At 35.4% G+C, this 139,159-nt stretch overlaps 20 protein-coding genes, 1 long non-coding RNA gene and 1 other non-coding gene across 41 annotated transcripts in view; 11 read left to right on the plus strand and 11 right to left on the minus strand.

Moving 5' to 3' along the window:
* Nucleotides 1-2,087: 2,087 nt before the first annotated feature.
* Nucleotides 2,088-2,847, minus strand: LOC130730380 (uncharacterized). The gene is made up of 2 exons (XM_057582377.1): nt 2,526-2,847; nt 2,088-2,352 (listed from the first exon to the last, which is right to left on the minus strand). Exons 1-2 carry the CDS (start codon nt 2,845-2,847, stop codon nt 2,186-2,188), a joined length of 489 nt encoding a protein of 162 aa, XP_057438360.1. The 3' UTR covers nt 2,088-2,185.
* A 3,524-nt stretch (nt 2,848-6,371) lies between these two features.
* On the minus strand, nt 6,372-6,946 carry LOC130724375 (protein LIM3-like). Its single transcript, XM_057575587.1, has 2 exons — nt 6,652-6,946; nt 6,372-6,460 (listed from the first exon to the last, which is right to left on the minus strand). The coding sequence occupies exons 1-2, from the start codon at nt 6,944-6,946 to the stop codon at nt 6,372-6,374; spliced, it is 384 nt and encodes a 127-aa protein (XP_057431570.1).
* An 8,098-nt stretch (nt 6,947-15,044) lies between these two features.
* On the minus strand, nt 15,045-21,784 carry LOC130730376 (uncharacterized). Of its 19 annotated transcripts, XM_057582370.1 has the most exons (5): nt 18,113-21,761; nt 17,228-17,866; nt 15,980-16,394; nt 15,781-15,881; nt 15,045-15,542 (listed from the first exon to the last, which is right to left on the minus strand). In XM_057582370.1, the coding sequence occupies exons 2-5, from the start codon at nt 17,419-17,421 to the stop codon at nt 15,539-15,541; spliced, it is 714 nt and encodes a 237-aa protein (XP_057438353.1). In that variant the 5' UTR covers nt 17,422-17,866; nt 18,113-21,761; the 3' UTR covers nt 15,045-15,538. The 19 variants fall into 19 exon arrangements, 4 of the variants coding, with proteins under 4 accessions (XP_057438353.1, XP_057438357.1, XP_057438356.1 ...); XR_009016323.1 differs by having other exon boundaries at nt 15,045-17,866; nt 18,113-18,220; nt 18,811-18,872; nt 19,195-21,784; XR_009016334.1 differs by having other exon boundaries at nt 15,045-16,394; nt 17,190-17,261; nt 17,716-17,866; nt 18,113-21,783.
* Nucleotides 21,785-23,279: 1,495 nt separating this feature from the next.
* Nucleotides 23,280-25,340, minus strand: LOC130730374 (uncharacterized). The gene has a single exon (XM_057582368.1). The coding sequence runs from the start codon at nt 24,560-24,562 to the stop codon at nt 23,624-23,626; it is 939 nt and encodes a 312-aa protein (XP_057438351.1). The 5' UTR covers nt 24,563-25,340; the 3' UTR covers nt 23,280-23,623.
* A 1,416-nt stretch (nt 25,341-26,756) lies between these two features.
* LOC130730371 (uncharacterized) lies at nt 26,757-29,846 on the minus strand. Its single transcript, XM_057582366.1, has 4 exons — nt 29,263-29,846; nt 28,012-28,460; nt 27,409-27,664; nt 26,757-27,079 (listed from the first exon to the last, which is right to left on the minus strand). Exons 1-4 carry the CDS (start codon nt 29,627-29,629, stop codon nt 26,952-26,954), a joined length of 1,200 nt encoding a protein of 399 aa, XP_057438349.1. The 5' UTR covers nt 29,630-29,846; the 3' UTR covers nt 26,757-26,951.
* Nucleotides 29,847-32,890: 3,044 nt separating this feature from the next.
* On the plus strand, nt 32,891-37,721 carry LOC130730370 (DEAD-box ATP-dependent RNA helicase 57). Its single transcript, XM_057582365.1, has 13 exons — nt 32,891-33,060; nt 33,237-33,463; nt 33,554-33,683; nt 33,776-33,906; nt 34,011-34,102; nt 34,218-34,314; nt 34,465-34,545; nt 34,628-34,860; nt 35,512-35,706; nt 35,817-35,907; nt 36,364-36,486; nt 36,854-37,004; nt 37,158-37,721. The coding sequence occupies exons 2-13, from the start codon at nt 33,389-33,391 to the stop codon at nt 37,343-37,345; spliced, it is 1,587 nt and encodes a 528-aa protein (XP_057438348.1). The 5' UTR covers nt 32,891-33,060; nt 33,237-33,388; the 3' UTR covers nt 37,346-37,721.
* Nucleotides 37,722-38,511: 790 nt separating this feature from the next.
* Nucleotides 38,512-42,639, minus strand: LOC130730368 (pentatricopeptide repeat-containing protein At3g53360, mitochondrial). The gene is made up of 3 exons (XM_057582357.1): nt 42,407-42,639; nt 41,803-41,899; nt 38,512-41,648 (listed from the first exon to the last, which is right to left on the minus strand). The coding sequence occupies exon 3, from the start codon at nt 41,449-41,451 to the stop codon at nt 39,403-39,405; it is 2,049 nt and encodes a 682-aa protein (XP_057438340.1). The 5' UTR covers nt 41,452-41,648; nt 41,803-41,899; nt 42,407-42,639; the 3' UTR covers nt 38,512-39,402.
* A 752-nt stretch (nt 42,640-43,391) lies between these two features.
* On the plus strand, nt 43,392-46,365 carry LOC130730372 (beta-1,4-xylosyltransferase IRX9). The gene is made up of 3 exons (XM_057582367.1): nt 43,392-44,194; nt 44,669-44,900; nt 45,972-46,365. The coding sequence occupies exons 1-3, from the start codon at nt 43,548-43,550 to the stop codon at nt 46,101-46,103; spliced, it is 1,011 nt and encodes a 336-aa protein (XP_057438350.1). The 5' UTR covers nt 43,392-43,547; the 3' UTR covers nt 46,104-46,365.
* Nucleotides 46,366-48,614: 2,249 nt separating this feature from the next.
* Nucleotides 48,615-52,288, plus strand: LOC130730381 (protein IQ-DOMAIN 2). The gene is made up of 6 exons (XM_057582379.1): nt 48,615-48,773; nt 49,331-49,430; nt 49,496-49,801; nt 50,071-50,292; nt 50,383-50,502; nt 51,264-52,288. Exons 2-6 carry the CDS (start codon nt 49,356-49,358, stop codon nt 51,945-51,947), a joined length of 1,407 nt encoding a protein of 468 aa, XP_057438362.1. The 5' UTR covers nt 48,615-48,773; nt 49,331-49,355; the 3' UTR covers nt 51,948-52,288.
* A 1,121-nt stretch (nt 52,289-53,409) lies between these two features.
* Nucleotides 53,410-57,850, minus strand: LOC130730382 (uncharacterized). The gene is made up of 6 exons (XM_057582380.1): nt 57,362-57,850; nt 56,306-56,494; nt 55,945-56,184; nt 55,386-55,603; nt 54,495-54,749; nt 53,410-53,829 (listed from the first exon to the last, which is right to left on the minus strand). Exons 1-6 carry the CDS (start codon nt 57,753-57,755, stop codon nt 53,581-53,583), a joined length of 1,545 nt encoding a protein of 514 aa, XP_057438363.1. The 5' UTR covers nt 57,756-57,850; the 3' UTR covers nt 53,410-53,580.
* A 1,371-nt stretch (nt 57,851-59,221) lies between these two features.
* Nucleotides 59,222-60,965, plus strand: LOC130730383 (40S ribosomal protein S23-like). The gene is made up of 4 exons (XM_057582381.1): nt 59,222-59,378; nt 60,136-60,291; nt 60,390-60,516; nt 60,652-60,965. Exons 1-4 carry the CDS (start codon nt 59,374-59,376, stop codon nt 60,790-60,792), a joined length of 429 nt encoding a protein of 142 aa, XP_057438364.1. The 5' UTR covers nt 59,222-59,373; the 3' UTR covers nt 60,793-60,965.
* A 3,551-nt stretch (nt 60,966-64,516) lies between these two features.
* On the minus strand, nt 64,517-68,256 carry LOC130730384 (flocculation protein FLO11-like). 2 transcript variants are annotated; one of them, XM_057582384.1, is made up of 8 exons: nt 68,016-68,256; nt 67,755-67,937; nt 67,390-67,659; nt 67,251-67,285; nt 66,598-66,696; nt 66,339-66,477; nt 65,634-66,253; nt 64,517-65,399 (listed from the first exon to the last, which is right to left on the minus strand). In XM_057582384.1, the coding sequence occupies exons 1-8, from the start codon at nt 68,143-68,145 to the stop codon at nt 64,680-64,682; spliced, it is 2,196 nt and encodes a 731-aa protein (XP_057438367.1). In that variant the 5' UTR covers nt 68,146-68,256; the 3' UTR covers nt 64,517-64,679. The 2 variants fall into 2 exon arrangements, with proteins under 2 accessions (XP_057438367.1, XP_057438365.1); XM_057582382.1 differs by having other exon boundaries at nt 66,339-66,480; nt 68,016-68,255.
* A 2,641-nt stretch (nt 68,257-70,897) lies between these two features.
* On the plus strand, nt 70,898-80,918 carry LOC130730385 (probable DNA helicase MCM8). Its single transcript, XM_057582385.1, has 17 exons — nt 70,898-71,129; nt 71,480-71,620; nt 71,713-71,830; nt 71,957-72,179; nt 72,282-72,445; nt 73,308-73,571; nt 74,048-74,143; nt 76,640-76,792; nt 77,351-77,421; nt 77,511-77,629; nt 78,110-78,239; nt 78,906-78,957; nt 79,047-79,230; nt 79,339-79,513; nt 79,916-80,086; nt 80,166-80,279; nt 80,428-80,918. Exons 1-17 carry the CDS (start codon nt 70,926-70,928, stop codon nt 80,476-80,478), a joined length of 2,430 nt encoding a protein of 809 aa, XP_057438368.1. The 5' UTR covers nt 70,898-70,925; the 3' UTR covers nt 80,479-80,918.
* Nucleotides 80,919-89,546: 8,628 nt separating this feature from the next.
* LOC130730394 (nuclear transcription factor Y subunit B-10-like) lies at nt 89,547-92,886 on the minus strand. The gene is made up of 7 exons (XM_057582396.1): nt 92,698-92,886; nt 92,359-92,600; nt 92,151-92,280; nt 91,934-91,939; nt 91,700-91,777; nt 91,356-91,406; nt 89,547-89,920 (listed from the first exon to the last, which is right to left on the minus strand). Exons 1-7 carry the CDS (start codon nt 92,863-92,865, stop codon nt 89,882-89,884), a joined length of 714 nt encoding a protein of 237 aa, XP_057438379.1. The 5' UTR covers nt 92,866-92,886; the 3' UTR covers nt 89,547-89,881.
* Nucleotides 92,887-97,284: 4,398 nt separating this feature from the next.
* On the plus strand, nt 97,285-98,506 carry LOC130724390 (protein RKD4-like). The gene is made up of 3 exons (XM_057575608.1): nt 97,285-97,355; nt 97,516-97,894; nt 98,342-98,506. The coding sequence occupies exons 1-3, from the start codon at nt 97,285-97,287 to the stop codon at nt 98,504-98,506; spliced, it is 615 nt and encodes a 204-aa protein (XP_057431591.1).
* A 3,756-nt stretch (nt 98,507-102,262) lies between these two features.
* LOC130730393 (uncharacterized) lies at nt 102,263-102,852 on the plus strand. The gene is made up of 2 exons (XM_057582395.1): nt 102,263-102,296; nt 102,389-102,852. The coding sequence occupies exons 1-2, from the start codon at nt 102,263-102,265 to the stop codon at nt 102,721-102,723; spliced, it is 369 nt and encodes a 122-aa protein (XP_057438378.1). The 3' UTR covers nt 102,724-102,852.
* A 2,080-nt stretch (nt 102,853-104,932) lies between these two features.
* Nucleotides 104,933-105,787, minus strand: LOC130724400 (serine/threonine-protein phosphatase 7 long form homolog). The gene has a single exon (XM_057575617.1). It carries the CDS (start codon nt 105,785-105,787, stop codon nt 104,933-104,935), a length of 855 nt encoding a protein of 284 aa, XP_057431600.1.
* Nucleotides 105,788-106,367: 580 nt separating this feature from the next.
* Nucleotides 106,368-109,944, plus strand: LOC130730395 (uncharacterized). Its single transcript, XR_009016335.1, has 6 exons — nt 106,368-106,571; nt 106,813-107,007; nt 107,125-107,184; nt 107,270-107,455; nt 108,215-108,332; nt 109,520-109,944. It is a non-coding gene; the product is annotated as an uncharacterized LOC130730395 (long non-coding RNA).
* Nucleotides 109,945-119,131: 9,187 nt separating this feature from the next.
* Nucleotides 119,132-120,286, plus strand: LOC130724409 (protein RKD4-like). Its single transcript, XM_057575630.1, has 2 exons — nt 119,132-119,575; nt 120,104-120,286. Exons 1-2 carry the CDS (start codon nt 119,132-119,134, stop codon nt 120,284-120,286), a joined length of 627 nt encoding a protein of 208 aa, XP_057431613.1.
* A 4,364-nt stretch (nt 120,287-124,650) lies between these two features.
* On the plus strand, nt 124,651-125,970 carry LOC130724414 (protein RKD4-like). Its single transcript, XM_057575642.1, has 3 exons — nt 124,651-124,676; nt 124,896-125,337; nt 125,812-125,970. Exons 1-3 carry the CDS (start codon nt 124,651-124,653, stop codon nt 125,968-125,970), a joined length of 627 nt encoding a protein of 208 aa, XP_057431625.1.
* A 2,872-nt stretch (nt 125,971-128,842) lies between these two features.
* On the plus strand, nt 128,843-128,923 carry TRNAL-AAG (transfer RNA leucine (anticodon AAG)). The gene has a single exon. It is a non-coding gene; the product is annotated as a tRNA-Leu (tRNA).
* An 8,012-nt stretch (nt 128,924-136,935) lies between these two features.
* The window catches only part of LOC130730388 (AP2-like ethylene-responsive transcription factor TOE3), a 3,187-nt gene continuing 963 nt past the window's right edge, over nt 136,936-139,159 (minus strand). The window contains exons 3-10 of the mRNA XM_057582389.1: nt 139,071-139,101; nt 138,899-138,986; nt 138,659-138,804; nt 138,387-138,431; nt 138,181-138,284; nt 137,982-138,067; nt 137,661-137,774; nt 136,936-137,572 (exon numbers count right to left, since the gene is read on the minus strand). Coding sequence (XP_057438372.1) covers nt 137,315-137,572; nt 137,661-137,774; nt 137,982-138,067; nt 138,181-138,284; nt 138,387-138,431; nt 138,659-138,804; nt 138,899-138,986; nt 139,071-139,101 — 872 coding nt within the window. The 3' untranslated portion in view covers nt 136,936-137,314. The remainder of the gene's footprint in view (nt 137,573-137,660; nt 137,775-137,981; nt 138,068-138,180; nt 138,285-138,386; nt 138,432-138,658; nt 138,805-138,898; nt 138,987-139,070; nt 139,102-139,159) is intronic.

The raw sequence follows: 139,159 nt of genomic DNA on the forward strand, positions 1-139,159 counted from the left end.
GATCACGGTGGATTCCGACTCTGACTCCGACACCGACGTGGACAGCTACTCGCCGAGCGACGAGGGAGAGGAGGAGGAGCTATGAGCGGTACTGGGAGGGTAGGTTTAGGCAGGCGTCATATTTTTTGTGGAGCTCTGATTCGTCTTACTTTTGGGACAGGGTAGGTTCCCGATGCATGGCTTTTTGTGTGGTTCTCTTGCTGAGGATCACAGAGAGTCTGTCAGACTATAGGGGTCTTTTGTTTAGGCCATTTTGGGGCCGACTTTCTCTTGGAGGATTGTATTTATGACTTTTTACTCACACTTCTGGTTCTGTACATATTTTCCTACGGGCACACTACTTTGGGGTCGCTGTGAGTGCGCGTGACGTTAACGTACAGTTGAGGTTGTACCTGTATATATGTTTGTACATCGGTTAGTTTAGTTGCTGGGTTATGTCTTTATTTTCTATCGCTTTAATTTAAAGGAATCAAACAAAAAAAAAATATACCTGTTTTTCCGCGTAATGTTTATTTTGAGTTACTTAAGTGACACCCGGAAATCGGGGTGTTACACCTGTCACTCAACAGCCTCACCGGAGCTCCGCCCTCCGACGATGACTAAAATCAAAACTTCCACAATTGTGAGGATGGAAACCAAATTATATTTCGGCGAGAGACTAAACTTGAATCAGCTTACAAACACAAAGACTAATTTGATGATTAACCCAATAAATTATAAATATACCAAAAACTTATATATTTGTGCAATTAAAAATTGTACAAAATTGCATAAATATAATATTACACAAATGTGTAAATATTATATAGTAAAAGTAACACGTGCATTGCATGGGTGATTCCGCTAGTAACATATACCGATTGAATGCCAGTGTAATGTTATTTTACAAAGACCATGAATATCCATTAAACTCTTATTCTTATCAAAAACTCATTAATCAAAATATAAAATTTCAACCAAAAAAAATCTCAATTTCCACTCTCTTTAAATTACAATCTCATATTATTCAAAATTTCACTAATTTTTTTCAATTTTTTTAACTTTTAAAAATTGTATCTTGTGAAATTCATCATAAAATCTAAAATATTTTTTTAAAAAATCACCATTATGCATATGATTGATAATTGAGAAATGGACCAAATTAATTTTATTTTTAAAGTAAAAGTAATTGATTAGCGAAAAAAATCCAGGAAGACCAAAATCACACTTATATAGTCAAAAGCAGAGAGATAAAAAAAAATACAATTAACTAAGCCAAAATTAAATTTACTTTTATAAAATTAAACATGAATTAAAAGTAAATTTTGTGTTTTAGATGTATTTATGAGAGAGAAACTTTTTGTAGGTTAATATTATTTAAATTGTTTTGGTAAAACTGTTTTAAGGGTAAAAAGAGATACGAATCAATTTTACATAAACTCAAAAAATCACAACAGTATTGTATGAATGGAAATTATTGGTCTCTAGAGGATAGCTTAAGTGGTAAGAGTTCAATGACATATGGGTTGGGGAGGGGAAAGCTCAGAGATCAATAGTGGATTGGATGCGGGAGGTTCAGGAATCAATCCATGTAGAGTGCAGTTTATCTTTTTGATGTACTAAAAAATACATTATGACAATTAGAGGAACTAAATCCACCTATTTTGAAATTGTGATTCAATTTAAATATGATATTTCACTAAAACACAAAATTATTTATGCATTTTTTAAAATAAATGTATATAATAAACAAAGGCTATTATTTATAATACAATATTTATTCCAATTTCCTTTAATTTTATTTTAATAACTAAAACTTATTCTTAAATATATAAATAATAATAATAATTTTTAAGTAATTTATTTAAAATATCGTAAATCAACTCGTAGACGCACAAGCATTATGTTTAGTTTGGTTATATAGGTATGTGACGATTTCATTTGTAACGTTAAGATGAAGAATCATATTAAAATATGAAAAAATATAAAGTAAATAAAATGAATGGCTAATATCCACAAAAGGAGACACATAAAGAGCATCAGTCTTTAATATTTCTTATTGACTTTGCTTAAGTCAAACCATGTCATTATAAACCAAAGGAGGAAAATCAAATGAGTAAATATACATGCCATGTATAGGTGGCTTAATTATTAAGATATAGGTGGATGCTGAGGTAATAAAAACTCATGCCTCTTGAATTGCAGTTCATGTTGTTGGAGAAGGAGCAGGAGCAGGAGAATGAGGATGAAGATGATGATGATGATGATGGTGGTGGTGGTGGTGATGAGGGTGAGAAGGTGTAGGGGAAGGTGCAGGAGAAGTAGAAGGTGCAGGAGAAGGTGCCGGAGAAGAAGAAGGAGGAACAATATAACCTGAATGAACCAAGTGATTGTCAGTATTAGAGATCATAATGTTTAAATCATATATACAACAAATTAAAATAAAAATATATATAAGAAAGATCTAACACACATTTGTTATTAGAAGCACAAATAGTATATTCAGGTGCACACATAATATCAAATAAGAGGGTTTGAAAGCTTACTTCCACATTTAGTTCCAGCAGGAACTTTGGCTCCACAAGTTTTGAACACATAGATGGCTTTGTCGACACTAATTATACTCTCAATGTCCTTTGTAACATATTTGCAAAGGCACGGGATATCAGCATCGTTTATGACCTGACAACATTCATTTGATGGTGGAATTTTTGGCCCAGGAATTGAAGTGTACTCTTGACATTGAGAAGCAATGCCTCCTAAGTCGCCTTTGCATTCAAATTGCGCTGAGATACCTGTCAGGTTTCCTAAAATTAGGGTGGTTGCAGTAACCACTAACATTGCAAAGGTTAGGTGTCTAATTGTCATGATGATGATAGTATATAATTCAAAATGAATTCGAGAAGGAATTTGATGATGGATGGTTTGATAACAATGTAGAGTTCACGACGATTATATAGAAAAAATGATTGGAGGAGGAATGTATTATTTCAAAAGAAATAATTAATGATATACGTACATAAAGTTACAATAGGAATGTAGTATTTCTTAAAAGTGTATGATAAAACTTATTAAAATAATTGTCTTATTACACTTTTTATAATAACTTTACGACTGTTTCAAAAAAAAAACTTTATGAGATAATTGGTAATTTTAAAATTGAACATGATGAAAAAAGATATTCAAATTAGTATACTATGATAAAGAAATTGAACAAAATTCTTTATGTATACCTTTTAAATGTTATAAATATTATAATATTTCCTCAATTCTACATATTTGTTACCATAACCCTCTCTATCATATTTCTTATTAAATGCATTTTAGATTATATGTTGTTATCATCATGACAATTAGACACTCAATGGTGGAACAATGTCCGACTTAGAAGTAATCAAGGAGTGAATCAATTTTTAAATGGGGGATTTAATTCTATTCCTTATTTTAATGGCCATAATAATATTATGCAGTTATAGCAGTGAATCAACTCCTAAATGAGTTTTTTGTTGTTCTTCAAATCCCTGTTTTAATGGCCAAAATAATGTAGTTACCGGATTTTAGCTTTGATTAGATATAATACTCTTGTGTTGCACGAGTTTATTTTATGTTTTTGAAAACAAAACAAATCTTATTGATGAAAGATAACGAACCAAGAGCACAAACCTCTCATGGATTAGGACAATGTCACAATCAATTGAACCCCCTAGAGGACACTCAAGAGAAGCGAGCCTCGTTAAAATATTACTAGGAAAATTCAGTGGGAAAAAACCTAGCGAAAGAAATATAACACTCACACTCTAACGAACCATGCATGAGTTTATTTATAATATTTTAGAATATTGGAAAAAAAATATTGTATAAAAAATACTATAATATAATTAAATAAACATTAAAATAGTTTTTTATTATAAATATAATAAAAAATAAATATGTGAATACATCGGAATGAATAGTATTTTTTTATTAAATTGCTCATATTAGAGTTCTTTTTGTATAAATAATAAATATTACTATTAATTAATTTAAATTATTAATATTTTTACATATAAATATATTTCTTACATTTTTTAAACATTTACAACTTTTTCCTCAATTTTATATTGATAATTTATATTGTAACTATTTTTTATTAATACTTAATTAGTTATTTTTTATAAGAAACTAAATAAAGTTGATACAATAGTCAACATATTTAACAACATAATATAGTTGTCAATAAGTTTAGAGAGACAGCGTTGTCCTTTGACTTGTGGAGTGCTGAGTCTCTGCAACTGTAAAGAGAGACATCGACAGACGAGATGAAGAACGAGGGAGAGAGTTGTGAGTGCGGCGCTGCGGATTTCTCTAATACAGCGACCTTATATACGGCAACGACACGATGAAGAGTGAGACGTGGTGCGCAGTCGCCAAAGACATAGGGCTGGACTATAGAAAGGCTTGATGTATAATGTATAGAATGTATACTGCAATTTTGTTGGTTTTAACTAGTTCTTCTAGTGAGGTACCCATATTGGCTAATCCTAAATGAGTTTGCTGGAGAATGTGCAAAGGGGTGCCCTAAGGAGGTAGGACAGTCTGGTTCACATTCCTAGGGGTTGTTTCAATGTTAAATACATGATGAAATTCTTGAAGAACTACGATACTATAAAATATAACATAATATTTGAGTTATGTTTTTGCATTATTTTTTATTTGATTTTGTAAATCGAATGTTATAACTCAGTGACATGATCGTTGACCGTCAAACTGGTGATAAGTGTTAGAATATTATATAAAATCTTTCACATGACTGTTAGATAAAGACCACATCAATTATTTTATATTATATTTTAACAATGACTGTTAAACCCTTGAGAAAACTCGCGTGTAATAGACCAATCAAGAATGGTTAGGATAGTAAAAATCAAGCTGAATACAACTTGATCTAGATAAATCAAATTATAAACTTGAATGAAATATTTTTTTATAGGCAAATGTTAATTGCTAGTAATGTTAGTAAACTAGTCATACTCAGGGTTCGAATTCTGGACCTTTCACCCTTCATCTCATTCAACCCTTATGTCTCTAGCTCTTACCAATAATGAATATCCTAAGTTAGAAATATCATCATGGTTCCCGGGACAAACATCAATGTCTTTGCTCTTGCATTTTCCCAAGATATAATGATAATGATGGGGTTGAAAGATTTGTAGGGGGTGTGTACTACGGGATCGGTGCATTTGGCTGATAAATTGAAATAGGAAAAATTGTAACATAAGTGATTAGGGGATCAATGCATTTGGTTGATTCATCTCTAGTCATGGGCTGGGTTATGAGGAAGAATTATAGGCCATGTCAGTTGACGAATGAGTTTAACCTCATTGACTTTTTGATGCATGTTGTATACTGCTTAGGGGTGAGACACAGTTTGAGGGAAGGAAATGTGATGGCTAATCTTTTAGCTAAGTTGTAGTGTAGTAGGGTTGAGCCCCTTGGTGGCTTTCTGATCACGTGTAACTTGCACCTATATGAGATCGTTTCCCATAGTTTTTTTTGTTATTCAATATAGTTGCGATTTTGGAAAAATAAAAAATATTTATCAAGGACTTATATCTCAACTTAAGTATTATTCAGTATATCTTTTGCTTTAATTAAAAAATCAATAAAATTCAAAATATTACAATTAATTTGTAGTCTATAAAAAAATTAAAAAGTAAAATTATATTAAATAAAATCATCGGAAGATGTTAAAAAATTTAAAACTGATATAATGATATTAATAGGGGTAAATATGTTTTTGGTCATTGACTTATACACTCAAATATAAAATGGTCCTTGATTTTTTTTTCCTCTTTTGAAATATTTCTATCCAATTATCAGCCCACGTGGCAATCCTAGTCAATGTAATTATTTAGGTGTAATTTTCACATCAATTTTAGTCATAATTTCTCTTTTATCATTATTTGTCCTTCTCTTAAATATAATATTTAAATATATAAATACATAAACAATAAATTTTAAGTAATACATTAAAAATTATCATTTTAAAATATTGTAAGTAAACTTGTCAGCATACAAGCATTATGTTCAGTTTGGTCATATAGTATGTGGCGATTTCATTAGTTTGGTTATATAGGTAAACGACGATTTCATTTTAAGATGAAGAATCATATCTAGAGATAGAAAAATATAAAGTAATTCAAATTAATGGGTAATATCCAAGGGAAAGAAACACATAAAGAAAATCAGTCTTTAATATTTCTTATTGACTTTACTTAAGTCAAACCATGTAATTACAAACCAAAAGACGAAAAACAAATGAATAAAGATATGCCATGTATGTATATATGGCTATGATATAGGTGGATGGTGAGGTAGTAAAAGCTCCATGTGTCTTGCATGATGGAGTGAGTTCACGTCGTTGGAGAAGGGGCAGGAGCAGGAGAATGATGATGATGATGATGATGGTGATGATGAAGATGAGGAAAAGGAACAATATAACCTGAATGAGCAATGTGATTGACAATATTAGAGATCTTAATATTAAAATCATATATACAACAAATTGAAATATATATATATATATATATATATGAAAGATTTAACATGTACGTTATTACTCGATCCATTGGAAGGGCAAATAGTATATTCACATGCATACATAATATCAAACGAGAGGATTTGAAAGCTTACTTCCACATTTAGTTCCAGCAGGAACTTTGGCTCCACAAGTCTTGAACACATAGATGGCTTTGTCGACACTTATTATACTCTCAATGTCCTTTGTAACATATTTGCAAAGGCACGGGATATCAACATCGTTTATGACCTGACAACATTCATTTGATGGTGGAATTTTTGGCCCAGGAATTGAAGTGTACTCTTGACATTGAGAAGCAATGCCTCCTAAGTCGCCTTTGCATTCAAATTGCGCTGAGATGCCTGTCAGGTTTCCTAAAATTAGGGTGGTTGCAGTGACCACTAACATTGCAAAGGTTAGGTGTCTAATTGTCATGATGATAATAGTATATAATTGAAAATGAATTCGAGAAGGAATTTGATAATGGATGGTGTGATAACAATGTAGAATTCAAAACGATTATATACAAGAAATGATTGGAGATGAATTTATTATTTTAAAATAAATAAATAATGATATAAGTAAAGTTATAATAAGACCTTTTTACTCTTGAAGAGATTCGAGAAGCAGTTTGGGAGTGCGATAGCGATAAGTGCCCTGGTCCGGATGGATACAACTTCAAATTTATCAAATCCTTTTGGTATCTTGTCAAAGATGATTTTTTGAGATTGTTGGTGGAGTTCCATGGTAATGGTAAGTGGCCGAAGGGGACTAATGCTTCCTTTACCACATTAATCCCTAAGGTGGATTCACCCCAAGGGCTTCGTGACTTTAGACCCATTTCTCTAGTGGGTTGTTTGTACAAGGTGGTCTCAAAAGTTCTAGCAAAAAGGCTGAAATGTGTGCTTCCAAAGCTCATTGATGAAAGTCAATCGGCATTCCTAGGAGGAAGAAATATGCTTGATAGTGTCCTAATTGCGAATGAGGTGGTTCATGATGCAAAGAGGACACGAGAAAAAACCATTGTGTTCAAGGTTGATTATGAGAAGGCATATGACTCAGTGAAGTGGAGGTTTCTCTTCTACATGCTCAGAAGAATGAAATTCGATGAGCGGTGGATTTGTTGGATCCATGGCTGCTTGAGTTCTTCGACGATATCGGTTTTGGTCAATGGATGCCCTACGGAGGAGTTCATTATGGAGAAAGGGCTCAGGCAAGGGGACCCGATAGCCCCTTTTTTATTCCTTATTGTGGCGGAAGGTCTTAATGGGATGCTTAAGCGAGCGGTGTCTTTGGGTAAATTCTCTCCTTATAATTTCGGGTCCTTAAACCCCTTAAATATTTCCCTCTTACAATTTGCGGATGATACTTTATTTATTGGGAAGGCGTCCATCCAAAATGCGGTTACTTTGAAATGCATCCTTCGTTGCTTCGAATTGATTTCGGGTTTGAGGGTTAATTTCTCTAAGAGTAAGATTGTGGGGATTGGTTTGGAAGAGGACTTGGAGAGAAGAATGGCAGCAATCCTTCATTGTAGAACCTCAAAGCTCCCATTCTTGTACCTTGGTCTCCCTATAGGAAGCAACCCGAGAAGTCTTCGGTTTTGGGATCCGGTTATCTCAAAAATCAGAAAGTGGCTATCTAAGTGGAAGCAAAAAACTCTCTCTTTTGGGGGAAGAGTGTGCCTCATAAAAAGTGTTCTAACAGCTCTTCCACTATTCTATCTCTCCTTTTTTAAAATGTCGGTGGGGTTGGTGAACAAATGTGAACAATTGATGAGATCTTTCCTATGGGGGGAAGTGGAGGGGGGGAAGAAATTAGCTTGGGTCAAATGGAGCTCGGTTTGTAGACCCAAGGAGGAGGGGGGATTGGGGGTTAGGAATTTGAGCTTATTCAATAAGGCTCTCTTGGGAAAATGGAGGTGGAGGATGTTAAAAGAAAGGGATGGCTTATGGTATAAAGTTCTGGTGCATAAATATAACAATAAGGTTCCCCCAAGTGCGTCAAATTGGTGGAAAGACATTCATTCGATGTGCTTTGATGCTGGCGGCGAAGATTGGATGAATAGTGGACTATGTAGGAAGGTTGGTGAAGGAAATGAAGTCGATTTCTGGAACGAAAACTGGTTGGGATCAGGTGTGTTGAGGGAAAGGTTTGGGCGGCTCTTTACCCTATCAGTTCAGCAAAAGAATGTGCTTAAGGATATGGGTAGGTGGACAAATGGTTTGTGGCAGTGGGAATTCAAGTGGCGCAGACAACTTTTGGAAAGGGAATCAGCTATGGTAGCGGAACTTTCGAACCTCGTATCTACCTACCCTCTGATCGAGGGAACTCCGGATGGCTGGACTTGGAACCATGAGGAGACCGGTTCTTTCACTGTTAAGTCAGCTTATCTGAGTTTACAAGGTCAGGTCGTGGAACCTCATGACAGAGTATTTTTCAAACTCTGGTCTATTAGAGCTCCTTCGAATGCCTTGTCACTGGCGTGGAGGGTGCTTTTAAACCGGATACAATCGAAGGCAAATCTTAACCGAAGAGGGGTCTTTCTAAACTCCTCTCAAATTCTTTGCTCGCTGTGTTCACAGGGTGAGGAATCCACTTCTCATCTGTTTTTTACATGTATGCAATCCTGGAAAATCTGGTCCCAAGTGAACCGCTGGTTAGGAATCTTGACGATCATGCCAGATGAAGGTAAAACCCACTTGCTATTGTTTCTGGAAAACTATCTTGGAAGGGATAGGAGGATGGGATTGGGCTTTGTGTGGCTGGCCACGATTTGGTTCATTTGGCAAACTCGAAATAAAGTGATCTTCAATGGTGCGGATGTAGAACTGTCATTGGCTTTGGATTCAATCCAATTTCAATCCTGGATTTGGCTCAAGGGTAGGATAAAAGATTTCCGATTCACTTTGTACGAATGGTTATCTAATCCTATGGTTTGCCTTGATACTTTGTAGCTGCAATTATATACTTGCTAAGTATATTGTGATTTTCCTCTGGCAGTGGTGCGTTTTCCATCTGGTCTCCTCTGTGTTGCTGCAATATTATTTCGTCTGCATGTTGTTATTTCAGCTTCTGGTGGTTGCGTTTGGTTGTTGCCCGTGAGACTTAATTGGTATCAAGACCCTTGTCTTTTCCTAGCTGTTGGTGGGCATCTAGTAGCTTTGTTGGGGTGTGTTCTTGCGCTGACTGTGTTGGTGTAGCACCCAGATTCCTTATCAGTCTTGTTTGAAAGACTTTTTATCTTTATTGTAATCTTTTTCTGCTCTTTGCTTTGTACTAAGGGTTGGGGCACCTCTTGTGCTCCCTTAATTCAATTCTTTGCTTATCAAAAAAAATAATAAGAATGTATCTTAAAGTGTATGTTAAAATTTATTAAAATAAATAATTGTGTTGTTACACTTCTGGTAATAGCTTTACGACATAATTGGTAATTTTAAAATTGAACATGATGAAAAATATTCAAATTAATATTCTATGATAAAGAAATTGAATTAACTTATTTATGTATACCTTTTAAATTTTAAAATTTTAATATAATAATATTTCATCAATTCTACATTATTACCAGAACACTCTTCAACATATTTCTTATTAAATGCATTTTGGATTATATGTTTTCATCGTCATGACAATTAGACACTCATGATGCAATAAAATAAAACGTTTAGGAGTAATTTAGGAGAGAATCAATTTGTATATGGGGTTTTTATTGTATTCCTTATTTTAATGGCCATAACAATGCAGCTATAGGAGGGAATCAATTCTTCAATGGGTTTTTATATTCAAATCCCTATTTTAATGGCCATAATAATATAGTTACCGGATTTTAGCTTTGATTATAATAACTGCTTAGTTGGAGGTAGCCTGTTTATTCAAGTTCAACTAGTGCTTTTAACCTTGTGTTACACAGTGAAGATTGATATTGTATTTATTGTATTAGTAAACTCTTTTTTGTTACAAATAGAAAGATATCAGTCAATTAATTGATTTCTTATAAACAAATCAAAACCTATAGAAGAAATCTCAATCATAATAAGAATGATGACATTAGAAAAAACTTAGATTTACATCATTGAAGCAAATACTTGAAGTATATCACTGAGGTTGGGTTAAGAAATATGGGTCTAGAGGTGTAGCGGGTTACAAGATATCATAACAAATTTGGTGTTCTAAAGAAAATCTTGGGAGCAAGGATCGCAGGAGCCAACATCATGGTCTTTGTGACACCAGTGTAGAATTCATTATAGAGGAGGAGAATGAGTGGGTAAATGTACATAAGTAACTATGTTCAATGCTCAGGATATTGGAAGCCTTCATGAGGGGTGTATATTGTGGGGCCTTACTTCTTGTAATATTTAAGGCGATGAGTGCAAAGAAACTACTTCTAGAGTTTGAGTCGAGGCAAGAAAAGGAGTTTATTTTGACTTAGGCGATGAGCTCTTTGGAGGATACGTTTGAGAGAGTGTAGGATTGTACTATATTCACTGTTGGCGTGTCGTTTCTTGTATGGGTACGGTTGTGGAAAGTTTTGATCAAGATTTGGAATAATAGGTTTTTTGTAGCAGTAGGGAATACAATGGGGAGCTTTGTGTGCGTAGATGATGCCATAGCAAATAAGAAGCGTTTGATCCCTGCAAATATAACAAATGTTGTTTTTAGTCCCTGAAAGAATATTTCTTGGTTTTTAATCGCTAAAAGTATAACTTGTAATTAGTTTTAGTCTTCATCGATAACTTTTGCTAATATGGATACATAATGATGATTCACTCATCTTTTATGACTTTTTCAATCTTATTTGACTTTTATGTGTCATCTATATACTGTAGAAAAGAATAACATTGTGAGACCCAATTAGAACACTTCACATTTTATGACATACTCTCACCAAACCCCCCTCATTATGACAAGTGTCAACCTCTCCTTCATTCAGACCACCTTATTGAAGCTCATTTTTCTTGGACTTTTGTTTTGAGGTCCATCATTGACAACTCATTTAATGATTATTATAAATTTCATTAATAGCTGATTTGGTGCCACCAATATTAAAGAATTTATAATTATGAATCAATCAATGGAAGCAATAATTTTTTACTGTTTCATTTTATAACTGTACCAATATAGAATGTGGATTAATATCAGATCATATATGCAAAAACATTACACTCCTTTATGTATATTTCAAATTCAAATATTGATTGCATTAACCACATTGATTGTATTTAATAATTGTAGAGTTTTGTTGTAACATTATATAATGTATCTTCCATATCAATGAAAAGCACCGAAATATTCAAACTTTTTAGAACTTCTTGATCTTCATTGCAGAAATGAGCGACAGTGATAGGTATGCTTTCCTTCTCTCTTATTTTTCTCTCTATATGTGTTAAAAGCACAAATTTTGTTGTGCTTATTCAGTTTTATACAACTTCATTTCTTATTTTAATTTATAAATATTGCAATCTTTTAGTCTACAAGAACTTTGGAATCCTAAACTGCAATTTGTTCACACTTATCTAACTTTTTTATGAATTGAATTCAAGTTCAATGCACAATGATGATAGCATTGTATTGTGTTGCTTTACATTGATCTGTGACCCATGGTACTCTTATAATGAGGTTTTTACGTTTACTTTTTTTAAAAATGAATTAAAAAAAGTCATGATCTCATAGATTAAGGAGTAGATATTCAATTTTAGTTAATGTTTTCATTATTTTAAAAAATATAAAAATAATATAGAGATTTGATTTCAAAATTTAAAATTTAAATTTAGTATTAAATATTAGTAATTAATGCAAACTTTCAGTCAGAATTTAGGATGTTTTTTTGTTGAAAGAAACTTATGACGTTAAACTTATTAAATTATTGATTAAATTATGTTTTTGTATTTATTTTATATGCACTTAATTTTGGAAGTTTTTTTTTTCCTAAATCACGTTTAAATTATTTGTCATGATATTCAAATCAACTTTAAAAACACGTTTTTTTAGAAAAAAAATGAAATCAATATTCAATCTATACATAAAAAAATTAATGGGGTGACGTTTACTTTCTTAAAAAAATAAATTATAAAAAGTCATGATCTCATAAATTAATGAACAGATATTCAATTTTAGTAAATGCTTTTATTATTTTTAAAAATGTAAAAATAATATAGAGATTTGAGTTTGAAATTCAAAATTTAAATTTAGTATGAAATATTATTAATTAAAGCAAACTTTCAGGCAAAATTAAAAAAAAAATCTTAAACAACAAACAAGTGATTAAGCCCCAAGTAATTATGGACAACTGATTCTTTTTACTAAAAACTAAAATGATATTTTATCACTTATTTTAATCATATTGGCCCTTATTCTTCAGAGTAAAACAACATTTTTCTCCTTGACTGTATTAGTGACTTGAGAGTAGATACACAATGAATTCCAACATTGATGTTATCTCCAAAATCAAGGTTTCAAGAAAAGACAAGAAGGTCGTTGTTAGAGCATTAAGACTGTGGAGAGTACCGAACACATAACAACTTGACCAATCAGACTTCATAGACTTCATTAACTTTCTAAACAGTAGACTTCAAGTTTGATTTGAAGTTATTATCATTCATCATGGACTACGAGTTCTATTAAACGTTCATGTCATTGTCATTGTCATGTTTTTTTTACTGTTCAAGTGTTGACATTGGGAAGTCTATACATCCTGTTTTATTTAAATTTTTTATTGTGATATATTCATCATACATGTTTGGAACATATTCTCTGTTTTACAACTATTCTACTGGAGCATCTATACAATAAATTAAATCGCCGTGCAACGCACGGGTAAAAGAACACTAATACAATATGATTTTGAACCAATTTACACATCACACAATTTGATTTGAAGTTCAGCTGAAATTAATATGTTTCTCAAGTGTACAACCTACATGATACTGGATTGTGTTGTATTTAACATTCCAATCAAGAAACATGAATCACCATTTTGTGAGTTGTATTAGCAAAACAAGATAACACTGTACATTTTCAGTGATTAAAAATTAAGATGTATTTTATTCAAAGACTAAAACAAATATTTATTATATTTCCATGGACTAACAACATATTCAAGCCTTAATTTTATTATTTAATATAAAGATTATTTTTATTGCTTAATGTATTTTAATACACAAAGACAGGAATTAAAGTTTTTATTGGTTAATGTATTTTATGCAAGAGTTCAAGTAAATTTTACAATATTGATACGAACAACCAAATGGGCGCGTGAAATAAGTGTTTGTTGCAGTTGTAAAAATTGATTGTTTGAACTCGTAAATTGAGTGTTCAATCATTAGGAGTCACACTCTTGGGGAGACCTTCAACTTTCACCACACTCACATTAAAATTGCGTTTGTAATTTAACTAGGATGGTACCCGTGCGATGCACGGGAGGCTTTATCTGTAGTTTTTTTTGAGTTTATGTCTAACCAAAAGTTATAACAACTAATCGCGCGTATGTTTATAAATAGGGGCAACATCTTCAATTTTAGTGAACTTTATTTCGGACAACTTTCAAACACTTCGTAATTATTCTCATAGAGATTGCCCATGAAAAGTAAAAATAAGAAGGAAATCATGGAAAAGCGATAGAGGAGAACGACTGCTACATGAAATTTGTACCGTCTTTAAGCGAGAATCCATGAAAGGGGGATACAGGAAGGACGATACAACTGTGAGAATAGCATGGAATAGATGCGGGAGGACGGGTTGGGCTATGGCATTTTCGCTGTTGGGATGAGCGTTTGAGGCGATCATGACAGAAAACGGTGGGAAGGGATTCTGAAGTTCACAACTGGAAAAAAAAAGTGTCCCATGAACAGTGAAATCAAGACTTTCAATTAAGGTTAGGAGACCGAAAAAAAAAGATCACATGACTAATAAAAGGTTAATGTTTGACATGAGAGACCGAAAAAAAATATAGATCACATGGCTGATATTAAAATGAATATCTAAGTTTAAGCGGAAACCAAACTAAACTACTACCTCCGGTCCTATTTATAAGAACCAAAATATTAATTCACACGGGTTAAGAAATATAGTTAAAGTAGTTAATTGCATAACTTTTGTTCTTGGTTAATATTGAACTTTCGAAATTGTCCTTAACTCACTTTTCTTATTTTTTGTGTATTAGTAATGCTTAGGAGAGTAGAAAGAAAGAGAAAGTTCAATTAAATAATACTCTTATCCGAAAAATAATTGCTACACCACAAACTGCAAGTTGATTCTTATAAAAATGATCAAAGTAAACCTCTTATTTAATTCTTATAAATAAAACCGTACGTAGTATGTAATGAAGTTTTGATAAGAAAATGAATAGCATAATATACAACATTTAATGTAGCATTAGTCCCAAATCTCAATAATGAGCTATAGTCAATTGTTAACTATACATCACTTTTATATCTGAACACACTTTAACTCCTTAGTTTAAGAAGTTTGCGCTGGAGAATATTTCGTTGCATCAAAGTAACCAAGATTTTAATTTAAGACATTTTTCATAGCAACAACTCAAGCACCATTCCGAAGAGTAACAATCATGAGATCCCTGGAAAATGTCCAATTTAATTACTGCAATAACTTACATTTGATTAATTGATTTAACAACTACTTCTCCATTTTACAAAGTTCAGCCATAGTAACATTAGGAGCCTAATCCAAAACCCACTGTCGAGCCTCATCTCTCAAACAGGCTGGATCACTTGCCGGTCTCTAAACAAATGCAGCTCAGATTCGTGTTGCTCCCTTAATAAAGGACATTTAGTAGAAGAAGCTAAGTGAAGTCATCTTTTGTTAGTTGAATTCATAAAACATGAGAGTTAGTGATCAGTACAAGCACACAACGACCCATCAAACTCCTAAGAGTACTTATATGAAAGAAAATGCGTAGTAAGAAACTGTATGATTCTTTAAGGGGGCAATGATTCTCTAGAACTGAACCTGTTGCAAATTAACAATGGTCAATGATAGGGGCTACCTGCACAATAGAAACCATAAAAAGAAGCAAGAGTGAAACTCTGAAATCAACAATGGTAAAACAATGGTCGGTAAGCATAACACAGTGACTGGCAAAATATTAAGAGCTACGTTTCTCTCACTAAAGACTCTTCTCAACATGACATCTTACCTGAAGAATGCGGAACATAAGATCTAGAATCCTTTCACACCATTGTTTTTCATATATTTAGTGTAAAGAAGAACGATAAATAGCTTACTTAGGAAGAGTCTCATAGGAAGATAGAACATTCCAAACATCACGAACAGGAGCTTTAACCGTTATGCTTGCAACAACACAACAATGTACACCTCGATTTTCCTTCACATGAATATAACTTCATTTGTAACTTTGACAACAAATATGGCTCATTCTCAGAATTATAGCCACCTCATGAAAATTTAGTAAGGATAGGTTACCAAAAGTCCATCAAATCTGCGGAGATGAACTTCATCCACCACACAAGGCCTGTCAAGTCTACAAACTTTTCCAAATACACCCCAATTGCTGTTCACTTCACTGGAACTTGTGGGCAAGGAACCAGAAATCGGGCTCGCTAAACCTTCTTTATTCTCTCCAGGTGGCAATTTATCACTTCCACACAAAGTACCATTTATCTTTTCGACAAGTGACGTATTAGGCATAAAAGTTTTATGCAAGTTATTTTCTTGCAGGGGAAGTCTCTGATTCCCGATAATATTCCTTTCAACTCTATATGCCAAGGCCCTGAGGTTAACAGGAAGATCAGATCTGATTATCCTTTCCAAGAATATAGCTAGGAAATTGAATCTTGGTATCACATTAACTTCATAAGATAAAATTGTTGATGATGACCTGCATGAAAAAGAATTGGAAGATCCAAACAGTCCTGTGTCAATGGAAAATGAAAACAGTAAACAAAAAAGGATAGCTAAGCTTCATTGTCTTATCCGGTTCATAATGCATTAATATATAGTATGGATAACATTACTTGCTTTAAGTGTTTCTTTCATTCTCTCTCATATAATCACATTTTGGCCCATACAAAAGAAAAACACATTAAAAAATTCAAGTTCAAAACACATTGATATAGTACTATTCAACAGAGTCATATATGAACTTCCTTGAATCTAAAAGGGAGTCCCACTGGTTCTAACTTATGGTATATAACATAAAGATGTCTCAAGTAAATTAGTGTATAGAAGTAAATTTGAAATTTTTAAACCAAAATATTCTAGCATGCATTAAAACAGAAATTTGATTTTGTTAACAGCATATGCAACTAACATATAATATTCAATCAAGAGAATTGGTCCACAATGAACAATGCAATATATTGCTAGGCAGTCTTCGTAAATTAAGTGATATAGATCTCATGATGTGTAAATTCAGTACACTTTTTGAGGGTGCATCTAATATTCATGATGTTTTCATTTGGGGAGCTTATGTTTTTTTTTCTTTTAAGCCAAATAGAACTAATTCGGAGCACAATGGGTGCCCCAACCCATCACAAAGGAGGAGAAAACAATATAAAAAAGAATTATAAAATGTAGTGAAACTCTATCTAACATTGATAACTCTTGCCCAACTATTAAATGGAAAATTGCTCTAAGCCCTGCAGTAACAAAGCTGATATTAATCAAAGCCTACATGACACATAAAGATTATGCCAATTCCAGGGACCAAACCGATCTAAGTTCCAGCCACATCCAGAGAACGCTTCTTTGTTCATCCCACAGCAAGACAGATACCATTCATAGCAGTGACCAATATAGACTCCACCAATCCAACATGCCAAAAAAGACCACAAGTATTGCATTGTAATAAGTTTAGTGATCAATTTAGTAAGAAACATGAGCATTCTAGAGTCTAGAGCAAACATAAGATTTAGTTAGAACATCACTAAGTTTGACATAAAATGAAAAATGGTCAATGAAGACAACCAATAACTAAAATACAAAAGTGATGGATAAACATCTAAACATGGCTATATCTCATGCATTTCATAATAATAAATTAACTTATGCAGAAACAATAAGTCAAGATTAAAACAGAAAGATGCAGAAACTGTAAAATTGTGGTCAGGTGCACAAAATCCGGGGTGGTCATACTCTCAACTCAATCGTAGAATAGATTTTTTTTAAAATAAAAATTAAGAGCAGACGGTGAAAGTTACCTCATCAGAAAAGTGTTGCAAATGCAATCGTTGCAAGTGGCACAAATGTAGTGCGAAAATCACTTTCCTCACAGCGGCGAAGAATATGCCTCCTCCTGCCTGAAAGCCATGGCCATCACTTTCCAACTCCGAGCAAGCTCTCTTTAATAATCTGGAAAAAGAAGAAGAAAGCAGGTGGTGAGCTATTGTTTGCCTAATGCTGGCTTCAATCTTCTGGCCCAGCAAACAATAATAAACTTGGGAGTAAACAATAACTTCAAAAGTTTGCAAAAATAGGTAGTCATTCAAGTGATAAAAGATAAAAACCCCAGCGTCAATGAGAACCAGCTGAATTGCAAATGGCCTAGATGGTTCACCTACTGGACACATATGCCACATCCGAATCATACTAACTAACCTTCCATGTATCTCCCCCAGAGCACAAGCTCCTTCCCATGATTTTCTTTCTTTCATTAAGAAGAAAGAAAGAAAATCTAATCACAAGTTTGACAACATGTAACGAAGCCTACAAATTACAAAAGTAACAACTTAAAACAATATTGAATCTAATCGAAATATGCCAATGCAGGATTGAAGTTACCACAGTATCATTATCATCATAATGTGCATATAGGAAAAATTATGAAAAAAAAAAAGACAACCAGAAAAATACAATGCATGAGATGGACAGAAATGCTCAATTACAATTTAAGAAATGAATTTTCTATATGTCTAACCCAAGTCTTCACTGAAAGGAATACAAAAAGAAATGATAAAATCAACACTTGCAATTAAGCCACTTAAACTGAACTGTTTTAAAGGTAGTGGCAATTAAGCATTTGGCCTTGGGACGGGTGTGCATATGGGTTAGGATGCATGTTCAACTCCAAGCACACCCCAAACTCTTGTATCTAAAGTAACAACACAAACAATTAATGTGCTCACATGATCTTGGATAGCAGGAAAATCCATTAACTTTACTCGTGAGCCCAAAATGCTCATTGAGGCTCATTTAAAAAAATAAATCCATTAAAGACATGTATGAGCTATTGACTTTGATGATAAGTTCTATTTAAAATGACAATTCAATCCAGCACTGTTAAAAAACAAAGTTACATTTTCATGGGGTCTTTTTACTCATCTTAGCATGGGATGGAGGACTCCAAGCTGTGAGATCACTGAGATGACTCGTGAATGAGAAATAAAATTAGAATATCTAGATTTAAAGTTACATGGAATTGTAAAGAAACATGAATTGGCAAAACAGTGACTCTAATAAAAGGAAGATCAAAGTCTAATCTATGCAAACAATACAAAACAAACACAGTGCAAGTTATATGAAATTGGTAAAAGTTAAACTGAAAAGTAGCAACTCACATCCACTACTTTTTCTTATTGTATTAATTCTCTCTAACCATGACGATAAATCTAAATAGAAGAGTTTATGCAGATAGACATTAACAGTGGGGGAGGGGAAGAAAGAAAACGAAGTAAACTTACCTAAAACCTCCTGAGCATTGAGGCTTAGAGAAGGTTATGTACACAGTTGATGTCCATGCATTTATGCATCACATGTTTCCAATTAGCCATAATTGGAAACAATTGATGTCCATGCATTTATGCATCACATGAAAAAATAGGAGACAAAAAATTGAACAGAATTAGCTCTAGCTATGATTGTTAGGACTGTTCAAAGGCTCAAATTTAATAGCTTGAGTTGAGTACCTTACTTCGAACTTAAAAAGCATTGATCAATGTTAAAAACTAAAACATAAGAACTGGAATCCTACAATGCTAACATCTAGCAGTACTAAGCTTAGCTTATAAATAAGAGAAGGTGAATAATGAGACAGTCATTTTTTTCTTCCTTTAAAAATGAAGTTCATCAAGGCAAAAAGCCCGTCAAACGGTGATATAATTGATGCTATCTCAAAGGAATGATATGAACTTTGTAATTTCATAATGAAACCACAGAAGAGATTGTTAGTTAGTTCAGTGTGGTGTGCATTGTGTATGCATCGAGTGTAGCGTTTTGGAGAAACTCTTAATATAATAAGCCTTGTAAATAAATTTGAAATCTGAGTCAGGCAGAAGAAATTTGAAATTCACAACACACAACCATAAAAAAATTCGCTATTTATAAAGAACTAATCAAACTTCACAACACATAAAACCAGAAACATCACCCAACTTGACTTAGAAAGACAAGACAATGGAGAGCGAATAACAAATAAATAGGAAAACTGAATCGACTAAGAACTGGTGAGCAACAACACGACAAAAGGTGTATTTATAAGCCAATGCCTGCATCTGGCATAGATGCATAATCACCAGAGTAGAGCTGCAGAACCTGCCAAAGGCAACCGACAGCTGGAATTTGTAGGTTGGAGGTACCTAAGGAGTATGGCATAGGCAGAGAATAGGCAGATAAAGGCAGAGAAAAGGGGTGGATGATGATGCATACCACAGGAACAACGAAGAGTGCAACATAGTTTATGAGGTGGAACAGAGGTAGGTAATAGGGAAGTCCGTACTACTCGGAGGGATAAGGAATCTGCCGCGTTGGGATCGGCGGTGAGATTTGGAATGTCGCTGTTGGCGGCGCCGATGATGATTCCGATTCCGGAATTGGTGTCTTCAACCTATCTGAATCTGAATTATGCAAAAACCTAATAACCTATTCCCTACATCGTAGCACACTGATGGCGTAGGGACTTCAATCTCCGGCGAAAACCTTGTCTACGCGAGAGAGCAGATAAAGCTTGCCTACGGGAAGAGAAAGAAGAGAGGGTGCAGGATAGCATTGAAAGGGGCCACCATATAACTCAATAGGCCCAGCCCACTACTCTCCCGTAACAAAACAAAAAAGTTGGTGCATGAACAGTGATTTCAAATCCTTCAATTGTAAGGATAGAAGATATGCTAAAAATCTAAGGGAAAAAGTAAAATGAGATCAATGAACCTATAATATAGTTGTGAAGTAATGATTTAGGCTGCACCTACCTTGAGTCAGTTTGAAACTGACCCATCGTGGTGCAGTTTTACTGTACATATTGAAAGACAAAAATAACCTTTATTCTTCAATTTATTCTATGTTTATCCTTCCCTTAAATTCTTTCTTCTTCATCTGTTACCGGTTACCTGTTACCACCAACAGCACCAAGCCTCACCGCTGCAGCACCACCGTAGCCTCGCCGCTCCACCCAGTTCCTGTCCGCCTCATCTACCCCCTTTCTCTCCCATGTTCTTCATGCAACAATCAATCTCCAACAACCATGTTGCTCCTCCCATGCAATTCTATTTGATTGATTATTACCGGTACAAATTTATTCGAATCATTTGCCCCCAAAATGGTTAAATTCAATCATTTTCTCCAAGAATCACAAAACCATGAAACGAAACATAGTGTGAGTGATCATAACAGAACAGAGTGTGATCAAAGATCAACCATGAATTCTTCAACTCCACAAATCCATCACCAAAACCCACCTTTACTTCCTCACCGCCCTCCTCTACACCGCTCAGACCAGCGTGCCCGACCCGTTTCCTGCAAGCGAACCAGATCTGGTTGTGTTGAGTGGTGGTGGCGGCGCTGCGGTACGCAAAGGAAGTGGTGGCGGCGCTGGCATGGGAGGGAGAGGGAGGTGGTGGCGGCGCTGCCATGGGAATGAGAGGGGTGGTGGCGGCTATGGGTTCTCAGAGGTAGGAGAGAAAGCTTCTAGGGGGCTTTGGGTGGAGATGATGGGTTTGCATGTTGCTTCAACTTCGGATCTGGGATTTTGGTGGATCCATGGTGGCGGTGCTGGTAGCTGAGGGAGATTAGCGGTGGCGGTGCTGATAGGCTGAGGGAGATTGGCGGTGGCAACATAGTGGTTCAAGGATGGTAGTAGGGTTGAAGAAGCATTGGAAGAGACAAGGGTATTTTAGTAAAGTTATATATATATATATTTAATTAATTAATTATTATTATTATCAGCTGATATGAACCGTTCAAATAAAAAACATTAAATCTAATGGTGGAGAGTTTAACTGATCCACGGTGGGTCAGTTTGAAACTGACCACGCTAGGCAAAACCAATCATAATGATTTATACACTTCTTATTTTCTCTTTCATTTCATTCTTATAATTTTTTTTCTTATCTTTTTACATTTATCGTTACATTACTTATCATATGTGATTTCTTTTCTTACTCATGTAAGGTTCTTATAATCTTATTCATGGGAGAGATGTGGAAATTATTTGTGAACAAAACATATTGCATAACTGTGTTCAAATATTCCGTTCAGCTAGCGGTCCATCATAATAGAAATGAACGAGATTGAATGCAGCAGCAGCAGCAAGTAACTACCAAATCAAGGACAGAAATGGACCACATGCTGCCAACAACAAGTAATTTTCAACTCCGCTGTCACCTCATCCTATTATAAATGCTCTTCTTCTTCTTCTTCTTCTTTCACAGTGTCACATGCCATTAACTTTCTCAAACATTCAATAATCCAATAGCTTACTCACATGCATCATTTTACTCCTCTGGACCATGGAATATGTACAGCTTCAGGAGAAAGCTACAAATGCTGCATTTAAGTTTGTAACAAAATGTGCACATCAATCAATCCTCGGTTCATAATCCCATTGCACTTTATTTTCATTTTCTCTCTATCCCTTTTTTTCTGATTACATCACATTATATACTATATTTATCACTTATCATTCCTCTCTTTCTATCTCTCTCAAGTCTCTAGTTACACCCAAAGGATGTTCACCAACAAAAATGAGGTGGAAATAAAATGTGTTATAGAAAAGTAAGAGTAAGATAGGAAGAGGAAGAAGATGGAAATAAGATGGAAGAGAAAGAGAGGTGCGAATGTACGCATCATAACTCGTTCACCAATCTTTATTCATGATATTGTTCACTTGTGTACGTCGGAGAAAATTGTATGTCATTTCACAAGTATATAGCGGAAATTTAGTTTGTATTTCTGTTAGCGCATCTTACTATACAAAACAAAACACAGTTAATTGTGTTGGTTAATGTGTTTTTAGCCAAAACACATTTCTTTGTCTTTGTGACATTAGACTAAATGTGTTTTTAGCCACAACTTGAATGTTAACAAAAGCACGTGGCTTATTTGAGTTTTGATTCCCAAAATATGTGTTCCTCCGGCCTAAACTTTTACTAAGAATTAAAAAAACTTAATCCATTTGTCAAAGTTGTTGGTAACTAGTTCATGCTCCATACCTATGTGTAAATTAGGTCAAACAGTATTTAGTATTTTGATTTTGAGCAAATAACTCATTCACATTTCACTTTCTTTCTTATCTAATTACTACCCTTTTCTTTTCAATATCTCTGAGCGTTTTCTAGCACTCACATATTATGGTAGAATATAATAGAATATTATGTTACAATATTATATTCTAACCTATGATATCACACATTTCTCACAATTTTCTGCATATTTAAATTAAGGCGGAGGTAGAAATATATTGTGAACACAGCATTATTCTTCAGATAACACCGCGAAGTTGAATAACTGAAACAAACAAAAACCACCTCATGAAAGTGAAATGCCGCAGAAATGAAGTCTACATTTCAGGTTCTTAAGATTTCTTAGCAAGGACAAAGAAACTCCTCCTATAAAGACAAGAAGACATTAACTACAGTTACCCATTTCCATGGACTCTTATCTCACTTCTCAAAGCAATTTTTGTGTTCATAATAAAAACAAACAATTGAAAATTCAAACAATGTACAGCTGTGAATACCTCTGGCTTTTCTTCTTTCAATGCACAACACTATACACAGATACCTTTTTTATTCATAGAACTATATTCTACTCAGTAACCGTTGACACTTCACTTCAAAGAAACAGAAAAATGGAAAAGAATTAATCAGATTAAGCAATGAAGATTAAGAACTAATTAACCTAATCAGAAACCATGTGATGATGAAGAACAGAGCATGTCTCAGTAGCAAAACCCAACCTTCTCTTTTTCCACAAATTGTTCACCTCAGGATCAATCCTAAGCCCTCTGTTAGCCGGTTCCGATTTGCACCTTGTAAGCACTACAGGAGAACGTGATGCAGAGTTTCCCTCTGAGTTGTTGGTGATTGAAGCTGTGATTCCCTGTCTCAGAAGCGAATCCTCAAGCTCTTTGAAAAACTCCATTTTTGTTTCAGATTCTGATACCCTTTTGGCTTCTGATTCCGAAACTGAATGCCTCACTGAAACCGGTTTGTTATCGTTGTCACCGGAAGTGTCGCCGGAGGTGGACTCTGTTTCTTCAGAACCCCAGAACTTGCTCGCCAAAGAGGAAGATCTAAACGGCGCGGATCTGCATCTTGTTAACAGCAAAGCGTTTCTCGGTGGGGTGGAAGAGATGGAAGCAAAAGGAACATTATCGCAAGTGCTCATTCTTGATTCTTCTTCGAAGGACCTCCCCTGAAAATTTGACTCTGATTTCGCAGAGTTTTCTTCTTTGAGCTTGGTTGATTTTCGCCGGAAGAAGGCCCATTTAGGCCAAACGGGGCGGCAGCGGCAGGGGTTGTTGGGCTTCCGGATCCACCAGCAGCGACACGGCGTGGCGGAGGAAGCTCTGGTTTCTCTTTTGGGTGGTGTGGATTTGGAGGAGCGTTTTGCTCGAACTTGTCCCATGCATGTGACTTTAGGGGAAGAAGGTTCTTGGGTTTCAACGGTGGTGGTGGTGTTTTTCTTCCGAAGGAACATGGGGCTGGAGCGTGATGATGTTCTCCTGGTGCTTCTGCTACCAGCATTGGTTCTGAGGAACCTCATCATCAATGGAGGTGGGAACTTGTCTGTTCGAGCTGGACTACTGGAAATGGCTCTCGCAGAGAGCTTCTTCATGGTGGTGGTGTTGTTGTTTGTGGCGGTGTGTTGTTTCACACAAAGTTCAGCAGAAGAGAAAAGAAGCGTGTTTGAGGGTGTGAGTTTCGAGGGAGTGTTTGGTGTGCTATTGACGTTTTGTGATGTGAGAATTGAGATATGGTGTGTGTCTGCCTCTATCTTGGGGAGCTTGCTTTTTCTTCTGCAAAACGCTTTTCCTATATTTTTTGTTTGTTTTCTTCTGTCAAGTTTTATCTCATCTTTGCACGGATGGAAAGGTAAAATCCTTTTCAGATTTTTAATAGATATGAGATTAATTATCTTGTGAATATAGATTGCATTAAGTGGCTAGACGGTGACCCTTCTTAACAAATCATTCTTCATGTGCACGGTACAAAAATTAAATCCTGAACCCAATGCTGAATGAGGCTAGTGATTTGAGCTGTGAAGCACGGGTACGACATTTCTGCCCCCGCACCCGTACCGGGTGCGGGTACGCCGTGGGTACGCTCCGGTGCGCTTCGATGCGCACCAAAAAACGCCGGGTACGTCGTGGGTCATTGGGTACGTCGGCGGTGCGGCACAGGTACGTAATTGGGTACTCTGATGTAAAAATTGGCACTGGTCTCTGTTATCGTGTGTCTTTGCTGTAGTAGGATGACTGAGATGGGATCAATAGAGTGGCGGGATTGGAGGGCTTGCAGTTCTTTTGTGCTGGATTCAGAGGTTAAGGAGTCGGGCAGGGAAGGGAAAGCCATTCATCTGTGTGATGCTTTCTCTCACTGCGTCTTTTGTTCTTTTGAGTTATTCCCCTCTGTTTCCCTGTTTTTTCCTCTGGTTTGGTTACAACTTTGCTGTTTACTTTTGCATTTTCCTCCCCTCTTCTTCTTTGTCTTGAACTTTTTTATTTTTAGCACTTTTTGTGCACCTTAATACAATTTGGCTTACCTAAAAAACTTTTTTACTAATTTAATAATTAAACAATTAAAAAAAATTCCCAGCAAGTAAATAATACCTAATTTACTTCTCTCACATTCTCAGTTCTCACCTTCATTGCTTCATGCCGTTTTTTCTCCTCAAAATTGTGCTATTGTCTATGTTAGAGGTTTGATTATAGCCTATATTTTCTATTTTTACTTCACTATATACATAAATGTACATATATCTATATTAACGTACCCGGCCGTACCCACACCTAGGATTTTTTTAAAATGTCGTACCCCGTATCCGGTACCGTACCCGTACCCGGTATCGTACCAGTACCCGTGCATCCTAGGATCTGAGTATGTTTTTTGAGATAAACGAGTTCATTCATTAAGCAATACATAATTCTTGAAAAGAATAGGAAGAGCTATCATGAGCATATTTTTGGTTAAAAGTGAATTTAATGTCATGTGAATTATGTTTGAATTGTTTTTATTCTAAAATACAGTAACAAAATAAATGTTGTTTGGAAGCACTTTACTATTCCTATGTTATGAAAAACTGCCGTCCTTGGGATAACGAATAGCCATATGCAGCATCTTCTAAACAAGGTAATGAATGGTTTACATAAATTTGAGCAAACAGTGGTTATTGATTTTGGGCTGCCATGAATCGTTTTTCATGCATATGAGAAAAAACATGTATCTGAAGTTTAAACGCAAAGCCCCCACCACCATGCCCTCACGCCTTTCCGTACTGTCCCACCACACAGTGAGTCCACCAACACCAGTTCAATACAGTAATTGCATCAAATAGGTGGAGTCAGGTTGCAAGAAAACACATTCATGTGCTAGTTTGATTCATGAGATTAAAGGTTCGTATAATACACCGTATCAGACCTAATGGTATAAGCTTATGAAACAGTGAAATACATAATAAGTTGATTCATTGTTTGATAGACTTGTCCACCATACATCATATTTATTGTTTACCCATCATTTTCCCTAATACTTAGCTCAAAGAAACTAACAAAATCTCAATGCAATTTTTTTGGGCGGAGTAATCTCTCACACTCTCCTCCTCCCTATACACTCGTGATATTACCCAAATCAGACAGGAATAACCTTAGAGCCTCATGAGACAATTGCTGAATAAAATCCGCAAAGATCTTTTACGGCAATTCAGGCCCATATTTCAAGTACAGCACTAGAGGGGTTGCAAGATACGTGTACTAAAAACATGCACCTGGATCAACTTGAGATCTGCAGGTACTTGTAGGACTATAAAATCATCATCCAAGTACTTTAGGTGCTGAATTTTCTTATTGCATATCCACCAAAAGAATATATACATATACCATCACCACATAAACCCAATAATTTAAATACAATATGATGGGATCTAGATAATTGAACAAAGTTACCGTTTTAGAATATCATGTGAAGACTGAAGTTTATATTTTGTATGCCCACATGTATCAGTCACTTCATGGGTAGTATACACATGATTCAGAATCTAGAGGTCTTTTCACACCAACAATTGATTGATTTATCCCCGAGTGCGTTGCATTAGAGTTCCAGTCGATGGTTCCCTTGACTGCATCAGTTTCATCATCTGAGAAACAATGGTATAAGAGTTAGAGATACAGCTTCAGCTAATAAAGCCTACTAAGTACTAGTGGAAAGTATATATAAACAAAATTGCAGCTTGAGGGAAAACTAATTGCACATTTGTATCATCTTCTCTTTCCTCAAAATAAATTCGGAAACTCAGAAGCTACTTTTTTTTGGTACATCGGAAATAAAACTCAGAAGCTACTAGCTACTAAGAGAAACTTCTCCTCATAATTGATTATATGATTTTAAAGTTAATTGTGAATTTTCAAACATGCATTTCGTGGCATTGGTTTTGAAGAGAAGGGATTAAAGAGAGGCACTCATTGCCTGAAACTGTGGATAGAGGGAGTTTGGTAAGGTGTCTGACACAGTCCTTTAGTGCCTGGAGTTCAGCTTCCTTCTCCTGGAGTTTACATTGAGCCAGGTTTAGTTCAGATTCCAGATCCCCAATCTGATTTTCCTGTTGTTGTATGAGCAACTGACTAAGTTTCTGATTGAGTTCAGATGCCAATATTCCTTGGTATTGATAAGAGTTCAAATTCTTGTCATTTGCTCCATGACAACCTTCATTTGGAACTTCAACCTGCAAAGGAGAAATAAGGGGAAGGGTTATACTATTTTACAGATAAAAAACAGATTACTCAAAAAGGAAAAGGAAAGGCAAAGAATTGTGTATTGACAAAGCAAACAATCATCTAAAAGCGGAGGCAAATGAAGACTAGAAGGGCAGTATGTTTGAATCAGTTTCACTTTTCATAATAATCAATTCGAAAACTCATAAGCGACTCAATTACTCATAGAAGCTTTTCACTACTATCGATTTTGGCTTCAAAACCAATTGTAGAAGAGAGTTTCTAAGCATGCATGAACTTAATAAATAGTGTTAACGAGTGAGAGAGAAACAAGAGAGTAGATACCCAAGAAGTTCACCTCATCTAATTTTGGCCTTATCTCTTCATCGTGATTAGTGTCAATAGTACACCCAGGGAGCTTTTGGATTTCAAACTCAAGTTCTGCTTCCAGTTGATCCATTTCCAGAACCAGGGGACCTGATTCTTCTGTAAGAGCACTACTTCCACATTCACCTTCATCATTTACAGGGAGACTCCAAATTTTGACATCAGTCTCTCTGAGTTCACTATTTGTCTCCTTGAGCATTATTTCCTCATTCCTGTCACTCATTCTTCTAGATTCCATACCAGCATTGCCTACAGAATCTTGATGAGAACGCGGTGATTTTCTTCTTTTGAGCTCAGATTTCAGTTCCTCAACAACTTTTGTTGTTTCAGTTATGGTCTTGTTCAGTTCACTGATCTCTGATTTTCCAGCCATCATACACATCATCCCAAAGCTAACACCCCAACTAAATAAAGAGCCATCTGAAAAATACAACATGACGTTAAACTTTTTTTTTTATGAAGAATAAGGTTAATTCAATTGTAGATTATACATGAAACAGGTTACTAATTTAGCTATGCAAATGGTACATTAGCAAATGGTGCTCAGATTGAAGACTCTACATTTTAAGCTCTAACTTGTCTATCTACCAGATATCCTTAAAAATGAAGATCATAATGTAAGTATGTGAAATTTGTATACCATGATAACAACATGTGACTGTGAGGTATAGTTTCTTAAACATTTTCTAAGTTATATTAGTGAATGGTGCTCAGATTGCAGAGTCTACAGTTTAAGGTGAAAATTTGGCAGTGTTAGATTTCTGACTTCTCACCAGGTATCTTTAAAAAGCAGCAGCTATAATAAGATCAAAAAAATTAAACCATGATAGCAGCATGTGACTATGTGAGGTATAGTTTCTTAAACATTCTGCAATGTACCTTTCAGAAGATTACAACTAACAACAATTACATGAGCCAAAACAATTTCTAGCACAAAGACAAGTGCCTGTTTGGATTTGTATTGGGACAATGTGAAAGCACATTCGCCCAATCCAACAAAATGTATTCCGTTGGGTGAATGTGCATTTGAATTGACAATGATGATATGGAACAATATTCCAGCAACTTCATTATTTTCATCATTTATCTTGTACCATTAATTGCGACATATATCTATAGCACATTTGTTACCAAGCTTAACCATCATTCAAATTTGAAGTTCAAAGAGAGGGAAAATAAAAAGCATTTCTATATATAAAAACAGAACAGAATTAAAATTAACCTTTGGAAGAACAAAATGCAGGTTTTCCAGCTATGTTGTTACTGTTGATGGTTTTCCTTCTTCTCTTCCCACGCTTCCTATGCTCCGCAGATCTGAGCTCAACCTTTGCAACTCTGATTCCAGACTTAGACCGTCGGCGATTCTTGGTGGAATTCTTAGGGTTAGAGGAGGATCCATCTTGTGTCAGAGATCGGGAACTAGAAAATGTGAAGATCCCGTTCTCTGTTTCTGGTTGGCATTCGATCAAAGGTTGGTGGCAATTGCTAGTGTTATCGGGGACAGGTTGGGTGTTGGTGGGCTTGAGGAAGTGCTTTGCGGCGAAACTGGTGGATCCTGCTACGGCGGCGGCTAAGAGAAACTGCCACATTGTGGTGGAGAGAGAAAGTGTGAAATAGAAGTGAGATTTCTGTGTTTTTCAAACAGGGGTTGGTTGGTTGGTTTGGTTGAAGTTGAAACATGGAAGTGGTAGCTCCGTAGCTGTAATGAACTTCGATGGTTTTGAATGTTTGGTCTTTTCCATAACGTGCTTTCCCGCTTCTCTCCGTTTTGACTATGGAAATTAAATGTCATTTTTTTTTTCTTAGCATTGTTTGTTTGGTTAGAGATAAAGGGATTTGGATCCTCTCCATCCAACTTCTCTCCATCTCATCTCCATCCAAAATCTGAGCCATCGATTTTAAATTTTAAACGTGAGGATTAATTCATGTTTTCTCTCTCTTCTTAAATTGATCCAAGCCTTTAAATACAATTCATTTTTTCTCTCTCTTCTTAAATTGATCCAAGCCTTTAAATTTCAAAATCAATGGCTCAGATTTGGATGGAGAGAGGATGGAGGGAACATGGATGGAGAGGATCCAAACCCGAGATAAAGTAAGGAGAGGTAAAATGAGAAGAGATAGTGGATTTTAGGGTTAAAAACTATAACCGTCCCTGAACTTTGAGCGAGATTTGAAAACCGTCCATCGCCGGAAAATTATCTGAAAACCAGCTCAGACTTTCAAAAACAAATTGGACCCGTCCCTCCGACCACCATAGCCTCGGCAAGCCGCTTATGTGGCATTCCACGTCAATGAATGAGATGATGTGTATTTTTTTTAATTTCAAATTAGATTTTTAATGATTAAAAAACAAAAATATTAATAAAAACAAAATCTCCTTAATCCCTAACCTAAATCCCCAAATACCATCTGCTTCTCATGTGCGTGTTTCTTATCATCTTCTCCTATTAGTGTTTCTCATCTTGTTCTTCTGTTCTTATTCCTTCTTCTCCTTCCTCTACTGTAATTGCTCAAATCCTTCCCCTTTTTCTCGCGTTTTGTTCTTCTCCTTCCTCTTCGCGTTTATCTTTTCTTCTTCTTCTTCTTTCCTTCTCCCTTTTTTTTCCTGTGTTCTGGTCCTGTTCGTGTTCCTATCTTCTTCTTCTTCTTGGGTTTTGAGTTTTTTGCTTTGCTTCTTTGATCTGAGGAGTTTTGGGGTGGTGGGAGTAAGGGTGGTCGATTTCTGCTCTGGTGTTGGGTATGAGTTTCTGGGTTGGTGAGGTTGGGGTGGTGGGTTTGTGCTGTGGTGCTTGGGTGTGGTGGTTGTGGGTATGGGTTTCTGGGTTGGTGAGGTTGGGGGTGGTGGGTTTGTGCTGTGGTGCGTGGGTGTGGTGGTTGTGGGTGGTGGGAGTAAGGATGGTCGGTTTCTGCTCTGGTGGTGGGTGTGAGTTTCTGGGTTGGTGAGGTTGGGGGTGGTGGGTTTGTGCTGTGGTGCGTGAGTGTGGTGGTTGTGGGTATGGGTTTCTAGGCTGGTGAGATTGGGGGTGGTGGGTTTGATTGTTGTTTTTATAGTTAATTAGAGATTTAGGGAATCAAATGGGGTTTAGGGTTAATTTGGTGATTTAGGGGGCTTAATTTAGGGTAATTGGGTTAAATAAAAAATTACACATATGCTCATTAATTGACGTGGAATGCCACATAAGCGACTTGCCGAAGCTATGGTGGCCGGAGGGACGAGTCCAATTTATTTTTGAAAGTCTGAGGATGGTTTTCGGATAATTTTCCGGCGAGGGACGGTTTTCAAATCTCGCTCAAAGTTTAGAGACGATTTTATCTATGGTTGGGTATTATAGAAATAGATGACGTGAAAGAGAGAAGATAAAGAATGACACGATTCAACTCTTTTGTTGTTTGGTTGAGTAGAGATTGAAAAGAGAGTCTTATTTGTATACAGTGACATTTTTATCCTGCAGTATAAATATTAATAAATATCACATGATAGCGGTTGAGATATAAAATGAGAATGTGATAAAACATAAAGGGTTAATGGTCAAATTTGTCCCGAGTTTGATTTTAGTCCTTCTGACGAAAAATGACGTTAGTTGGCGGTTTTTTTACCGTCACTAAACGTCATTTTTCGTCAGAGGGACTCAAATCAAACTCGCTTACAAACTCAGGGACTTGTTTGATCATTAACATAAAATACAAATCTCACACCTACCTTTCTCTTCAAATATCAAAAACTAGAAAGAGCTAAGTGTCTCATCATGATATCTCCACCTCTCTATCGCTCTTTTACCAAAGAATCAACATCAACCCTCTCTACAATTCACTGGACTAGTCTTGACACGCCAAAACAAATGCTCTAGTTTTCCTTCTTCATCTTTCGTGTGCCGCACAATCAATTCAAACCTGACTAATACAGGTAATCTATTGCATTGCGACCATCCAACAAATGTGCTTGCCTTTTCTTACAAGTTTGTTATATATATCCTTTCAAAATCCAACATCTTGGTAACCTCCAAATTGAGTAGAAAATAAGTTGTAGATGTTGGTTGTCCTGATGTCAAACTTAATTAACCTCCACACTATTGAGTGTGTGAGCAATAACCCCCATTCTTCTAGCACCTCATGGTTATGGTCAATAACAAAAACAGCTAAGAGTACATGTTAACATGGACCCGTGATATCACTTCACATCCACATATAAAATAATCACTGACAACTCGGTTTCACTCAGCTTTTGTTTAGGTCGTAACTTTGCCTATAACACACAAATGTTTATTGAAGCGACTCTCCTTTTTTATTTCTACTATTGTGCCTATATGAGCAACCCGCCCAATCTTTCATACCGGTTTTAAAAATCATACTCAACCTCCAAAGCCTACAAAATTAAAGTTCATTAATTACATATGACTCATAGTAAACAATCTAACTTTTATATTAACCTAAAATATAATTTTATTTAATTTTATAATTTTATGCTAATTCATTATTTAAAATTATTTTATAATATTAAAATCATATCGTTGTTATTATAGGTCTAATCTCATTTTTTTTTTTCAAAAAGCAAAAGTTCATTATAATAATATTGATTGTACTGTTTGGATACTTTGTTGCATATTCAGATACCAGTAGGATTTGAACCCTTATCTTATGAAATTTTAATCCATCATCAAATACCATTTAGGCCATCCATATCAATTACTGTTCGGATTCTTGTAACTTCTCCTTTTCTATTATATGAAATTCTTTCTCTTGCAAAATTTTTTTATTGAGAACTAGTCCTTTCAGCATGAACCGGTCAGGGTTCCGATTGAACCGGCCGGTCCGGTCCAATTTTAAGAACATTGCTTGATATACGTTCTACACCACAGCTAGGTTATTGCCCTTTAAGCGGCTCTGCACCTCTCACTGATTCGCGCGCTCGCCACTTACCGCCGCTCGCTTACCGCCGCTTGCTCCGTCGTCGCCGCCGCATCTTTGACGGGGAGAAGAAGGTCGAGCTCGCTCTTACTTGAACCAGAGAGTTGTCAATCTAGTGAGTATTGTTCATGATTACCTGTTTTTGCTTGTTGAATCATGCTAGTTTTATGCTTTGAACTCTGCAATTTGATTGCATAATTTGTAATTGATTGGGTTGGGGTTCTGCTAGTGTTGCTGTCAGATTTTTCGATTGTTAGCAAGTTTTGAATCATGAACATGTGAAACTTTTAGGTAGGTAATTGCTGAAGTTGGTGATTTGGAAATAGATTGATTGAACTCATGGCATGACATTGTACTAGTGAATTGTGATTCAACTGCTAACTCAGATTACTCATTGCGGAAACCCCTACTTGCTTGCTTGCTTTCATTGGCTTCCAATCCAAATGGCCAACGACTCGTTGTTTGCCGGCATTCATTTCGATAGAAAGAAGTTCGGCGCTGATATTGCCAGGTTCCAGGTAACAATATCTCGTTCGTTTCTTCCCATATGCCTTCATTTCATTTCAAAGTGAATGTCGCGTGCTAACAGTTATTCATTGCTTGAAAAGAAAAAAGAGAACGCTAACGATTCAGTGAAGATTTGGAGCGTGACTGAAGATGAAAGTGAGAAAACAGAAGATACAGTCAAGGAGAGAGCACCGTCTGTGAAGAAGAGGAAGCGCAAGAGAAACTCTCGCGGTATTCTCATTCTCATGCTTTATATCATGCCATGGCATCCCTTGTATTAATATTCTTTATCTCACTTTTACTTTGTTTCTGTAAATGAATAGAAGAAACGGTTGAAGGGTTTAGTGTGTTTAGAAGTTCAGCACACGAGCCACAGTTGGAATTGAATGATGAAGTCCAACCTGACGATGATGAGTCCATTCGACTGAAGAAAGAAAAAAATAGACAACTTGAGGTTGAGTTCCTTTCTGTTTTGTGCAGTATACAACATAATTCTCCGCGCTATTAAGTTTGTGCAATGATTTCTCATCACTCACTTCCATTTTGGTCTGTTTTCAGCGGGATGCTCTCTTCAGGAAGACACATAACATTCATGTCTCTGGTTATAATGTGCCATCCCCACTTCAAAACTTTGATGAATTGAAATCAAGGTATCTTTTATGAGAATATTACATTATCCTCTGGAAACCACTTATTCTGTATGTCGTTTATTCTGCTTGTTATATTTATAAGAAACAGTTGAAAATCTTTATCAATTCTTTACAGATATAATTGTCCGTCATATTTATTGCGCAATCTCGCAAAACTTGGATTTAGAGAACCAACACCAATCCAACGGCAGGCTATTCCAGTACTTTTACATGTATGGATTACATTCAATATTTTGGTCTTTAGAAAATTATTTATTGCTGAAATTTTGATCATAATTCATGCCCACTTGATATTTTCACCGAGATAGATGTTATCATAATATTGTTTTCTACTGCTGTTCTCCTTCACTGATTTGGGATAGGGTCGTGAATGCTTTGCTTGTGCCCCAACTGGTTCTGGAAAAACCTTTGCTTTTGTGTGTCCCATGCTTATGAAGCTCAAGGTATTACTTATATTATCTCCAATGGTATTTTCAGTTCCCAACTTTCCATGTCCTTGATCTTATAATCAACTATGTTTTACAGGAACCTTCCAGAGATTGCATTCGGGCTGTTATCCTTTGTCACACCCGTGAATTATCTGCTCAAACATACCGAGAGTGCAAAAAGCTTGCTAAAGGGAAAAATTTTCGTATCAAGTTATTGACGAAACAACTTCTACGAAATGCAGATTTTTCGAAATTTCCATGTGACATACTTATATCCACACCACTTCGATTACGCATGGCTATCCGAAGGAAAAAGGTTGATCTCAGCAGGTGTGTGATGATGGGAATTTCCTATTGATTTAACTATAAAATTCTTGAAATATCAATCAAGTAATCATCACATAACACATATTTCTGGTCCATAGGGAATGCCATTAAATGCTTGTAGAGATGATTTATAGCTGCTCTCTATGTGTCAAGTTTACCGCGGTTTTGTGAAAGTAGACAAATAAACAGTTGATTTTTCAGCTGGCTCACAAACCAGAGACCCAGACGGTTTCAGTTCTGGGCAGTTGCTTTGTGTTAAGGTCACTTAATAGTTAATATAAGTACTAGTTCAGTTGTACAAAGGTATTTCTGAAATAGCATGTACTTTCATACAAGTTGGGAGAGTCCAATGTCTATTAAATATTCCACACAATTATTTGGTAATTGTTTCCTCTTAATTAGGTGTTACCTATTGCAATGATAAAATTGATTGTGTATAACGATTTAAATGGCATGGCCCAACTGCAGTTGATGCAGCTCACTTTAGAGGTAAACTAATTACAATGCTTTAAGCATTACAATATTCTGCAGGATGCTTTGAGCTGTATCTTACATTGTGTCTGTAAGGTCAATAGTTGTCTAGTAGATATGTGATTTATTAAGCAGCCCTTTGCATTGATATTTTTTTCATTCCAACTATTTTGTGTTCTGCAGAGTTGAGTATCTTGTCTTGGATGAATCCGATAAGTTATTTGAACCTGACTTGTTCAAGCAGATTGATTCTGTTATTAAAGCATGCTCGAATCCCTCAATAATACGCTCCCTGTTCAGTGCCACTTTACCTGATTTTGTTGAAGATAGAGCTCGAGAACTCATGCATGATGCTGTTCGGGTAATTGTTGGCAGGAAGTAAGTTCATTACAAAAATTTACAGAACATGATGCTCCTTAGCATTACCTTAATGCGGTTCTGCTTCATTTAAATGTAAATTTGACATTTAATGCTCTTATATGAATCAGGAATACAGCTTCTGAAACAATAAAGCAAAAATTGGTGTTTACTGGAAGTGAAGAAGGAAAACTTCTGGCAATTCGTCAAAGTTTTGCAGAGGTACGTCTAGCTAAATGGCATTTGTCAGTCTGGTTTTCTTCTGCATCAAGGGCTTGTGTCCCATCCATGACTATACATTAGTCAGAGTAGGTTTGTTTGAAAAGATATCCGAAACATCACTGCAATTAATTATTAATATGTATTTTCTATTATTATTCTATCTTGTTTGTAGCCTGATGTCATTCTTGCTTATTGTGTGCTGCATATTTATTTCATTGAACATTCTGTTTTTTTCTGTGTTTGGTGTTAACTGAAACATATCGTGAACATAACATGGAATAACGTGGTTGTACTTCACTTTAATATATTTCATATGGCTTATCAAATAAAAATTATTGCTGCTACACTTGCATTCCATTGAAACTTGTGGAAGAAGAGATGTAATGTTGTAGTGGTATTTTTTTAGTAGCTGGTCTTTGTTAACCAACCTTTTATTTTGCCTGCAATATCTTGTAGAGTCTAAATCCTCCAGTTTTGGTCTTTCTCCAAAGCAAGGAACGAGCCAAGGAGCTGTATGGTGAACTTGCATTTGACAACATTAGAGTTGATGTCATCCATTCTGATTTGTCTCAAGAAGAGGTAGCTTTCAACCCCTTTAAAAGAACTAAAGTTTCTTATTGGAGAATTTGAAGAAAATCTTAAACATTTCTCACTTCCCTCTAGAAAGCTCCAAAATAAAAAGGGAAACCCATGATGCAGCCAAGATCTGGTCCCTACTAGTTGTAGGGTGAAGATGTCAAATAATGATATTGCTATTGGCAACAATTTTTAATTTTTTTTTTGTACTTGGCTATTCTACTCATCATTATCATAGTTTGTGACAAACCTGTTTTAATATTCAATTCACAATTCCTGTTATCATCACCAATAATACTCTAGTACTAAAACATGTTAATCTAGTAGTTATTCTGATTTCAACTATGCTAATCTATTGAATTGTATGCAGCGAGAAAATGCTATTGATAACTTCAGAGCTGGAAAGACATGGGTTTTGATTGCTACTGACGTGGTTGCCCGTGGCATGGATTTCAAAGCTGTCAACTGTGTGATCAATTATGATTTCCCAGATTCTGCTTCTGCATATATCCACAGAATTGGTAGGTTCCATGATATTAAACTATTATTGTTTTTACATTTGAAAAGAAATATTGAAGGGGATTATAGTTTGTCTAATTCTTTCATGGAGCCTTTTTTGTAAATTATTATTTGCTTAATTTTTTGCTAAGTAGAAAATTTTGATTTTTCAATAGGTCGTTCTGGCAGAGCTGGGAGGAGTGGAGAAGCGATTACATTTTACACCGAGGAAGACATTCCCTTCCTGCGGAATGTATCTAATCTTATGGCTTCATCAGGCTGCGAAGTTCCATCCTGGTTAATGGAGTTGCAAAAAAAGAAGTGGAGGAGACATCGGCCAAAAAGAGATTCAATCTCTACCTAACCAGATATTTAAGCCTATGACCCCAGCAGAAAATGGGAACAAATTCTTAACCTTGAAATTTCTCTAGTAAACTCTCTCTATACGCCAGTAAACTGTGTTAAATAAGATATTTTGTTTCCCCCTTCCAAAACAATAGTAAATTTTAGCATGATGAGAAAGGTAAATCATGTTTTAGGCCATAGAGCAATGGGGTTGCGGGCAGTGTTCCCTGCATAAGTTCAAAGTTTAAACCATGGTGCTTATACACAACATATATCATGATAAATGTTGTCGTATGTAATGGGAAATTTTGTGCCTCGTCTTGTAGTGAACATTGAATTCTTTAATCCCTCGAATATCTTATTTTACCAACTTTAAGAAATTCCTTTTCATTGAACTGATTTTAACATCATATGGATCGTTTTTGTTTTCAAAAATTGGACCTTCAATTGCCTAGTGTTGATTTTTTTTCCTCCTTTCATCATCGAAAGTCATTATTCTGTAGCCTTATGGTGAATGTGTAAATGTCATGGCTTTATTGGAGGGCCAGCATTGTTTAAAACATATGCCGTTTAGTATAAGTAGAAGCAATAATAAGCAATAGTTTGAGTTAGATAATTATTCAGCGATGGTGAATTTTTTTTTGCACAAACATTAAATCAATTTTTTCTAATTTAACATTTGAATATAAGAAACGACCAAAAAAAAAGAGATGATTAGGTGTATGTGTAAACATTTATGCACTTTTAGTGCTTATAAATTAAACCCTTGGGTTATTGGTTTTTGACGCATGTAATTAGTTAAAATTAAGTACTAGTTTGAAGCCCAAACAATTCTCTTCTAATAAATAAAGGAAAAATAAGTATAAACATTTTATATTTGTCAATTCAAGTAATTGAAAAAATCATACTAGTGATGAGTGAGTATTCTCTAATAAAAAACGGATTAAATGTAGATAATGGGGGTTTAAAAAGTTCTTATTTAGTCCACATGTTGGACAATCTTTCAAAAATGTATAAAATGATTAATTAGCATAATTGATGCCAAATTTGGAAATGTAAGGCAGTCTTAAGCAACCAGTTGCCATGGAGCCATGAAATTTGAAACAGATAGTTCTAGAACAGAGAAACACAGATGCCTAAAAATCAGACATGAAAAAGAAAAAACACCAATTACTAAAACACAGTTGATTAATGATGAGATTTTACATTTTGGTGTATTAAGAGTGTCTCTAACAAATGGAGTAAGTACTCAACAAAATTTCTTACAGTGCATTAAAATGATTTGGAGTTCTAACTTTAATCAGTTTAGTTCGTTTTCTTACCCTGTGTTCAAGCACATGTTTTAGCTACATATGGAAGGTAACTGTACCATAAACTGCTCAACCGTCATTTGGTTGTCTATCAAACACACTGTCTCATAAGATACATGATCCAATGGTTGTATTCTAAATCCCATACAAAGGTATCCTCTTCTTCCCATTATATTTGATTACCTTTTATATGAATTTCATGAATCGTGGAGAATCCTTCTTATCCCACCAGGTTACAGTTGCTTAAAGTTTGGATTATGCAATATGTTGTAACATCATATGCAAAATTTCTATCAGATGGAATTCAAAGAACATAACTCTGAAGAAAAGGATCCCAGATAATCAACACCAGCAGGGTTGCACCATCTGGTGAGTCAATCAGCAGGCTGTTTTATGGCACCAAATTGGTGAAGTCGAACCAGTTTTCACCCGTTGTATTGCATATCAGATGGTCATGTGGCTGGTTACCAGTCAAAGTGATCTAACCGGACGGTCCAAACCGAGTCTTAAATCAATACCAACAGCAACAGCAGATGAGTGTCTTTGCTTAACTGGAGCCTGGATCCCCTTTTGTTGCAGAACAGTGTGGCTCCAATGCCACATTACCAACGGACTACCTAGTACCTACCAAATGCTGATGCGGATGCCTAACCTCTGAGCAGGATCATAGCCATCATCAAGCACCTGTGACCATAACTCTTCAAGCATTGTTTAGATTTTGTCCCTTTGTGGATGTGAACAGTCTTCTGAGAAGAACACATGGATCTTATGACTTGTCCTTAACTTCTATCCAACTTTGACCAGGAAGCTTTTGTACACCCATCTGTTTCATCACCTTCCTTAGTTTGGCAACATCTTCCCAATTGCCGGCGGAAGCATGTATACTAGAAAGTAGCACCAGTGCAGCAGAATTAGATGGATCAAGTTTTAATATATTTTCTGCAGCCCGCTCGGCAATGTCAACATTACCATGAGTTTTACAAGAAGAAAGTAGAGTTTTCCACGTAGTAATGTCAGGATCAAATCCTGTTTTCCTAATAAAAGTCTCTGCTTCATACAAGCATCCAGCACGAGCAAGCAGATCAACCATGCAAGAGAAGTGCTCTCTTGCTGGTGGAATTCCTAGTTCCTCTTCCATGGTATTATACAAGTTCCAGCCTTCCTCCACCAATCCAATGTGACTGCATGCACTGAGAACACCCACATATGTGACCTCATTAGGCCGAACACCAAGATTCCTCATCTTTCTGAAGAGATTAAGAGCTTCATGTCCAAGTCCGGACATAGCATAACCAACAATTAAACTACTCCATGAGATAACATTCGGGTTCTCGGTTGAATCGAAAACACGTTGAGCATGTATAACTGATCCGCACTTTGCATACATGTCAATCAATCCATTGCTCACAGAAACATCAAGCACAAGCCCACTTTTAACACTGAAGCAGTGGACTTGATTCCCAACTTCCAGAGATGCCAATTCAGCACAAGTACCTAATAAGTTAGTTATAGTGATCATGTTAGGTTTATTTTCAGAAAAAAGCATTTGTTTAAATAATCTGAAAGTCTCTCCTGCTTGTTTGTGCTGCAAGCATGCTGAAAGAATTGCATTCCAAGATACCAAATTGGCATTTTTGCTGATAGCTTCGAAAACACTGAGTGCATCATGTAGATTTGAGCACTTTGTGTACATGGTTAGCAAAGAGTTGTATAAGGCTACTTCCTTATTGAAACCTACTTTGACAATGTAAGAATGAATTTGCATGCCTTGGTTGAGTGCCATGGGGCTAGTACAAGCACAAAGTAAGGACAGGAAAGTAATGCTGTCTGGGATCAATCCGATATGCATCATCTGACGGAAAATAGATATGGCTTCATTAGCATCACCACTGTCAGCAAATGCTGCAATAATTGCATTCCACGACACTAAATCGGGGCTTTCAATCTGATAAAATGCTGTCTTCGCTGAAGGTAGGAATCCACATTTGGCATACATGTCACAGAGGGAGCATCCAGAAAAAACGTTCCTCACTAAACCAAATTTAGCACATATTCCATGAATTTGCCTTCCATATTCTGGCTCCAGAAGACTGCTGCAAGCACTGAAAACACTGCCAAGTACAAACTCATTTGGCTGATAAACACCCTGTCTTAGCATATCTCTGAAAAGATACAGAGCTTCTATCTCATAACCAAGTTGGGTAAACCCTCTAATCATGGAGCTCCAAGAAATTAAGTCCTTTATAGAAATCATGGTAAACACATCTGAAGCATGTGCAACTTGTCCAAAATTTGTATACATTGAAATAAGACCATTTTGTGCAACCAAGTGGCCACCAAACCCTGATTTAATGACATGGGCATGCAGTTGCCTGCCTAAATATATATCCCCTGCAATGCAGCAAGCCTTAATTATGCTTCCAAAAGTTAACTGGTCTGGAAAAAAACCTGATCGCAGCATTTGAATATACATGACGACAGCTTCATTCCCTTGACCATTCTGTGAGTATCCGGAGATCATTGAAGTCCAAGAGACCACATTTCGCAGATGCATTGCATCAAAAACTTGTCTAGCATCCTTCATAGAGCCACATTTTCCATACATATTAAGTATATGATTTTGGAGAATAATGCCTGGTTGGAAGCTGGACTTTAAAATGTCAAAATGGATTTTCCTGCCATATTCAAGAGATCTAAAGTGGGCGCACGCCGAGATAAATTGTGAATATGTACTTGGTTCTAGCTTGGTACTTGAGCTCTTCAGATAGGAATAAAATACGTCAAGTGCTTCCTTGTAATGCTGTTGCTTACCCATGAAGCTGATGTAACTGTGGCTTGATAACTCTACTGAGATTGGAGAAAATTGTTGGTTGCACAATTATGCATTCATCGAATTTGGCTTTGAATGATCTTAGTTTTGGGGCGGTAAAGTGGTCACAATTGAGTGTTTGTGATTAAGTACATTTGGCTTTGAATGCTTCAAGTGCCTCCATCTTGATCTATCTTCTCTATCTATATGAACACAAGAGGCAAGAGCAATTAGCCACAAGAGTTTGGTGTTCTCCAAAAAGAAATTTCATTTCCCAAAGCAATGATGTAAAAAATATCAAAACTCTAAAAGAAAGCCGCAAATTCAAGAATGTCATCACCTATGAGTAGAGCCAACCTGATAGTCAAAGATGTCACCTGTGTTGTTTGATTATACAGAGAAACTGACATGGAATTCATCCAGTCCATCATCAAAACCAAGTGGAAAGACTCTTCTGCAGCAACCAAACAAAAGCATAAGACTCTACTTCTTAAGGCATTGCCACGCGAAATCAGAAACCCATCAATCTAAAACAATCATTTAGCTAAGCTAACAATAACAACAGCAACAAAAGCCTTATCTCGCTAAGTGAGGTCGGCTATATATGAATCACACTACGCCAAATCATTTAGCTAAGATATTTTTATCTAAATTTGTGCAACTCGCAAAACTCTCGTATTTACTTCTCATTTCCCAATGCTTGAAATATGAACATGGTCATAGCCTATGACTCTGTTTTTCCATGCTAACATCTCTTTCCCACCTTGGCCATTTTTCAAACACCTTATATGCAAAATAATTGCACTCTAAAATCAAACACAGGAGAGTTGAAAAACTGTATATGTGCACCAATAACTAACATGAAAATAGTTTAAACAACTAAACAACAGAGAATTCATTGCTGAATATTTATCAGATTCAAAATTTGCACCACAAAACAATATAACTGAAAATAACGCACCTAAAGAGAAAACCTCAAGTATGCAACTTTGAGTGCACTCAAACGTTAGTTGTCACAGTCTTGCTGTGCAGACAAAACTTATATTCTTGGTATTTACGATTTCTCCCCCTTTTACTTTATTTTCCTCCCCTCAATTTTTTGTTTTTTGTTTTTTGTTTTTGGGTCTAATCTCCTTTTCTTCATCTGAAGACAAAACAGCATGTAGTTAGTTCTTGTAATGGGCTTTAATTGAAAACCAAATGTTCAGTACTTGCTTACAATGTTGGCCCAAAATCTGATTTTGGTCCTAACCCCAAAAACCCATAATTCTGAACAGGCACTAACATTTCCACCGCATTTTTTCCCGGTGTTAAACATGTATTATAGCGGTGCGATTAATTCATTGCCCTATTGTCAGTGTACTAAGCGGTAGGAGGCTGACCAATAAATTTTTTCCATTCACAATAATTGAGAATCAAACCTTCAACCACTTGCTTAAGAGATGAAGTGTTGAACATTATCGCCATTTGTACCTTATTCTCTCATTCACCCACCCTTTGCTACCAAAAATTCTATAACCAACCGCCACAAGATTCATTATGCTCATAAATCATAATAATCACTTTTATGATCCTATTTCTTTTTTTTTCCAGCAAAACCATAATTATTCTCACAAGTGATTCCATGGTCAAGTTTAATTAATTAGTAACTATTAATTCAGATCCATTTTATTGGACTGGTCAACCCCAAATTATAAACTAACCCCGAGCACCATAGCATAATCACTAATATTAGTTAAATGAACAGGTACACAACATATTCTTGATAGATGGGGATGTGTGCCACCCCAACTGCTATTTGGTACAGACAGCAACTCATGCTCTCACATAACATTTTTTTTTGAATTATCATATTACTTTTACTTTAAGTAACAGCCAAGTGAAGTTATTCCTTACTCATGAAATACCTCCAAACAAAAGCTAAACATTCAGTTTGGCAGTAGCAATCATAACCTCAATTGTTTAAACGTTTTCCTTAACACATATTTGGTGGTATCTAAGTTTATATTATGTCACATGGCTGTGCCTTGTAATAACTAGTCATTCCATTCCACTTTGAACATTGAGCTTCAGGTGGTTAGTTTTAGAGGGTTTTGCAGAAGATGGGTTCAGTAGAAAGATCAAAAAAGAAAATTCATTTATGGAAGAAAGCCATGCTCCATTTTTCTCTATGTTTTGTCATGGGGTTCTTCACAGGCTTAGCTCCAACAGGTAAATCTTCTTTCTTTTCTGCAGCCACTAATGGAACAACAAGATTTGCACCACCACCACTTGATGAAATGTCACAAAGGAAAGCAAATGTCAATAGAACTTGGATAGCTCCAACCTTGCCTGTGAAGCCTAGAGGACAGAAAACAACAACAAAGTTGATGGTGAAACAACTTCCTCTGTTGAAGCCTAGAAGGCTTCTAATCATTGTGACTCCAACAAGCACAAAACTTCCTTACCAAGCAGTGTTTTTGAGAAGGTTAGCAAACACTATAAAACTAGTTCCTCAACCCTTGGTGTGGATTGTGGTGGAAGCTAAAAGTGATTCCACTGAACTGCCAGAGATGCTGAGGAAGACTGGTATCATGTATAGGCATGTGGTTTTCAATGAGAACTTCACTGACTTGGATGCAGAACTGAATCACCAGAGAAATCTTGCACTTAAGCACATTGAACATCACAGGCTCAATGGGATTGTGCACTTTGCTGGTCTTTCCAATGTTTATGATCTCCAATTCTTCCAGCAGCTTAGAGATATTGAGTATGATTAAACCCTTTTACTTGCTAAACTAATTTTATCTTTAATTCAATATTGTTTACACTGTTATATCTTTTGGGGATTCTTTTGGGTGGCGGGAGTGGAATTAAGCAGAAAAAATTAAGGGAAAATGCATTAGCTAGTGTCTGTGCTAACGTAGTACATGTTTAAAAATTCTTTTACAATTAATTCTAAAAGATAAAATTAATATTGGAAAGAAGCTAGTGAGTAAATTCTAGGTGTCAAAGTTGATTCTTAGAAAAGAGGCATTGATCAAAACATGTTAGTCGTTTGGTGAAAGTTTAAAAAATAAGCAACTTTCATGTCTATATAGAAAATACAAGTGGAAATCTTTAGGTGTACCAAACCCAAGTGCTAATAGTAATTATAATAATACTAGGAATCATTAATCATGCTTTATTTTTTAAAATTAAAGTGTACCCTTCTTAATTATGTATTCATTTGGCAACTGAGCAGGGTGTTTGGAACATGGCCTACAGCATTTTTGGCTGCAAACAGGAAGAATGTTATAATAGAAGGACCTGTTTGTGATTCTTCTCAAGTCATTGGTTGGCATCTTAGAAGTATGAACAATGAAACTGACACTATCACTCCTCCCATTCATATTTCAAGTTTTGCTTTCAATAGCTCTATCCTTTGGGATCCAGAGAGATGGGGTCGCACTTCCTCTGTTCAAGACACCTCCAAGGTAAATATTGTGATTTACACATTATGAATTTATCAAATCTAAGTTGTTGTTTTGTTTTTTACCAAGCTCCGTGGTTGGATCCAGCTTGGCTGCAATCAATTTTTGGTTGTCACTACTGCAGTTAAGGGATCTCGGATGTAGGATGAAGATCGGACATTGCCGGTATATCATATGAAAAACATGTTCTCAGGATCTTAGCTATCTGATTTTCATCCAATGGCCGAGATTCCTTTACTGCAGTGACCGACCGTACTAAAAATTAACCGCATAGAATCCATTTCCAGTGTCATGATCCTTATCATGATGCTTATCGATGTAAATTTATCTAGGGTCTTTCGTCTCTCCGATAGACAAGCTTTATGTTTAAAAGGTAAAACTATAAACATCATAACTAGTTGATAATTTTGTTAAAACTCATTTTGAAATGAAAAATTGATATGCACTAAGATACACGTATGCTTATATATATAACAAACGTTAGCTTTAATGAACATGAATATGCCTTCACTGCTTGAACTTCACTTGCGTTTAGTTAACGTTTGGCCAACCTCCAACTACTTTGTAGAAGAAAATAATCAAAGGCAAAAAAAGAGTAGTATATTAGGTAATATAATGACAGCTTTGATTGACTAGTTGAACTAATCAGAATACTAACTATCAACTATGTAGTGTTTTCTACTCTGGCATAATGTCACTGATAATGCATGTTGCTTCCTTTTACTCCAAGATAGAACCCACATTCAACATCATTAGAAAACGTATTCCTACTGAAATGCAAGCGAAAATATATATCAGTATCACTTAGGCTACGTTTGAATACCTGTTAGCACTTATGTAAACTTATGTGAGCACTTACTTCAACATAAAAAGTGAATGAAATTTTTTTTATGTATAGGTTACAAGTATGTTCGCATTAATTAATTAGTTTGAGTAGTGGATACAAAATTTAATACACTTTCCACCCAAAAGTTACACTTTGTATCTAAATCAAACAAAGCTAAACAAGTTTGTTGCTTTTCTTTTCTTCTTCTTTGTCCTTATTACTATCTTGTTTTTTTGTTGTTATCTTAGAATTCAATCAAGTTCGTGAAGCAAGTAGTGCTAGAAGATGAGGGTAAGTTGAAGGGAATTCCAGCAGAGGACTGTTCCAAAATCCTGCTATGGCGTTTCAACTTTCGTGCCCGTTCCATTTCAAATCACTAATTTCTGACTATTAGTATATCAGATAAAAGGGGACCAAATGAAATAATGCAGAAATTGGCCAATACAGGAATTAGATCCCTATTACTTTATGAAATATATTCTTTGATTTTTATTTTGCTAATTTCTTCCGAATGTGTATTTGATTATAGTTTTGTTGATTCTCAAGTCTCAACGCATACAAAATTTTAGCTAGCTTATGTAAATGAGAGGGTCTTCTGCTATGAAGCACAAACATTTCAAACATATATGATCATTTTTCGAAGAGGTTCTCCAGGTTATAGCAAATTTGTTGTGTATTTTTTGTTAGTCTCGAAATTTGTGAGTAGCGGTTTTTTTTTTGGGGGTCAATGGGTAGTGGTTTATTCATAAAAACAAGTGGATCAAGGTTGGGCTCATTTACAAAAACCAGTCAAAGATTTTTTTGGGGTGAAAAAGGGGACAAATCCAAAATCAGAGCAACAAAAATTGGGCTGATTTACAACTTTGACTTTAAATGAAAATGTTAGGTGAACACCCTTTGGGAATAAACATTTAGAGTGAAAATAAAAAAAGAAGTCAAATAAGTGATAAACACGATATATATAATCTAATGTAATCTAAGAGATAAAGAAAAAATGATGTATAAAAAAATGCGGTTAATATTAGCAGTTTATGTATCAGGATTATAGTATAAAAGCCTCATATTACACAATTTGACCTCCTGCACCATTTTATTGTTAGTAATGGATCACAAGTAGTAATAAAGTAATGGTAGGTTATAACCATTTTAAAATATTAAAAGAATTTAATGATGGTAAGGATGGTATAGATGGGTTTGAGATGATGAATTGGTAATCAAGAATGTCACAACTTAGATGAAAACTTTGGAAAATAGTGAAAATATTAGAAAGGTACTTGGATCACTGACCACAATTATACATTTTTATATGCAAGTTTTTGACTGCCACAAAAAATAGTTTTCAATGAAAATAAAAAACTATATAATTATTTTTACTAAATGTTACATGAAATGATCGTCAAAATAACAATATATAAAAACTTATTAATTCTGCGCATGAGGTTAAGAGTTATGATTCAGTGTGACATTGCATGGAAACCTCTTGGCATATTACATGTTCATGTATGAAATATGACACCGTGATACTTAATTAAATACGCAAAAATATTAATAAATGGTTACTGGATAAAATAATAGAAATATGAGTAAAATGAAAGATAATTCATATACAAGAGCCTTTCTTGGGGCAATTCATGTGACTGCATGTCCACCTCTATTAATGCGATTCACATGTTTAGCTTGAGAACCGTAAATTTTGTTAGATACATACCACCACCAGTAATAATAATAATAATAATAATAATAATGTACCCCATCATCAATTGTTACTATAATAAGATTAAACTCTATAGTCTATGACCCCATCCATGTTTCACCGGTTAGGTCTTTTAAAAATATTTGTTACCAAATTAATTCATCATAAAGATTCAAGTGCCGTTAAATTTAGTGGAAATTTATTATTCTTAAAGATTTTTCATTACCCCAGTCATTAAAATTAAAAATGTAAAGTTTTTGTTTTATTTTATCAAGGTATTTTTTAAGATAAGCTTTATTTTATCAAGGTATTTTATGTTCGAGTGTCCAAGGTATTCCACATTCGGTCGTAAAACTAATCTTCTTTAAGTGAGTAATTCGGTTCTTCCAATAATTATTTTATATACACAACACTCAAAAATCGAACCACTGACTAATATTTAAGAAATTCACCTATTAATTATTTGTGCTAAGACCTTCTTAGTCTTAAAGATGTAAAGCTATCACCAACACTGTCATTGCTAATTTAAATTCACAAACAAGAAATGACCCCAATTTCAAGCCTACTCTAACAATAGAGATTTAATTGCAACCATGTTAGACGAAAGTGATCGATAAGAAAGAGTGATAGACGTGAAGACATAAACATTGTCACGCTCCTACTATAATTTGATGGTAGCTTATTAAGTTATTATAGACGTGTAATTGTGGAAATTGCAATTTAGGCATAATTTGTTTCTTAACATTCTTGACAAAGTATTATTTAAAACGATGTTGACTTTAGCTTGCCTTGATTAACAACTTGATTCAATATACTAAAAAGTAAAAAGCCAATCACACTTATAAATAAGTGAGTTTCTTAAGTATTTAGTCGATAATTTAATTTTTAGACAGTATGTTGTAAAAAAACAAATAACTCAATATAATCTCAGAGTCTCAAAATGATTAGTCACATGATTAACGGTTATGAGATACCTTAACTTACACAAAAAAATCAACTACATTAAGACAATGCTAGTCTAATTAATCAAATGAAACATTAATTAATCAAATAAGACATGAATGGGAAGAGATGAGATAATTAAGATACCGTTACTTTGAATTGATTCTTTGAACTGGTAAAAACTCATTAGGTGGGGCCCACTATGAGCAACCCAAGTGGCAACTTCATATTATTTTCAGAACAACCAGCTCTTGTTTTAATTCAAACTCTCTCCTCTTGTCATTTGTCAAGATCTGATTTTCCCTCTTCATACCGAAGAAAATGGTGTAGTGATCTCCAAGTTTCACTCTTTTTGTTCAGATTGAAACTGGGTCGGTCGTAGATTCTTGAGATCTGTCACTTTGTTTCGGTTCAGGTACTCCTTTCCATTCTGCATCTTCATTGTTTTCTTATTTTCGTGTAATTTCACTGTTATTCTGTAATTTCCATGTTAACAATGCCTAATTTAACCAGTTGAATCAAAACTCTTGTGTTGCTTCGTCGTGAAATTGCTAGTGGAGATGAATTCTATGGTTTAATTGATTGATTTTCAATGTTATTTGTAGAACTAGGATTTGAAAGCTCTTGTTTGGTTTTCTAAACGTGATTTGCTTTAATTTATGGGGTGCCCAGATGAAATTAATACAGGATTGTTTGAAAACCAAGGATTTGGAATGTGAATGGCTAGGAAAGATTGAATTTTTCTTGTTCATGATGATTTTCTCTTGGAGAACCATACTCTTCTTTTCCATTTCTTAGCCCAAATAAAAAGAATGATTATATTGTGTTGGTAGGTTACATAATTTTTAGACAGTTTCCTTTTATGTGTCAAATTTAGTGGTTCTAATGGCATTTTGATTTCCTGTTAAAAATAATTTATTTTGGATTTTGAGGTTCTGGATCTTCAAAATTTTCCTTTTTTTTGGTTTATAGGATCAAATTAAGGAATGCCAAGAAAATGGGGCGGAAGGGAAATTGGTTTTCTACAGTGAAGAAAGCACTCAGCCCTGACTCAAAGGGGAAAAAAGATCAGGTTTGGATTAAATTTACATTCTAGTTATCTCAACTTTCTGGGAGTTTTACTAATTGTTTTTGCAGAAATCAAGTCCATCAAAGAAGAAATGGTTCGGGAAGCAAAAATTGCTGACTTTAGACTCACACTCAGGAACTGATAAAGCACCACCTCTGCCTCCACCAGAAGAGAATAAATTAAATGATATTGAAAATGCAAACAGTCACCATCATGTTGCTGAAGTTGTAACTTCCGCGGCTCCTGAGGAACCTGCTCCTTCTGCTCAGGCAGCAGTTGTTAGGATTGGAGCTGGTACAAATGCTCAGTTTGCCGGTAAGCCAAAGGATGAAGTGGCTGCAATCAAGATTCAAACAGCTTTTCGGGGACACTTGGTATGTGTTGCAATTTTTATTTAAACCAATATAAATTTACTTTGTTTCAGTTACTGAAAAATGTGGATAATTCTTGTTTACTAGATAAGTAAAAAGTTGTACTATAGCAATAGATCAAATTTTTACTGTCTTAAATTTGAATCCATACAAAAGTTATATATCTTTATAGAATGTGCTCATTATTTGCATGAAGGTAAGAGGCTGTTAGTGACAACCACCTGCAAAAGAAAATTTGTTATGAAACTAAACTTTCTTTTGGAATCAATTAGGCAAGAAGAGCATTGAGAGCTTTAAGAGGGTTGGTCAGGTTGAAAACGTTGATGGAAGGGCCCGTTGTAAAACGCCAAGCCATAAGTACTCTCCGCTCTATGCAGACGTTAGCTCGCGTGCAATCTCAAATTCGTTCTAGGAGGGTCAGAATGTTAGAGGAGAATCAGGCTCTGCAGAGACAAATCTTACAAAAGCATGCAAGAGAGCTTGAGAGCATGCGGGTATGGGATTAATTTATTTTGAAATACTAATCTCTTGACACTGAGCCAATTTTATTTGACATTTTAACTTATTTTAAATTGTCATAATAGATTGGAGAGGAATGGGATGATAGCCTGCAGTCAAAAGAGCAAATCGAAGCCAAATTGCTACACAAGTATGAGGCTGCTACGAGAAGAGAAAGAGCAATGGCTTATGCATTCACTCATCAGGTTTTTTATTTCTCTTCCAAATCTACATATGTGATGATGACATGGATGAAAAAATTTAGATGAACAGGAACATCATTGGAAAAATATCACATAATTTCAAGAATTAAAATGAAAACCCAAGCACTAATGTTATGGCGTTTACTTGTTACTATACATAATTATCTCTAGAAGCTGTAATCCTTTTCACCTAAAATCTGTGCCTTTTTTGGTTTTTTTTTTTTTTTGAATTTCTTGTTTTCACTGATAATAAAAAAAATGTTTTCTGATTCAAAAAATTGTATAGGAAACAGTTGTTTATTTTCTAATAACAATTGACTGTTTCCTTTGCAAATACGTAAAAGCAAAAGTGAAAATAATGCGACTTTTTGTATTTATACGTGAAAATAGAAAATATTTTCTCAAACAATAGGTCCTTAAGCTTAATGTATGCATAAATCCTTTTCTATCTTGCCACTATCTTCAGAGTCATTTACTCGGCTTAAACCTCTGCAATCTCTTTTCACACTGCCTTGTATAATCTAACAGTATGCTTGGTTAAGTTGTAGCATAATTTGTTCCTCATTTTTTTGTCAATTGTAGTATTTTAGTTAGGTGAAATAAAGTGACATCTTATATATTATGTGCCTAATATACTTTGAATGAATTGCAATACCTGCCTATGCTATAAATACACGGACAAGTATAGTTTCCTTGATTTTTTGTACAAATTAAGAGCAGAGTTTGACATTTGCAAAACAAACAAAAAATTCTATATGTGACAGCAAAATTGGAAGAACTCATCTAGATCTACAAACCCAATGTTCATGGATCCAACCAATCCTACCTGGGGATGGAGCTGGTTGGAAAGATGGATGGCAGCCCGGTCCTACGAGAGTCGTAACCTTATGGATAAAGAGCTGAATGATCATTCATCTGTAAGAAGTTCTAGCCGCAGCATTACTGGTGGAGAAATCAACAGATCATTTGCTCGTTTCCAGCTCAATTCTGAAATCCATTCTCCAGCAGCCAGCCAAAATGCAGGCTCACCTAGCTTTCAGCCCAACTCAACTCCTTCCAGGACAGCTTCTGCTAAGAAACCGAAGAAGGTAACCCCAAAGGGCAACTGGGTTATGGATGACGACTCCAAAAGTATGGCCAGTGTACAGTCAGACCGGTTCCGGAGGCACTCCATTGCTGGGTCATCAGTGAGAGATGATGAGAGCCTTGCTAGCTCTCCATCAGTTCCAAGTTATATGGTGCCGACTCAATCTGCAAAAGCTAAGTCCAGGACACAGAGTCCATTAGCCCCAGAAAATGGGAAAGCCGAAAAAGGGTCCTTTGGAACTGCAAAGAAGCGTCTTTCTTTCCCAGCTTCGCCTGCCAGACCAAGGCGTCATTCAGGTCCACCAAAGGTAGAAAGCAGCTTGAATGCTGAGTTTCCTGTGAACAATGGTGTGGCCAGTTGATTATATAACCAGAGTAAGAGGATTGAAAGCATTAAAGTAGGATTGAAAATATCACTAAAAACACAAAACATAAGTTTATTTGAATTGAGTGTTCTATTTATTTCTTTATCCTATTTTTTGTGTGTATCCTAATGTTTCACGGAGGCTCTTGATTTGGGGGTGAAAAATGTTTTGCTTACTATGTTTATCTATTTGCATCTTCATTTACCTTCTCACCATTTGCCCAGAGGGGAAGAAATTTGGTTCATGGTGGTGTCATATGACAGAAGAACAAGTCAGCTGAAATTCAGAGTACTTGATTCTAAATTACGATATAAATGTAAATTGATTTCATTGTCTCATTTCCTTGATGCTACTTTGTTCTGCTTTGAAAATTTAAATTAAATACAGTTCACACTATATGGGCATGAGTAATCATGGACATCCGCATAGTTTGACACTCAACAAACCGGATTGTAATATTTTTGGGTGTCTGCTGGGTGTCACATTGTGCAAATGTCCACGAATTATTGTATTGGCTTAGGTTCTGGTCCTTCTGGAGCACTTTTCATTTCTCATCCATGCAACTGATTAAATATTAAACAAGAAACAAATAATACCTTTTAAGTGTGGTTAGCACATCAAGTGCCAGCACACACTTCTATTTTATCTTTATATTGCTATTTTGTTCCCATTCTTGGGGTGGGGTTGCGGATGGATAATGTTTCATCCACACCTATCTTTTGAGGTGGAGAGGTGGAATTGTGAGAGAGCTAGGAAGAAAAGAAAAAGTAAGAGAAAGAAAATATGAGATGTGATAGATGATAAAATGAGAGAGATAGAAATAAAAAGAGGTGGAAATAAAGTGTTTAAAAAATGAGGTGTGTATATATCATTACTCGTTACGGATACATATATATGGTAGTTGAAGTGGGGACTTCCAGCTCATATTAGTATTGTGGCCAATCTCTTTATAATCTCGTTTTGCAAGAAGTTGATGAATCCCATTCTCTAGATTTTAGATATTCAGTTATTTTTGAATATTTTATAGAAAATTTGTCAACTCATTTGCTAATTATCAAATGAAATCATTAAAATTTAAATTCGTGATTATTCAAAATGCGGTTAAATTGAAGTCACCACCTTTTGTTGATGATAGTGAAACTGGTTTCTAAGGGTATGTTTGCTTTAACATCCAACCACATTTAACTTCAATCCTCCAAAATTCTTGCTTTCACATTTTGTGATTCCGAAAGCGGGAAGTAAAACGAACGTGCTGTGCTTTCAATTTAAACCAAACATGCTAACTCTGCATGCTACCTCTACGAATATTCTACCTGTTGTAGTATCCATCTTTCAAACCTCTGCATATTTGGATACCGTGAGTCAAAATCTCATTGTAAACAGAAGCAATTTTCCTTAATTTTTGTGACTGCCCAACAATAAATGTCATACCGAGCTATTTGGATAAAAAAAATTCATATGAGCACTTATAAGCATTTTATAAAGCACTTGTAAGAAAAGTTGAAATCAACTTCTACATCTTAACTTTCTCAGAAACTCTCTCATGAACACAAACTAACAAAAACTTCTTTCCTATCAGGGCAGTTTTCATCCGACCTAATCCTTGTCGTGTTATATCAGCAGTTTCGTATCACTCCATGTGAGAAACAGTTACTTGTAAAACATCTTCCTTACTTTCCTCGAGTGCAGTATCATCTTGTTGTTCAACCGGGCCTTGAGGGGCTCCAAAAAGAGTTGAAAACATTTGCCTGTGACACTCATCACAGAAAAAGAAATATGAGAAGTGGCCCTCATTTGGAAACTTATGGATCACTGCTTCTGGCAACACTCGTCCAATGAATTCTGTCATTGATGGTGGGACCACCCTATCGTCCAGTCCCTGTTGAATAATTGAAAAGGGGAAATCCACATATAGTAGCAAGTTAAACTCAACCTCAACAAAGAAAAAGGAAAAGTTAAAATTTGTTAAGTAAAGAAGCACAATTATGAATCTGTCGTGTTCCACAGATGTACTAAATTTGAAATGCATATAGTTCCAATAAGATTTGGATCATTGAAATCTTATTTAGGTTTTCTTTCTTTTTTTCCTTTTAATGTGAGTGTACATCAATGGTTGAGTTTTTGGAGAGCTAATGAAATAACATTGAATTCCATAGTATACCCATAACAAGGTTGATCTCCTGATATAAACATTATTAGTAGTGACTTGTGAGTGTTCATAGCCATTGAACATCATCATAACACTCCAATTAAAGATGAGCCAGTGTCATTTGAGCTACAAATTCATTGGCATCTATAAACAGTCCTTGAATAGAAAAGGTCTATCAATACATATAGTGTGCTGTTTCGACTTTCAAAACTTTGCTAACTACTTCCAGCATCTGCAATTAAGCTTGCAGTGTCAGGAGAAATGACTCAAGAAGCAGTTGCCAAAAAGGGTCATGTCATATAGATAACAACTAATAATAGAATAGATTGTAGAAATCATGATAGAGAACGCATCATATAAATAACAGCAACACCCGATGAAGAATGAGTACAAACCTGCCATATGTGTATAGGGCCAAGAAATCCTGCTAATTCACATTCTGGCTGACTGTACATGGACTTAAACCAAAGAAGTATGCCTCTGGTTTGACACTTCTTCTGCACATGAAGTTCTTCAATGTCAAAACCCCATTTAGAAACCTGCAGAATAGCTTCCTCTACAAATGGCTCCATGTTTCCCTGACGAACTGATTCCTCCAGATCTCTGTGCCAAAATTCTTCAAATGCTGGTTCTTCAATGAGAACTTCATCCTGAACAAATGAAATAGATTATGTTAACAGATCATGACAGCCCCAAATGTTTTTCAATTTTCATGATACCTACAAAAGCTGCTAATGAATATATTCAAAATTGTCCTAATATTGTGTTCGACTTAAATATATTACTCTCTGCTAATATAACATTGTCCTAATATTGTGTTCAATTTAAATATATTCAAAATTCAGCCTCGCTTTTCCGTTCAAATCTCACTTCCACCCTGTGAGGCAAGGGAAAGAGGAAAGCATTCTAACATGGACTGATATTTTTTAATGTTTAACACAAATACTTGCTGTCAGATGGAGGTGAGTGAGTAGAAGCTATTACAAATTCTGTAGTCTACACTACACAATGAGAAGACTGGTGATAATATAACGATATTTTCCAGTCCACATTTACTGATTCCCTATCATATAATACATTAATACTACAGTCTACAAGATTAAGTCTATTAAGCATGGGAGACAGGAAACTTGAACTGAATAACCAGTAAGACCATATTTGTTTCTAGATGACATGAATCCATTTAACTCTTGCCAATACAGAAAAGTCGGTGTTCACATCTTTTGATGAAAACTACAGCATTTTCCACTCCTTTTCAACATAATTCAAGATTATCTATCACACACCTTATTTCCTAGTAAGAGTGATAACTGCTTGTCAATCCGATCATGTTTTTCTGGCAAGAAGCTTTTCCGGTAGAAGAAAGAGAGAAGTTTTGGAAATCTATATGCCAAGGAATAAAAATATTTCCTCCTTGGCAGCCACTTTTCCCAAGTCCTCTTCATCTCATCCTTATGCATGCGCGGCTCATATGGATTAATCATAGGAGCTAACATTGCTGCACCTGCAATTTCAGGTAATATCACAAATTATATTAGGATCCACATTATGTCTCTGCTTTCTTTTGGGGGTTGTCAAGTAGAAAGACAACAAAACATGTTCAACTGAGGTAGCCAACCAAGTCGAAATCACATTTATTGGTATAACCACAATCAACACATTTATTTTAGTTTGTGTGAATGGAGTGTCATAAGAACGACTTCATTCTTATTTTAGATTCTTGTATTTCACAAAATATTCATATTAGTAATTTGTTACAACTTATAAGTACTTTTTAGGTGCTCAGTTTATGGTGAGCATGTCAATGGTACCTAGACATTAAAAGCTTTTAAAAAGGGGAAAAACCTGCGATTCTCTCAGGAATATATCTGAGTGAAGCCCAAGCATGAATGCATCCACTTGAGTGGCATAGTACCCAAAATTTATCAGTTATATTGACAGCATTGGCTAGATGCAACATATCCATAGCTGATGAGTTCAAATTTCGATTTGGATGAGGATCACTCTCCCCAAAACCAGGAAGATCATATGTAACCAAGCGAACACCATACTCTTCAAGCAGTGATGTTTTAACTCCGGGAATACCTACAATTGGAAGGAATGAACAAAGCCATGGAATGCATAAGTTCGTAAATCCTGATAAGTATAGGCATGTAATTAGTAAGTCAAGTTTATTTGATTATTAAATCTCTCACTTATACCTTACCTGCTAGTCGAGAAGAAAGAAAAGAATGTGGAGCAACAAGGGAAAATCTAGCTCTACCACCAGGAACACCTTGATCATGATACGCCATGGACCTACCATCTGGAAGAAATACACGGCTAGCACTAGGAGGATGGATGCGCACCTTCACCACTCTAGTTAACGGTTCACGATTCGGATCCACACATATTGCTGCAAATAATCGTAAAATGTTTGGAAATCTTGTACCAGATTGATATAATTGGCGGGAGGAGATCATTTACTAGCAGTCAAATAACTTCATCCATAGTCCAGAGTATACATGAGGATTGACAGATCGGTGAAGACAGAAAAGCTATAATAGGAAACCATAAAGATTCATTTGTACCATAAAGAAATGATATGAGAATCTTTGACTTGCATTTAAGATAGAAAACTCAATTGTCATCTAGGGTTCGTTTGGAAAAACAGCTTACTTAAGTGCGCTTATTCATAAGCCAATTTGAGAAAGTTATTGAAATAAGCTGAAAATAAGTTATAAGCATAAGCTCTTATTCACAAGCGAATCTAACCAAATTATGAAAATAACCTCAAAACAAAAACAGCTAATAAATAGCTCCTAAGCTATTTACAAGATCTATTTACATAAGCTCTCTCAAACACTTACATAAACACTTAAGCTATTAGATGAGCTCAAATAAGTTCTTCCAAACAGGCCCATAAATCTAATAGGGTAATACATTTATGCACACCTACATTGTAGTCTCTTCATCAACACATACAAACTGGAGAAAAGAACAGTACAGGAGTGACAAATATCCCAAATTAATAATCCACACTAGAGTGAAATAAACTATCCATAATCCACACTAGAGTGAAATAAACTATCCATTACTAAAGCAATCAACAGTCAGCAACCAAGTCTCAAAGTGATTAGTGATTAGAATTTGTGATGCACGAAAATGCAAGTCTCAACAGTCAACATGGAACAAAAGCGACGAACCAGCAAGGAAGAGTAATTACTGCAAACTGTCGAACTAAAAAGGAAACTGCATAAATAGATAAATTGAACTAAGTAACCTGCGAGCGCAAGAATGAAAACGGTGAAGACAACAGACCAAGCTTGAAGAGGATCACGATCCTCAGGCAAAACATCATTCAAAAACCTCAATCTCTTGGAAACCTTAGCACAAGGTCCTCGTAGCTTTCTGACAACATAGGAATCTTCACTGAGCAAGTTCTGCTGCAGAATGTCCCTAAACCCTCGACCTAACTCCATGAGTATCTCGCACCATGCCATCAAGAACCCCACGGCTTGGTCCTTGAAGCTCTCCCCCGAGTCCGACTCAGTCGCCGCCGCCGCTGGCTCCACCTGAAACGACGTCGTCGGAGTCGGAGTGAGTTTCGTTGGATCCTCTAACAGACTCGCTAGCTCCTCAGTCCACCACTCGGTTCCCCTCACTTCCTCCGCCATTTCACTCAGACAGACTCTACTGTGAAACTGAATTTCATTTCATTTCATTTCATTACTTAGAAGAAAATCAATTATTTTTTTGTCCTCATGCGATGCGTGATCTTGAAGCTACTTAGAATAATTTATTTATAATAAGAAAAGGAGAAAAAGACAATGGCACCACTACAGTAGTGAGAGTGTGGATATGGCCACGTCAGAAAGGACACGCCGTGATAAATAAAACAAAGTGGCTGGCGAACGATTTGGTCGGCGCGTGTCTGGTTGGGCAGTGGAGTGAGGAATTGTTTGCGTGCGTATGTCGGTTGCAGAGTGTCAGAGCCGACGCTGCCTGCATCGCACCATGTGACTTTGGTACCGTGGGACTACAGTACAATCAAACAAAAACAATCTTCAAGCACTATTTCGGTATTTCCTACTCATTAATTCCTAATTAACTCATCTAACTATCCCAAAATAAGAAACATATTAAGTAGTGTAATTAATTTTATTATTATTATTATTATTATTATAATTTTTTCTATTTTATTTACGGTTGGGTTTGTTTTCTCTCAATGGAGTGGTGATGATAGCAAGGAATCTTCGAACAAAGACTTTAGCAATTTAATGAACCTAATTTGTTCCATAGGAAAGTTGGTTGGAAACAAAACAGTTTATTCGGTCCTGTGTTCATCTTCGAGGTAAATGCCTTTTTACGGTTGAACTTTAGGGCAGGAACCGCATTCTACCAAAGTGCAATGTAAAGGAGGAGGTGTTTCATAGCGTATGTGCGCTTAGGAAGGAGACCATTGTGTCAAGTTACTTTGCAAAACTGTTAGTTTTATGCCTACGAGGAATAGGATCTCCTTTTTGTGGCGTCCTCGCGGAGGAATGGATGTGCTAGACATTGACCACATATTTTCATGGTAAATTATGACCTTGATGAGGAGCGCAAGAAGGCACTGGATGGGGGACCTTAGCTGATCTTTGATCACTACTTGTGCATGCATTCATCAACCCCATGGTCTATAGCTTCGGAAGCAATGGTGAACAAAACTTAGCTTCATAAGCAATGGTGAACAAAACTTGTGGGAGGAGTTGAACCTTGCACCTTTAGGAAAAACTATTGGTAGCCAAAGAAAATTAGAAGATACCTAAACTAAAAGGAAGACACAAAAATCACTTATTTCGATAACTAAACTATCTAATATAGAAGAGAACTCACTAATTATGGAAAAAAATATTTTACTAAGAAGAAAGGCAAGCCTCTCTAAAGGAGAAGGAACCTCGCAAAGGCGCCGGAGACTCCTAAAGGAGGTCGGTGGTGGCGCCTGGACTTTGCCTCTATGTTTCCCTTTGCTCACCTAGGGCACCTCGTTCTTTTATTAAAAAAAAGTTTTTGAATGGAAAGACTGTTGGGTCTAAAATTTGTAGAAGCCTACCTAGGCCCAATGGCCCATACAATCAGGAGTACTAGCGATTGACCAAAAAATTGAGGGATAACTCAGAAGTTCACTCTCTATATAACCAACACGACACTCCCATTTCTAGGGTTAGGGTATTCATCTGCGGCTGCTGCACACACTCCATCTTCTCCGATTTCCTCCAACGCTTGTCTACGTCGAACTAAGCTTCCACAGTCATGGGGTAATACAACATTACATTTCCCCCCTCTTATTTGTTTCAGATGATAATGTTACTATATGCTTTGGGAATCGATTTGAGCGATTCAAAAATTTGATCTTTTTGTTATCTTCCGCAATTTTTAGTGCCCCTTTATGGCTAGCTAGCGTTTAGATCATGTTGGATACTTTGCTTATTTATGGTCTGGTTTATATTGCTTCCTGAGAAATTTGAGCATGAAAATATGAAGTTGATCAATCTGGTAATGTGTGTGGTTGAGTTTCTGCATCCATTACTGGTATAGGTAGATCCATGTGTAGTCAATTGATGTGTGATTTGCTTCTTACTGTTGGCAATTCATGTCTTTGAACTTTGGTATTGCTTCCACTAAAATACAGCAGTTTCATTTTGTTTATTCATAGGTTAGAGGTTAATTCTAGTATTGAACACTGTTTATCTGTTTCAATAAACCTATTTTAGCTATTTAATTTGAATTTTGCTGTGTGATCTGCTTCTTACCTTGGCAACTCATGTCTTTGAATTTGGTATTGCATCCACAAAAATACTGCAATTTCGTTTTTAATTCATAGTTTAGAGGTAAATGAAGTATTGAACACTGTTTCTTTGTTTCAATAAACCATTTTTAGTTATTTATCCTTTTAGACATGATATTATTTGAATTTTGCTAATCTTTTAAGCATATAGGGGCTACTATTTTTTAAATTTTATGTACGAATATTAAAAAACAGAAAATTAAGTTGCTAGTTTGCTGATTATGCAGGAAGACTAGAGGAATGGGAGCTGCCCGCAAGCTGATGTCTCACCGTAGGCGGCAACGGTGGGCAGACAAGTCATACAAAAAATCTCATCTTGGAAATGAATGGAAGAAGCCTTTTGCTGGTTCATCCCATGCCAAGGGCATTGTTCTTGAAAAGATGTAAGATTAATTTGTGTTGTTCGATATATCTTTTACTATACTATTTCCTTAATTTGAGCTTCTGATCTTAAAGATATTGTATGGCATTTTATATGCAGAGGTATTGAGGCTAAGCAGCCTAACTCTGCCATTCGAAAATGTGCTAGAGTTCAACTCATCAAAAATGGGAAGAAGATTGCTGCATTTGTTCCAAATGATGGTTGCTTAAATTACATTGAAGAGAATGTGAGTGATCATATTATTTTGCTGCTTTCATTTTTTTATTGTGCTGCATATGCACTGCTATTTTACTTATCCTCTTGAATCTGTATTTGTATTGAAATTTATTGTATAATATGGCGATGTGGCTGATGGGTGTAGGATGAAGTATTGATTGCTGGATTTGGACGTAAAGGTCATGCCGTCGGTGATATTCCTGGTGTCAGGTTCAAGGTTGTGAAGGTTTCTGGTGTCTCCCTCCTAGCTCTTTTCAAGGAAAAGAAGGAGAAGCCTAGGTCTTAAATTTTTGGAATGGCGCTTTTCTTAACAGTTTCTCTTAAGAGTTACGTGAACTTTGCTTCATGAGATTGAATGTCTTAAGTCGGATGGAATTTTGTATGCGTAATAGTAAAATAGTAATTTCTCTTTAACATCATATGATTCATAGATACATTATCATCGTTCTCCTTGTGTTATCTTTCTTCCGATTTACAGTATGCTTTGGCTTATCTAAAAAAGCACAGTAAGCTTTGCTTATTTTATCAAACTAGACTAACGTAAATTCATTTAAGGGTTACTACGTGTAGGTAAATTGTTGTATTTTTTTTTGTTGGACGAGTTTTGATTTAGGGAACCAAACAACACTTATTAAACAAGGATAGTCAAATCTTAGTTAGAGCAATATAACATATAACATATTATAAAACAAGGATAGTCATATCTTAGCATATTGCTCAATGTATTTCTATTATTGGTGTTGAGATCAAAGTAAATTTCATTCTTCAACTGTTGGTCACCATTAGTGATTGCAAGTCTTATACCATGCATGATATGCGAAGCACTAAGGTTCATTGTTTGAAAGTGGAAATAATATTACATATAGGCTATGTTTGGCATGTTTAACTGATAAGCTAGCTGAAATCTGAAAAGCTAGCTGAAAGCTTATAAGCTAGCTGATAGCTGAAAGCTTATAAGCTAGCTGATAGCTGAAAGCTGATAAGCTAGCTGATAAGCTAGCTGAAAGCTGAAAAGTTACGTGATTGAAACAAAAGTGTTTGGTAAAACAAGCTGAAATTGTAAAAGGACATACTTATATAAATATTTTTATATTTAACATTACTTTATTTTCATATTAATACCTATATGATATTAATATTAAATTTTTTCACTTTAAATATTTTTATTGACTCAAGTTATTTATCATCTTAAAAATATAATATTGATTTTTACTTATTTTTATTAATATAATATTTTTAATACTTATGGTGCGCAGCGGTGTGGCGGGAACCGCATACGTAAGTGTGAGGGGAAAATATGTTTAGTATTTTTATAAATATATAAGGGTAATGGTGAAATTTTAATAAAATAATAAGGATAAAAATGAGAATAAATTTAATAAGCTATAAGCTACCTGAGATAGCTTATAGCTTAAAGCTTTAAGCTACTGAAATAAGCTCATTCACCAAACACTTTTGAAGAGCTTTTAAGCTAGTCAAATAAGCTTTAAGCTAGTCAAATAAGCTATAAGCTAGCTGAAATGACATGCCAAACATAGCCATAGTGTTGAAATTCGATTAAGATGTTATTGATAGACCTTTCAATCAAATAGAATGTCATCAATGGTGTTGGCTTCGGTGGTACAGTTAAAAACTGTCTCATGGTGGTGCAGTTGAAAAATAGCCATTGGATAAAATAATATAAAATTGAATGGTTGAGATTAATTTTAGTAGAAGTCTGAATTTACTAAAATATCCTTACCATCATCAACAAGCAACAACCCATCCTTTTTCTTCTGGGTTTTTTCTCTCTCTCTCCCTCCCTACCTTGCGTTCCTCTCTCTTTCTTTTCTGTGTTTGATCTTTCTCACCAAATATTTCACTTCAACCCTAATAACACTCAAACTGAATATCAAATCAAAATAAAAATTGAGGAAAAAGCTTAGACTTTACTGATAAATTTCTTTTTTTTGGTCCATAATTATCATCCATTTCCGGCGGCACCTTCGCCGGCACTGCCCCACCACTTCTCCGATGGCGAACCCTGCTCCTCGGCTCTTCCTTCTCTCCCTCCCATCCCCCTCCAACGTTTCCCTTTTTCCCCTCACCTCCATACCCAACACCGTGCTAAGCAACTGAATCATGTGCACATGCAATTATTCCTATGTCAACCCAAAGCCACCAGCAATTCGTAAACAATATTTAATAAGAAATCACAAAATTAAGAATTGAAAGAACCCATGAATTTATGTTTTTAAGAGAAGACGGAGAAGGAGAGAACCAGATCTGTTGCTTCTTTTCCCTCCTAAACATGGAGTGATGATGCATAATGCACTTGAAAGAGAAAAAATGGTGGAAAAATAGATTCTCGATGGAGAAAGTGAAAGGGAGATGGAGAGGGGGCGGATTTTAGGCAGTTGTGTACTTGTGTATTTGGGTTTTTTTCTTTCTTTCTGATGAAGGGATAGACAAGGAAATAATGAGGGAAGATGAGGATATTTCCGACTTTTACCTTGAAAACAGTAAGTGTATCACGGTGGTACACTTCTCAACTAACCCACGGAAGACTTCGTCGTCATCAATGTTCATCTTGAGCCTGACTTAAACTAAAACTCTTCAAAAGTACGTTAAAAATTGTTAAATCGTTTGTCCCATCAAATGTTTGTCACATCATTTGCCATTATATTCAAATTTAAGTCAAGGAAACTAAAGTAAGATACTGATATGCGATTAATCATTTGTCACATCAAATGTTGTCTATCATTCACCACGTTTTAATTGAATTAAAGTTAAAAAATCATTTTTTATTTGTACATTGAAAAGTTAAATTTGATCCTTTAGTAGTTGAAACATGAACCTCTTTCACCCAACTTATTTGTCCTCTAACTCTTACTACTTGAGCTTTCATTCGGGAACTAAAGTTAAAGCTATCATTCGGGGACTAAAGTTAAAAAATTAATTAAGAGAGCATATGATTATTTTACCTATATTTATTTTATTTTTATTAATTTCAATTCTTGACATAATTTTTTTTTGTTAAACATGGTCACTCTTATGCAAGTTACAAACTATTCATCATATTACACAATTACTATAAATTATTCACCTTTCCGCTAGGGTTGGGAAGGATGGTTGCATCTTGCATGTGAACGTATTACTATTGGTAATGGGATCAATGTATACTCTCTTTCAAGCACCATTTTTTATTATAAGCCTTAATCTAATATTGGATTCATATTCATAATCATTTGTATATTCAATTTGTGGAAGGTTCGTATTCTAATATGCAAGTGAGTGTTGTCGTACGGTAAAATTTGATCAGAAGACCTTCCAATCAAATGGATTACCTTGAGTGGGCTTTATTACAAGCAATGTTAAACTAAAACCCTTCAATAATAGTAATTTCAAAATTGAGAAATTCTTTGTTGATTAATGGTCAATTTCATTGATGTAAGATTTTGGTGCTGATAATTAAGTCATTGGAAAGAGAAAATACGTGTTAAAGATGAACCCTAAACCTTCAGGATGCAGAGCCAAAGGAGAACATTGAACTAAGCACGAAAATAATTATATATATGCAGGACATACTATATAAGCACTAAAATCGTTATATATATGTAAAACAATTCCATTTTTTACGAAAGGAAGATTGAAACCCTTAACCTACTAGTTGCATAAATAAATGGAAAACTAGTAGAAGGAGAATATTGAGCTAGTATTCTGTAAGGCCGAGCTATGCGCGTGTATCAACTCAGTTGAGTTCAATTCATTTTTTCTTCGACTTTACTATCTCTTGAAAATTATTTATTATTAAAATAAAGATGGGGATTTAAAAACAAGACGTATTTATTCATGAATTTCAATTTTATAGAACAACAGTAACTTACTTCGTTATATAACTGAGTTTTAACTTTTAAGCATTGCTATATAGCTTGCTTAAAAGGTGGCACTATATAAATGGACTCATCACCCGTGGCAATGAATCCATGTAGAAACTAGAAAGAAATCTGGAAGACCCATTAAATTAAATATATAGGTAAATAGTAGAACATGTACTTCAAATTGATAAAGACTTTCTATTCATGACATGGACACCGTACATCAAGATCAAGACTTCTATAGTAGCACTTGCATCTCAAAGCAGCTAACTCAATCAGAATGTGTAGTTCACCTAGATTAAATATTTAAATCAACTCAGTTGTTTTCTCTCTGAATGCTCTCAGGCACAGGTAAGTTGGTTGGTTTTACCTCTGAAACAACTGTTGATTCTGCAAAAACACTGCCATCCATATTGCAAAAGGAATCTTTGACTGCAAACGGTCTCCTTATTGAAGCTGCCAAATCAAAACTTCCTGGGGAAACAGAAAGACCTGGAGTAGATGAACCTTTCAATAATCCATTTTTTGCAGGACAATCAAACAGCTCCTTATGACTTGAGAGCTCCAGACCAAGACCATTGGATTTACCTGAGAAGCTGCCATCAGTCTCGGAATTTATGTCTATAAGTCCAACTTGCTTAGTCAAACAATCAACTTGATAATCATAATGAGCAGTATCCTGGTTGTTGACACCTTTTAGTGGATGCAAATCATAATGAGTCCTCTCCATTAGATTGGAAGTTGATGTACCCATGGGCATGTCAGAAGAGCTTTTGACATTCTGCACTACACCAGATGTGTTAACTGCAACATCTAATGATTCATGAAAAGGATTTGTATGTGAATTTTGTTGGCTGTTGTTGGGGTCTATGTCTTCAATTGATGTGATAGATCTAGCAGTTTGCAGCTTTCCGGGCTTCGTTTTGTTTTGGCTATCACTTGGACTTCCTTTTCCCTGTTTTGGTAAGCCACGAGGTACCACAGGCACAGAATGGGATTGGGTTACTCCCCGTGGAGTGCGCGACGAGGATTTCACCTGTATAACATATAGCATGCTTAGATTAGCTTCTCTTTCCTTATAATCAATTATGGAATCCAGAAGTTGCTCACAAAAGTAAATATATATGATTACAGTTCGGAAAACCAAGAAATACTTTTAAGTTATGTGACCTAAGTTATAATGAATTGATCATAAACTTCTCCACAAAAATAGCACTAACAAACTCTGGATTCTGACTACATGAAATATTATAAAGAATGTACAACTCACCCCATCAAAGAAACCAATCTTAGGTGAAGGCAGTCGAAGGCCTGAAGGTTTCCCAGGAGCAGGCGGAACAACTGTTGCTCCAGGAGCAGCCCTTGCACTTTGATTGATAAACCCAGTATGCTGGGCCTCCTGCCTTTCTATACTAGAAACACTATGAGTAATCTGAGAATTCATATCTTGATCTGCATTAGTGTCTGAAAAAATCTTTCTGCTAGAGGTACTCTCAATACTGGACCTTGAACTATTACACACAAGTTTAGCCATAGAAAATGATGAGGATGACTCTGAAGACCAGTCACTGATAGAGCTAGCGGGTGAAATACTAGAAGAAAGCTTGCTGGAAGACATCAAGCCTGAGAGACTAGAATTCCCGGGTTCAGTTTTATTTCTGGGAGCATTTCTTGATGGCGTTCTTACAGCTGTGGAAGAAGAGAGTGGCTTCATACTACTAGCAGATGATGTTGAAGTTGCTGATTTTGTCTTGACTGATCGCACCGGACCAGAAGGGAGTTTAGACGGCCGTGTTGGCTTTGGCACATTTCCTCGAGCATCTCCAGGCTTAGGCGCATTACCTCGAGAATCTCCAATAATGGATGGTTTTGGCACTGAACTGACTCTATCTATAGAGATCAAATAAAAATAAATGTTAACTACACAATTCAGTCCCTAACAAGAAGAAGAAAAAATGCTGAAGCAAGTTCCTACCACCAACTGTCCGCTTTGCCTTGTCCTTTTCACTTTTAACATCAAGCGATACTCTCTTGGATGAAATTGTGGAACTTGGTAACTTTCCTGGTATCTTGGATTGCTTTGAAATAGATGACTCCCTCCTTGGAGCAATAGGCTTCTTCGAAATAAAAATAGTCAGGTATATAGTTACTCATACTTTTGTCCAATCATTAGTTAGCAAGTTAGCATAATTAGAAAAGACACTACTTCTCGTGAACTTAATTTAATTGCATACCTGTGGAAGTTGTGGAAAAACAGGATTACTTTTGTTTGACATCTTCCCAGATCCTTGCATGCCAGTACTTGGATTCTTAGAAGCAAGTGGGGCCTTCATCTAAAATCAATAGAAAGTAAATTGACAATTTAGGCCACACAATTTCAGACAGGACTGGGGTGCATTTCTCTAGGGTTTTGATTTATTCACAGTTTCACACACAACTTTCTCTTACATCTCAATTCCACACATTTTCTCTTCCTATCTCTATTCTTTTCCTATCACATCACACAACGTCACAACATATATTTCATTTCTCTCTTCTCTTCCTATATCACTTTAGGTGTGGTTGGAAATGGGGTGTCAACCCATCTTTATTCTATACCACCAGCTTAAGGTGCCAAAGGAGGAATTGCAGCCTAAACTTATCTATTGCTGAAACAATCAACTAGGGCAGCCAGCATTTAGGGATATTTCTTCTAGTGTTGAAATAAGACATGATTAACGAGAAGACATTATAGCATAATTTGATCTATATAATCGAAGACCGAAGGGTCCGCTAAGAGGAAGAATACTTCAGTCTTCATACATTATTGTACTCTTGAGGTAAGAATGAAACATTCAAATATATACATGGTATAAATTTTGTAGTCACTATCACTAATGCAATTTACCTTGTTGCGAGAAACCAACCCAACCTTTCTGGAAGCTGAAAAAAAAAAGAGAGCAATAAATCATCAATTTGATCAATTGAGGACAAACCAGCACACCCTCCAACTGTGTTGAATATACAAAGTGTAGACATAGACTTACGGTCACGAGTTTGATACCCTGGCAGTTCAGAGGAAGAGCCCACTTTGGTTTTCGCACTTGCGAGTTGCGATTTGGTACTGGATTTTTGAATTGAAGCTCTTACATCCTCAAACAAATCACCCTCGATTTCACCACTTTCAAGGGTCAAGCTATCACTCCCTAACGTAGATACGGAATCACACGACCTGTACACATCCTCTTCGATCCCCGGTAACGGTTCCTTCTCAACCCCTTCAATTATACTAGACAACTCCTCAGCGTCCAAAACCCCTAAACACATACATACACATACCAATCAGATACAAACAGTAAACCCAAACCCTCAATTCCAATTTTATGCAGAGAGTGAGAGAAAGGTACCGTACCGGCACTGGTGAAAAACGCAGTGTCCCAAGCTAAGCTCTTACGCAAGTTGCACTTGGTTTTGTTCTTGGTGTTTCCTGCTCCAGATGTGAGAGGCTCCTGCTCCCACTGTTGAACCTTGGTAGCAGCATCCTCGAAGTTTTTCGAATTGGGAGTGTACCATGACTCAGGTTGCTCTTGGTTATCTGAAAACGAACGAATGAATGAGCTTCGGTTAAACAGTGGATTTGATTTGAATTGAGATCTGAAAGTAAGGGACTGACCTGAATCTTGGTGGTGGAGGGGGCTTTGTTTTGCGGCGGAGGCAGCGGTGGGATCGAGAAGCGAATCGTCGGCGGAGGCAAAGTCGATGATGCTGAGGCGGCGATCGTGGACGTCTCCCGTTGATCCCATCGGAATCGACGGAGGGTGAGGGGAGTGGAGAAGAAGGAAGGACGGAGGGAGAGGGTTTTGGTTTGGGGAATTTTGAACTTTGGGAGTAGCGGCTAGTTGGAATTGAAGAATAGAAAATGGAAGTGGTTTGTTTATTTAAAAATGAAAAGTGAAAAAGTGACATGGTGAGGTTAATCCAGTGCTGTAAGGTGCATGTGCGCATTCTATAACGATTAACCGGGAGCGTATGCTCCTTTCTGTCTTGTTCACATCATGTCATGATTTACCCAAGCCCCTCCTCCTCCTCAACCTTTTTTATTAGTTTTTTTAGAAGAAATAAAGAACAAAAATTACAAAATCTAAAATGAGAGACACATAGCATCTTCATTAGAAGGTGAGACATTGTGGGTAGTGAGACATGCTAAAGACTAAGGATTGGTTATAATGAGCATCAAGCTTAGCTAAAAAGTCGGTGTGTTCAGTATTTTTTATCTTAATGTTTGAATGATTGAATTCTATAAGACTCTATTCAACAATTCTTTTATATAACAGAGATAAAGGATCAGTGTCACATGCTTATTGCAGAAAGAGATGTCATTCTTTACCAAATACGATAAGTTCAGGGAGTTCGTTTAATAAATCACTTGCTTAATAGTTAATGCAGTGTTTGCATTTATGTTAACACCATTGCACCCTTCAACCCTCTGTTACGGTTGAAGCATCGTAATTCACAATCCCTTATTCGAGTGTTTTTTTTTTACGTCAACTCACGTGTGATCTCATACACACTAAGTATTGGTAGCTTGAATGCATTAATCAATTGATTAATTATTAATATCAATAAGGAATTGAGTTTTTTTTTTCTAGTATATTATAAAGCAAGCAAGTTTTTCTCATTATTGAGTGACCCTCATTATGAGATGTGTGCTTTCAATTACTTTTTCAGCAATGATTAATAATTAGTCATCTTAGAGCCCCAACCCGTAAATGAGGTTGAGTTAAGAAAGCCCTTAATCTCCATAACTATTTTCATTTTGTGTTGAAGTTCATCAACAATTATTAAACAAGCAATGGATAATTCAACAACCAGTTGTATTGAAATTGTCTAACCAACACTTTATATTTATTATCTTTTATTTGCTGATGAGAATATCATTTTCCTACATGCTAACGCTCAAAAGATCATGCACTTAAGCAATATTTTGTGATCCTAAAAATTAGCTTTTGGTTAGAAAGTCATAGGCAAATCACAACTCCTCTCTTTGAGATATGTACTTCGAGTGATAATAGGAGATACCAACTACTAGAACGAGAATATCTTAAGTTATGAAAAACATTGGTGATTGTTGTTCTCACTCTCTCTCATTTAATTCTACCCTTCTAAAAATGCGAAAAGACAAAAATGTCATTAATGAAAAAGAGAAACTACAAAAATGCCATTAGTGAGAAAAAACATAACTCTCCTCTACCCCCATCCTCCCTCCCATCCTCTCTCCTCTTCCTCTTTCTTCCCTCACCAACACCACCTATCTCCATCTCATCTTTATTCCATTTTCATGCTCATCTCTAAACACAATCTTCATCTTCTCTCCTCTCTCATTTTTTTTGTTTGTCATCCTTGTCGCTGCCCCCGTCGTCGACCATCGTCGTTACAGTCGTCATTTTCAGATTTATTTTGTTCCTGCAACTAAACGCACTTTAAAGTGTGTTTAGCTGCCAATTTCAACAGAATTGATATCAACAGAACCAAAGGTGCTAAGGGACCAATTACTTTAGCTTTATCTTCAACTTTGTAGTTCACTCCGTCTTGGTCCGAGACTGAAAAAAAAATCAAATTTTGGGACAGAAACGTAGATTTTACAATTTTCGCATTTTAAAGTGCGTGAGTAACGCAGTTTGAAGTGTAAATTTTCGCACATTAAAGTGCAATGGTAACACACTTTAATGTGCGTGAGTAACACACTTTAAAGTGCGATCACAAAAAAATTAAAGCGCGTTTTCTGATTTTCCATATTTAAGGGAGGTGGAACTAGATGTCATGGGCGTGAGAGAATAACAACTACCTAAAGCATTTGGTACGCCTAACCGTGTAGGTGTATTCATTAATTCTCATTTTTGAGATTGTTAGAGCATCTCCAATGCTAGTTCTTATTTATTAATTATTAGCACTATTCATGTGGGTCCGTATTGCCACATGTGTTTAAGCAACTCTCAAGTAATTTTGCTCTAACAATGAGTTTTTAGTTTTTAGTTCTTACCACTATTCATTTGATCCCACCAACCACATTATTTATACTTTTTATTTTCATAAAGTAATAAAACAAAACTCATAAAGTAATAAAGTAATTTGGATGAGAGAGAAATAATTAATATTTTAAACTAAGAACTCAAAAAACAAAATTTTTTATATAAGAACTGAGTTCTTATTTTTAAGAACTAAGGAGTCCATGTCAGCACCTCCAATGGTAAAGTTCTTAGTTCTTAGTTCTTAACTCCAAAATAAGAACTAAGAACCTTGCATTGGAGATGCTCTTATAACTGTTGGCTATAGAGATACATTGGGAAATAAAAAAACATTGATAATATTTATAGGTAATTTAATTATCAATTCCTCCCCCCCCCCTAAGAATATTTTTTTTGTTTTGGTTTACCATCCTTAAGACCTTAACCATGGACCATGGGTGCACTTGGGTTAAGGCCCAAAATACAGCCCATGGAAAGAACCTTATTAAAAAAAAAACCCTCTCAGTCTTCCCGCCAAAAGCACCGCGAACGCGAGGAGGTGGGTCGTCGGAAACAGAATGCACATCACTCCAGAAGAGCCGCCGCAGCACCAGAGTTCCGGTACCGGACATGTATGCGGATCCACCTCCACGGATCTATACGATTCACTGGACATTTACTTCCCTAAACAACTCTTCACCGTCGAAGAAACCTGGCTCAACCTCGCCGCTGATCTTCACTCCTTCTTCTCCTCTCCGACGGGCCAAAACATCGCTTCTCAGGTTTCGCAATTCCTCTTCCCTCTTCAAATCCTCCATTTCTATCTTTTCTGCAATTATCATGTAAAATAATTGAATGTTGAACTTGAATCGGTTACGAATTGCATTTTTGTGTGCATAATCCTGAGATTAAGATACTCGTGTTTAGCGAATAAGCAAGAGGAATCTGGAAATTGAAAGAAGCATCTATATCATTATCAACGGCATTGAAATTGTTTCTCTGCATATTTTGAAAACTATTGAATGTGCAAGAAGAATGGAATAACGATTGTTTAAATAGTGCAATCTTGTTGGTAGCTTCATTTTGTGAAAACTAGGGTTTCTGTTGTGATCATTTTCAGTTATGCTGACAGGTGAAAAATGATTTCGGAAACTATGTCCTGTCACTGGACTTTCAGCAGTTCAAAGCAATGTGTCATGTTGAGGAATTTTATGAAATGTTAATGGAGAAACCGAAAATTGCTCTCTCATGTATGGGCGCTGCCGTTCACCAGGTACGCCTGAAGTCACCTTCTGTCGATGCATGGACAAGTGCTTATCTTAGGCTTGTGTGAGATCTTATGTTACTTTGATAAATTGGAATCAGGTTTTGCTTTCCAATTGGGAGAACGACAAGCAGGAGCTCGATGGAAAGGTAGATATCCGGCTTCATAACTGTCCTGAAACCATGATTGCACTGAAGAACTTAAAAGCAGCTTACATAGGTATATCATAAAAACATAGTACTAATTATCATTATTATTATTTTTTAATTCCTGCTTGCCAAAGTTCAAGTTTTCCGGTTGTGTAGAGGAAGATAGTCATTATAACATCCTTTTGTGATTTGCCAGACAAGCTTGTCTCAGTGCGTGGAACTGCTGTGAAAGTCAGCACTGTGAGGCCTCTTGTGGTAGAAATGAGTTTTGAATGCAGTAAGTGTAAACAAGTAGTTACGCGTATATTTCCTGATGGAAAATTTTCACCTCCATCAACTTGCAATTTGAATGGCTGCAAGAGCAAAAATTTCAATCCATTGCGATCTACTGCCAAAACCATTGATTTTCAAAAAATAAGGTGAGGCTGGTGCTTGATTCATTACCTGTATTCTTCCACATGCATATATTGTTCCACACTCATTCGTATTGAAATCTATTTTTAATGCATGTGCTGCATCAGAGTTCAAGAATTACTAAAGCATGAAGATCATGAAGAAGGACGGGTGCCTCGAACAGTGGAATGTGAGCTTACCCAAGATCTTGTTGATTCATGCATACCTGGAGACGTGGTGACTGTTACTGGAATTATAAGAGGAATTAGCACTTACATGGATATTGGTGGAGGTATGATTGAAACTCTGTTTTTGTAATCCACAATATATAGTGCATTATATTAAAATGTTGAAGTAAATGCAAACAGTATTTTGTGAGCAAAGATAACTAGGTAAACTTTTACTTGATTATGTATGTAATGCTGTTTTAATCTCATTTTCTTATTTCTGTAAGTTCACTAGTATTTGGATTCATGCAAAATGATTATGTCACTGTAGTGTCTAGCCAATAGATGACCAGAAACCTTGGTGATAATAATAAAATACATTTATCACAAATGAAAAAAGGTCTGAAACATAAATGATGAAGTGTCGTAGCATCATATCTGTATATCTCTGGAACATGAATGTCTTCTTTTCCTCAAAAGTTGAATTGCACCAGCTTCAGCTTGAAGCCGAAGACTATGCTAAAATGATATTGATTTAAAACTTACAAAATTTAGAATTTCAAGAAAATTAGAGCTGTAAGCAAATTTGATGAAAAAGTAATTGATATAAACTATTTCGCGACAGCCATAATATAATGCGGTGGTACACTGCTACATATGGTAGGAAAAAAAACTTATATTGACCTTGTCTACACAAGATATGCAGAATTAACAAATCAATAACTTTCAACTTAAAACTTTGCACTAAGATTTATGAAATAATTTATTACAAAGTACTATTAATTTGTTTGTTTATCGGGTTAAGTTATACAAATATTTCCTGCAAGGTAGATGGGGACTCAACATATTTGTCAACCAACTTTTTTCTGCTGAAACTGTTTTGTCTGGCTAAGAGTTATCCTGCTTTATAAATCTGTCAATTACTTTACACAAGATGTCTTTTGAGCCATTTCTCTTATCTGACACAGCTTGTCGGTATTTATGCAGGAAAATCAAAGAATAAAAACCAAGGATTTTACTATCTGTATCTTGAAGCTATATCCATTAAAAATTCAAAATCACAGTCCATACCTGAGGATGCGCAAGACTCTAATCCAAAAGCTAGGCCGACTGAGCTGTTTGATTTGTTTTCGTTTTCTTCAAAGGATTTAGAGTTTGTTGTCAAGTTTGCCGATGAGCATGGTTCAGATTTATTTCGACAAATCCTTCAATCTATTTGCCCGTCTATCTATGGACATGAGCTCGTTAAAGGTAAATGTGTACGCATTATGAAGTGTGCCTCTTTGCTCACTTGCTTGTTTGACTAGAGGTTGCCTTGTGACTTGGTGTTGGTAGCCATCAGTTATAATCATGGAAACAGCCTCTCCACTCAGGATATGATTGTGCTCATCTGGGATCTGACTTTCCCAGTCCCCGCTTTGGCAGCAGTCTCATTTTCTGGATCAACCTTTTAGTTGCTTGTTTGATGACATGTTTCTTATGCTTTCTATATCTGCTACTATAACCTTGTCAATGTCTCCCATTGAGAAGGTCATCATCTTGCTAGCCCAAGATATTTTTGTTCTCTTTTATCTTATAAATCTCGTGGTTCAAATGTGTATTGTTAGTAACAGTTTTACAAGAATGAGACTAGCGATTTCTGATAATCATATTACTTTATTTCGGAATTTGTTTCGAAATTGGCAATCGAGGGGTGATCTAATATTAGTTTGCGAATATTTTGACAGCTGGGATAACACTAGCATTATTTGGCGGGGTAAGAAAGAATTCTATGGATCAAAACAAGGTTCCTGTGCGGGGAGATATTCATGTCATAGTTGTTGGTATGCTTAGTGTCTTTTCCTTGCCTTTTGAAGGAAATCTTACCTTTGAGATATGTTTATGTAAAAAATGTTTTCTTCTGATTTAAAATACAATTTGGTCTCTGAAAGTAGTAACTTATGGTGCTTTGGTCCGTGGCAGTATTTGTATGCACATATCGAATCTTTTACAAGTAATCTCTTCTGTCAATGACTATTGATAAGGTGCAATGCAATAGCTGATGTGGGCATATAAACTAACATGTATGAGGTTAATTGCCACATTGCCCACATAAGTTACCTACATCTACATGGTTTCCTTAACAAGTGCCATAGGTGTATTTCATGTGCTTTATCAGTTCGAGGTATTCCATTATGACTCATTCCATTATGCTTTGTGAAACTTGAATTTGATAAAATAATACTTGTATTTCATTCATAATACTTGACTAGACTACAATATATATAGACTAACAAAGAGATTAAAACAAACTAAATCTATCTCAACCTATATCTATTTAAATAGATATTATCTCTATTTAAATAGATACTAATCTAAAATAGATAAACAAATCTTAACTATATCTCTATGAGATAGCACTAATAATAAACTAAATCTTAACAGATATTCAACACTCCCCCTCAAGCTAAAGCTTACTTAGCTTTAAGCTTGTAACAAATCTAACCCAAGAAGAAAATTATCTTAATAGATATCCCTTAATAATGACGGTCTTGGCGAATCTCTGAATTGAATAACTTTCAAACTTCTAGTAAATCCTTGGCGGCAAAAAACAACTTCTCATACTTGATCTGGCTGAAATTGATGCAAGACAAAAACCAATTCTTCTGGAGTGTCGTAGGGTAGCTGAGCCAGCAAACAAGGGCGAAAAACCAGCAACAATACGCCCGAAAACAAAACAAAGCTGAAGCAACAATTCACCAACATCAACCACACAGAAATAAAACATACTTGAAGTCAATCGATTGATGGCTTCTAAGACAAACAATGGTGTCAACTTTGACACAGACAACTCTCAAACATTAGAGAGTGGGCCAGCGCAACTCGCAGCTGAAGCCCTAAAACCAGAACCAATAACTCTCAACTAGAGAGTGGGCCAGCGCAACTCGCACCTGAAGCCCCGAAACCAAACCAAACAATCGAGACAAAACAAACGAAGGTGACACTGTCACCTTCAAAACCAAACCAAACCAAATTGCATAAAGTCAGCCTAGATCAATATAATAACAGCATCTCGAACCATGAGACGCAAACAACAACTCAAGTCTCAAAAACCAATGTGGACCTGAGCGTCAAAACAGAGTTAAAACTCTAAACCAACCCAAACTTGGCCAACAGTGAGATATGACACGAGAAACGTCCAAACAGGGTCAAAACAGCTGACCCACAAACCAAACAACCAAACAGGGAGAGGAAGACCGGATGATCACAATTGTGAAGGCACAACACACGTCAAAACAGAGGATCCTTAAAACCAAACCTGGCTGATACACAGAGGACCAGCGAGAACAAAGCAGCGGAGAGAGCGGTGCAACCTGGCTGATACACAAAGAGGACCAGCGTGAACAAAGCAGACGAGAGAGTGGCGCGTGGACTTCACACGCAGAGAGATGGGAGGCGTGTGGCTTGGAATCCGGCGGCGGTGGCTGACTGTAGTCTCTAAGATATTTAACAATATCTAACACTTCCCATCAAGGTAAAGCATATATGTCATATGCATAGCTTGTAACAAATATTATTAACTCGAGAAGCCGCTGCTGCCGGAGAGAGAAATTCACACAACACTTCCCCTCAAGCTAGAGCATATATATCATATGCATAGCTTGTAACAAAAAATAATTAACTTGAGAAGATGCTGCTGCCGGAGAGAGAAATTCCCAAAAACAATCCGAAAATCTTTTCCAACTCTAAAGAAAGGAAACCATAATCAAAAAGAAACGAGGCCGTAAGAAAACGGCTAGAACTAACAAACGGAAGCAAAGTACGAAAAATAAATCCAAAGAGATTTTGAAAGTCACCATGAGGGGGCTCACGGGGGAGGAGCCCCCTCACAGCGGTAGGATCAAAACTAGCTCTGATACCAACTTGAATTTGATAAAATAATACTTGTATTTCATTCATAATACTTGACTAGACTACAATATATATAGACTAACAAAGAGATTAAAACAAACTAAATCTATCTCAACCTATATCTATTTAAATAGATATTATCTCTATTTAAATAGATACTAATCTAAAATAGATAAACAAATCTTAACTATATCTCTATGAGATAGCACTAATAATAAACTAAATCTTAACAGATATTCAACAGTGAAGAACTTGACATATGTGAAAACTAATTTGTGCATTCGAATACTTTCAAGAAACAAAGCAACACACGTTGCCATTGACCAAACTGAATATTAACTTGCTAGAAGTTATCATTATAAATGCTTGATAAAATGTTATGGATATGATTTATGAAGATTGCTAGTATTGCAATTTCCATATTCCAGGTGATCCTGGTCTAGGTAAGAGTCAGTTGCTACAAGCAGCAGCAGCTGTTTCTCCACGTGGTATCTATGTCTGTGGTAACGCTACAACCAAAGCTGGCCTCACAGTAGCTGTTGTGAAGGATGCCATGACAAATGACTATGCTTTTGAGGCTGGTATATATTTTTGGATTCTTTTTATGGTTGTGCTCAATCAAATTGTGATCTTTTGTCTCAATGTGTACTGAGCTATTTCCAGAATGAGGGTTTACTTGTGATTCGAAATGATTTAGAGGACTCTTTCGGGGAGTTGGACTTCAAATTGTGTTTTTTAGAAGTTACCTTTTATTGTTTGTTTCTTCACATTATTCTCCATTGTTTCATATCTTTAAATCTTTGCTTCTGGATGATAAATGTGGTGTTTGAAGTGTATGCTCAACAAGTCAGGACCTTAAATTATCTTGTCATTGGTTGACCAAGTATGTGTTGCTCCTTTGATGGTAGGCTAAATTGATAACATTGTTTTTGTGGGGCTTATCTCGATTTCATTAAGCTCTGTAGAACTAGGTCAGTTTATTTTAGTTAGTATCTAATATATATGACTTATCACTTTACAATAAGGTTGAAAAAAGAGAGGGAGAAGTTATTTTCCATATGCTATCTGTATAAAGAAATAATTGGTCAAATAGATTTTGCTATGATCTTTCATAAAAATCAGTTCTTATTTTCTAATAGGTGCTATGGTTCTGGCTGATAGTGGATTGTGCTGTATTGATGAGTTTGATAAAATGTCAGCAGAGCATCAGGTTTGTCCTCTGGTGGCTGGTGATCAATTTCTAGTTACTTCAATATATCTTAATTGAAAGCTTTTTCTGAATTTGTAATAATAATACAGGCTTTACTGGAGGCTATGGAGCAACAGTGTGTCTCTATTGCAAAGGCGGGGTTAGTAGCAAGTTTGTCATCCCGAACGTCTGTCTTAGCAGCTGCGAACCCCGTTGGTGGTCATTACAAGTAACATTTCAAACTTCTGTCTTCATCTCACAATTTTTGTCAGTGGGCCATTCATATTTCCAAATATAGTCTCAGATTTATCTTGATTAAAATAATATATAAACGACAATAAATCCTATAAAGTTCATTATATATCCATTATATTTCCATTTTCTTCTTCAATAAGGTCTATTATCCTTGAGGGGTTCGGCCCCTCTAAAGTGAGTGGATTCACTTTAAAGGGTTAAAGTAAGCATCCCAACCATTTATTGAGTTATTATTATTTTTTCTTTTCAAAATAGATGGTTATGATGCTTACTTTAGAGGAGCCAAATCCATCTTTGAGGTTCTTCATTGATATACATATATATCTAATATTGTCTTTACCATCAAATAATGCCTTTCATTTAACCAAGCAAAGTTTTCTTCTCACGATTTCTTCAAGTTATTTGTATACCTATTCTATGCCTAAATGTTAAAATCTATGACTCCTAATTGCAGCCGGGCAAAAACTGTAAATGAAAATTTGAAAATGAGTGCTGCTCTCCTCTCCCGTTTTGATTTAATTTTCATACTGCTGGACAAACCTGATGAACTTCTGGACAAGCGACTTTCGGAGCACATTATGTCAGTAAGTTAACTCCCGTTTCATTATATGGTATTCATATTTCATTCATGGTTGATAGGAATGACATTTTTATATCTCATCTTGATGCTTATTGATAAAAGGAGCAATTATTATAGTGACGATTGGGTATATTACTAGCTTTTCAATGATTGTTTGAACTTCGCAGTTGTTAGATAAGGTTGCCTCCAAACTGTTGTTTCTTTAATAGACCATGTATCTGCTTCTGAGGATATGAATTATTAACTGAGGTTAATTTTCATTTCTGCATAATCTTGGATTTCTTGATGTAGAAGTTACTCTTCTTAAATAGAGGAATTAAATTGGTAAATAGGTCTGAACTTCCCGATGTGTTAGAGACATGACATGCCTTACACAGGGACCAACAGAGAAATGCGGGAAGAGTTATAAGAATATTGAAAATTAAATAATTGGCCTCGTATGGCTTAGATGAATCATGTCAGGTTTTCTGCATGTTAGATTGGGGTATTCATACTACAGTACAATATCCCTTCTCATAGCAGGCAAAGGCTGGGTGTTTTCACATTTCTGCCAATTTTTCCCCTCAAATCAATGTTATTATTGGTTTATTATTTTTCATTTGATCCCATGTTTCTAGATGCCGACGGTTCTGTTGGTACTAAAGATTAATCCTTCAAATGTAACTTGCAGCTTCATTCTGGGCATGGACAACATTCACCGGCATTGAAAAAGCGACGTGGAGGTCATCTCCGTTTGCATGAATTTTTATATTTGCTAGAGCATCCTACTTTTTGGAAAAACCAGGTTCACTAAAATATTCTTTTTAACCAGATCAACCTTCCGATTCTCGAGCTGCAGTATCACAGAATGCTGAAGGAGTAGATTTTAGTGTTAGACCTGGTTCTTTAATTTCCAAGTTAAAACTTGACCCACGGAGAGACCGTGATTTTGTTCCACTACCTGGTCAACTCCTTCGCAAATACATTGCCTATGCAAGGAGTTTTGTCTTTCCTAGGTAATTTGATGTCATATCTACCTTCTGATTCTGGCCTAAATATTCCCTTCAGAAGCTTCTAAGAATTTATTTTCTGCCTCTTCTCTCTTTTTGATATCTCTTATTCAGGATGACCAAGCCAGCAGCAGATATCTTACAAAAGTTTTACCTTAAACTGAGAGATCATAATACTTCGGCTGATGGTACTCCAATAACAGCAAGGCAGCTGGAAAGTCTAGTAAGGCTAGCTGAAGCTCGAGCTCGGCTGGACTTGAGAGCAGAAATAACTGTCCAGGATGCAATGGTTAGTTTTACCTGTTAGTATGACTTGAGCAATGTTAATAACACTATTTATCTTTAATTCTTCCAGTCCCTCAAGTTTAATCAAAGTAAAATACATGTCTGAGGACTACATTATTAGCACAGCTTGGGTTTGTAGAACTACCGTAAATAGTTCGAATGGAGGCTAATATGTAGTTCTTGGAGCAGCTAACAATTGAATATTTACAGTTCTTCAAAGAGATGAAACAGAATTACAGGAATGTCAACAATATTTCCTGCTTGTACTTTAATGTCATGCAGCCTTTTTTCAGTATTTCCAATAACTGAATATTTCCTGTCCATAAAGTTTAAAATGACCAAGTTTTTTCCCTTTTTTTCGGTCATGAATCCCTTGAGTCATTCTTCTTGTATGACATTTGCGCAGGATGTTGTTGAAATCATGAAGGAATCCTTGTATGATAAATATGTTGATGAAAATGGTGTCGTGGATTTTGGTCGAAGTGGGGGTATGAGTCAACAGAAAGAGGCAAAGCGCTTTCTAAATGCCCTCAACAAGCAATCAGAACTAGAACAGAAAGATTGCTTCTCAGTATCTGTATGTGCCCTTTTCCCCCTCTTCATTTGCTGTTGGTGGTTTCTCTCTTGAGTTAAAAGATGAATCTGTTACATTTCAGGAAATATACAGTCTGGCAGATAGGATTTCGCTGAAAGTTCCCGATATTGACACTTTCATCGATAATTTAAACAGCGTTGGTTTCTTACTCAAAAAAGGACCAAAGACATACCAGGTGTGAAGGCATTCTAACTCTCCTAGTCTCCTGTCTATTGTAGTTTTTTTGTTTTGCTACAATCTCACACTTCTGCATCTTTCACTGTCGATGGAGTTAGATATTTCTTTAAATGTTTGTGACAAAAACATCTTTTATATGTGTGCAGGTTTTATCCTCTTCTTATTCAAGGAGCCAATCGTTTAGGACAAGGGGCTAAACTGAATTTGAGCGATGTACAGTTGTTGCAGTCTGGGTTCTGCTACTGTCTCTAACTTACTAACAGCTTCATCCTGTGTTTGTCATCTCATAGAATATGCCATGCCTGGGCTGGGTCTAGGGACGAGGTAAATAATCAATTAATGTGTAATTACAGGGCCATTTTTTTTATGTATGGTGCAATCTTTTTAAAATGATTAATGTAGTCAAGCTAGACTAATGTCACATCCTCTAACAAATCCTTGTGTGTCAACTGTAAAGTTTTGTTGGAGCTCTATTTAATGGAGCTCTATTCTTCCTATAACGTTTTGTTCCTTGAAATTGATGTCTAGAAAAGCATGGAACAGAAGTAAAATGTAAAAACAAACTTTTAGAAATTTATGTTGGGGCCTCTAGCATGCACAAAAATAAATTTGTGCAAAGTTGCACAAAGACCATTTTACTTGCTATCACATGTATAGTAGATTAATTCTTTTCGTTAAAAAAAAGATTGTTCAAATTTGACCCAAATCTATCATAAATTTTGTTAGAACCCCACCTCCTCCTTCCTCCACCTCCTCCTTCCTCCACCTCCTCTCATCTCAACCTCCTCCCCCTCTTCCACAACCACCGCCACCACCGGTTCTTCTCCCTCTAAGCCCCAACCGGTATAAAGCTTTTAAGTGCAAATCATGCATTGTCATATTTTTGCTACTCAACCAGTTATTATGTGTCATTTCTGAGTTCATCCTATTGTCTTCACTTTATTTTTTGTCCTATTATATTTCTAAAGAGAAATGCTATTTTACCCGACACAAAACTGGACAACTTGCAGGACTTTTTATTTACACAACTCAAATTAAGTCAGGCACAGATCAAATTACATTCTCACACAGTATAATAAAGCCAAAGGAGGTGGGTTCAGAGTTGGGTCTAGAATTAAGGAGCAAGTGATTGTATATGGAAGAGAAAAGTAAAATCCGGAAAAAAGAATTGAAATCCTAATTTGGTGTTCCATTTCCCGTTTCCCCAATCAAATTGTGTTTGCTACATGTCACAATTTGATTCGTGACACATGAAAAGAGACACCAAACATAGAGAAAAGATAGTGTATAGAAGTGAATGGCTCACTCTCCAGCAAACACATTATTAAGGATGACTATGGTAGATATCTAATCTTTATTTTAATTAAAAATGTTTCTTTTCGAGTATAGAATTACTGAATCTTGTGGTTAAGGCTCCGCGTCTTGCGAACTGAATGCTCCTCTGCTTAGTGTCTTATTCTTCTAGTATCCAAGAAGCGACGGTGGGCAACGGAGGAGGTACCTGCTAGACACGCTCAAGTAAGCAAAACTAGGAGAAAATTGGGACTAGAGCGAAAAGAGTGTGTATCTATGAGATGCTTATTTTTATGTATATATATGTTGGATTGTTGCGAACCTATAATTTTATAACATTTATATTTATTTATTAACATTAGATATTACGTATTTATTCTTTTTTACCTCTTTTAAAAGAGTCAATGAATTTTACGAATTATATTATTCCATAACAATTTCAATGTTTTTTCAGAAATTAAAGATATTTGTTTCTGAAAAAAGTTTTAATATATGACTACCATTTTCAAAAATATAGTATTTTAAATCTCAAGAAAATAGCAAAATAATGTGTTACAAAATAAAAAAAAAGAAAATAAATAAACAATGGCCTTTGATAAAATTAGAGATGAACTAGGCTTTAAGATTTCGGATTCATTGATTGAGAAGCGACTAAATATCAAAACTATAATGAGTGTGTTTCTTTAGGTTTTTCAAAATTCTTATAACTTTGTTTGAAGTGTTTTAATAAGATTGCAAAAATAAAACCAGATTTCTAGTGAGAGGAGAAAATATGTGACAAGAGAAAGAAAATAGAAGTAATTGGAAGAGAACACAATGACTCAAAGATTAAAAGGTAATTTAAACATGTTTTGAAAAGAGGTGCATGCAGAAGTGGATTAATTAAGCGTTTGGTGACATTATAGCTGATAGGGCGCAAGAGGATAAAACTGAGGATGATACATTGGGCTTACATGAGCACACTAAAGTGGATTTGATACCACATCTTTTACCCAAAACCTTAAGACATTAGGTGCATGAGTCATCTCAGTGTCTAGCCACCATTGCTAGGAAGACTTTCGACACAAGGAGTCATCACCATAACCGCACAAACCATCGGCTCTGATACCCCGGGGATCATCACATTGGGCTTACATGAGCACACCAAAGTGGATTGGACACCACATCTTTCACCCAAAACCTTAAGGTTGTGTTTGGATGAGGGATTGTAGAAATTCAAGGGATTTTAAATGCTAGGGAATTCAATTGAATCAATTGAATTCCCTTGAATTTCAAATTTTATTGTTTGGATAAAATGTTGAAATTCGCTCAATTGTAAAATTCTTTGTTTGGGTAATATAAATGAATCTCCTTCATTTAATTGTTTTTATCTTAATATAATCGGCCGAAAACCCTAAAAATCAGCCCGACTCTCAAAAATAGACCGAAACCTTAAAAGTCGACATAAAAGCCTAAAAAGTGGCTGAAAAACTGAAAGTCGGCCGAAAACCCAAAAATCGGCCGAAAACCTAAAAATCAGTCGAAAACCCTAAAAATCGGCCCGACTCTCAATAATCAGCCGAAAACTCAAAAGTCGACACAAAACCCTAAAAAGCGGCCCAAAACCCTAAAACGGCAAGAAATCCCTAAAAATAGGCCGAAAACGTGAAACTCGTCTCGAAACTCAAAAATCGTCCGAAAACCCTAAAAATCGGCCCGACTCGAAAAAATCGGCCGAAAACTCAAAAATCGGCACAAAACCCTAAAAATCGCCCCGACCCTAAAAAATTGACCGAAAGCCCAAAATCGGCCCATAATCCTAAAAATTGGCCGATAACCCTAAGAATCGGCCGAAAACGTGAAATTCGGCCCGAAACTCAAAAATCCCCAAAACCCAAAAATCGACTGGAAACTCAAAAATCGGCCGAAAACCCTCAAAATTGCCTGACTCTAAAAAATCGTCTGAAAACTCAAAAGTCGGCACAAAACCCTAAAAATCAGCCCGACACTCAAAAATTGACCGAAAAACCTAAAACCTGACCTTTCGGGTTTTCGGCCGATTTTTAGGGGTTTGTGCCGAATTTCGAGTTTTCGGCCGATTTTTGAGAATCGAGCCCATTTTTAGGGTTTTGGGCCAACTTTCAGGTTTTCGGCCGATTTTTGGGTTTTGGGGATTTTTGAGTTTCGGGCCGAATTTCACGTTTTTGGCCGATTCTTAGGGTTATCGGCCAATTTTTAGGATTATGGGCCGATTTTGGGTTTTCGGTCAATTTTTTAGGGTCGGGGCGATTTTTAGGGTTTAGTGCCGACTTTTGAGTTTTTTGCCAATATTTGAGAGTCAGGTCGATTTTTAGGGTTATGGGCCGATTTTTGAGTTTTGGGCCGATTTTTAGGGTTTTGTGCCGATTTTTGAGTTTTCGGCCGATTTTAGGGTTTTGGTTTGATTTTTGAGTTTCGGCCAAACTTTCACGTTTTCGGCCGATTCTTAGGGTTATCGGCCAATTTTTAGGGTTATGAGCCGATTTTGGGTTTTCGGTCAATTTTTGTGTGTCAGGCCGATTTTTAGGGTTTTGTGCTGATTTTTGAGTTTTTTGCTGATTTTTAGGGTTTTGGGCCGATTTTAGAGTTTTCAGCCGAGTTTAGGGTTTTTGGGTCGATTTTTGAGTTTCATGCCGACTTTCACGTTTTTGGCCGATTCTTAGGGTTATCGGCAAATTTTTAGGGTTTTGTGCTGACTTTCGAGTTTTCAGCCGATTTTTTAGAGTCGGATCGATTTTTAGGGTTTTGGACCATCTTTCTGTTTTCGGCCGATTTTTGAGTGTCGGGCCAATTTTTAGGGTTTTGGGCCAATTTTTGAGTTTTTGGTTGACTTTCGAGTTAATGGCCGATTTTAGGGTTTTTAGCCGAGATTAATTTTTTTTACTGAATTTAGATAGGGTTAAGGGAGAGATGAAGAATTTGAAATTCCTCCTATTTTGAGGTGATTTCAATTACCCTAAATCCTATTGAGTAAAATACCTCATTTAATTACTAGTAATTTGAGAAATATCCACATTAGATATCCAAACAAGGTATTTTAATTGAAGGGATTTGAAATACCCTCTAAAATTACATTCCCCTCAAATATTCCCCCATCCAAACACAACCTAAAACATTAAGTGCATGAGTCATCTCACTTATAAAGTGCTCTCTAATATTTCAATGTGGAACTTCTTACTCACACTTAACATCCCAACAATAGCCAACCCGGAAGTTCTATTTTACACCATTAATCAATGAACAACCACGTTCACATACAAACAACCAAAAACTGAATCTTTTATATTTTGGGGACAAAACCCAAAAACTGAATCGAGTATATAAATTAACATAAAGTCATCATACCAAAAACACCCAATAAATGTTTATAGTAATGATAGTTAGTAGTTATGCATAGTAAAGGTAGTGAATGAAGTAGAAGAAAGATTAATAATTGGCTTATTAGCACTTTTGGTCTCCGAGGTTTCTAAAATGTGTAAATGGAGTCCCTCAAGTTTAGAAATAGCATTTCGCTACCCCCACGTTAGTTTCCGTCAACACTTTTAATCCCCCACCAGAATTCCGTCCAAAAGTTAACGGTTTTATCTGAGTTGGCTTTTTTTTTTAAATGACGTGGCATGGAATTAGGAGAGAGGAACATCACGTGCCTATCACGTGATTCAATCTGATCCTTATTTCTCCATCTCCATCGTGTTCTTCTTCTCCCTCTTTATCTCTTCTACCCTAAATCACCAACCCTAACCAATCCTCTTCTTCTCCATAACAATGATATGTTAAGAGAAATTTGGGGTCGTAAGAGGAATCTGCCATGACCATCTCACCAAGCTAGTCCTCAAGCAAAAGCATCGAACTGGAAATCCAGAACCCCAGATCTGGTTCTTATCAGGGGAGGAAGAGGGTGGGGTTCCAGACATCGTCGAGGAGGGTGGCAGAGGAGGTGGCGACGAGCGGTAGAGATTGGAGGCGGGACCAACGGCAACATACGAGGGAGAGGGATGGGAGGGAAGTGTGATGGGTTGTGTCTAATTACATCTAGGTTTTATGGGATTTTGATTTTGTTTCTGAAATTGAGACTAAGGATCTGGGTTTTTTTTTTAGAGGAAGATAAAAATTCAAGCTTGGCTTCAATCCTTCATGCTTCTTTTTTGAATATTGATTCCTTGGAATTTCTGGGTATCATGAAAAACACATGAATTTTGAAGATCTGGGAGTGGCGGTCAGGAAGGAGGAGACAGATCTGGGCGTTTCGAAGATCTCCCTCCTTGATTTTTGCTGTTTTTATTGGTTTTTTGAGGTGAGTTTGGTTGAAATAAAACGGAAGAAGTACCAGTAGGTGGAAGAAGCAGAGGCTAAGAGCGATGGGCGCATTGACGGTGCTGCAGTTTCAACTGGGAAGATTAGAACACAGGAACAGAGGCCCCAGAAACCCAAAACGCAAAAGACATTATTTTTGATTAATAATGTTTGTTTTTTAATTAGTGATTCCATGTAGAAAACAGAACACGGGAACAAATGAATATTGATTCCTTGTACTACTAGTGTTTATTTTTTAATTATTAAATTTATTTTATTTTAATTGTTGATTGTATATGTGGAATTTTATCCTCACTCTTAATCTGATGCCAGCTCAATTAAAAAATTCCACGTCATCTAAAACCGTTAACTTTTGGACGGAATTTCTAGTGGGGGACCAAAAGTGTTGACGGAGACTAACGTGTGGGTAGCGAAGTGCTATTTTTAAACTTGAGGGACTCCTTTTGCACATTTTAGAAACCTGGGGGACCTAAAGTGCTAATAAGCCTTAATAATTTTACCTCAAGCCACCTAGGAAGAAAAGGATATCTGATACAGGAAAATTACGAGGGAAACCCCAAAAGGAAGAACAAATAAACAAAAGCAGTGAGAAGGTTTGAGATAAATAAAATTTAACAATCTTTTAAACTCAAAACTCTGTTTTTTTTACAAGAGAAAATCACTGTTTAGATAAGTAAATTAAAGACGAATCCCTACTAATACGTTAATTATTTATTTGATGTTGTCACATAGTCTCATGTGAATCTCGCTATTGGAGGATATATAGATCTAGTTTATAATGAGATTTTTATGAAATTTCATCTAAAAATAAAGTAGGAAAACATTTACTATTAGAGCATCTACATCCATCATACTCACTAAAATATCTACACTTCATTTTTTACAATTCCCCATAAGCCACATCATCTACAACATTTTACTAACATTTTACTTCAACCCAACAACTCTTAAAAGTTTCTATAGTGGATCCTACCATCAACTCAACTTCACATTTATATATTTTATTATTTATATCCATTTTAATTTATTATATTTGCAACTTAAATATGATGGAGGTAGATGCTCTCAATGGTAAGTGCTTGTAATAAATACAAGCTCACTTTTCAAGTCTAGTGTGGAGTATCTATTCCCACATACCCATCTTTGCCATGTTGGAATTGAATATGTACTCTAATGGTAATAGATACTCATATGAGTATGTATTTAACATTAGATACTACCATTGGAGATGCTCTTAGTATCTCTTTAAGTTAAAATATTTTATTTTAATTTTTTACATAGGTATCATTTGGCTACTGTAGTTTGTTAAAATGTAGAATTAAAAAGGCAAACTCAAACCAACAAGTTGAGTTTTTTAAGCATTTAGCTTTTAATAAAAAAAAACATTAAGTTGATAATTCAATTCATAGGAAAAATGTGTGAAAAATATTTGTTAGGAGAAACATACACACTTAAGTTAATTTCAGAGAGAGAATGTGAATTAATCTTATAGCTCTCAGGTATGAGATACCACATTAGTAACTCATGCAAAACACCATTAGCACAATTTTTCCCTTTATTTATACTACTCTTATGTATTTTTTTATGGAAATCCAAATATATATATAGAGGGAAGAGACTAAGGGTGGCCATTACTCCTTCATTGCTCGTGTCAGGCTGCGGATAACTGCCTCTTCCCCACCGTCAAACGTATAACCCGCAAGTTTTCCATCATCCACGCCTTCTTGGCCCATGTCCAGTAACGACTTCCAAGAGCGTTCCCATAATCCAACGGAGCAGGACAAACTAAGAGTGTGATCGCACTAAAGGAAGAGCCTTCACCGTCAACAACAACCAAACTCACACAAGTGGCCGAGGGCAACTGACAAGGCTTGCGCCCTCTCTTGACCTTTTTTGGACACTCTCTCCCACGAGGAAAAGAAGTGGAAGGGGTCTCACACGATTCCCCCCTCTCAAAGGCAACTACCAACAAGAGAAGCAACCTCAAAAGGTGAAACGCCAAGCTTCTCCACCGCTCTAGCCCCGACGCCACACCCCGAAGTAAGAAAAGAAGAGTCCATACTACTCTATGTATATATAAAATAAAGTAACTAAATAGATTGAAGCAGTGGTTCAACACATCATCTTTTAAACAAGCGGTTGAGACTTCGATTCCTAACTTTTGAGAATGAAAAAAAAAACGCATTGATCAAACTTCTACAATTGAATACACTAACAACGGAGTTAGAGATTAATCTTATAATTATTAGTTGTGAGATACCTTGATCAACACTAAAGAGATAATAAAATAGTTATACAATTAATATTTAGGTAGATGTTTAAAAAATATTTAGTATAAAATTATATATTTGAGTAAATAACTAAATATAGATTTCACATTATTTTATTAGACTAAAAAATGTTTACAGGTCCTATAAAATAAACCCTTTGAACAAAAGAAATATTTAGACCCGCTTGGGTCTAATAGCCCATCTTTTTCAAAAGGCTCTATATTTGACTTTTTTATTTATTTACAGAAAGATAAATTACACTCTTCAGAGATCTCTAAACCTCTTTCATCCAACTCATATGTTATTTAGCTCTTACCATTTGAGCTATAATTGGAGAACCCCCTATTTTACGTTTGTTTTCTCATAACATCTTTATCATATTTTTGTGTATATTATAATATCTGAGTCTTATTTTAGAGTTATTAAGGTAATTTAGATTATATCCTACATTAATTTGTTTTCTTATTTAATTAGGATTACGAATCTATACAAACCAATCATTCACAATGTGAACCTAGTGCATTTTCTTTACATGTTTCTCTTGACATAGTATAAAAGTCTAAATGACCAAACAAGTCTAGAGTCGATCTCGATCTCTATCACACTCAATTCTTCTAATAAAAAAGAATTAAAACACATGGTAGATATACATGTGCATTCTTTACGCTTCAAGCCCAAACGAGCTCTTGTGTGAGATGGGTTAAAAATTATAATATAAAATCATTCATATGAGTATATGACCATTACCCAACCGCTTAAGCCTTTGAGATAATTAATTGTTTGACAACCATCACAAAACCAATATCCGAAGGATTATCCACAACTTCCACAAAGTTTATGCAGTACTCTAGCCGCCTGAGAAACAAAAGTATCTTAAAAAAGCATGTCAACCCCTATCCTTGGTAAGTACAAAATACAAGAAGAAGAAAACTATACCAACTTTATAGATATATGTAGTTGGCAAGGAATACTCCTCCAAGAATGTCAATAGATGTTGCAAGTGGGTGTCTAGCAATGGCTCCACCTGCTACACCCCAATGATACTATAAAGCGTAAAATATTGATTAGGTTAATTTTTTTTTTTCATTTTAGTGATGGATTGTACAATCAGAAAGGCATGCTAAGCTGTTGCCCAAAATACAGCTTAAGTTAAAAAATAGTACAAATTAACTTTTTTTTATCAGAAACTGAAAAATTACTTAAAATCAATTTTATTCACAAATTAATTGAGATTCGACAGATGAAACATGGATTCTCTGCATACTAAAGAAGCGCCTAATCAACCCACCAACATCGTATAGGTAAAGGGGTCATACGATAAGGTGCTCGACATTGCAAAAGACTACAAAACATAGCATCTAACCAATGGATTTCGGACACTTAAACCAGCTTCGTCCATTATTGTACATCCACACAAGGGAAAGAATATACCAATTTATGCTTCTTACAATCAATAACCTAAAACCTTAAGTCAAACAAGGCTCCAAGATTTACAATATAACTTGGAAACAATAATTCTACTCGTGATATACAAACCTTAATTTAGAAAAAGAAAAATGTCTGGAATCAAGAACCAACGTCTCCTATGGCGGTATTCACATATCATAAAATACACATTCAGTATGCTGAAATAACTTACTAAAGCTCCACCGGGCATTAAGAACACACGTGATTACCACTGGAGGAGGGACAAGAGATTTATTGCTTACTCTGGGCCTTGCATTTGGACCATCATATGTTGACCCTGGGATTGAAGAACAAGAGACAAGAACATCACAAAATCATTATCTATACAAGTTATATTGCTTGTATCAACATAAATCCTTAACTAAGATATAAAAAATATAGATCAAAGAGGAAATACATCCATAATACATACACAGGTTGAATATTCAACGTTATGTGCAAAAGACTCTCTCACCTACTAAAGTCATAACAATTCAGCTAATGAGAAAACGGCGACCTAGAAAGAAGCAACCTGGGAAAGGGATAGACTTAGAAGTTTCAAACTGAAAACCATCCTAATTGAGCAACCAAGTTGGTCATCGATCAATGACCAACATTAGAAGAGGTATGCAACGTTATGTCCGTCAGTAGTAGCGAGCAAAGACAGAGTGATTGCAGTACTAAAGCCATCAAACTCTCCCACCCAATAAGTAAGTTTTTGGGGATGAGCTCTTGTCATGACCCTTAGTATAAACGAGAAGATAACCAGGATAATCTGTCACATTTAGGAGAATCCAATTCCCGAAAAGTTTTTGAATTAACATCACCACTAACATTCATTGCAGCCGGGAGACATAATATGTATCTTAAAAACAAGGTGACTACATGGTCCTTTAACACAATATAGGACGTCATCTATGTTCCTAAAAACAGCCCAGGGGAATTAGAATTAGTTCAGTAAAACCCAAAGGTTATGCTTCAGCATCAATAAAAATGGGGAGCAGAGCTCAGCCCTCCAAATCATATTTCAAGTTTCAACAGTCAAGCTAGAGATTGAAGATACCTAATAATACTTATCAATGTTCAATATCATAGTCCAAAACAATAACTAGAGTAGAAATGCCAATATCATCATTCACACCCCAGGTCTGAACTGCTAAGATGACCTCCAGCCAACAACTATCCACAAAACCTCATTCAATCCTAATAAATTTTGTCAATGAATACTTAAAGAATCCATTGGTTACAGCTGCGTTAACATTTTGTATTGTTTGTAGAGTTCATTAAGGAGGAAGAATCTTCAACATCTGAGGGCCCAACCAGATCCAAAAAAAAACGCCCTTCAAAGATGGACCTCATACGAAATAAACAAAAATCAACCAAAAAAAAGATTAAGAAAGTGGAATAGATGTTTGTGTGTAGGGGGAGAGAGAGAGAGAGGAAGATTATCTTCGAACCTAAATAATAAGCTGTAGCTTCTACAGAGCAAATTAAGAGTATGCGTGGAATTACAAATCAAAATAGTATGCGTGGATGATTTCAATCAAGGTCAGCTTCAAAAAAGGCTTTTCAAAGGAAAGGGGATCAAAGTCTATAAATAACAGTTACAAATAAGAGTTTAAACATAAAAAGAAAAAAAAAAACTTTGCAACTTCATTTATTTACACTCAACATGACATGCCAAAAGCACCGAAAGAAGGATATATCAAATTAAAGAAAGAGGGTAGTGTTACCTGAGAATTCGTGTAACTAACACTCTGTGAGAAAGAACCCTGATGAGCAAGCTGTGGATTTCAGAACAGAAGATGTCAGCACCATAAGTTATTTGATTCTATATACATTTGATAAAATGGTACATGCACCAACAGTTAAAAGATTTCTTACACTATCAACCAAATAGATTTCAAAGGTGTGAGAAATACAGTTTTATTTATTTAATTTAATTGATTGACATGGCACATCTATGAATTTTTATTGGTTGACTTGATAGTGTACTCTGAGTGCATCAAAATTAAACTCATATTTTTCCACTAATGCAATCAAACTTGATAGGGGTGCGTGAATGAGTGTGTTTCACCTGAGCATTAGGACTCGGCTGAACATCTTTCTTGGCAGATGAATCTCCACCTTTTGCTCCTGAACCCTTAGTATCACCCTGAAACACCACAAAATGAAAAAAAAAAAAACATAACATAGATGTGCTTAGAATCACGTCAGCGAATCGTAGCCAAACAGAAACAACTCCAAAACAGAGTACAATTAGCAATTCAATTCAAGCAATGGAAGAAAAAAAATTGAAATTCGTAATTACCTCCATCTGCAACATTCCAAATCAGTCCAAGGCAGCAAGACAAAAAGCCAACCAAAAAACAAAAAAAAATTACCATCAGTGAAAAAGCAAAGCAGTAAACCAATACAAACATGCAGAACTACATTGTCAAGGGACCCAACACTGAAAGAGTTTGCAGAACATGATGGTAGTTGCTGGGGACCAGAAAAAACACAGTAAATTGAAAAATTGAAATAACCTCTCTGTATCTGGTGAGGTAAATCTTAAGGGGATCAATATAATCCTCGAAACCGAGCGTCGCCATCGCCCAGAGCAAATCGTCACCGTTAATCGTCTTCCTCTTCTCTCGCTGACACTTATCAGAGGCCCTAGATGCAACAGTTTCAAAATCAAATCAGAGAAATTAATTAATTAATTGAAAAAAGAGGAAAAAACGATGAACATACTCGCTGGTGATGAAGCTGATGAATTCGGAGACGCACTCTTGAACAGTCTCCTTTGCGTCTTTGGCGATTTTGCCATTGGCGGGGAGAGCTTTCTTCATGATGCGGCTGATGTTGGCGATTGGAAGGTACCTGTCTTGTTCGCGGATGTTGGAGCGAGGGCTGTGGTCGCCGCCGCTGTCGTGGCTGCCGCCGGCGCCTGGACTGGTTGGACCGTCGGACATGGTGGTGGACGGAACCCTAATCTGAGAAAGGAAAACATGGTGAAGTGGAAATTGCGAAACCCTAGAGAGAGAAAGAAGAGAGAGAGAGAGGGTGGTTAAGTGCGTTAAGTGATGATACCTGTGAATTTGTATTTGGCGCGAGAGAGAGCGAGTGAGTGAGATGAGATCGGTGAGAGTGGAGAGAGAGGAATCGGACGCTGGAGAAGAAAGTAAGGAGGAGACGCTGAGATCGAAGACTGAGGCCTATCACCACCGTTCGTTTTCTTATATTCTTTCCCACTAGCATAACCTAACCTTCTTCTTTTGCTTCCTCTTTCTCACCCTCTTTTTATTTCTCTCTCCTCTAATTTTTTGTTTTTGTTTTGTTTATTAAGTTAACTTATTTTGAGGTAGATTTTCCAATGAACCAAAAAAACAAACTTATTTAGAGGTAGAGATTAATTTCTTTCAGATCTGAAAATTATATTAAGTAGATAAAAATTCTCTCATTAAATCATATATTTATACGTACTACCCATGTATTAAATTATAGACTAAATAATTAAAGAGTTCAATTATCTACCAGTTAAGCTAGATATCTGTCTATTTTTATTTTTATTTTGTGGATTCGTTTCTCTTCCTTATTTGTTTGCACTTTCAATTTAGTCTTCGTAATTATCTTTGTCTCGGGTGGACTTGAGTCTGCATGTTGCTTCGGACCAGTGTTGTTGTGCTAGTCTTGGTTAGTTTGTTGCTTTGTTGTTTTTAATTTCATCTATTCACAAAAATAAATAAATTACAATTTTTTTTTATTATTTGTTACCAAAAAAAATGTTTTTATTTTTATTTAACCTTAAAAACAGTAAAAACTTTGAAATAATTGGAAAAAATGAACTTGTGTGCTGAATGTCATGATAGTTATGAGGAGATGCATCATTCGACCACGGAGTTATGATATACTGTATACATATTTTTTTACTATTTTTTCACCTTATTTTCTATTTATTTTTCTATCAATCAAATCATCTATTAAATATTTTCACACCTCGTTTTTTAGGTGTGGAGAGGTGGAAGAAGAGAAAGATAAAAAAAAAGAGTAAAAATTATTGTTCTAAGAAACAGTTTTTAAAAATTATTTTAGAAAACAGTTTTGAAAACAAGAAAATTGGGAACACAATCAAACAGGCCCATAATTATTCTTCGAGCACTTGTTGGTACTTTGGTACTGTGTACTCGGGAGTTGCTGCTGTTATTGCCTTTTGGTTTGTTGACGCACGACGTCGTTTGCTCCCTCTTTTATTTGGGGAAAAAATAATAGCCGTGACAAACGCTTAGCTATTTTAGCTTATGTTTGGTTTCTACTTTCTAGCGTGAAACTCGTGCTATTGTACTAAAACTTAAGTAATATTCAAACTTCATTTTGTAGATGACTAGATGCATTATTTTTCATATGTTGTGTTCACATAGTAGCCTAAATAGAGTTAAGGTGTGCTACACTTATTATTTCTAACACACTCTTTTTAATTGCTTGAAATTCATATATGTATGATACATTAAATTATATCCAACTAGGTGAGACATAGGTGAATTTTAACCAATAAAAAAGAGTTTCAAAATAGTTCTTACCAAAAAATTAATTAGATAAAGTTTTACTGACTTTTATGTTAACTTCATAATGTACAACATCATACATATATAGATCTCACTATATTTTTTAGGCAAACTTAAAAATGTTGTTTATATTTTAAACAGCAGTCATGCCCCCCATTTATTGGCCAATAGCAAGATGCCTAGTGTACTGGACTGCCATATCATCCATTTGACTAGTAATTTTAATATTTTTTATTTAGGTCCCTAAACTTCTTAAGTCTTACATTTTATCCTCCAACTATTTACATTTTTTAATTATTTTTGAACTTAAAAAAAATCAAATTAAACCTACACACATTCATTAACCCAAAACCTTTATTCCTGGTTCTGTTTTTGTAGATTACTTCTATTGATTCAATTCTTTTTTATTGACATGTATGATCTCGTAATCAAGTTTATGAATCCCGTAATCATAAAGATGAATTTGTACAGGTTATTATGTATTTGAATCTCGTTATTATGTTTTTGTACGGGTTTTATGAATTTCCTTTGCATCAGACTTGAAAGAACATGGTATTTCATCTCCTAATTCATATTTATCAATGTGAAAAGGTTCACGCTTGGCATATGGAAAAACACCATTAGGTTAATAATTTTAATTATGATTGATTCTTTTAACCAGAACACTCACGTAATGGTCACTTTATCTATAATGTTGAATTTTATATGAAACACGGCAAAAAGATGAAACACGGCGGGGGAGGAAAGGAGTGGAGGAAGGAGTAGGTTAAAGAGATTTTCCCCATATCAATTTGTAAATCAGAAAATAAACATCTTCTGTAAATTTTATAATACAAATAGTTGGAGGACCAATTTAAGAATTTTATAAGTTTGAATGACATGGCATAAACATCCACTTGACATTCATTTATTTGCTATGAGAGAAACAGCATTATAACCCTCCCTCACCAAACAACATGCAAAAGTTTGCCTATTTTTTAATGTGTTTAGTTTGAGTAACTCATTATCATCATCTGTCCAAGACTTATATGGGAAATATTTTATTATATGTTTATTAAAAGAGCTTATAATTGCAAGGAGGTTTTTTTTTTTTGGGGGGGGGGGAGGCGCCGGGGAATCAGGAGAATAAGCGATATAAAAAAAAATGGTCTGGCAATCATCATTTTGAAGGTCATTGGATGATAATGATCCCTTTGGTCCAATAGTGAAGGTCATTCTTTTTGTTTTTTTGTTTTTTTATGGATTTTTGTTTTCTTCATATGTTCTTTATGGGTAACTATAAAAAGGCCTTGATATTTTAACTGAAATCAATTTTGATAAAAGCTATCCATAAAACATTATATACAAAAATCACTCATAAATGAATTCAAAAATAAACCATTTTATTTCAACTTACTTTTATCAATAATCAATCTTACAAAACCAATTTTGAGAATGCTTATCCAAAACACCCACTTAAAATGATCATGTTATATTCTTGTTCAATATATCATTTTAACGTGTGATTGACTTGATTTAGTATTTTCATTGAAGGCTTGAAGTCATGACTAGTGAACTGTGAATGAATCAAAATAAAAAAAAAATGTGAAAATGGAGTGGAAATGTGATTGTGAATGAATTAAAACTCAAAAGAAACTAGGTTTGTGAATAAGTACAATTTTTTTGAAAGGTAAAAAAACAGATCAAGTCCAGCTATGAAGCACAAATGGAATGAAAATAGAAATTACATGCTTTCCCCAAGTCAAGAGGGGATCGAACTATACATTACACCTACTGAAACTAGATAGATAAGCGCGTACTCAAATTATATTGAATTAGCCACGTCCAAGACTAGCTTCCCCACTATAGTACGTAGTAGTTACCCATGATTTAGCGCGTGTCAGCATAAACATCTAAAGCTAGAACCCCAGACATTTAGACCTTGCTATCCACCAATTATCGACAAGTAATTCTTTCCTCCCACAGCCCCACTGCATATATACGAGTAATGTTACTTACACACCTCTCTTTTGAGGTGGAAGAGGTGGAATGATGAGAGAGATAAGAAGAAAAAAAAAAGTAAGATAGAGAAAGTATGAGATGTGATAGATGGTAAGAGAAGAGAGATAGAAACAAAAAGAGGTGGAAATGAAGTGTTTTAAAAATGAGGTGTGTATATGTCATTACTGGCATATATACCCCTCCTGCTACACAATTCTTAAGAAACTTCTTAAGTCTTAACCCCAAAGCCCCTCCGATATTACAATTTACAACAACCCACATATAATTTGCTACACGTAACTTCCAACCACAACACAGAGTATACTTAAGCACGTACAGTGATAAAAACACCATAGCAAATACACAATTATGGAGAGTATACTTAGTTTGGGGGATAAATATAATCCTCCCAATACGCACAATGCCAAATTTAACAAATTAAAACACTTCCTCTCAAGAATCGTAACCCCATTTTCCTTAACTTTCTCAGAATTCAATCATCATCCCAATTCCAACGATGTTCATCTCACACTATATCACATCCATAATACATATGCAAACATTATTTTCACTTATAATGTATACTCATATTCTTCCATGCCATTTTGACTTTTATATCTAAACAGAGATCAGAATACACAATGCAGTAGTGAACATTTAACTCTCTGCGCATCACACATCAATGTGCGAAAACGTCTAATCTGTCAATCAAAATAAATACCTTGTGCGTCTAACAACAAATATCAGTTTCATTTTTGGTAAAAACCGGGAAATAAAAGGAACTTGAAAATATTTCAGGACATGAAAATATTCAAATTAACAATTTCAAATTGTCCCTTCTGTGCTTAGAACATTCATGGCTGGCATTTGCTTATAGCAGTTAGCATGCTACATGCACATAGCAGTCTGCAACATGATAGTGGCTGTGGCCTGTGGGCTGTGCCGTTGTGGCCTGTGGCTTAGTAAGAAGTGGTTGGACATTGATTGAAGAATCTAGGAGACTAGGACATTGAAGAGTCTCCAAAAACAAATATATATGCAGCATGATTTTTAGTCTCGAACCCTGCGGTGTAAGCAGTACATACCGGTCATACCCATTTTGATATTCCTCATTCTCTGTTTCTCTTTCTCTGAAATGGCCAACTTCACAGAGCTAGATGATCATGGCCTCAACTGTTGCAATGTTCAACAAACCGAGACCGACAAGTAAGAATGAGGCTCCGAATTTGATCTTCTTTCTTGTGTTAATGGTCTAGGTTGATTGGCTGTTGCAGTACTATGTTTTCTTGTTTTGTGTAATATACTCTGTTTCCCCTTCTGTTTTGTTTACATGTGGATGGGTGTTTTAATGCTGTTCATGCTGCAGAATCATGGATATTTCGCTGCCATCGGAGACGGAGAGTTTCTACGAGCTGCTTTACCAACACAGCAACCAACTTTGCTTCAGTGATCAGTTCGAAGATTTTGAAAATATCAGCCACCATTTCAACCTTCCAGCTAGCAGCAGAAAGAAGAAAGAGAAACAGGAGGAGAAACCCGGTAGCAAAAGAAGGAAGAAGAAGAATTCTTCATGTGTCTTGGAATTTGATGAAATCAAAAAGCATTTTGGGGTGAAGATAACACAGGCAGCGAAGGAAATGAATGTTGGGTTGACCCTCCTCAAGAGAAGGTGCAGAGAGCTCAATATTGTGAGGTGGCCACACAGACAACTCAAGAGCTTGAAGTCAGTCATCGAAAATGTCAAGGTACAAACAATTAATGACATGAAAACAAACATTTTCTTTTGGTTATTCTGATTATCAATTTACTTTTATATGGTGAGAGATTCAACTCAATTGCAAAACATACAACTTCCCTTATGTGTTCGGTTCCCACGTTGATGTGAGATTCAATTGTATTAGTGAACAATTTTAAGCATCTCTATAAACAACTTATTGTCTTTGAAGCATGCCCTAACATGTGTTGGTGACCGAATCCCAACCCCCACTATTTTACTTACCAAATAAAGACAATATTTGTAGGACCAGGAGGACGATTCCACCGGAAATGATAATTCAATTGTACTAGTTTGTAGCCTTTGGTGGGTAATGAAATCCAGTAGCAAAATTGTACCATGATGTGTCATTTAATTAATTAATGTTTTTTATTATTTGGTGAATGGTTGAAATTGTTCTATTTGTTATGTGGGGCAGGAATTGGGACTGGAAGATGAGATTGCGAAGTTGGAGAAGCACAAAAGCATGTTGGAGAGAATACCAGGAATGAAGCTGAGTGAGGAAACAAAGAAACTGAGACAATATTGTTTTAAAGCTAATTACAACAGGAGGAGGAGGAGAAAGCAGAACACACAAGGCTAATAGGGAAGGACTAACTTGATGGATAGGGGATATTCTAATGAGGGCTGATACACATACATCTAATTTTGACTCGACATTCAATAAACATATACACATTAACGGTGAATTTAACCATCATTGATGTTTGTGGGGGGTTAAAAGTCATAGTTAATGAATATGTATATTGAATGCCGGTCAAAATTAAATGTTCGTCAAACATTCCTGTATTATGATAATTTAAGAAACTAATGTGACCTTCTTGGTTTAGTTGGAATAGAAAAGAGGTCAGGGTGGTGTTTCCATCAATAATATAATGGCTTTCTCAGTTCTCTTATGTGTTACATACCCTTGCCAATTTTCCATTTATCTTTTTCCATTTATCTTTGTTATACACTTGTCTTAAAGAAGTAACCTAGCTGCCAAGTACCCCAGAAACCTGTTAAAGATTTTAGCGAACTTTATCTACCACTATGTTCTGGTGATGATGCTCTTAAAAATAACTGAAGCTAGAAAGTGTTCAGTTACACATGGTAGAATCACGTAATATTAATAATGAAATACATAATTTCAACTTTTTAGAAAAATACAAGTTTACTTAATTAAATTAAACTAGACTCAAACCCGTTGATGTTCGACGCAATAAAATGTTTATAATTTAATTATAGTTCTTAGGTTTTACACTGAAAAAATATAAACACCTGAATTAATATTAAATAAAATATTAAAAAAGCATAAATTAAGGAGCAACGTCACTCTTTTTAAAAAAACGTCACTCTTTTTAACACTAGAGACCTAATAAATCACACGTAATTAAGCCTAAAATGAATCACGATATATCGGTGGATGAAATAGGGCATCTTATAGGTGTATGAAATAGGGCGATCTATTGTCCATTACCCTAAGTCCCTAACCCAGTAACTATCATGTTTTTTTAATTTTTTTATTAAGTCTTCCTTCTTTATTATTTAAGCAATGTGGTGACTGGTGATAGAGCCTAGAGGGAAGTCAGTAGTATGCTCATTGTAACTATTTGTTATAGTCCTGAATTGAAACTTTCACGAGAAGATGTTATTTATTTTTTTAATTTGAAAGGCAATAAATTATTAAAAGATCACAAGGGATACCCACCCAAAAATACAAGAGTACAATCAGAATGTTAAAAATATAACCAAAACATGGTTCCGGACCCTAAGACAGCATGATACACAATTCTAAACAAGATACTGTCCATACATTAAAACATCATATTGAAATGAAGCAGAAATAAGCACAATAATGATGTCCCCACTTTGCTCATATCCCACCAGTGTTTTCATAGCAAGACTTCTGTTACTAGCCACCACTCGAGAGGCATACCCAAGGTTCTCTTTCCCATTCATTAAATGAGTAGCTAAAATCTTGCACCAAGGATTTAATCCAAACCCAAGTCCGTAATTTGATCATATCCAGCACAGTCCCTGAATTTGGTTGTTCCCCCTTAAATACCACATTGTTTCGGTGTATCCAAATACTCCAAATCCCTGCAAACCAGATAGCCCTCCACTTTAATTAGTTTCTTTTTCTTATTACTCCCCCACAACTCATGTTGCAAGAAATGCGCAGCACGAGAAGATGTTTTTTAGTGCAATTTCGTGTGAATTTATAAAAATTCATAAAAAATTAATACATTTATAAACATAATATCTTAATAATATATAAAGCCCATCCACCAAAGTGGGTCACATTGCTACATAATTTCCATATGTCTGCATTCTATTGGTTGTTTCTATTGAATTTCCAAATGACATCATTTGATTGGTTCACATGTTTAATTTTCATTGGTTGAATTTAATGAGTCATTTAATGGTTCAATAATTAAATAAATCATTAAATTAATCAATTAATTAATTAATTAAATACTCGCCTGTTTTCAAATATAAACGGTTATGTAGAAAGTTGACATTCTAAGTTTATTTTTCCGTGCGAGTGAATTGGAATTTTTTTTCTAAATAATGCAAAAAACTTTTTTTAATTAGCAAAAAGGGGCACAAAAAAATTTATTTAGCAAGATGGGGTACTTTTAGTGGGATTCGCGAGTTTTGTTGCGGTTTCCATCTATAATTCTGAAAAAGGTCTGACTGATTGGGAGGTGCAGGGTGATTGGAAATTATTGCTTTATGATGGTGGGATTCGCAAGTTTTCTTGCGGTTTCCATGTTCTGAAAAGCAGAGTTGGAATGATGGGTCAATGATGGTGTCAGGGTGGCAGGGTGGCAGGTTGCACGTTGAAGATTGGTGTCGCAACTTTTCCTGCGAATTCAGGTGCTTTTCAGGTGCTTTTCAGGTGGCAGTACTGACATGGAGGGAAAGGAATGGCTAATATAGAATTCTCAATTTTTTTTTGCGAATCCAGGATATACAAAATGACAAAATAAGCGAGATTGAGTGGATTCTCAATTTTTTTTGCGAATTCAAAACACTATAAGTTCATAACTTGAAACTCCTGAGTCTCATAACTTTCTTCTACGAAAAATACACTTGAATATTTTCAAAACTTCAATCTCCTGCATTTCATAACGTTTTTGTAACCCAAAAAAACCTTTGCAATGGATCAAGTTATTACTTTTGTGTATTACGATGGTAGGGTTGTCCATGGCGACCAAGGTGCCATATTTGAAGGTCGGAGAAGGTCCATGCATATGAAGCGAAACATTACCTTCGATCGTTTGAAGAAGAAAATCCACGAAAGGTTGAAGCTGCAAAGGAACCAAATGATTTCTAGAGTCAGCTCTAGATTTATGACGACACCGAATCCCATTTTTTTTACGCATTTTGAGATAGTTGATAATGTTGATGTTCAAGTCATGATGGATGCATTTAGTCAGCAGTCATATATGGTTCAGCTGGAGCTGTATGTTGAAGTTACTGAAGCTGGAAGTTCATCAATGTCAGTGCCGACGTATCTATCGTCTACTCAACCGAGACCCACTAAAGACGGTGGTAGACATGTTGTTGATGAGGAGCTTCATGCAGAACCATATACTGTGCCTTTTAGCGTTATGAGTATTGAAGAGGCCAATATCGTCGTTCCTTCGGATGTCGCAGTTAATTTGGGCGATGATTATGACTACCGCCTTGACAATGATAATGTGGACGGTGAAGTCATTCCTTCAGACGATGACCACAATGAAGATGAAAGAATGCAAGAAGGAGGTGACGAGTCTGACACAGACGAAGAGGGAGACCGACACGCTAATCCTCAGCCTCAGACGGCACTTCATCCTGCTGATCAACCTGCGGCACCAGTGAATGTCAATGTTGAAACTCAAGGTATGTACAATCAACATATCTCATCAAGCGTTGTTTTTTATAAATATATGGTACTTGATATATTTCTATAATTTTATAGGGCACCCAAACACGGCCCCATTCTGGAGTGCTTCTTCACATTATACATATATTAACTGGGATCACCCAGATGAAGAAACTGATTTTTATCCTGAAACGGATGTGAATGGATCATGGAAGCTTGGTGATGACTTATGTAAAGGGTTGATTTTTGAAAACAAGCGTGTTGTACAGGATGCCCTGTTACACTATTGTCTTAGACTAAATCAAACTTATAAGATGAGTGAATCCAAGCCAGAGTACTTTACTGCAAAGTGTCAGAAATCCGTAGATGGCTGCCCGTGGAGGATAAGGGCACATCTATCCAAGAAAATTGGTAAATGGACGATATCCAAATGGGGGGGGTTCGCATACATGCTTAAATGCGATGACTTCTCAAGACCATAAGAAGATGACGTCCACCTTCATGTCCAACTACATTCTTGGTATATATTGCTTACATATGATTACTATTTCGCTACACATTTACAAATATGAAATTGCTATTAACTTACATTATTTTTCTTTTATGTCTTAGGCATGGTAAGTGCCCAACCAACTATCCCTATTTCCCTCATACAAGAGAGGATAAGTGGTCAGCTCAATTATAAGGTGTCATACTTTAAAGCTTGGAAGGCGAAGCAAAAAGCACTTGCTCGCGTGTTCGGTGATTGGGAGGAGTCTTACGACCTGCTCCCTAGGTGGTTGGAATATATGCTGAGGTTTTCCCCTGGATCCCATTACGAGTTTGTCACATGTGATCGCCGCGTGCGCCAACCAGAGTTTAGACTATCTTCAATATGTGGACCCTGTTTATACGATTCAGAACATTGTGGATGCGTATTCAGGGCAGTGGTACCCCATTGGGAATGATCTGAACATGCCGCCCAGAGCTGGGCCTATAATTGCTCCAGATCCTGCCAAAATACGGAAGAAGGGTCGTCCAAGGTCTACCCGTATAAGAAATGAGATGGACTTGAGGGAGAATCAATCTCAGCCGAGCCGGAGATCGGTGTCACTACAAAGATAAATATGTTGCTTTAATTGTGCAAGCTCTTAAATTAATCACCGTGTGTAAGCTTGAAGTGTAGTCCAAATGCATGTAAGAAATAATTATGTTAGAGATTAATCATTGGCTCATTACTATTGTTTCTAACTTAATATGAATTGGATGCTAGTACATATTAAAACAAGAAGAAAAGAATTTAATAGTATAGTATTATTATATACTCGTATATATATATATATATATATATATATAAACTATATAATACTCGTATATATATATATAAACTATATATATTATATATATATAAACTATATATATTATATATATATAAACCCAAATATATATTAAACACTAATATATCACACACCAATATATTACACAGCAACTTTAAAGTCTAAAATATATTACACACCAACTTGAAATTCACTAGTACATAAGTAAATGATAAAACAAATCAACAATTTCGACAATTAGGATAAGGACGGTCTCTTGCATCCCGATATGGCCTATCTAGGTCTCCCCCCGCAGCTGCACGGTTCAAGTCCAGTTGGAAGTTAGCCTGTGTCTGTTGGATCTGGGAAGGGTCTATATCTTCCCAGAATTGCGGTCGAGGAGGATCCAGCAATTCACGAATTGCAACACCATCCCAGTCACCCATTGGATTCCAAGTATCTGGACTAACTTCTTGCATATCTGGACTAACTTCTTGCATATGCACTGGCGGTGTTTGAAAGTTGTCATAGCCATGTTGTGACCCAGCAAATGACTGTTCACCAACAAAATTTGTTGATGACACAAATTGTTGAGAATGTGATCCATCAAAATGTGGTGCCGGCACATATAGTTGAGCCTGTGAACTGTCAAAATGCGGTGTCGGTATATACGGCTGAGACATGGATCCATCAAATTGTGTTGAGGGAGTATATTGCTGAGATCCATACATTGTTTGAGTCTCGGGCATCTGCATCGGTGTCTCGTCCTGATCATCAGGAACCCCAGAGGACCCCGCCCCATAATAGTATGGTCGGTATGTCTCATTCAGATCAAGGGGGTACAATGAGTACTGTCCATGTGGAGGTGGTAGTGTTCCCCCCTGAATAATAACACGTTCGGGAATCTGAGATTCTCGCCGTCTTCCAAGACCTTCCCCTTCTTCTTTTCCAGTCGGCGGTATGTCACTTGTGGTTGCGTGTGTAAACTCCATAGGAAAGCTAGGAACCGATGCAGCGGGATGAGATATCCTGTCACTTGCATGGCAAAGTGTAAGGCAACGAGCAGCTTGGTTCTGAAGGTCATGATCCGTGTATAGTGGGCGACCTTCAGGTGTCAGTCCATACCATACATGCTGAACGCGCATAGCCTACATTATTAATAACAGAGTGAGGATGTTACGTGCATATATGAATAAAGAAGTAAAAGTATCACAACAACTTAAATATAATAACCATTTGCCCTCTTGCTGCAGCCTCACGCGTCAACCAACGAACATAATACTTGTCGTACCAAATCATGTACTCATCATTTGGCCCAACAAGAGTATTAGTCTCGGGTTGGTTAGCCAACCTCTGGTGCCTCTCCGACCACAGCTGTATAAAACCACGCATGTTATGTACCCAATCTTGCTTTTCCTTCCCTTTCAGAGAAATATCATGCATTTCATTAAGTTGAGACGGTGCATCCGGTACAGGTTGAAACATCCCGAATTGTTGCATAACTCGATCCGGTTGATGCCACTCTGAAACGTGATAGAGTACCATTGGCACCACAGTTCTCCATAAATGCATGTTTTCTCGACAACGTTCCGGAAGCCCATTGAGAACACGATCAGAGTACGGCTTCCACACAAACTACATACACAAGAAGGATAGGAATTTAAATGAAAATAAAGATAAGCAAAGTACGACATCCACACAAGCTACTCACGTCATTAGAACTCAAATCGTCTAATTTGGTGCGCCACCACTCGATTTGCTTCTTTGCCCACTTTATTGGTTTTTCCGGGGGAGGGTCCCTCCATCTGTTTAATATATAAAAAATGAATGAACCGTAAAGTTTGAATTTAAGGAAATGAAATTAGCAACAAAATTTATTATTTAAATTATGTGCATACCTTGCCGCGAGTGGGAGGCCACGGTGCAGCCTCGGTGGATCCGGGCCGATTCCTGGAATCCTTAGCCATGCCCACACTTGTATCAAATAAGCACAGCCGCCAATCTCTGTACGTGAAGCACCGGTTGCATAGCACAACTCATGATAGAGAAGTGCTAGTACGGCTGAACCCCAACTATACTTTGCGGTCTCCTCAAAGTCTCGTAAGAGAATGAGATATCTAAGAGGGACATGTGAACCGGTGTGGTCACATAGTAAGAAAGTGCCAATTAGTCGCAAGATGTATGCTCTTGCAGCATACATAAGTTGTATCGGGTCGGCACCGCCTAGATTATGAAAATTAAATTGCTCACCTAGCCAAACCAACTTCAAGCCACCTCCTTTGATAGCACTGGCGGGTGGCACCACTCCGAGCAAGTCCTCTACAAGCTCAGACCAATCACACCAAGTAACTCCGGTGACAGGATTCCCATCAATGGGTAAGCCAAGATGAACAGCAACATCTTGCAGAGTGATAGTACACTCTCCGAACGACATATGAAACGTGTGTGTCTCAGGCCTCCATCGCTCCACCATAGCTGATATTAAAACTTTGTCAAGTTTCAGAGACCCAGCTAAGGCGGCTTCGTAAAATCCGGCTTGACGAAGGTGGCCTACAATTTCAGCGGGAATAAAATCTCGAAAATCCCGATATTTTCTCACTTTCAGAATTCTATTTATTTGGTTCCACGCAGCAATAGACACGTGCTTGCCATCTTTTTGCAAATACAACACACTATCATTCCTCGGACCCAATTTGATCACTTCTTGGTCAGCCATTTAGCTTGAGAGAGGTTGAGGCTGAATGAAATTGAACAAAAGGAAGAGGTTGTGATGAGAGTTGAGGTTGTGAAGAGGTTGGGATGATAGTGGAAGTTGAAGTTGGATAGTGGCGGTCTATTTATAGGGGTTTCAGACCGCCACTAGTAGCCAAGTCAATTCGCAACAAATGTTGCGAGACCCATGTCATCAATCATGCATGCATGCCTCGTGTCGCACATGCAAAATCAGTTTCAGGGATTCGCAGATAAACTCGCGACACCCATTATTTGCCAGTCAAAGCCACGTGACCCTGCCACCCTGCCACCATCATTGACCCATCATTCAAACTCTGCTTTATGGAAACGCAACAAAACTCACGAGTCCCACACGGTCAACCCTGCACCCATCATTTCCCAATAATCAGTCAGACCTTTTTCAGAATTATAGATGGAAACCGCAACAAAACTCGCGAATCCCACTAAAAGTACCCCATCTTGCTAAATAAATTTTTTTGTGCCCCTTTTTGCTAATTAAAAAAGTTTTTTGCATTATTTAGAAAAAAAAATCTTAAACTTTCACGTTTAATCTGGCATTTTTTCACACACTGTGATTTCTCTCTCTCAAATCCTTTCACTGCTATGTGTGTTTCTCCATGTCCCAACCTTAATCCTCATTATCTAACCATGCTCCTCCGCTTCATCCCGATTTCTTCTTCATCCTGTTTTTTCGAAGGCATTCTTACTGTTCCCTTCTTTCAACATGGGCAGGTCGTGATCTTCTCAGAGCAGTCATAGACAATCAGGTATGAAGACTTGATTTAGGGATTTTGTTTTTCATAACTTAATTTAGGGATTTTGTTCTTCTTGACTTGATTTAGGGTTTCTGTTATTCATGACATGATTCAATTTTTTTTTGTTATTTTGTGATTTCGTCTCTAAGCTCTCCATCTCTTTTAATTCATGTCTCTTGCGGCCTTTTCAAATGTTGGTCCTGTCGACCCCCCTTTCTTCCTGTTTCATCTTCTCCAATTTGGTTATGAGCAGTTCGCAATTCAGTTTCTCGTGGCCTCGTCGACTCAAGTAAATTCATCTCTGGTGCAAATTTAGGGTTTCTGTTCTACAAACCCTTGATATGTGGTTTCTCACCGAGACTGTGCCTCTGTTCCGCGTTTACATCCAGTGATCCTCTCAACGTTCTTACTGGCTGCCCACCTTTTCATTTCCATTTTCAACCTGCAGGTATCTTCATCTTGGATTGGGCTTAATTGATTTAGGGTTTTTTGTTTTCATCATGATTTAGTGTTTTCAGTTTCCTAATTTTCAAGTGCCATTCATGTTATTCATAAACTTTTGCAGCAATAGAGGTTGGGGAAGGAAGCCATTATTTGAGATCCCTTAAGTTTCTCTTCAAATTAGGTAATTTGTCCCTTAAATTTCTCTTCAAATTCAACAAGTAATTTCCGAGACTTAATATCTATTGTGCGAATTGTATTCTGATCAGCCAACATATACGTCACGCTTATCTACATAAGCTTGCCATTTTAGCCGCAAGATGTGTTCACCGTTTCATCGATCGATGCTGCTCTCACCCCTAACCCTAATTCTTCAAGCACATATATTTCCCCCTAATTTTGGAGCTGATTGAAAGTGGCAAAGATGGAATCCTGTAAATTTCTCTTCAAATTAGGTAATAAATTTTCAAATTCCAAATTAGTTTTCCACGATATAAATCTGTTTTGCTAATTAGGATATATATGTGTGACTTGCAATTCAAAATTGAATTCAAAATTTGAATACAAAGCTAAATATTCACTGCACATAAGACCAAAACTGAATCTGTTATTATGTGAATCGTTGAATCTGACATACTCAACTTGATTTTTTTTTTGGTGAGCCAAAAGATTGTATTAAAATGAGGTACAAGGGGTACCCAACCCTAATACAAGAGAGAGAAAAAAAATAGAGAAGAAGGAAAGAAAGAATCAAACAATAGAGAAACTGGATACAATGCAAAACAAAGCCCAGATTAACAATGGGTCAGCAAAGAAACCCATTTGTGCAGTATTGTTCATGAACTCACATGATAACAACTACCTAAAGTGTTTTATGCTTATTAATTTGCTACTGCTTTAACACATCTCTTTGTAGAAGACATGAGTTCCCACTCTAATTTTGAATTCAAAATGATAGTCAATCCACAATTTAGGATGATCCATTTGCAAAGTTGTTAAATTTGTGCTGGTTCCCTGATTTTCGAAATAATATTTAATTTTTTAAAAAAAGTAATTACTTAACTGATAAGTAAATAGATTAAAGAAACAAACCTTTCAATCACGTTTTTTTTTACCACAATTGATATCTGCACGTTGTGGTATTGTTGGGTATTTTATATACTTTTGACTTATTATTGGGCATTGCTTTTATGGTTAGTGGTGATATGTTTCAGGCAATTGGATCTAATGACGTTAGGGACACGATGAGACTATTGTTCATATGATCGAAAAGAAAGGGATATTGTGAAAGATGAATTCTAGCAAGGCAGTGGCTTACTGATCTAGCTTATGGTATGTCAACTGTTTGATTATCTGCAATGGAGAAATTCTGCTCTCTATTTGTTCTGGTCACTGCCAACTTTTCAGTATAATATGTGTATTCCAGTTTCATAGGCTTTCTATTTCTTTTTTATTTATACATTTCCTCTAAAAAAAATTACAACCTGATTATGTTCTTTTCATATTAGGAAGGACAAATTCATCTTTGTATTAGAAAGTCTTTGGTAAAAAACTTTAATTTTCAAACAGTTTATTTTTCTTCGTTATAAATTTTGTTTGAAATAACAGGATGCTAGGAGGGAATTTTGTTAAAAAAATTGCTTTGCCTTGATTCTAAAAGATGGAGTTCATTTTAATTAAGTAGAGAATTATTTTCTGGAGTTCGTTTAATTGTTTTTATGAAAGGTTTATATTGCTAGGGTGATTTTGTTTTTGTTGTGGGAAGATCTTGACGGATGACATCTTTTGGAGTCGTTTATAGTGTCATTGGCTAACAAGCTCTTTGACTATCATGTATAAGTGTATAACTTATATGACTAGATTCTTTGCATCATTATTTTCAGTTTTTGGTGTACTAGCTTAGACCACTCCATCAATGAGGAATTAATGTATTGAAACTTTTGCTTATGTGAGTCTTATTTTGGCTTTACTCAAGACAAAAATGCTATTTGATATTTATGTAGTTAAAAATGTGAGGTAGATTTGATCTTGATGCTTTCCACCCTACTCTGCTCCCCTTTCTATTTTTCCACCCTTTGATCTTGATTTTTTTATTCTATACAGAAATTATGTTGTTCAATTCACTTGGTGGTTAAATAGTCCTAAAGTTAGCACATTAAGAAGATTTACATTCAAAGTGAATTGAATGCAAAGCCCTTGGTAATTGAGAGAAATGAAATGTATATTCAAGGTAGTTTGTTACTGCACACCTTTATTTCCTTCTATAAATGAAAGAAAGATAAGACATCATACTTTTCATTATTTTAGTTGCATTTCCCATTTATACTTATCCAATGTTTGATGTCACTACATAAATGTCTAAATGATTCAAGCCAGTCTTACTAGCTATTAGTAAAATGGATGAAAGAAAGATAAGTCATCATATACCTAAATATCTTAGTTGTTTTTCTCATTTATATCATTTGAACACAAAGAGTTCTAATGTCTCAATGATTCTCATCAGTCTTTTAATTTTGCAGGCATCATCAACAGGGTAGATGGCAAGCAAGAGTTGGTCGTGTTGCTGAGAACAAATGCCTTTATTTGGTATATAATTGACCCTTTAATTAGCTGCTAAGAAGGAAAGTGTGGTGCAGGGACACATTATGCGCAGTTGTAACAATAGTGGAACCTTTTTGAAGACTTTTATTAGCATTACATTGTTGTATGAGTTGCATTGCATTTCATTTTGAACTAATTTAAACTAATCTATATATTTCTATCTATCCTTAGTCAATACAATTAGAAATTTGTTCAATGAGTAGTTTGTGCAACTAAGGTGTTTTTCTGAGTCAGGCTACCTGTGGATTGTTTATGAAACCCACCTTGCATCCTGTTATCTTTTCTTGACTTTTCTTTAGGACTCTTCCTACTACATTGTTCTATTACAGTACATCATTTTTCAGCTGTTTTGTAGAATTTTTTAAATGTTTTGAGAATATCAACTATGAAAGGGATTGGATTTATATTGAGAATGATGCTAAGATTATTAGAGTCTAGATAAATTGGACAATTCATTACTGCATTAAGTCATTACACTGTTATCGGTCGGGGCTGTAGGTGCTGATAATTGTTTTGTTGGAGCAACTGATAAGGTGAGCAAAGATGTTGCATGCTTATGTATGGATTTTACGACTTGAGGAAACTTATTATTCGTGTAAAAATCAATTAAATTGAATAATCATAACATTAATTCAAATTAATTTTGAAAATATCAACTTAAACTACTTTACCATCATATTTGTTACAGATTCAATAGGGGAACACTTTTATAAATGAGAACCTTCATTGTACTATAGAATCTGAGAGGAGAGGAAGTAAGAAGAACAAACTCTATAAGAAAAAATAATAGTTTTTTTTGAAATAGGAAAAATAATAAATTTGGACTAACATGAAGAATTCTAAAACTGAAACTAAAAACATCAGTATATAGCTTTCATGAACTAAAAGTAGGAAAAGGAATTCATTAATCTAACACAGACAATATCACGTAGTTTTATTTTTGTACAAATTTCAGGGTCAAAATTTTCAACGGGGAGATACCTTTTAAATAAAATTACTTTCATGACAAAACTAACATAAAAAAAAATTCATATAGGTAAAGTATTTTACATAATTTTTCAAATAATTTTAAGAGTAAATATAGGTAAAGTATGAATTTAGAAAACATTGATACATATATATAGTCTATATTTACGGATGATTAAATTACATGGTTAAAAACTCATGGCAAGGAAAATTTTACATGAAAATATTTTCTTATAAAAAATAATAGAAAAAAAAATTAAAACAAATTTCTCTAATTTACAATATAATTTCATTTTTAAAATGTATTCCATATATAGTCTGCTTTTCGTTTTTGTAACATTTTCCATGGATATACTTTAATGTTAAAACTAATAGATAAATAAATAGTCATATAATTTTAATACGTTTTTCATAATTTGTTTAATAATTTTGAAAGTAAAAACAAATAAAAGAATGAAAATATGATAGTAAAATTATTTCGTACAAGGACTAGAAAAGATTAATATATATATATATATATATATGATTAGAATGTGTAACCACAAATTATTATTGAGAGTTGCTACGTACCTTAATCATGTTTTTGAGAAATATTGACCAAGCAGGTTTATGCAATGGAACTAGGTTAATTGTTGATGAACTTGGTGAACGTTTTATTAATGCAACTGTTGTCACGGGAAAAATGCTAATGACAGAGTGCACGTTTCAAGAAAAGACTTGGTTCCTTTTGATTCCAAATTTCCAATTAAATTCAGAAGAAGACAGTTTTCAATTGCAGTATGCTTTGCTGTGACCATAAATAAAAGTCAAGGACAAACACTATCTCAGGTTGGGCTCTTCCTTCTGAGACCCATCTTCACTAATGATCAATTATATGTAGTTATCTCTAAAGTACGCTCAAGAAATGGTATTAAACTTTGTATACTTGATCATGCGGACAAACAATAGATCAGTACCGTAAATGTAGTGTTTAAGAAAGTTTTTGAAAATGTTTGATGTTTACAACACAACTTCATTTATTTATTCAATTTTTCTCTTTATATATTTTTACACGATTGACTTATACATGAATAACTTATTTATAATTAAAAAATTACAACATGAAATTCCGTGCAGCGCACGGGTTATCACACTAGTTTTATTGGTTGTTACAATAATTTTCCAAATGTCTTATTCTGATCGGTCCATATTGATGACTTCTTATTGGTCCAAATTGATAACTCAATAAATCAATAAATTCAAAATTTTAATCATTCAATCAATAAATTAGGAAATTCAAAAATTGAATCATGTTTAAAATGGCACATGTGGAAGCCGTGATAATTTTGGAAATATACGATGTTTTTTTTTTCCTCCTTTGGCCACCAGTCTCCACGGGGGAAAGGGGTCCCACGTGACTAATCTGGCTCGGGATACGGTATTGATGTCCCTGGTCACAAAGGTTTTTATTTTTGACCTCAGAGGGGATCGAACCCGGGCCAGAAGCGCAGGTGAAATCCCTTAAGGAAATGCACATTCACCACTTGTGCCACCCCTTGTGGTTGGAAATATACCATGCTGTTAACGTATTTTCTTTTTTTTCATGATTTATGATTTTTTTTACTAATATACTTATGTGGAATTTTCAAAAAGCAGATTTGTTTATTTTGAGGAATGGATTCTCAGGTTATTTTCAAAAATATATTTTTATTTTCTAAGTCAAATAGGTATTTCTTAATTTAAAGCATCATTATTTTTTAAAATATGATATTTCATTTATTCAGGTTAATTTAATGTGTAACCAATTTTAAAAAAATGATTAAATTTTTTATTTTGAATTAAATTGATTGACAATCTCATCAACTCAACAAAATAATCAATTTAGTACTATTTAATGCATGATTAGTTATATAGAAATTTTTGAATAATGTATGTGCTTAGCTTAGTGGTAAATCAATATGGTTAAAGTATGTTATGATTGAGATTCAGTTTTCCGATGAATCAAAAAATAGAAAGGTTTGAATAATAAAGCCAGAAAATAATAAGGAGTGAGCATCTGCTAGCCTCCCTAGCATGCTATTGACACCCTGCACAGTAGCCTTGGATGGTTTTCTCTCCATTTCACTAATTTTTCTTATCACAACCACACAAAAAATTACAATGATAAAGTGCATCACAATTAAACTCTAATAATTTTTTCATATAAATTATATTTATAACAATCACATATGATTCGAATAAATTTATATTTATTTCCACCTTAAACAATTATGGATTTAGATTAAACCGTATTTAATTTTTAAAGTAAAATAAATTATATGATATATAAATCACAATAATTTACATAAAAAATAAAGCACTACTAATTATTAAAAACAGAGGTTATTACACTTTTTTATATAAAAATAAAGCCCTCTTTATTGATTGTTTTCTTCTTGGATACTATATCAAAACATAGGTTATTATACTTTAGAGTTTGATTTCCAATATAAAAATGTCAATGTATAAATTCAACTATACTTTTTAAATTTAATAATAATAAAATTGAAAAAAATATCTCCACACAATTTAAAAAAATATATATATGCAGTGATGTAACCTCCTCATACAAAGTTCATTCAACATCGAGATACAAGCAATCATTATTTATATAAAGTCGACTCTCAACAATTACAGTATAAATGAAGAAGAAAATATTTGAAATAACATAATGAAGAAAATTACATGTATGAAAATTAGAAACAAGTGTGCAATATAGGAGATGAGAAAGAGAACTAGGGAAGGACCATCTGGGCCAAGAGATGATCATTGTTTGGGGTCATTCAAGATGGACATGCCTTGCTTCACCACTTTGTCAGTACAACGAACCTTCAGCTTCCTACAAGGGAGAAGTACTTTGACGCCCCGTTGTCGCTGTTATTACCTAGATTTCAAGCCGTTTAAATTGGGTCTCCTTTGCTTTCCCCACCATGATCCCCAATTCACAACTTCAACAAACAAAATTTTCATCCAACTCAAAACTAAATTTTCATCTTCCAAATGAGTATTTAGTATATTATAATGATGATGAAGTCGTTGGTGATGTTCTTTAAAAGAGTGGTACAAAATCCACGATGTTTATGGCTTGGTTTGCATCTAATGAGAAATACTGGGACGGGCGGAATCTAGCATATGCTGAATTTTCCAGTAGATTTGTGTATCACAAAAAAGATAGAATCTGGAAAGTAAAAAAGAGAGGTTTTAAAATTGGCAGACTACAGTATATCCCTTCAGGTATTGGAGAATTATATTACATGAAAATCCTGCTAACTATGCAAAAGGGTTGTACATCATATAGAAGTATCAGAACAGTGAGGGGAATAATATATGATACTTTTAAGGAAGCATGCGATAAATTGGGATTGCTAACAGATGACAAAGAATATATTGATGCAATTAAAGAAGTCTCTAATTTAGCTTCCGGAGAACAAATGAGGAAACTCTTTGTAAGAATGTTGATGATGAATTCAATCTCAATACCTATTGATGTTTGGGAAGCATGCTGACTACTCTTATCAGAAGGCATTCTATATCATAGAAGAAAATAATTTCATAATCCAGGTATGAAATTTTACAAGTGATATTATTAAGATGTGAAATGTTGTTATAATAAGTTAATTATTGCTTGGATTTAATTTAATTGAAATTCAAAACTTTAAAAAACACATTTCGCAATATAATTAATGAATTATCTGTGAACAACACAAGTTATATTCGATACAGTTAAAAATAATTTGTTAATCTTTATTCTCGACTGTAGACCTACGAATCGCAGATGCTGATTTGAAAAATTTATGTATCATTGAAATTGAGAAGTTGCTCCAAAGAAATGGTAAGTCATTAAATGATTACCCATGTTTGCCAACTCCAGAATATGATGAAGTCCTGCAATTTGACAATAGATTTATTGTTGATGAACTAAACTATGATAAAGATGCATTAAAGGTACAATATGAAGAGTTGCTTAGTATGCTTACGCATGAGCAAAAGTTTGTATATGAGAGAGGGTTGTCACATTTGTGTTGTCAAACTCAGGAGGCTTCTACTTTTTATATGGATATGGTGGAACTGGAAAGACTTTTGTGTGAAACACTTTATCGGCGTCACTTAGATCCAAAGGACTAATTGTTCTTACTGTTGCTTCCAGTGGCATAGCATCATTACTCTTGTCTGTAGGCAGAACAGCTCATTCTAAATTTTGCATTCCATTAGATGCTACAGAGACCTCGACATGTAATATAAAGCAGGGAAGTCTACGAGCAAAGCTTCTACTTGAAACAAGTCTTATTATATGGGATGAAGCTCCAATGTTGAAAAAGTATTGTTTCGAAGCTTTAGACGTTACACTCCGAGACCAAATGAGGTCGAAAAATGAAGATAACACCCATAAGCCTTTTGGAGGAAAAGTAGTAATACTTGGAGGTGATTTTAGACAAATACTACATGTAATAACTAGAGGAAGCAGACAGGAAATCGTCGAATCTACTGTAAACTCTTCCTCATTGTGGAAACACTGCAAAGTTAAGAAATTGTCTAAGAACATGCGGCTAACCGCAGCTGAGACGGCTGATGAAGCAAAAGAAATTAAAGAGTTTGCATATTGGATTCTTAAAATTGGAAATGGCGACCATCCAGATTTTGGAGCATGAGAGTACGATGTCCAAATTCCGTCAGATCTGCTCATCCCAATTAATCTTGACCCATTAATGGAATTGATTAGATATACATATCCTGACCTTGCGCACAAAATGTAAGACCCTCAATTCTTTCAAGATAGGGCAATATTGGCCCCTACACTAGAGGCTGTTGAAATGATAAACACTTACATGCTTGGGATGATAGTTGCACCAGAGCATGAATATCTGAGCTCCGACTCTGCCTTGCGATCTGATGAGGATTCTGAAATCCAAGGTGAGTAGTTTACCACCGAATTTTTGAACGACACTAAAAGTTCAGGAATGCCTAACCACAAAAGTTTATTGAAAGTGGATACTCCAATCATGCTTTTGAGAAATATAGACCAAGCAACAGGTTTATGCAATGGAACCAGGTTAATTGTGGACGAACTTGGTGAACGTTTTATTGGTGCAACTGTCATCACGGGAACTAATGTCAATGACAAAGTGCACATTTTAAGAATTGACTTGGTTCCTTCTGATTCCAAATTTCCAATTAAATTCAGAAGAAGACAGTTTCCAATTACAGTATGCTTTGCTATGACCATAAACAATAGTCAATGACAAACACTGTCTCATGTTGGACTCTTCCTTTCGAGGCCCGTCTTCACTCATGGTCAGTTATATGTAGCTCTTTCTAGAGTACGCTAAAGAAAATGCCTTAAACTTTGTATACTCGATGAGGCGGGCAAACAACAGACCATTACTGTAAATGTAGTGTTTAAGGAAGTTTTTGGAAATGTTTGATGTACACAACACAATTACAATTACAATTATTTATTTCATTTTTCTCTTCATATATCTTTACAAGGTTGCCTTATACAAGAATAGCTTATTTATTTTTTAAAATATTACAACATAAAATTTCGGTGCAACGCACGGGTTACGGAACTAGTATTATTATATGTATATTATTTTTATTATTATATTATATACTCCCATATATAGAATTTTTCAGCCATATATACAATTCCTAAAACGAGGTTTGTGAAGCGGGATTTTCAGCCATATATACAATTTTAATATACTTACACTCATTTTTTTCTTTTATAATCACAATTCCATTTTTTTTATCGCTTATTTTTTTCATCACATCATCTTTAAGAGTTTCATCAATTTCTCTATTTTTTTTTTCTTTATCTCTCTATTAATGCTCAATAAAAGTCTTGCCCCTTATCGATCCCACTGTGAGGAATCGCAGTGGAAAAATGTGAGAAAACAAAAATGTTTGGTGTATTACACTATATATGGTATGTGTATACTGTGACACCCAGAGACGGATCTACGTTTAACTAGAGGGGGGCATCTCAAGATTTATAAATAGCACACCAATAATATCTATAAAATGGAATGACATACCAGGATTCAATTTGTTGAAGCTCAGGTTGTTGATTGTGTGATGCAACAAAGTTTATGCCGAAATCGTGATGATGATAATGAATGATGAAGGCTTGAAGGTCAGGGAAGAGGAGAGTGGATCGGTGGTGGGTGATTGATGAGGGATTAGAGGAGGCAAGGAGTGGAGGGGATTTAGTGGTGTTGGTGTTTTTATTTATTTAATATGGAGATGAAGATGAAGAGGGGGGAAATGAAGATGTTTGGGAGCTGAATACATTTATGTTTTGAATTTTTCTGAGTAAGTTGATGAACATGGTGATGAAGAAGATGAAGATGCATTTGTTTCTGGATTTTTCATATGAAGGGGTTGAATGTATCTGAACTAATTCCTTTATTATTTTTTAATTAAATATTTACGGAATATTCTGTTTAATATTGGATGTGAGTAGACGGAAAACTAAAAATGCAAATGACAGTTAATGAAAGGGATACAAATTTCTAATGATTTTTGTTTGGGACCAAAATCACAGAATGAAGAATGTGGGGACCAAAAGTACAGTTTAGGGTTAAGAATAATTTAAATTTTTGCTGTTAAAAAAAACCAAATGATTATTAATGAATTTTTTTTTCAAGTCATTAACAATTCCCACACAACTTCCTGCGAAAAAAATGTTCAATCTTAAACAACGTAACTAAGCCAATATTTATTGGTTTTCTTCTTTTATCACATTAGTATCATATTTTTTATTTCTTTTTATTCTTTTGTTATACACTCTTAGTGAATATAAATGAAGTGTGAACACTTTTATTTTTTTTGAAAATGTGAACACATCTTAATTCATATGTTTTTGCTTTTTAGGTTGCGTTGACCTTTTTCAATTTTACTTTTGGGAATTCGGATGGAATAATAAAAAAAATCTAAATTTCACACATCATCCTCGTGTCTTTAGGCTTAGGATTTCAAATGGTAGTTCCAGTAAATATTTTTTTTATGATAAGATTAAGAATTAATTAATTTCCTACGGCTCTATTTATTTGTTTTTTAAGAATTTGTTTTTATCATATATAGGTGCATTTTATTTATTTAAATGAAATAAAAGAATACTCAACGTATAATTAATTATGATTAAAAGAAAGAATTTATCACATGCCTACAAAACCTGCGATGCTATATGAGTTTAAAAGTCTTGCGGTAAAAAAATAAACAAATTGGTTAGGGCGTTAGGCCAATGTGGAAGAGATTATAAAAATATGAGAAATGATTAAAAGTATGAACTGAATGTAATATACCTGATTATATTTGTTTGATTTTGAACAACATCATTTTTCCATGGTTTCAGTTGCGCAGTAAATTATTTGTTGGTTTCATGATTTTTTTGATTATATTATATTGTAGGCTAGTAGCAGGTGAGAGCTCAGTTTTGTGAATTGATCATTGTGAAGCGCTGTTGCTGTGTTGCATGAGATAATGCATAACTGAAGTCATTTGTTGGAAATCATGGGCGGGTTCATTCTTGAGTTTCATTAACTAAGACTTCGTACTAAAAAACATTGTTGTTATTTTTTATATCACGCCAACTGAGATCAGGTGTCCAAGAATTATTTGTTCTTACCAAATCTATCTATACTAGATACAATGCAGAGGTCCATTATCAAGACAAAAATCCGAAAGCCATCCTACACGTGTCCACTTATCAGCTCCCGTTGAAATCATCTTGCCTTCTTCTATCTTTTTACCTATATACCCGTCCTTAGGTTTTACATTCTGATGTCTCTGACATATCCCACTTCACTCGAATTCAGGAACTAAAGTTTTACCCAGAAATCCGGATTTCTGAAGTTTTCCCACTTTTGAATTCGAGATATAGATTTGTATGGATTGGCAGTCTATAAATAAACCCCCAAGTCTGATTCACCAAATCACAACATCATCGAAGTGAGTAATAGTTGTTTCAGTTCGACAGATTGTTTTGAAATGGAAGAAGTCACATCTAAGAAAGATACTTAGTTCACTTTCTTTTCTAGCAATTCCTCATTCTCTCTGACATGCTCCCTACTTCACATAGAGCTTTTTGCTCTATCATTCCTCATTAACCCGAGACAGACAAGTAAGAATGCAGCACGCACATGCTAGGGTGATATATCTGAGTAACGTTGCTCGTTCATTCGCCTGTACGTGATGTGTAATTTGCAGGTGAAGCATTTAGTGGGGCTCCAAATGTTCCTAACTTGCAATATATATAATAACTCCAGCCTCTTGTTCTTCTTCTTCCATTAATAACTCTCTGTCTCTGCGCTAGATCTCTCTATTTCCTTCTGTCTTGTGATAAGTCTCTGAAACTCGTAAGTTACTAATAGTGGACTAAAAAGGAAGGAGACATACAGGGGAAGAAGAAGAGTCTTCACGCTTTTCGATCCCCAGATTTTACACGTTTCTTTTTATGTTAATTGTGTAAATTTTTTCTCAGTTGAGCTCAAAAGTGAGGTGTTGAGTTTGTATTCGCCTAACGAATTATAATAACTTGCAGAATCATGGACATTTCACCATTGGAGAGTTCCTTCGAGCTGCCCTACCAACAGAACAACCAGCGTCGCTTCAGTGATGAGTTCGATGATTTTGAAAATTTCAGCCACCATTTCAACCTTCCAGCTGACAGGGTGCATTGCAATGGTTCCGGCGGCAGCGAAGGTAATGCAAGTAGCAGCAGAACCAAGAAAGAGAAGGAGGAGGAGGAGAAGAAGGAGGAGGAGGAGGAGGAGAAACCCAGCAGTAGCAGCAGAAGGAGGAAGAGTACTTCTTCACCTGTCTTGGAACTTGAAGAAATCAAAAAGCACTTTGGGTTGAAGATAACAGAGGCGGCAAAGGAAATGAATGTTGGGTTGACTCTCCTCAAGAAAAGGTGCAGAGAGCTCAATATTATGAGGTGGCCACACAGACAACTTCAGAGCTTGAAGTCAGTCATCGACAATGTCAAGGTATAATGACATTAAACCAACAACAATCTCTTTGCTTTATTCTGTTCGTTTATTAATTCGCTTTTTGGTAAAAGATTCATGAGATTCTCATGTAGAAAGTAAGATCCTTGTAGAGCACCATCTTGCAGAGCTTTTTTACTCTGCAGTTTATGACCCCCAAACTGCAAGTATTGCAGGTGTTGGGAAAATTTTGGTGTAAAAAAAGAAACAAGGGATCTTACTTTCTACATGAGATTCAACAATAATTGTAATCCCAAGAGGAGGGACCCCACCGGGAATGATACTTCTTCAAAACTTTGTACTAGCTAGTTTGTACTTTGAAGTCTTTGGTGGGCAATGAAATCGATGACCATGATGTGTCATTTTTTATGTTTGTTCTTATTTAGTTAACAACATAGAGTAAAAAATATTATAGTCCATTAGAGAGATAAGTGATGAACGTGACCTCATGATTTATGTATAATTTAGTGGTACACTTATCACTATTTGGTGAATGGTTGAAATTGTTTTATTTGTTGTGTGGTGCAGGAATTGGGACTAGAAGATGAGCTTGCCAAGTTGGAGGAGCAGAAAAGAATGTTGGAGAGAACACCGGGAATGAAGCTGAGTGAGAAAACAATGAAGCTCAGACAATCTTGTTATAAAACTAATTACAACAGGAGGAGGAGAAAACAGAACACTATAGGGAAGGACTCATCACTTGGTAGCTAGATTGGGATATTCTGATAGTTTAGCTAGGAAATAATTTAGCATGCAGCAGCACATGTTTTTTAGGGGTTTAGTTGGAAAAGAAAAGAGGTCAGGAGTGGTGTTTTTATCAAATCAATAATGTAGTCAAGGAGGTTTGATTTACCTATTTTTCACAGGCAGCTGTTGCATGTGTGGTTTATTCTTTTGTCTTAAAGAAGCAAACAATCTAGCAAGTACCCAGAAACCTGTTAAAGATTTTGGTTTTTATCTACCACACCACACTATGTTCTGGTCATGCTCTTAGAAATGACTGAAGCTAGCTTGAAAGAGTTAAATTACACATGGTGAAAGTGGAAACACAATAATCAATAATTATATTTCACACCTCATTTTTTAGGTGTGGAGAGATGGAAGAAGAGAGAGATTAAAAGAAATGAGAGAGGAAATAAAGATGTGATAGGTGATTTGATTGATAAAGAAGATAAAAATAGATAGAAAATGAAGGTGAAAAATGAGTGGAAATATTTTTTTTTACATCGGAAAACGGGTGGATGTGTGTATGTATCATAACTCACGCAATAATAGTAATGACAAAAATAATTTAAATTGGCATCTAACATCATACATACTTTCAATAGACAGACATTAAAATGGTTTAAACTAACTCGTAGAGTCGGTCTTGGGATAGAACACTACACATAACTTGAAGTTGACTACTATGTTAGTATCTCCAAAACCGTAAGACATTATGTTTATGGGTCATTCTCCCTATAAACTCTTCCTCTTACCTTGGTTTCTCCAATGTGGGACTTGACTCAAACACTTGATTCCAACACTTGTAAATTGTTAATCAACATTTAGCATTTTATTCAAGAGTTGGGTTATTTTTAATCTCTTTTTTTTATAAGCTATATATTATGGTAATTTTATTTATAGGGTGTTGTTGGAGGGCTGCGTCTACAATGAGTTTGTGAAAACTGAATCATAGTGTGTCAATTTCACTTTTTTAGTGATAAGAAAAATTATCCTTCATTCCTGATCGAATTCTTTCCATTTTCTCCTTCCATCATCAACATGGTACACAAGCACCATCATCTGCTCTACCTTTTCTTCTTACTAACTTTTCCAGTTGAAGATGACCGTAAAAGGTGCAAGTGTGGAGAGATAGTGAATATTCATAAATCTGGCACGAAGTTAAATCCACGTAAATGATCTCGACCGAATACAATTTCTTGTTTCGTGCTCATTTATGTTAATATTTGATTTTGATGCATAATGAAGGTGATTGTTGTTTTTTCTGAATGGTTTGAGCCTAACGAAGCAAGATCTTCTTCAACTACAACCTCTAATGCACCTCCTGCAACACCTCTTTCTACGTCATATGCCAGTACCGCTCTGTGTAGTTGTATTGACATAGTGTTGCGCATGCATGGACAAAAAAGGTTGAGAATACGCAAAAACAACTTGAGGTGTCGAGATAAAAAAAGTGCCGGATAAGAATATACTATTGCTAATTTCATGGACACTCAACGCAATCTTGTTCCAACAATTGTTTTGAAAATTTTCAATATGATGTTGATCTCCATACTTTACAAGCTATTTTACTAATTAATGGAATATGTCAATTTATTTCATTTGTTTTCTATGTCAAGTAATCTTCCATTGTTAGTGTGTTAACTATGTAAAAATATTCAAGATATTTGGGTTGCAGTTGTTAATAGAAGTTCACACATATTTAGTTATGGATCCGAGAAATTTATATTGTGGGGGCAAAGTATGTATAAATATTTTTTTCAAAATATATATTTGTAACATAAAATATAATACATTACTATTAAAATTTGAGTTTTATTACTATGCACGTACATTTAAAAAAATTGCATAACTATCCAATTATAATCCATTAATTTGATATCTCATAATTAAATTAGAGTTGAAAAACATTTAACATTAAAAATAAATAAATGTATTTGGATACAAGTTTTTATCATTGATTTTCAATATTATTTTTTTCTTTCCTTTTCAAGTTATTGGGTCAATGTTATGTCTTTCTTTATTACCTTAGAAATTGAATCCTAAATTGTTATTCAATTTTGTGGAAGAAGACAATAAAAAGAGAGAATCACAAGTTAAACATTTTGGTGGGGGCAATTATTTACATTGAAATTTTATGCAAGCAGTAATGTAATACATGAGCAGTATATTATTCAGATATTTGATGAGAATTAAGTGGGGTCAAATGACCCCAAACAGGGCTATGGGCGTCCACCCATGCACATATTTGTTTGTTGTACAAAATTTACGATTACTAAGTTCCTCCATCGTATTCAACAAGTAGAAAAACATATCTCTGCAATAAGAGGTGGCGTATGAATGATGAAGAGTTGGGATGAGGTCCATTGAAACATGTGTACGAGGACGTGTTCAAGAATGTTTGACATAAGATGAAGTGCATCGTCAAGCGTGTGGACATGAAGTGATTATGCCCAGTAACATAAAGATGAAGTGTATCATGAAGCACGTGAAATTGTTGTTAAAGTGTAAACTGGTGTAAAGTTGAAATGCATCGTCAAGCGCGTGGACATGAAGTGATTGTGCACAATTACATAAAGATGAAGTGTATTGTGAAGCACGTGGAATTGCTGTTGAAGTGCAAACTGGTGTAAAGTTGAAGTGCATCATGAGGCACGTAGACATAAAGTTGAAGTGCATCGTGAAGCGCGTGGACATAAAACTGAAGTGAAGGTTGACATAAAACTAAAGTGAACATTGACATAAAGTTGAAGTGTCAATTGACATAATGTTGAAGTGCATCGTGAATCACGTGGACAGTGCACCTTAACATAAAGTTGAAGGGCACCGCGGAGCGTGTGGACATAAAGATGATATGTATCGTGAGACGAGTTGACATAAAGATAATGTGCATCGTGAAACGCGTGAACATAAAGATGTTATGCATCATCAATCGTGTAGACATAACACTAAAGTATTGATGTACTACGCGTGACATAAACTAATTATGCATCAGTCAAACGCGTGACATAAACAGTATCGACTAACGTATGATCAAAATCACAAGTCCATTTTTGTCTAAATTTCATAGATGGATATGAACATCATGAGTTGTCCTGTAATAAATCGAGTTAATATATCTAATCTAAGAATTTTTAGGCTAGGCCGTTCGAGTTTTTCGCGGGAGTATGACATGGGTATAGATGTATTAACAAACACGTTCATGTTCTCACTACCACGTGATATTCTCGTCCATTTCATTGTCATTAACCACCTCAACATCGTCTCAAAATTGTGCTTCAAGATCATCATTGTCTTCACCCAAAAAATAACTATTTTGGTCACTATTATGATAATCTTGAAAATTGTGAATCAAGTTCACCATGGCCTTCAAAATTACTCTTCTGTTCATTGTCATGATCAGTTTCATCTTCATTCATAATCGGACTATTTTCATATAGTTAGTAACATCTTCACACTCTTCAAAATAATAATTAGTCTGGTCTTCAAAATTACAATGGGGCCGCTCCTCTTCTTTAGTCCCGAAAGATGAGTTATTCAATCCCTACGCACATTAAACTCTTACAATGTGCTCGTGGATATCATAACTATATAATACAGGGATCACCACATACCGCCATCCATCTTGGGGTGGAGAGAAGGAGAATAGGGAAACAAACAATGGTGAGGAACAAAGGAACAAATGAGTGAGTGAGGGTGAAGAGAGAATATAGGGTTGATGCATGTTGGATGGGGAATTGGTAAAGCGTGAAGAGAGTTGATGAAATGGGTAAAATGAGGGAATTAGTATGGATTTGCTACTACCAAAATGAGTTGAAGAACAAAAAATGGTCACTCTATCTAGTTCACCACACTATATCCGTCTTAAATTGGATTTGCTGCTACCAATAAAATATCTGCCAAATAATGTTAGTTCTTCACTTACATTGAAGCAGTGCTAGTGTAAGTTCTTTACTTACATTCTTCCATGTTTTATTTTGCCTCTTACATTGAAGGAGAGCTAAAAGACACAATGCAGTGAGCATTTAACTCTATGCTAAAACGTCTAATCAGTCCAATCAAAATAAATACCTTATCCGTTAAACAACAAATATCAGCCTCATTTCTTATGAAAAATTGGAAATAAAAGGAACTTGAACCCATTTTCAAACAATGGCCTTCATTGCTCTGAAGTTTGAACATTAATGTCTGCATGCACATTTATGAAGTAGTTGGACATTGAAGCCAGCCTCTCCAAAAATCAATATATAATCAACATGAGTTTACTTCTTTTTTAGTCTCAAACCCTGTGGGGTGGTGTGAGCAGTACATACCCTTGCCCAATTTGGCTTTGCTATTCCTCATTCTCTGACATGGCCTACTTCACTGAGCTTGACAAGTAAGAATGTGGTTCCGAATTTGACGCTCTTGTGTTTCAATTTTCAACTTGCTTCAAAGATCACATTCTCTTGTTAATGGAACATTCTCTCACGAATTTCTAGGTTGATTGGTAGTTGCAGTACTCTGTTTTCTTGTTTTGTGTAATATACTCTGTTCCCCCTTTGTTTTGTTTACATGTGGATGAGTGTTTTAACTTTTTATGCTGTACATGCTGCAGAACCATGGACATTTCGCCGACATTGGAGAGTTTCTTCGAGCTGCCCTACCAGCAAAGCAACCGAAATTTCTTCAGAGATCAGTTCGACGATTTTGAAAATTTCAGTCACCATTTCAACCCTCCAACTGAAATGGTGCATTGCAATGGTTCCGGCAGCGGCGAAGGTAATGCGAGTAGAAGCAGAACGAAGAAGAAGGAGAAGAAGGAGGAGGAGGAGGAGGAGGAGAAACCCGCCAGTAGCAGTAGAAGGAAGAAGAGCCCTTCATCATGTGTGTTGGATTTTAATGAAATAAAGAAGCATTTTGGGCTTAAGATATCAGAGGCGGCGAAGGAAATGAATGTTGGGTTGACCCTCCTCAAGAGAAGGTGCAGAGAGCTCAATATTATGAGGTGGCCACACAGACAACTCAAGAGCTTGAAGTCAGTCATCGATAGTGTCAAGGTATAAACTATAAACAATTAACTTAACGACATGAAAACAAACATCCTCTTTTGTTTATTCTGTTTGTCAATTTACAAACATTCAACTCAATGGCAAATCATACAACTTCATATAATAAGATTATATATTCAATTCTTGCTGCCGATGTGAGATTGAGTTGTATTAATGAACAATTTTAGGTATCTTTGTAAATGACTTATGATCTTGGAAGCAGGCCTGACACGCGTGATGGTGACCGGTGTCGAGACACCCAAAATTTTACTTACCAAATAAAGACAATAATTGTAGGACCAGGAGGATGATTCCACCGGAAATGAGAATTCGATTGTACTAGTTTGTACTTTGTAGTTTGTAGCCTTTGGTGGGTAATGAAATCCAGGAGCAAAATTATACCATGAGCCATACATTTAATTCATTAATGTTTGTTATTGTTTGGTGAATGGTTGAAATTGTTTTATTTGTTGTGTGATGCAGGAATTGGGACGGGAAGATGAGGTTGCCGAGTTGGAGAAGCAGAAAATTATGTTGGAGAGAATGCCGGGAATGAAGCTGAGTGAGGAAACACAGAAGCTGAGACAATCTTGTTTTAAAGCTAATTACAATAGGAAGAGAAGAAAACAGAACACACAATAAGACTAATAGGAAATGACTAATTTTGATGGATAGGGATATTCTGATGAGGATTGATATTTCATACATAGGCACCTGACTTTGGAGTGACATTAAACATACGCAATATCTGCGAATTTATCAACTACTAATGTTTTCAGGGTTAAAAGTCATCGCTAATGCATATATATATATATATATATATAGATTGAGAGAGAGAAGGAGATGGTTTTTCCGGATGCCTTTCCCGAATGGGTAAGCTTTCTTTTATACATACTTTGAACCACTACTGTATCTTGGGTTATGATAACTCTGGTTACTTTTTTGAAATAACTCGAGTTTTCTTTTTTGAAATTATTGATGACTATTTTGGCTGCTTCTTCTTTTGGGTTGATGGCTGATAATGTCTACCACGCCTATCACTTTTGTCATTTTGCCATGATTTACTTTGATCTTGATATATATATATATATATATATATATATATATATATTGAATGTTGGTCAAAATTAAATGTCTGTCAAACATTTCGGTTCCAATAGGTTAGGAAACTAATCTGACCTCAACACAAGTTTTTTGAGGTTTAGTTGGAATAGAAAATAGGCCAAGGGAGGTGTTTTCAATGTAATGGCTTTCTCTTGATCTCTTCTGTGTTGCCTACCTTGACAATTTTCCATTTATCTTTGTTACACTTTTGTATTAAAGAAGTAAACCAGCTTGCAAGTACCCTAGAAAACCTATTAAAGATTATGGCTAACTTAAACTACACTATGTTCTGGTGATGATGCTCTTAGAAATAACAGAAGCTAGAAAGTGTTTAATTACACATGGTACTGGTAGAAAATTTAAATTCACTAATTTTTTTTTACTTTTAGACTTTTAAATTTATATTATATTCCTAATAAATAATAAACCCAAAAAACATTTTAATGGAAAAAGAAGATTTAAGAGTTTATTTTGTATTTGAATTGAAAGTTAACAACGAGATCAAATTTGCTTATTTTTAAAAGCATGTGGACTTAATTAGCTCAAAAAAAAGTAGAGGGTCCAAAATCACAAAAAATTCAAATTAGAGGGATGAAAAGTGCAATTAAACCTATATATATATATATGCATATCTTGTTTAATTAACTTCGTATAAATAATTAATTTTTTTTAACTATTTTGTATTATAAAAAAAAGGTTTAATTATTTTGGCAGCCCAAATGTCAAGGTAAGCCTATGTGCTATGTTGTTTGTCTACCTGCCGCCACAGTTTCAAGTTTCAATGACCTGAAGGTTAACATTCTCTTCAGTTTCAAAAAAAAGAAAACATTCTCTTCAGTTTATTCAATTTCCTTTGCGTCTTTTACTCAGAGTACTTAATTTGCTTTAGATGGTGAGAGATTCAAACTTAGCAATTGTGGTACTAGGACCCAACGCGGTATGATAATGCAAAACTTGAAACTTTGTACGTACTAGCTTGCACCCTTTGGTGGGCAATGAAATTGAGAAGAAAAAATAACATGAAGACCATTCTGGGCCATTAATTGTTCATTCTAAAGTGGTTCAATGGTTAAAGGTGTTTTGCTTGTTGTAGGTATTGAGTTTGGTAAACGAGTTTGTGATTGATTCGGAGGAATGACCAGTAATAGATGAAGGAAGAAACCTGGAACTTGTATTTTGAAAGCTAATTACAAGAGATTGTTTGGTCCTCAAAGCTTGAACTTTACGGTCATATAGAGCCTATAAATAAAGACTACACGAAAGAGAATATATAGTATAGGAAGCACCTTCCTGGAATTGAAGACTCCTTGATGAATATATGGAAAGGTTGAAACTAAGTACAAGAGGCAAGTGAGGCCGTTTTGGGTAAACGAGTATAGAAAAATCTTATGTGAGATTGTCTTAAGCAACAACTGTGCTTTGGAGATGACTTTATCAGTTTTAATGGTCCAATTTCCAGCTATCTTTAAAATGAAGTGCTAAGGGCTAACAACACTCACTTTAACTCTTTTTCATTAACTTTTGAATTTATGTGAGTCCTACTTTATTGCAGGCACTGCCTAAATTTTTGTTGTATTCATCACAAATTTAAATTAATTAAGAAAAGAGAGTTGTAAAAAATGTTAATGTGAGTTTTGCAAGGATTTTTCATCTTTTAATACGAGATAATACGCTCTTTAAAACATGAGGGTCTAACACACTCAAGGTGATGGTTACGTTTATGTGGATCATGAAAGAGCAAATTGATCCATATAAATAATAGAAAATTGCACTCACATCCCTTAACGTTTATCACTATTGCATTGACACCTCATTAACGTTACAAAATGTATTGAATTTCATCTCTTTCATATATCATTTAGAATAATATAAGGGCGTTGAGTGTTAAGAAGATCAGTACAATAATGACAAAATTCAAAGGAGGTTAGTGCAATGTTTATAATAAAATAACGGTGGTTAGTGTTTCTTTAAATAATAGAAGAAAAGTCAATGCAACAATCATAAATCTCAAATGTGGTTAGTGCAATTTGTCTATAAATAATTAATTAATTTCAAAATTTTCCATTTTTCATACGTATTTTTTATTGATTATGTTTTTTTCAATAATTTTTTTATTGATTAGGTGGGGCCTATCCCACAAACCTGCATCAGAGCTATGGGAGTAATGATATATACACACCTCCTTATTTATACACTTCATTTTCACCTATTTTTATTTCTATCTCTCTCCTCTTATCATCTATCACATCTTATACCTTCTCTCTCTTACTTTTTTCTTTTCTTCCTATCTCTCCTCCTCCACCTCTTTCCACCTCAATTTAGAGGTGTGGACAAATAATTATTGGAGCTATGGGCTTGGGTTTTGCAATCTCAATAGAAATATAGAAAAGGTAGCAACTCGTACCATAACGTTGAGATGGCCGAGTTGGTCTAAGGCGCCAGATTAAGGTTCTGGTCCGAAAGGGCGTGGGTTCAAATCCCACTCTCAACATTTCTTTTTTAAAGAAAAAAACTGATATGTTTTTTTTTGGTCTTTTTGGATTTGGCCTATATGGACTTAACTGGGCCTCACACCGAATGCTTGTATATATCAGAATTTTTATTTGGCCAGGCCCACTTGAAATGCAATGAAACATTACTCCAAAAATAATTTGTTTAAATTTTGACCCCAAAAAAATTGTTTAAAACATAAAAGTTACTTGTATAATAAAAAAAAAGTAACTTCATATATAATATTAATAAAAAAAAGTTACTTGTTGACCGAAAAAAAGTTACTTTAAAACATAAAATATTAATAAAAAATACCAGATTAATAGTTTCTTTGAAAATCTTGTATAATAAGTACCAATAAAATTATATATTCATCATAAATGTCTCATTAAACTATTAAAGATTAAATATGTTTTTAGCCATTGTAAAATAGGGTTGAGTAGGAATCAGTTCATCCATTTATTTTTTTTATAAATTTTAGTCTTCAACGTTTTCAAAATAAATGAAAACATACAAGTTTCTCCACCTCCACGAATGGGACACAAAAATCAACTACCAATCTAGCTCTAGCCTTAAGCCTTGCCCCTTTCGATTCTGTCACTCTCAATTGCATATTGATCGGCTCTTATGTCTTTGTGATGTCTCTCGATCTCGCCCTAAAACATCCTTATTCTTACTCAATCATTTTCTAAGTTCTTTTCTCAATCTCTTCACGGTGGTTAGGGGTGGAAATAGGTCAGGCGGCTCGTCAGGGGCCTATGGCTCGGCTCGTCTGAGGCTCGGCCCGGCCTAACTCGTTTGTTAAAAAGGTCAGGCCCAAACAATTAAAAAAGCATATTTGGTCTGATAGGTCGGCCTACTTATCTATTATTTTTATTAATAATATACATAAATATAATTTAATTATATATAATTTAATTTTTGTTGTGTTTGTTTTAAATAATTGGGGTTTTGTTCTTTGAAATGTAGTGATATACAAGTTTATTTATTTGAAAAGAAAATGAAATGATATATAAAAAGGCCTATTAGCCCGCTAGCCTATTAGTACGCTGGCACAATGGCCTTCTTTTGTTGAAATTTTCAGTTAAATAGGCTTTTAAGTAGGCTTATATGTTAGACCAGTTCCTATAAAAGGTTAGACCAAGACTTAAAATTTGGCATATTAATAGGCTACAGGTCAGGCTTAGGCCACAAAAAGAGAATGCAGGCCAGGCTTGGGTCGTGCAAAACCTGACTCGGCCCGGCCTATTTCCACCCCTAATGGTTGTCTTTGAATATGGTGAGCAATTTATGGTAAAATGTTGAGTTACGTTAATATTAAAGAGATAGAGTCACTAAACTAAGTTAGGTTATTTCTTTTGTTGGAAATACAATTAACATGACATGGAAAAAGAAAATAATCCATATATATTTCATAAATGGGTGATGTGGCGTGTCGTGTAAACGAGGTAAGCATCTATGTTGTTATGTCAACCCCTTAACATAAGTCGTTAACAACAAATGTTTTCATATATTTCAAAAACGTTGGAGACTAAAATTAATATATATTTTTTTTCATGTCTCAAACAAAAAAAAATATAGGAATTAATTCCAGCTCGAATTTTTTTTTGTTACAAAAGGAAAATAAACAACAAAAGAAAGAAAGCTAGTTAACAGCACCTAAATATAATGATGCATAAACAAAGGAGAAATGCCTCCTCCAAACTTGGACTGGGGTGTCACATTTCCTCACCTCACAAGCTAAGCAATCTGTTGTATCATTTCTCTCCCACTTAACATGAGTGAACTGAATACTCTGAAATCAAGCCATCATGTTTCTGATGCGACCCACAGCATCCATGCCTAGGAAAAACTTACATATCCATTTGTTTGTAACACATTAATCACTTGAAATCAATTATACAAACACACTACACATTTCATGTTGAGGTCCAAAGCATGCTGAAGACTTAAATTTTTATTATTTCATTTCAATTTAAAATTTACTAACTCATGTGTTAAACAACCATTAGATGCAAGAAGAATTTGCACTGACATTATATATACACTAAATTCTTAAAGTAATTTTAGATTATTTCAATAACAGCTGCTCGTATTTAACGGTAAATTGTTGGTCATTAAATGCGCTTCATTTTCATAGAGTAGAAAGAAGGGAACTTAGTGGTTAAGAGACGAGATGAACTAATGAGGCCAACATATTTGTGGTTACAAAATTTATATTGTATATCAAATAATGGGGTGAATAGTCAAATCATGAATATAATGTTTTGTAAATTCACTTTCCGAACAATTTGATTGTAAATATCTTTCTATGCTATTGGCTTAGGTTTAAGTTTAGATGTAATGTACACTATTGGCCATCCCATCCAACAAGCCACAAATCATTTCCATTTCAAATGGTTAATTAACTAAGTACTACTCGAATGCATTTTACCTTCAATAGCCAAAGAATTTGCACAGTGTGAATGTTAAATATTACCTCTCTGTTTCTCTACAATAGAAGAGCGAATATTATCATGTTACTTCACAAGTTCACATCTAATTTTTATTCTCACGAAGTATCTTCAGTGAGATTTATATACTGTCATAAGAAATGAACCCTAAACCACCAATTTTGGTAACATTTTTTCGTTGAAAAACTTTTGCATCAAATGATGGTTCTGCTAAAGTTAGTTCAAAAATAAAACATTTGAGTGAAAAACCAATGGTCAAATGTGGGCATCACTTGAATGAGGCGATAGCAATGGGCAAACCAATGAATACCTCTGAGGGCAGGAAATCAAAGTATATGGAAGTTGAAGCGTGGAAGATAAGTTGAAATGCAGGTAGCTGACATGAATGCATGCATGCTGTTGCTGCTGCACTAAAATTGGTGATTCTGTTTTGACAATTCAACGGCCATGTTTGGCTTGAAACAGAGAGAGGAGATGCTCTGAGATACTCACCGAGAAATATAGAAGTCCATAAAAGGAGATCCATGTTTCCGGATGACTTGACACACACACACATGCACGGTTTGTCCTACATCCAACAAAGACGCAAGCAATGTACAACAGGAAACCCTCCTCTCCCCCTTTCGTGTGGATGTAATTTACCAATTACCTATATGTCAAACCGCACACACCTATTTTTTTTTTCCTCTATCTCACACTTCTGATCACTTATGTTTACCCAGTACTTTCCTACATAAACCGATTCAGAAATTTGATGTTGTGACGGCAATATATACATATAAATTCGTAAAAAAAATTAATTTGTACTATTAAAAGTTAGGATATTTTTTGCCAAATGGGACACAAGTGAAGACATTTTTTACTAAAAGATCCTTAAAAAACACATATTCTTACTACTTAAGTGAGGACATTTAGCAATGTAAAACACAAGTGAGAGCATTTTTTACTAAATGGCCCATCAAAAACTACATATTTTTACTACTCAATTTTTTTCCTATTGATTTTTCTCAAAATCAAGTGAGGCCACATGCCCTTATAACCTTCTACCTAGATCCGTCCTTGATATGAAGTGTATTCGGTGATCTTGCAAATGAGCATTTATATGCAATTCAATTTAAAAAGTGAAACAAACTCTTTTTATGATTTTTTTTTCATGTATTGTGATAAAATGTGTTCGTGTTGTGCGCACTCAAACACAAACTATTTTTTCGACAGAATTCCTTAGCACATTCTATTTTTCTCTTTTATCTCTTTCTTTATATCACTACAAGAATAAGCTCAATTGGCGTCAACCACAATCAATTTAGCGTCAATGTCGGGCCTCAAGTTCAATGGCTCGAAGATAGTGTCTTAGCGTCAGTCATGTAGTTTGATGCTACGTTAGCACCGCATAACTGACGCTATATATATATATATATATATATATATATATATATATATATATATATATTCACTTGTGCAAAAGATCGGCATTTTAGTGTAGTCCTTGGGTAACCAAATTATGACAATCCAATTTTGATGATAAGTTATGAACATCTGTTCGTTCAAATTATTGAGGGTCTCTTACTTGGAGGCTATCGTGCGGGCTTGACAGTACCTCATTGATCATCATGTTATGTTGTTGTACAATTTGGGATGGATCAAGACACTCTTCAAATGCATCACAAAATGCATGACAACACAAAGTCAAAGGTATTGTCATATCTATATAATACCCACTATCTCAAGTACCCACAAGAAACCAACAAATGATCTAATTCATCATCTAGATTAACATTTTCTAATTATGTAATAAAATATCAAACATTAGTTAACAATGCAGAATTAGATCATGAGGAATCATTTGCTCGTTGCTTGAGAGTCTTAAGCTGATAGGTAGTATGTTAGCTTTTGCAATATCCCTTAATTCGTGTTGCTAAGTTAGTTTCAGATGGTCCAAAGGTAAGGGTACAACCGTACAACTAAGTTGGCACTAGATCTAACGACCCAAAGATTAAATTCACTAATCTTAAACATTATTAATTGGTCCGTCTAGGATGATGTTAAGTTACTCAAATAGGTAATTTGGAGACCTTTTAAGTTTTAACTTTCATCTCATTTTTCCATTATTTTTTTTCTTTTGTTCTATTTTTTCCTAACGGAACTTTTTCCCCCAACCTCACTCATTGTTTCACACATGATGTAAATGTCAGCGAGAAATACTTGTTTTTTACACCAAAAAGCCCGCAAAGAATCTAGGGCCAGTGTTTGGAAAGGGGACCACTTTCGTAAATTGATTTTGAAGCTTTGCTTGGACCTCTGGTACATAACTGTAGTTTGGTATGGACATTTGTATGTTGACTAAATCTGCATGCTATTTTGGAACACTGTTTTTTGTAGCTTGATTCTTGGTGAAAACTGAATAAAACTTGATCAGCAAGGAGTGGTACAGTGCAGTGTTTGAATATTAATTTTGATGCTATTCAAATGTTTGAGTGTCGGATTGATTTGTCTTTCAATTCAAAACAACATTTAATTAAGTGTCTCCTAAATTGGAATTATAATTTTTAATGTAAATTCATCTAATAGGATATACTTATTAGAGTAATTAAATGTGTTTTCACACTCACTCAACACAAAATCAACATAGTAATGAAATGGGCATTCTATTGTGTCAAAAATGAAAAGTGAAGAAAGCTTACTTTATTTCATTAACACCAATGATTTGCTTAAAAAAAATTAACATCAAGGACTTCTTTGTGTGAGTTCAATTCCATTTAAAGAAAACATAAACAACTATTTTCTTTGGGTGTGGATGTGAAAATGAAAACAATTTTTTTTAGTTATGATTCATACACATTTCTACCTTTTTTCCACATTTATTTTCTATTTATTTCTTTATTTTTTTATCAATTTTTATATTTTCTCTTGTTTCTTCATATTTCTTTTTTCTCCAACTCCTTAAAGTTGAGGTGTGAATAAAAGGTTATTCAACTTTTTCCAGCAAGGCTGTGCCGTACAAGAGAAAAATATATCTGGCCTAGTACGTACTGTGCTTTTTGATGTATGTAGTTTAAGGAGACATTATTGCCAACTTTTTTTCAATGAAATTCAATTTCACATATAACTACTTGTTTGCGTACGTAGTCTTATTTCCAGACAGGTCACTTTCATTGCATTTAGGTTGTCCTATATACTATATTAGTATATTGTCATAATGAAAAACCAATTTTAAGAAATAAAATGTACTAGGAAAAGGTGGGAGGTTTGCGGAGAAAATGAAATGAAAGAGAAAATGAAGTATGTAAATGAATTAAAACCATTTTAAGAATCATCATGAGTACTATATTTGAAAAGGTGGGAGGTTCGCAGAGTAATATATTTGCTTTATTACCTTAAAAAAAATATTTGCTTTGAATTTAAAAGCATATTCAAGTGGCATAATTAGTTTTCCAAAATGGTATTTTTCGAACTAAATAAGTTTTTTTAGTGCAAAATAATTAAATATCATCATTGAAAACTTAGGAGTCCAATAAAATGATGACAAGAAAGGAGGTAACCCAATATAATCGGGGGGGCCAATATCTCGACATAATAGAAAAAAAACACAAAAGTTCATTATCGTTAAGAAGTTCAACTATTTACTAGTAGTGTTAATTTTCGATGTAGCAAAAAAAATTTACTAGTAGTGTTAGACCCAATTAATATATATTAGTAAGAGTGAATTAATTCTTACGCTTCTTATATTTTAAAATTAATCTATTTTTTTTATAAATGATTCGATTTACAATTTTGCTATATGAATTATTTAAATATATGTAGGTGTAGATGAATGAGATTAAATAAAATAATTTAAATTAAAGGGGATTCGAGTTACTCGCAAATTTCTTTGAAACCTAGCATTGGAGGTTAGGTTTTTTATTGAATATTGTTCTCTTCACATTCCAATTCAAGCTAGGTTTCAATATATGATGTGGGATGTATCAAAAAACAAGATAAAAGTATGAAGAAAATATAAGTGAAAATGAAAAAAAAAAAAAAAGTGAAGTATGAATGAATCAAAATTATTTATATATGTATCACCACTTTGCTCAAACTAATATACGAATGGGGTGAGGGCAAGGGGAGCTAAACCCTCTGTTGTAGTGGTAAATTCTTTTTTTTTTTGGTTGAAACATACAATGGTAAATTCTTGGTTGTAACACAATTAATAATTAGGTAAAAACCTTTGAGCATATCATGATGATTAGGTTAGCCCCAAATTGTTACCTTAAACACTTTTAACAAAAACAGTTAAGGTAGTGTTAATCCAAATATGTACACTACAACTTCCAAAAGAATCTAATATTTTTGTACTGCACACTGCATGCAGGTCATTCATTGAGCCTAGAGACAGTAAACTTGATTCTTGTTTGTTTTGTTCACATAGAACAACTTTCGTAATTATGGCTAGGAATAATGAAGTTGGTATCTTAAGTCTGCAGTTGGAATCGTCAGCGATGTGAGTGAACAATTTTATGAGGGTTCAGAGTTGAGCTGGAGGTATAGTCATAGCAGTGATTTATGATTCATCTAAGCATAGGATAGCATAGAGCCCAACAAAGGGAAAAACCAAGGACTTAAGAAAACCAAAGTTACAGTCTCAGATTAGCCCATTCATTCGCAGCATTGAAGTTTGGATAGAAAAAAGGATCCAGAGATAGCTGGGGTCGCTCAGTAACTTAGTACGGATTTGATAGGTCCTACATTGAGAGAGAGTGTGGGAGGGGGGGCTGCCAGAATAATCAACTTTTTTACTATTCACATATAGAAACTAGAAAGTACAGTATACAGGGTGGGGTCAGGGTTTTGAATGCTGCTCATGATACAGATGCATATAGACCCTTCATTTCCTATATTTATGATACGGGTGACCCTAATCCTATGCCACTGCCAAAAGCCGAGGAATGCGGAATTGCTTTAACACAAGAAAAAGGGACACAACGTAGGGATCCCCCTGGTTCTACACGTGTCCTCAATTCATCATACAATGGGACAATACAAAAACCAACCCAACCATCTCATTTTCATAACAATGCTAGTTTAAGTTTAACAATAAGAAGTTAAGAACAGAGAAAATAACCTAGCTGGGTAAATTACAAGAATGCATCTGGTATTAAAATTGGAAACCGTGTTTGGTGAAATTTGGGGGCAAAGTAAAGGCTACATTATCTTCTTGGACAGAGTTTCCGAACTCTCTGACAGTGATGCTTATGCACATCATTACAGACTTTTGTTTCTGAGATACTGCTATAAAATTAGATAAATGTAAAACAAGGAATGTAATATGATAAGATAAACTACATAGGAATAAGACATAAAGTTGATTAGGACGTCCTATAATGCCCACAAGACAAATGTATGAAACTATGGCCCAGGGTAGGACAGGTATGATTAGGAAAGTTATATAACAATAAGCATGTGCTGACTGCTGAATCAAAGCCAAAATTGTGATTAGTGTGATATGTCGGCAATACTAACTTAACGCCAGACAACTAAAATAAACTCAATAATACCAATTGAACTTAGCATGCAACCAATATGAACAAATTCCATCACTTCAAAATATAATCAAATGGTCCAAAATCCAAATCAACCTTTCAGATATTTCAAGATAGAAAGGCACCGACACTGAACTTGGAATCTTGGATACCACCAGAGTAGATGCATGTTCATTATAGTCGTCTCAAAATAGTAAAAAAAAGAGTTCAAAGGTTCAAACCATGCTTGGCGGCATGGAATTTCTTTGCATTGAAGAAAATTAGTACAATATTAAAAGACAAATGGTAAAAGCAACCAAACAATTCAATTTCCTACTAGTTTGTCAATCATATCGCCTACCTCCCATGCAAGAAAGACTACTAAGGCTAGAAAGATTCGGAATCAATGCTATTGCTCTCTCCCTAGCTAGCTGTGCTTTTTCAGTAGAAAGGGGATATGGTGTTGGAGTTGGTGATGGAAGGAGAAAAATTAGGGTGGAGGAACTGCATGTTAGGAAACTGAATTTGACTATCCGCAGCTGCTGATGGTATTGGTATCATTGTTGAAGGGAATCCTGATGATGCTGCAGCAGAGAAGGGTGGAATCAGAGTTGCTCCTCCACCATAATGACCTTGGACTTGTTGCCAAGTCCAATTTGGTATGGGAGCAGTTTCCATCCTCTTCTCTATTGCTCTTTCCTGTTCATAAAAATGAAACTGACTTAGCACCACTAACACATGAAAATAAGGCAACATTCTTATAGCAGCCAGAGTATAATAAAATCACCTTGGAGATGGGAAAGAAATTGGCTCCATTCCAGCCTGAAGGCTGATGCTCAGATGCCATGGAGAAGCCATAAGATGGTTGAACACTCAGTGATCTTGATCCAGAGTGCTCAAACTATTAAGCAAATATGATCATTAGTATAGATACAAGTCATACAACTACTGCAAATAAAGAAGCAGATGAAAAATCACAGGGACTTTTGAAATTGCAGACTTCAACAAGAATTCAATTCAATCCATATGTACATTTCTCCAGCTTTACCATAACACTATTATCAACAGAAATACCATCCCAGCTACGATTAACTTGTAAACCACTCACATTTTGGTGTTCAATATTCATCATTTGACCATCATAGGTAGAAGGGGGAGCTATGCCCAAGTTAAGATCAATACTTCGCTTGTTATCTGTGCAAAATGTCAGAATCAATGTGTTAGTTGATACATTTGACTTAATAGTTCAATCAATAAACATATTTTAAGCAAGAAAAAGATTAGCCTGAACCACAAATAACTAGTACCTTCATTATCAGACTGAGAAATTAGCTCCCCCTCATATGAGCTGGCCTCAAAGTTTGTCACTGCTTCCTTTCCATTGCATTTTATAGCTGCCTTGTCATAAGCTCTGGAATCATTGCACAGCAAGTAAATATAGCACAAAGTTCAGAAGAAAAACCAAATAGTTTAGGCATTTCATTTGAAATATTCTGATATGGAATTGGTAAACCTTGCAGCCTCTAATTCACTATCGAATAGCCCAAGATATATGTACCTGCAGACAAGCAATAAACCCAGGCCAATGTAAGAACTGAATACACAATGAAAACCAAGCTGTTTACAAATTATGAATTCCCACTTCAATAAATTTGAGACATCATTTAACTAAAATGCAAATGGAAACTGAAAGTGAAAACTGACATAAATGGAAGCTGATAAAAATTCAAAGCAGATGAGGTTCAGGTATGAATTAATGCAATTGAATCAAAGGGGTTTACTCACTTCTTCCCAAGAAACTGCCCCATACGAGCTTCCCATCTCCCACATTTATGGAGAGTAACTCCCCTGTATCTGGAGCTCCCCCTTGAGAAACCCGTGCTCTGCCGCCGCAGAATATGCACAAACTCTTCCTTGGTGAAGTTACTCATCTACACAAATTGAAAATCGAGGCTACATTCAATTGGAACTTAATTTCAACACCTAACCAAAATCTACACAAGAATCATCAATCTCTTCACTAACCTGCTTTATATCTTCATCATAATCGCTCACGTTGAAATTGATATCCGCATCAACGCCACGGAACTTGATTGCAGCTCGATCATACGCCCTGAAATTTGTACAAAACCCATGAAAAACACTTCACATGCACGATCAAGAAAACAAACAATACCAAACTACGAAATCAATTCACCTCGCTGCAGCATGTGCAGTATCAAATCCACCTATAATCAAGAAAAGGAAAAGCCAATGTTCATCAGAACAAGTACCACAATCAACAAA

This window comes from Lotus japonicus, chromosome 1 (assembly GCF_012489685.1).
Source record: "Lotus japonicus ecotype B-129 chromosome 1, LjGifu_v1.2".
In the NCBI taxonomy this organism is placed as follows: domain Eukaryota; kingdom Viridiplantae; phylum Streptophyta; class Magnoliopsida; order Fabales; family Fabaceae; genus Lotus; species Lotus japonicus.

Excerpts from the sequence above, each read along its gene's own strand:
- LOC130730370 (XM_057582365.1), top strand. The coding sequence starts at position 33,389 with ATGGCCAACGACTCGTTGTTTGCCGGCATTCATTTCGATAGAAAGAAG. Across the intron at positions 33,464-33,553 it reads CTGATATTGCCAGGTTCCAG|AAAAAAGAGAACGCTAACGA; the intron begins GTAACAATATCT and ends TTGCTTGAAAAG. Across the intron at positions 36,487-36,853 it reads CTGATTTGTCTCAAGAAGAG|CGAGAAAATGCTATTGATAA; the intron begins GTAGCTTTCAAC and ends AATTGTATGCAG.
- LOC130730383 (XM_057582381.1), top strand. Across the intron at positions 60,292-60,389 it reads GGCATTGTTCTTGAAAAGAT|AGGTATTGAGGCTAAGCAGC; the intron begins GTAAGATTAATT and ends TTTTATATGCAG. Across the intron at positions 60,517-60,651 it reads TAAATTACATTGAAGAGAAT|GATGAAGTATTGATTGCTGG; the intron begins GTGAGTGATCAT and ends TGATGGGTGTAG.
- LOC130730393 (XM_057582395.1), top strand. The coding sequence starts at position 102,263 with ATGACGTCCACCTTCATGTCCAACTACATTCTTG. Across the intron at positions 102,297-102,388 it reads CATGTCCAACTACATTCTTG|GCATGGTAAGTGCCCAACCA; the intron begins GTATATATTGCT and ends TTTATGTCTTAG.
- LOC130730368 (XM_057582357.1), bottom strand. The coding sequence starts at position 41,451 with ATGGGTAAGCAACAGCATTACAAGGAAGCACTTGACGTATTTTATTCC.
- LOC130730385 (XM_057582385.1), top strand. The coding sequence starts at position 70,926 with ATGCACATCACTCCAGAAGAGCCGCCGCAGCACCAGAGTTCCGGTACC. Across the intron at positions 71,831-71,956 it reads CTTAAAAGCAGCTTACATAG|ACAAGCTTGTCTCAGTGCGT; the intron begins GTATATCATAAA and ends GTGATTTGCCAG. Across the intron at positions 76,793-77,350 it reads TGACTATGCTTTTGAGGCTG|GTGCTATGGTTCTGGCTGAT; the intron begins GTATATATTTTT and ends ATTTTCTAATAG.
- LOC130730376 (XM_057582370.1), bottom strand. The coding sequence starts at position 17,421 with ATGTTTGCTCTAGACTCTAGAATGCTCATGTTTCTTACTAAATTGATC. Across the intron at positions 16,395-17,227 it reads TGTGGCTGGAACTTAGATCG|GTCATCATCAACAATTTTAT; the intron begins GTTTGGTCCCTG and ends TTTTTCATGCAG. Across the intron at positions 15,882-15,979 it reads GCAGATTTGATGGACTTTTG|GAAAATCGAGGTGTACATTG; the intron begins GTAACCTATCCT and ends ATTCATGTGAAG.
- LOC130724409 (XM_057575630.1), top strand. The coding sequence starts at position 119,132 with ATGGACATTTCACCATTGGAGAGTTCCTTCGAGCTGCCCTACCAACAG. Across the intron at positions 119,576-120,103 it reads CAGTCATCGACAATGTCAAG|GAATTGGGACTAGAAGATGA; the intron begins GTATAATGACAT and ends TGTGTGGTGCAG.
- LOC130730394 (XM_057582396.1), bottom strand. The coding sequence starts at position 92,865 with ATGCTAGTGGGAAAGAATATAAGAAAACGAACGGTGGTGATAGGCCTC. Across the intron at positions 92,281-92,358 it reads ATCAGCTTCATCACCAGCGA|GGCCTCTGATAAGTGTCAGC; the intron begins GTATGTTCATCG and ends TGTTGCATCTAG. Across the intron at positions 91,407-91,699 it reads AGCCGAGTCCTAATGCTCAG|CTTGCTCATCAGGGTTCTTT; the intron begins GTGAAACACACT and ends TGAAATCCACAG.
- LOC130730384 (XM_057582382.1), bottom strand. The coding sequence starts at position 68,145 with ATGGGATCAACGGGAGACGTCCACGATCGCCGCCTCAGCATCATCGAC. Across the intron at positions 67,938-68,015 it reads CCTCCACCACCAAGATTCAG|ATAACCAAGAGCAACCTGAG; the intron begins GTCAGTCCCTTA and ends GTTCGTTTTCAG. Across the intron at positions 66,481-66,597 it reads TTTTTCCACAACTTCCACAG|AAGCCTATTGCTCCAAGGAG; the intron begins GTATGCAATTAA and ends TTTATTTCGAAG.
- LOC130730371 (XM_057582366.1), bottom strand. The coding sequence starts at position 29,629 with ATGTGGCAGTTTCTCTTAGCCGCCGCCGTAGCAGGATCCACCAGTTTC. Across the intron at positions 28,461-29,262 it reads TGCATTTTGTTCTTCCAAAG|ATGGCTCTTTATTTAGTTGG; the intron begins GTTAATTTTAAT and ends TGTATTTTTCAG. Across the intron at positions 27,665-28,011 it reads TAAGGCCAAAATTAGATGAG|GTTGAAGTTCCAAATGAAGG; the intron begins GTGAACTTCTTG and ends TCTCCTTTGCAG.
- LOC130724375 (XM_057575587.1), bottom strand. The coding sequence starts at position 6,946 with ATGTTAGTGGTCACTGCAACCACCCTAATTTTAGGAAACCTGACAGGC. Across the intron at positions 6,461-6,651 it reads TGCTGGAACTAAATGTGGAA|GTTATATTGTTCCTTTTCCT; the intron begins GTAAGCTTTCAA and ends TTGCTCATTCAG.
- LOC130730374 (XM_057582368.1), bottom strand. The coding sequence starts at position 24,562 with ATGAAGAAGCTCTCTGCGAGAGCCATTTCCAGTAGTCCAGCTCGAACA.
- LOC130724390 (XM_057575608.1), top strand. The coding sequence starts at position 97,285 with ATGGCCAACTTCACAGAGCTAGATGATCATGGCCTCAACTGTTGCAAT. Across the intron at positions 97,356-97,515 it reads CAACAAACCGAGACCGACAA|AATCATGGATATTTCGCTGC; the intron begins GTAAGAATGAGG and ends TTCATGCTGCAG. Across the intron at positions 97,895-98,341 it reads CAGTCATCGAAAATGTCAAG|GAATTGGGACTGGAAGATGA; the intron begins GTACAAACAATT and ends TATGTGGGGCAG.
- LOC130724400 (XM_057575617.1), bottom strand. The coding sequence starts at position 105,787 with ATGGCTGACCAAGAAGTGATCAAATTGGGTCCGAGGAATGATAGTGTG.
- LOC130730382 (XM_057582380.1), bottom strand. The coding sequence starts at position 57,755 with ATGGCGGAGGAAGTGAGGGGAACCGAGTGGTGGACTGAGGAGCTAGCG. Across the intron at positions 55,604-55,944 it reads TATTCCTGAGAGAATCGCAG|GTGCAGCAATGTTAGCTCCT; the intron begins GTTTTTCCCCTT and ends CTGAAATTGCAG. Across the intron at positions 54,750-55,385 it reads CACTCTTACTAGGAAATAAG|GATGAAGTTCTCATTGAAGA; the intron begins GTGTGTGATAGA and ends TCATTTGTTCAG.
- LOC130730380 (XM_057582377.1), bottom strand. The coding sequence starts at position 2,847 with ATGACAATTAGACACCTAACCTTTGCAATGTTAGTGGTTACTGCAACC. Across the intron at positions 2,353-2,525 it reads TGCTGGAACTAAATGTGGAA|GTTATATTGTTCCTCCTTCT; the intron begins GTAAGCTTTCAA and ends TGGTTCATTCAG.
- LOC130724414 (XM_057575642.1), top strand. The coding sequence starts at position 124,651 with ATGGCCTACTTCACTGAGCTTGACAA. Across the intron at positions 124,677-124,895 it reads TACTTCACTGAGCTTGACAA|AACCATGGACATTTCGCCGA; the intron begins GTAAGAATGTGG and ends TACATGCTGCAG. Across the intron at positions 125,338-125,811 it reads CAGTCATCGATAGTGTCAAG|GAATTGGGACGGGAAGATGA; the intron begins GTATAAACTATA and ends TGTGTGATGCAG.
- LOC130730372 (XM_057582367.1), top strand. The coding sequence starts at position 43,548 with ATGGGTTCAGTAGAAAGATCAAAAAAGAAAATTCATTTATGGAAGAAA. Across the intron at positions 44,195-44,668 it reads CAGCAGCTTAGAGATATTGA|GGTGTTTGGAACATGGCCTA; the intron begins GTATGATTAAAC and ends GCAACTGAGCAG. Across the intron at positions 44,901-45,971 it reads CTGTTCAAGACACCTCCAAG|AATTCAATCAAGTTCGTGAA; the intron begins GTAAATATTGTG and ends TTGTTATCTTAG.
- LOC130730381 (XM_057582379.1), top strand. The coding sequence starts at position 49,356 with ATGGGGCGGAAGGGAAATTGGTTTTCTACAGTGAAGAAAGCACTCAGC. Across the intron at positions 49,431-49,495 it reads CAAAGGGGAAAAAAGATCAG|AAATCAAGTCCATCAAAGAA; the intron begins GTTTGGATTAAA and ends TTGTTTTTGCAG. Across the intron at positions 50,503-51,263 it reads CTTATGCATTCACTCATCAG|CAAAATTGGAAGAACTCATC; the intron begins GTTTTTTATTTC and ends TATATGTGACAG.